Below are 144,179 nucleotides of genomic sequence, written 5' to 3'. Positions count from 1 at the left end.
TGATGAAAAAATATAATATCCAAGATACAGAATTAAATCCTGTCTCCATTGATGTAAGTGGCAAAGTTGCCATTGATTCAAACTTTATCATATTGCCCCACCACATACAGCTCTTATTTTTTTAGAATGGAAAGAAGCTAGTAATAAGCTACCCTTGCTCTTCTTTTAATGGAAAGAAAATGATTAATGTGGACTTTCTTAGTTGCAGTACCCATCATTGTCATCTTCACTGTAGCCTCATTAGGACCATTGCTGGGTGAATGCTAAGAATGTGGCCAAGCATTCTTTCATCTTACGGTCAGTTCAATTATATAAATCTTGCAAAAAGCCTACTAATTTTTCTCCCTATCTTTGTCACTGGTAGGTCTTGTTACAGCCATTGTATGCTGATATTCTAGCAGATGTATAATTCATTTCCATCTCTTCACTATTTACTTTGATTTTTGTATCAAATGTATGGTAACAAATTTTGCTATATTCATTTGAATCTTCATCCAGTCCTTACTCTGTGGGTTCATTTCTCTTGTTCCAGTGCTTGTAAAGAGCCAAATTCTATTCTCCTTTACACTAATGCAAACACTTTGGTTACTGTGGGTTGACATCAGTGTAACTGAGAGGTGAATCTAGTCCAAAAATGTCATACCTCTTCCTAGAAACCCTTATGAGAACAAAGTTTCAAGACCAGTCTTCAAACCTAGGAGTTCATTGCTGTTGAATTTTTGATATAATCCACTGAGTAGGAAACATTTTATATGAATTAAACACACTATATATATATTGTGACAGACCCAGACCAGCGGGGTACAGGAGTCTGGTAGAGGGCAAAGTGACCAGAGCAGGGGCTGCACTAGAGTAATCAGGAACCTGCTAGAACCAGTTAAGGCAGGCAGGCGAATTAGGACACCTGGAGACAATTAAGAAGAAGCTGCTAGAATCAATTAAGGCAGGCTAATCAGGGCACCTGGGTTTTAAAAGGAGCTCACTTCAGTTTGTGGTGGGAGTGTGAGGAGCCGAGAGTGAGAGGGTGGGCTGAGGAGCACAAGTGTTATCAGACACCAGGAAGAAGGTCCTGTGGTGAGAATAAGGAAGGTGTTTGGAGGAGGCCATGGGGAAGTAGCCCAGGGAGTTGTAGCTGTCATGCAGCTGTTACAGGAGGCACTATAGACAGCTGCAGTCCACAGGGCCCTGGGCTGGAACCCGGAGTAGAGGGTGGGCCCGGTTTCCCCCCAAACCTCCCAATTGACCTGGACTGTGGGTTCTTCCAGAGGGGAAGGTCTCTGGGCTGTTCCCCAACCCACATGGTGAATCTCTGAGCCAAGAAAATCTGCTAATAAGAGCAGGACCCACCAAGATAGTTGAGAAACTTTGTCACTATATATATATATATATATATATATATATATATATAAAACTGCTATTAAACACTGATTAGGTATTGGGCCAACCTTCCTCAAGCTAGGCTATTATTTATTATTTAGCTTTCACTGTTTGGGTGACATTAATTTCCTCTTTGTTTTATTAGGATCTATGTTTTCCTGCACTTGTTTAAGTAGAAGCCTGCACCAAATGGGGTACTCATACTATCAGTTATATTACTTTCAAATTGCAGTAATGACCACATTGGGAATTAGTTTCTTTTCACTCTAATTAATACCAATATATTTTGTTACCAAATTCCTGATTTCACCTAAATTCTCTTTTATTGAACATTGTATTGCAGGTCACTATTGAAACCCAGGTGTTGTAAAGGTTTATAACCCATTTAAAAAGTATATTGTTAGTTCCCTATGTAATCATAATATAGTAAGAGCCTTTGCTTGCTAAATTATGTGTGGTTTTCTTTCCTTCTTAGTAGTCACCTCTCAGGTACAGTGTACAGGGCCATATCTTTAAAAGAAGAGGAAGTCAACAAAGTAAGTTCGGTAACTTGCTCACTGTTACATCATTGTATACCAAACAAGAAATACTAAAGACTGAATAGCAAACTAAACAGCAAAGGTATCTCTTATGCTACTTCACTACATTGTGCTAATATGGTAGTTCACCACATTGCATCTTTATTATCCATGATCTAGTTCAGTGGTTCTCAAACTTCATTGCACTGCGATCCCCTTCTGACAACAAAAATTACTACATGATCCCAGGAGGGGGGACTGAAGCCTGAGCCCACCTGAGCCCCACCACCTTGAGGGGGTGGGGGGGCAAAGCCCAAGGCCTTCAACCCCAAGCAGGGGGCCTGTAACCTGAGCCCCGCCACCCAGGGCTGAAGCCCTTGGGCTTTGGCTTCAGGCCTTCTCAGGCTTCAGTTTTGTCCCAGGACTCCAGCAGGTCTCAGCCAGCCCTGGCGACCCCATTAAAACAGGGTCGAGACCCTCTTTGGGAACCCCTGATATAGTTTAATTTTCAAGAGAAGCCCGATAAAACCAAACCTACAAGTAAATTGGTAGTGGCAAATATTGATATTATGGTAGTGCCCAAAGGCCCCAATCATGATTGAAACCCCATTCTGGAGAATCCTGTACAAAAACAGATTAGAATCTAATCTAAACAAACAGGCAATGGGATACAATGTAAAAGCAAATGAACTCATTTACTTTTCATCTACAGGTTCACTCTTTACCCTCTCAAGCACATGAAAGTGTTATTACAAATTCCAGTTCACACTTCCTTCTCCGAAGCTGCCGGGTCCCACATCCTCTGAACACTGTCAGTGCCACCTTCCCAGTAGTCCAGACCTGTACAGTCCCTGATGGACTAGTCTCTGGTGTACTGAAAGTCCATTCCTGGCACATTCACCAAGATCCTGAAACAACTTTCCCTTCCAGTTGTAAGGGGACACTTGGCCCCTTACTAAATCTGTGTGGGTTTGTTTGGTTGGCCTCTCCCCATGCCAGGAGAGTGCGCAGAGGCCGAAGAGGGGTCAGGATCCTGGGACTGAATCAGAAAGTGAATCAGAGCGTTCCTAATGAGGGCCAATGGGAAATAGTTCGCACCCCAAGTTAGCCTGATTAACCAGGCAGCCAGCCCAATTAGAGAGCTCCAGCTGAGGTCCTAGCCAACATGTGTGCTGGGAAAAGAGAGACAGCAAGAGCCACCCCAGGGGGCTGAGGAGCTGTGTCCCAAACCCAGGAGAAGAGCAGCGTGAGGGGCCAGAGGGAGTTAGTTGCCTCAAGATACAGGGATCCGTGTGAAGCAGCCAGTGCAGGGGGCAACAGGCAGTGCGGCAAGTAGGAACCCACTGTAAAGAGTTGATAGACTGTCAGGCAGGACTCTGTGGAAGGGAGTGAATAACTGCACCAGATACAGGGGGACCTGTGGAGAGTGACCTGGGGGATCCGAGACACTGTAAGGGAATGAGAGACAGTCACAGAGACCCAAACTAAGCAGAGTGAGTGGAGCAGCAGGGAAGGGGCTGGGCTGAGCTGTGGGAGCCCAAGAACCCATGCCCCAGTACTGCCTTCAGACCAGCCATGCAAAGAGCTGTAACTAGCACTGGCCTGGGGAGCTCTCAGCAGTTCCTGAGCCAGGGAGAAGGTGGCAAGTCCTGCGGGGTAACTGCAGCTGGTTCTGTGGAGGTTTGTCCAGTCCAATCCTGAGGCAAAGATCAGCGTGAGTTGTGCACAGCCCCGGATGACAGCAGCCCCACCTGACAGCAGGCAGGGAGCCTGGAGCTTAGAAGAGGACAGTATTTTTTATTTTCTCTTTTTTTTCCCTCTCCTTTCAGTTGACCCTTGATTATGGGTCCAGGGAGAGAGGGCGGTGAGTGGAAAATGCTGTGATAATTTGTGTGGAACTCTGAGTGACAGCATAAACTAGGGAACTACAAGGTGGGTGAATAACTGGTTGCAAAACCGTTCCCAGAGAGTAGTTATCAGTGGTTCACAGTCAAGCTGGAAGGGCATTTCAAGTGAGATCCTGCAGGGATCAGTTCTGGGTCTGGTTCTGTTCAATATCTTCATCAGTGATTTAGCTAATGGCATAGAGAGTACATTTATAAAGTTTGTAGATGATACCAAGCTGGGAGGGGTTGCAAGTGCTTTTGAGGATAGGATTAAAATTAAGAATGATCTGGACTAACTGGAGAAATGGTCTGAAGTAAATAAGATGAAATTCAATCAGGACAAATGAAAAGTACTCCACTTAGGAAGGAACAATCAGTTGCACACATACAAAATGGGAAATTACTGCCTAGGAAGGAGTACTGCAAAAAGGGATCTGGGGGTCATAGTGAATCACAAGCTAAGTATGAGTCAGTAGTATAACACAACTGGAAAAACAAGCAAACATCATTCTGGGATATATTAGTAGGAGTGTTGTAAGCAAGACTCAAGATGTAATTCTTCTGCTCTAATCCGCATTGATTAGGCCTCAACTGGAGTATTGTTTCCAGTTCTGGGCACAACATTTCAGGAAAGATGTGGACAAATTGGAGAAAGTCCAGAGAAGAGCAACACAAAAGGTGAAAAAACATGACCTCTAAGGGAAGATTGAAAAAATTGGATTTGTTTAGTTTGGAGAAGAGAAGACTGAGAGGGGACATGATAACAATTTTCAAGTACATAAAAGGTACTCTGATGATAGGACAAGAAGCAATGGTCTTAAATTGCAGTAAGGGCCGTTTATATTGGACATTAGGAAAAACTTCCTAACTGTCAGTGTGGTTAAGCTCTGGAATAAATTGCCTAGGGGGGTTGTTGAATCTCCATCACTGGAGATTTTTTAGAGTAGGTGTCATAAAAATACAGCTAAGGGTAGCATAAAATCCCTCCTTACCCTGTAAAGGGTTAAGAAGCTCAGATAAACCTGGTTGGCACCTGAACAAAAGGACCAATAAGGGGAGAAGATACTTTCAAATCTGTGGGGGAAGGTTTTTGTGTTTTCGTGTTCCTTTGTTCTCTCCGGGTCAATGAGGAGCCAGGGCAGGGGAAATACATCTCCCTAAGCCATATCTGAACTAAGCATCTAATATTACAGAAATAGTAAATAATAGCAAGGAAATACATTAGATTATCTTTGTTTTAGCTTGTGAATTATCCCTGTTTTCGTAACTTTAAAGTTTTGCCTAGAGGGGAAATTCTCTGTGTTTGGAATCTTTTTGTTACCCTGTAAAGTTATCTTCCATCCTGATTTTACAGAGGTGATTCTTTTATGTTTTTTTTAAATAAACTTCTTTTAAGAACCTGATTGTTTTTCAGTGTCCGAAAGACCCAGGGGGGTTGATCTGTGCTCCCTTTGTACTAATTGGTTAGGATATTATTCTCAAGCCTCCCCAGGAAAGGGAGTGTAGAGGTTTGGGGGGATATTTTGGGGGTGGTAGGGCTCCAAGTGGCCCTCCCTGAATGTTTGTTTAAATCACTTGGTGGTGGCAATGAGACCAAGGGCAAGGAAGGAATTTGTGCCTTGGGAAGTTTTTAACCTAAGCTGGTAGAAATAAGCTTAGGGGGTCGTTCATGCGGGTCCCCACATCTGTACCCTTGAGGTTAGAGTGGGGAGGGAACCCTGACAGCAGGTTATAGAAACGCCTGTCAGGATGGTCTAGTTATTACGTAGTCCCACCTTGAGTGCAGGGGACCGGACTAGATGACCTCTTGAGGTCCCTTCCAGTCCGACAATTCTATAACCAGGTGGGCGGGGCATTATCCTCACCACATACCCTTTTTGGAACTATCAAATCAAAGGGCAAAGTTTTGCCACCCATAGAAAAGACTGTTACTGTTCAAAGTGGTTTTTTTTTTTGCATGTATGCTTGTAGAGTAAATAGTTTAGTGTGGCTTTCCATTCGAGTGTAGGAAGTGGTATAAGGATCATGTTAATATATATTAAAACCTTTCAACTGCTTAATATATTTTGAAACCTGCTAACAAATTTTCTCCCATTTTTAGGCTTATCCTGAGAAAGATAAATCTGTTTGATTTGGTGTGTTTTTTGTATGTGCCCTTTTTAACAGTCTCGTTAAAGATAAAGCTATTACCCCAGTTAGGGGTATGTTAATTATTGGGAATCTATCTAGTAACTGGGTGGGAGCACTCCACCTCACAGATAGATCTGAAATGGGTAAGAGGAGCAACTGGAGAAGAGGTACTGTGATGAGAGTGCAAGGCAATTTGGAAGCTCCTTTGCCAGAGCCTCCAATGTTCAGGCTCAGCCCTGAGGTCTCATAACCAGCTGTGATGTACCTCAAGAGGGAGGGTAATTGGTAATTGGGTTGCAGCCTTCCAGTTCTGAGGACTGAATTGGTTTCTTCTTCTTTTGTATGGCTGATGTAGAGCAGTAACTACAATTTCACCTGAAGTTGATCGAGCCAAATGTCTACATCAGGAGCAGCAGAATTTATTGCAGTAATGCCTCCTTTATATTTATAAATTGGGAAGTAGGTGGTGATATGTTCAATTATTTGTCGTGGGGAGCCAAACTCGCATGCTGGGGAGTCCTCAATTTTCCATTTGTGCATTAGATGTCCACATCTACCATGGCTGGTTTGGATTCGGTTCAGAGTTGACCAAGATGACCATGGAAGGTCAAACCCAGGAACCTTCTGCATGGGATCCGGCACAAGGTGCTTGTTTTTAAAGTCTTGGTTAGCCCAATCTGCACCGAATAGACATGGCCCTGCTGGTGTAGCTGTGCTAGGTAGATCAGGGGAAGGAAGTCCCCTGGAGTTACTAGTGTCTGACCTCTTCCCACAGGTGGGGAACCATGCCCAGCCTGTTCCTCTGAGTAATGCCAGGGCAGTGAGAGATGGATTGTTTTTCATCCCAGTGAGATGACTTAGGGTTGGGTAGGGTCCCATTTTACAATATCACTGCCTCTAACCCTGTTAAACAATCGTCCTTGCCCATCTGCTGGAATCTGAACAAACATTCCAGGTTAGTGCCTAGCAACCAAATGGGCCTTTACAGAGTCCTCAGATATTAAATCAGTCTCATGTCCAACAACAGGTTTTACTTCTCACAAAGCCATACATAAAACAACATTAATTCAACACTTTACTTAACATTCTCCACAGACTTCTTTGTCACATTGACTGGCAAGACAAAATATAACAGCAGGCTTTCTCCTCATGGTAGTGTCTTCTCATTCTCACCAGTCCAATTGAGGTTGAAAGGTTCTTAAGCCTTTTTATACACATATTCTTTATGGGATTTATTATGAATCAACCACAGTCATACCCACTAATTTTCCATAGACTTTCCCCCCTCTCCCATGCAAACAGAATAGTTCTTAGGGTAAAAGGAATCTCCTAGGTTTGGAAGAGCTCATGCTAAAAATGTAAGGAAAATTGTTGGAAATATAATTTGCTCTTGTTCTCTGGGGCATGTAGGAAAATCTAAAAGAGCAGAATTTTTTTTCTGCAAGGACTTCTAGCTTAACCAAAGAGGGGATGATGATGATGATTGATAGGTAGTGGTAACTCAATGATCTATAGTTTCCTCAGTAAACAGAGACTTAGCATCTGAGATTTTCAAAAGTTTTTTGTCCCAAACTCCACCTTGCAACAGATTCTTTCTGAATGGTATTTGGCGTTATACGATAGGGCTGTTTTTCCTGCTAGAAACAGAAACAAATGGAGAAAATGGTGCAATTGATGATGCACATTCTGTGCAATGGTCAGGGTAAAGTTTTTAACGTCTTCCCACCAGCTGGGTTTAAACCCTACTTTCTCAAACCAAACCCCACAACCAAAACAGTGCAGCGGAACATTAAAGTTTGGTATCTGCCATCAGCGATATACATAATAAAACTCTGTCTGATCTAAGGCAATTCAGTGATGTCCAGTACATTATAAAGATGGAATGCCTCCTTCCATCTGTATGAGTTTTACTAAGCTAGTAATCCACAGTTTAAAGAACTTTTTTAATTTAATAAAGAGGTTATTTTAAACTTAGATCTGCAAAACACTCATACCTCCAGCACATTGCCTCAGTGAAATATCCCTCTACATGAAAATATAGACAGTTAGTTTTTTCTTCCAAAGTGAAACACTGCAAGGTCTTTCATTACTGGTTTATTATGCTTTCTGTATCTTTGCTCATTTTTCACCAGTATTGCATTAAGTATTGATATTGATTTCTTGTAAATGGTACTGAAATGGATGGCTCACAGTTTTTGTTATTGTTCTGTAGCACTTGTATGTAATTTATTATAGCTGCAACGGAACCTGCCCCTTGCTGCCAGGGCTTAAATTAAATGTGCCATGTTTTGGCCCCTAGTAGTCACATACATTTCTCATTTTAGATCTAAAAGTATTATGTATAAAGTTACTTTTATAATTACTTCTTTGGTATTGTTTAAAAAGTTTATTTCAATGACTTCCCTAATTAATATCTAATGCATTGGTTGAATTAACTGTATTTAGTCCCCTTCATTAAAGAAGCAAATTGGTGTCCAGTAAAGTCAAACTGAATAGCTTGTGTTCATGACCCGCTTGTCTCTCTCCAAAGAACATTACAGAATGAATCACCATGTATCATTTTCAGTGTGTTGAAAATTTAGGGCCTGTCTTATGGATGTTGCCCTAATGAGGTCATTGAGATCTGAAAAGTATTTGGCTCCTAAAGTGCATTGTAGCTCTTTTACTGTTCATAAACTGGGCCAAAATTACACCCATGCAACCCCAGTGATTTCACTAATACTTAGGAAGAGAGAATATTTTGTACAGAAGACTGTTCTGGATCAGACAGTGATACCTCTACTCACATTGACTAGTACCTTACAAATGAGTCATCCCAGTGGAGTCAGTTAGAGTACTTTGACTACTCAATAAGCTGGACCTCTGGGAGTAAAATATCGTTTTGATGAAAATATAGAAAAGCTAAGAAATTCACAATTCCAAATGTTTCGTTGTTTCCATCATGTATGGTTTTTAAAGAAGAAAATATTGATTGATTGAACATTATCAAACATGTATGGTGCTGAGAGATCCTTCCTGTATAGGGATATTGTGACAGGGTTAACTCACCACTCCAGTGCCTCCTCATGGCCAATACAGGAATTAGCTCTGGTAGCCGGTGTGCCTTGCTCTGGTGGTGCTGTGCCCATCACCTCTTCTGCTCCTGGACCCACATCCCTCCAAGGACCGCAATGTCCTCTTCAGTGCCACAGCCCTCTGGCAGTGCCACACTTGGAGCTCCCCCCTTCCAGGGGGGTCTCTGTAGTTCCTGTCCAGCCACTTCTCTCAGTGGTGACCGCAGACTACTGTTTAGCCACTTCTCCAATGGCAAGGAGCTGGGGGGTTGGATGACCCAGGTCCGCCCACTACTCCGGGTCCCAGACCAGGAATCCTGTAGATAGCAGCCACTTGGTGCGTCCCCTCCAACCACTCAGTCTGTTTCCCTGGGCCAGTTCCCCATGGCCCTAGCACCTTCTTCACCCTTACCTCAGTGCCTCAGCATGCCAGTCTGAGCAGTCTCATTTTAGCATTTCTCATTTTTATTCATCACCACGTCCAATGGAAACAATGATTTCTGTTGATAGAAATGAATAAAGCATATTTTGACTGTGACCATTTCAGATCCCTCATTCCAGTATTTTGAAAGGAGGACATGAGGGATTATCTCCACTCCCAACTTTATTCCTCTATCTTGCTGTTGTCCCATTCAGTGCCACTGCAGGACTCATGCATTTGTTCCTATTACTTGTTTAACGTGGTTGATCTTCTGTTTAAACAATCAATGATGTTTCTAAGCAACTAGTACTGTGCCAATAAAATTGTCTTGGTGCAAAATGCATTAGTTATATATTATTTAATAAGTAATTTATGATGACCCTTAACATAAGGTTAACATAAACCCTTTATAAGAAGTCTTAGTTCCACTTAATTGAATAAATCCAATTGCCATCTGATGAGCTCTTCTTGGGATTTCTCTGCCCTTGAGATGAGGCAACACCCCTATTCTTTCTAGGATGATTTTAAAATAGCCCTATCCCTTTCAATGATTTTTTTCTTGCAGCATGGCTGGATGTAGCCTGCAGGCCTTTGTAAACGAGGTGCCTTTGCTCAAGTCAAGAACATTTTCAAAACAAGCAAGCTCACGATCACGTTTTAAAAATGCAGTATTTATACAGCACAACAGTTGAAATCACTATTTCTACGGCTGGCATGAACACAATATATCAAATGGCTATAATTTTCAAGCAATGCAAAGATGATGCAGGCACTTGCTATTCCATCACAGCATGTATGTATGGAAGTGTTTCATGTACTGTGTGCTGGTACTCTATGTACCTAAAACTAAACTGGCTTTTTATTAAAAGAACTATTTACAGAGATGCTGCAATTGCAGCTAGCATTCAAGACATATGCAAATAGACTGAGTTCCTGATTCCTCCAAATTCTTCTCTCCTGCAACCTGTGCTCCTCCCAATAAGCTCCAAGCAGGTTGTTACAGGAAGGACCTTCTGCTCATGAAATGGCCCTGTCAGTGATGCCATCCTTTATTGATCCAGAAAATGAAGGCAAGTTATACAGCTCTCTGTGACCTACTGAGTTAACAAACCAGCCTCAATAGATTATGGTCACTCTCCCCATCCATACAAAGGCAAATCTCTTATGGCAGTAAGTGGTCCAAATCTTCACCCTTATATAGTGTGGAGCCTTTGTGGCCTTTTCAGTCTGACTGGGGTCTGTAGTCATGGAGGGAAAATTTGATCCTGAGGGTGGAACCATGTATCTACAGCTGCTGACCCCTGTTCCTTCCCCGTCACCTGATACAGCAATGTGAGGGATAGGTTGGAGCCGGGAAAGCAATGCCTCTCCTGATGCTACAGTGGGAGGGCATGAATGATGTCACCAGCTGAGTGACAGTCAAGGAGCTGCTGAACCTTCTGAGTGGCTCAGAGCCTACCAGTCCAGGTGTTGGCTTTGAAATGGAGAGAGGAACAAGTCCATCAGAATTAGGGATTTTTTCCCCCAAGAAAAAATGGAGAGGGGTATATTGGTCAGGAAAGGGAAGGGCAGCAGAACTTTCTGGGACTCTTCCAAGCCTGACACCCACATAGGAGAATTTTCTCCCTCATCCCAGGTCCCACTCTACTTTTTGGCATCTCTGCAGGTGTTGTGCTGTCTCAGGGTTGCAGTAAACTCCATAATGGGAGGGAGAGAGAGAGAGGCAGGTTGGTGTAAGAGTGAGAATGTGAGGCTATCATGTGTTTGAGTTCCCTTGCCCCTGAAGCATTTCTGTGGGCCCATTTGTGATCATGGAGGGTCTGCACAAACAGGATTGGTCAGTGGAGATCATCTGCAGTAGAACAGATAAGTGGTTGATGAGGCCTTTACTCCCACAAACAAGGAAGTCAGGATTTGATTTGCTAGGAGTTTGCCCGAGTAAGGACTGCAGGATTGGTCCCTAAGCAGGCTACATGGAAAAGTTAAGCAGTAGGGATACAAGGAGAATTTAACTATCAGAAGGCAACAGTGCATAGTATAACTGCAAAACACAGCAGAGGGGATGGTGTGCATGCTGCTAGTTAAAAATAGAATCTGGCACTCTATACATTTGTGAGACCTATCAAAGATTTATAGGTGAATTGACTTGTTTTCATCCAGGAAATTCTTATATATATATATATGAAGAGTAAATAAGTCTTGGTTACATAATGCATTTCTGTCAGCTGTAAAATTGTGTGCTGTGCTTTTTGCCATGAACTACTGTCCTCTTGTGGTTAATCTGGAACGACCAAAAAAAATCTAGTTATAAAAGCTTGATTTATGTTTTCATTTTGACTTTCTAAACTTAAAAAAATATTTGTCGTTTCTGCTCATCCATAGCGTGTTATGTGAAAATCCAGGGACAGGGATGTCTCTGGTGATTCATTCTGGGTGCTGACTGACTCTTTCCCTGGCGACTTGCAGTTTTACAATTACCCCAGTACAGGGTATCAGTTAACAAAGATGGTCCATCTGCCCATCTTTTACTGGCCATTAAAGAGCTGAAGGAACAAGTTACCCAACTGCTATCTTGATAACACTTGATGGGAAAAAAAGCCTTCAGTTTTGTAACAAAACAGTGTGTCAGTCTGTGCTAGCTAGTAGCTATAGAAGTACAATAAGAATTGCACATCGAATCAGGGAGGCCTCATTCAGTTTTATTCACTCTTGACTCAAGCAAGCCTCCCATTGAATTAACTGAGAATCTGCCAGAGCATGGACTGAATGAAAACTAAGGACCTAACTCTTCTCTTTGCTTCTCCTGGATTCTTACTCCATAAGAGGGCAAGGGATGAGTGCTGCCTCCCTGGTGTGATTCACCCTTCCACTCTCCTGAGAGCTCTACAGTAGAAGTTCTATGGGGGTTCAGTGACACATGTGGGGAGGTAGCAGGCCCTGGGCCTTGCCCTACAGACCTGTGGGTCAAACTCCAGCACATTAACTGGGCCTAGAACTTACCAGAAATTGGCAGATTTCCCCACCACACACTGGGGGAGTTTCGTGGGCAGCTGCAGCTGGAGGAGCTCCTGATTGGGAGTTATGCAAATGCCTTTTTCCTCCACTGGATCTCAGGGGATCTGCAAGGTAGGGAGTGAACATCTCCCCCCAGTGCGCTCATGGTGCATGAATACAAAGGAAACTCCATGAGCCGAAACATGCCTACTTCCCAATCCAGGAATAACCCCGGGAAGGGGGAAACGGGGCTCCTCCAGTGCCTAGGGAACTAAAAGCCCCAGAAGAGTGGCTGCATGTACTTCAGAGGTACCAGATCCTGTTGCAATATTTAGGCACAGCAAGATAAATGATATAAGCCCTGGTGTGGAGTGCTTTTAACTGCCAGTGAAGTAAATGGGAGTCGAGCGTGGTTAGCTCCTCAGAGATTTGGATCCATATAAATTATTAGCCTTTGCCTTGTTTATTTTAATGAGGCTCCCAAGATTATTTTAAAATAGTTTCAAGTATTTAATTGTCATTGCTTTTATCATAGTAGGAAATTTATATATAAAAGAAAAAACAGATAATGAAAAAAATCATAAATAGGACAACCCCCCCCAACTCCTCTCCAGTCCCACCCCCAATTAACATTAACATTGTGATGACTCTTGCACTAGAAATTCCTCCACACAGTACCCCTCCCCCCATCCACTGCTCTTCCCCTTCCATTGATATTTTATTATCATTATTTGTGTTACAATCATGGCTTAATACCCAGCTAGGGAAGGACCCACTTAAGACCACAAACTAAGTTAACAATACAGCAGCCCCTCCACTAACCTCATCCCATTTCTGAAGAAGTAAAAGAGGCACTTTCAACAGAATCAGATGCCAAGGATTTGGGTGGGGTGATCTGACAACAGTCTGCAGTGTAAGTAGTTGAAAACCAAAGGGGAGAGGTTCTGTATAATGCAGTGAAATTGAGCAAAGGATGAGACAGAGTAATGGGCTGAAACTGAGCAAAAGAAAATGTAGGTTGAATATAATGAAAAATCTCACAATGAGAGGTATTGCACTGTGGAACTCTTTTATACTAATGACGGAAACCCCACTGCTTGACATTTGCGGTCCAGTCCTAGGAGATCTAAGTGCCCTCCTCTCCCATTGACGTCAGTAGGGATTGAGTATGCTCAGCCCTTAAAGCTAGTCTGCACATAACACTTAAGTATATATGGTAGGAAAGGATTTTGAACTGGCTGGGAGAAGGACTAAGTGAGCTAATAGAACTTTTCCATCTCTAATTTGAATAACCGTCTTGTGGAACTAGTACAGTGTTGTTCCATCCAAGGTACTGTACTTAGTGTACTAACCCTACCATAGATTGTAGGCAGCTGTAATAGCAAGGCATGAAGGCACTACAGTCTGACTCAGGCGCATGTACTGAGCCAGATTTTACTGTCAATTACACCAGTGTAAAACTGACATTACTCCACTGACTTCAGCCTAACTACCCCACTTACACTAATGTAACTCAGAGCAGACCCTAGCAGTTTAGGAACACAAGTCTCTCAATATCTGCTAGCAAATTGGTTTGAGATTAACTTTTTTAGGTAAAGATGACATTTTTCAAAGGCACAGACAACAGCAGTAGCCGCCTTCTAAAATCCAATAGCTCAAATGTTATTCCCCCCTCTCCCTCAAAGTACTAAAAATCAATGAAAGTCTATTATAGACTATATTGCAAGTTCTTTGGGGCAGGTACTATCACTTTCTTTTGGGTTTGTACAGCACCTCACACAATGGAGTCTTGGTCTATGACTGGGGATCCTAGGTGTTATCACAATACAAATAGTAAATAATATATCATATCTTGCTTGCTCATTTTTTTGATCAAATGAAACCAGGTTTTAAATGGCACCAGCACTGTGCGTAATGTGCAAGTTTCCATTCTTTTTACATTAGTGGTTTTTTAAAAATGCTCGAAATTCTTCATGTGATAATTAGTCAAGTAATTTTCCATTGGGCTTAGATCTTGTACGCCACATCTCAGACTAACAAATTTTTTAGAGCATAAGCTTTCGTGGACTACAGCCCACTTCTTCGGATGCATAGTGGGTTGTAGCCCACGAAAGCTTATGCTCTAATAAATTTGTTAGTCTCTAAGGTGCCACAAGTACTCCTGTTCTTTTTGCAGATACAGACTAACACGGCTGCTACTCTGAAACATCTCAGACTGGAGAATAATAGGATTTGCAGTTTCAGTTTGCAACAAAACGTCAATACATTTTCACTCAAAAATATATCTAGCAAAATTGTTGTGCCTGTGAAGTTCATATGAAGCCTTGCGTTGCAGGATGCAAATGGATTGGAAGAGTATTGGAAAAAACTCAAAGCTTCTTCTTTCTTTTGTTTTGTTTTTAAAACACAGACCCACACTTCCTGACAGGTTAGTTAACAATAATAAGAATGGAATCTCCTATTGTGATTTGCACTCCCAGTCACTGTCAGTTTGTTCAATTTAGCATTGGCAGATCCAGAATCTGGAGCTCATGCCATAAATGGTGATGATGTGTTTTGCATTAGCACAGTGCAGCGGAAAATCTGAGCATCGAGGTGTTAATCTGATCTATCAGTATTGGTGTCCTGCACCTCAGCCTCAATGCAGGAAATTAAATGATGAGATCTGCAAGGGAACTATTTCATAATGCTTTAAACAAATGAACTTCTTAACATTTTATGATCTCTGAAAGATTGTTTTGTTGGTGACAAATACTGCCTGCAGGGCTAAGCATTTGCTGCAAATAGTAATGGGAGGGTGGACATGTCAGCTACAAAACAGCAGGTTATGCTAAAGCCAGTTACTTGAGCTTTATTATTACCAGATAAATGACTCGATCATCCCCAACATGTATGTGGGTGGGGTATCCAGGAGACACTCGGCTCCAAAGCCAGGCCCTGTTGATTTTTATATATGAGCAACCCTCCCCCCCCCTCCTTTTAGCAGCATGGTCATCTTACAAAACCATGCAGGCTCCTTTACCATGCCTGCCCCCTCTGTGGGTGGGGGAGAGTTCACATTGGTATGTTCCACTGGAACCCATTAATGCTTTTTGGTGGTTTACGCTGTTTAGAACATCTTCTCTCCCTCTTTTCATAATTTCCAGGATTTTTCCATTCCTTTTGCTGCCCTTTGCTCTGCATTGCACAGTGGGGGAGGGAGCCTTTGCCCTAGAACAGCAATCTGGCCTTCTCTTCATGACAAAGAGCACGGAATCATATCAGAGGAGAAACAGAGGCTAGCTGTGCTCAATAGCAGGATCTAGAAAAGCTCCAGACTAATGCCTTTTGTTAATTTCAACGTCCCCTCAAGAGAAAAAAGGCCCATAAAAAAGGAAGCAGAAATTCCTCAAGGATAACGGTAATGTACCCTAGCTACAAATTACTAGCAGACCTTTAGAGTAGCTTATCACCTATAAAAAAGCTTCAGAGTAGTCATTACTGCCATTGAGCTGATGGTGGTTTTATTACTTTTACTGTCCATAAGGAAAGACAGTAGCCTGATGCAAAATCACTTGCGTGTGGACAAGCAGGCAACTGAGCTAGCACTTGCAGGAGCATCAGGCAACCTGGTGGCCTCTTATATCAAGTAGTGGCACCCTGCAGTTGCTGTAATAAAGGAAGATGGAGAAATACGTGCATAAAATATAATCAAGTATCAGAGGGGTAGCCATGTTAGTCTGGATCTGTAAAAGCAGCAAAGAGTCCTGTGGCACCTTATAGACTAACAGACGTATTGGAGCGTGAGCTTTCGTGGGTGAATACCCACTTTGTTGGATGCATGCATAAAATATAATATCACCTAAGTGTGGTGTCACCATGCAAATACACAGGGGTGGGGAGAGACTGCATAGGGACTCTCATCCCCTTTGAGCAGGAGGGAGCAAGAATACCGCTGCTAGCTTTCCCTTAGTAGAGGGGTGGCTAGTAGGTCCGGTTATGCTGTACACCCCAAAGGGGCAAGACTGGGTGGATTCTTCCTTCCTGTCTATCCCTTTGTCTATCCAGATTCTTCTTGCACCCATCACCCTGGCAACCATTATCAGGCCAAGGCACTGACCTTTGTTTCTGGCTTTCTCCCCAGAACCATTCTTTCTGTCTGTCTGCCAAAGAGAACAGTTCCAGGGAATGCCTCACACATCCACACTGCCAAGCTTCATATGCATCTACCTGGAAAACCCAAATTGGAGCCCTGGCATTTTTTAAACTAGCAGCATTTTAAGCTAATGTAAACAATATCATCAGAGCAGGGCAAAGCTGCTGTATTTTGCTTCACAGTTTTTTGTGTGGTTGAACTTTCCACCCAGGTTTGTGGAATTGAAACTGTGAGAAGTGCAAGGAGAGTGGATTATCAGAGGGTGACCAACTTTTGATGAAATAATTGCTATGACAACAACAGCACTTTATCTATTATAAATGCTTTTCAAGCATTTTGACCAGCTATTTGCCTGAGACACAGTCTTTGGCAAATGCAATGCTTTTTCAGGTGTCTTATCTATAGTGGTTTTCTCATGGGGCTGTTCCTTATTGCTTTGTAGAACTACCAGATTATTCAGCCCTGCAACAGGCTTTACAATTGATTAGGTGTCAGCAGGTGCCAAACATCTATGTGTGCTATGCTTCATCAAGGATCAGTGTGGAAGAACCACCCTCCCAGAGCTAATAATTAATCTATGGCTCGTCAGCATAACGATTTGGGGTGTTGTGTATCTGTAGGCCTGGCAGAATTCAATTTTTTAAATAATTTCGATGGATAATATCCAAGTTTATTTTTAAGCATTTTTATTTGTACTAATTTAAATAGTCAGAGCTGTGTGAAATTATGGATCTTGAACAGTGTTTTATATTTATCAATTTAAATGTTTACAGTTGTGGGCATTATGGGAGCAGGTCAGATAATGGGGGAGCCAGACAATCATTACTTCATGGCAGTCGACACAGATTCAAAAAGTTAAACCTTTATAACGATCAAAACACAAATTGTTATGATCGCTTGTGAAAATAGACAAAGTAAAATATCCTAAAGCCAAACTCTAATAAGTTCTCAGGCAGGATTTTTCTTACTTAAATTTCTATCACTATAGATGGAAATATTTTATCATCAGTTTCTATGTGTAAGATGAAATCGACATTTACCAATGTTTGCCGATAAAATTCTAATCCTTCCAAAGCCTACTTATTTGCAAGGCAATATTATCTGTTAAACTGTTTTTCCCCACCATTATGCAGCAAAACTATCCTTCAAGGATTTTGTTGGCTTCCCCTTTAATCTTTCCTATGCCACGGTATTACCTACATTATGTCATCTAGATAAATCCAGCCTTTAACAATGATACGGATATAGCGTATGTAGTCAACATGGCTCTCTTGAAGCTAATGGTGGCTAGAGGCCATATACCAGGGATGATATGAGGCTATTGGTAATACCGAAAACACTGGCTCTGCACAAAATAAACCTGTTCTCTCCAGAAGTTGTAAAACAGTGTAAATGATACTATATTTAATATCAATTAGCTTGTCTATGTATTCATTATTATATTCTTATTATTTGTATTATAATATCAGCCCCAGTCAAGGATCAGGGCCCCATTGTGCTAGATGCTATACAAACACAGGACAAAGTCAAATCTTACACTTAATTTGAAACCTCTTTAGAGTTAGAAAAGAGGTAACAGGTGGATTCAACAGAGAGCCAGGAGGAGCACCAGGTAATGAGACAATACTAATCAGCATGATAGGCAAAGATCTCAGCACACCGGCCACCTAAGCACCCTTCAGTTTTTAGTAGGCACCACAGCAGAGGGGAGATTTGAAGGACAATGAGGTGGCTTTGCTGGTGTTTATAGGGAGCTCCTCCCATGCAAAGGTATTTGTTCAAAAATGTAACAAATGATTGAAGGATGCTGGCATCGTTGGGAAAATGGAGGCAAAAAATAGTGGAGGCAACATCTAGATAGCATACAAGAAACAATAGGTAGGATGGAGTAAGCCTTGAAAGGTCTTCAAAGCAAAGACAGGTAGTTTCTTCTTGATGAGGTGGGGAAGAAGGAGCCCGTGGAGCATTAATGTGGATAGTTCAGGGAAATGCACACGATGCCAGTAGTGGTCAGACATAACATCTGTTGTCTAGGACAATGAATAGCAGCATAGATCTTGACAGGAACAAGATACAGGTATTTGTACAAACACAAAATATGGTCCACTGAGGCTCTGATTCAGGAAAGCACTTAAGCATGTACTGAATAGGGATGCTTTCCTTCAGGGGGGTCTGACAGCATTCCAAAAAGTTACAATGAGGGCAGATACAGTTTGAAAAAATAGTATGGCATGGGCTACAGATTTTAACATCTGTTACTATTGGCCAAAAGGCTGAGAAGCAATCACAGTTATTTATGGCTGTGAGCATTTTCCAGATCCTTCAACAGGGCATGCAGTGAGAAGTGCAAGGTTATTGCAGTAGAGTACAAGTTGTTTGAAAGCAAGAGACGTTAAGCACTAACCACTGTCCCCCTTAATCCCTAGTATGGGGCATAGCAGAGAATAAGCATGTCTGAGGAGCTGGGCTTAATCCTTAGCATTGTAACGAGGCTCTTTACTACATTTGCTCCTGCTAGTAGGCAGAAGTAACTTGTGGGCTACATAGCAGCATTTGCATTAATACAGGACCAGCCACTGATGCAGGTTCTCCTGCGCTCCCTGTCCTGCTCATCATGTTTTACGTCACAGGTATATTCATAACTTTCTGTGCAGGACCCAGCCTTTTATTTTACTTTTTTGTAACACATTATTTAAACAAACTTACATTTTTAACAGCGCTTTGTTACAAGCAGACGAAGGTTTTTTAAAATGAATGCAGTTAATAAAGGGTGTTGTATGCTTTAAGGAGGGGGTTTTCCAGCATGCTCTGCATTGGCCTCCTGGCTATTTCAATAGCAGTAGAGTTGGACCAACATCGAGCCCTTTTGAAAATCCTGCCTTTGCATTGTTCTTTGTGCATTGTGGTTCTTTGATGTCTGAACCATCTGCCCTTCCACCTTGTGCTGTTGGCACAATATATTAAAGGTGAAGAGGGTCTTGGTTATTTCTGCTGGGGTGTGTCTGTCTCCTCTCACTTGCTGCAGTGTTTCTGAGCAGATCTGACCTCCTGTTCTGCTGCTGCATTACTGATGTGCTGATCATTTACATGGACTTTGGACAGGTGACTTGGCAATGTTACCATTTGTGCTGTGGGCATGTAACTGCAATGTGTAAAATATTGTAATGAGCTTCCCTCCCTTGTTCCTTTAGTTACAAGTGGGGATGGTTGGAGAGAGAGACTGGGGAAGTGGGAATTGAAAGTGTTCTTTTAGTGGGTGGGGTTGCCTATTGCCAGCTCAGGGGGATGCAGGTGCTATGATCACTGGCAGCATGAGTTTGTTGGGTTTTTAGACAACATGGATTTGCCTCATTCCTTAGGCTAGTACTAATATTGCGCTACGGCTGTTTCATCATGACTGCAGTCTGTGGTTTGACTGGATTATTGAACCCAATGGACAGCGCTTGCACCCAGCCTACCTGCTTCCACTGCAGACTGTAGAAAGATATTTTCAAGGCAAAGCTGAATTTTTAGAACTAACTATGATCTCCTTATAAAATGTCACGTTCATGGGGCCATCTGCTCATTGTGAAAGTTTTGACAGCTTTGCGGTTAGAGATGATGGGATGTGAGACTATTTGTTCCTTAAGTATAACACCGTATTATGTTGAGCATATTTGGTTTTGTAGCAGTTTTTCTTTTTCTTGTACTTAGCAAAGGGCTGAGGGGTGACATGTCCTTTTCATCCTTTATATTTTGCAAATTTGCTAGTTCGGGCAGCTGCTGTGGGAGGGCAAACAGGCTGTGAATGCAAGTTGAGGCACAGTACAAACAACCACCACGAAGACCTGAATGAAGGTTTGATGTGGCTGTTTTAACCTTTTATTTGCACAAATGTAAATCAGGACTAAATCCATTGAAGATAAGGTGCAAGAGGAGAAACCGCAAACAGTGGTACTAAAGCCATTTTACTTACCAAACTATATAAAATAAAATGAACATGAATTGAGTCCCTCCTTTGAAACACATGATAATCTCTCAATTCCCAAGCCTTGGGGACTAGGGAGTCTCTTTTGTTATCAGTAGATCTCTGGGTGCACACTTGTTTGTTCAGTCTCAATCTCTGGATGGCATCTTGGTTCCCTTTATTTGTATCTTCTATTTTATATCCAAAGATTTGCAGAAGAGGCTGAAGGGAGAATGATGGTGGATCCAAAATACAATTTCTCCTTTTTCTTGTTACTTTAATTTTGGGGAGGAATGAGCTAGAGTGAAGAGCAGGGAGAATTATAAGACTATTATATTATACATGTTAGATAAAATTTTCTGTTTGAATGTGTTAGATAGGACTGTTGTATAATTAATAACAATTAATATACAAAAATACAAACCAGTAAGTACATATGAAATGCATATACCATAATCAATATCAAAATATATCATAATCAATGCCAAAATAACTATATATTTTAGAAAATCCTTACAAATACTACTACTAACACCAGTACATTATTGAAATGGAATGATTTTAAAAATTGAATTGATTTTCATTATTTACCATAAGCTGTTTTCTTTTCAATTTTGTATGTGGACAGTGAAAGTAGCTTCTACAATTTTACTTTCATTGTTGCTGGTTAGTTTCATTTTCTATATGCACTAGCAGGAGACTATTAATAAATAAAACACATTCCAAATGTTAACTGTATCAAGTTTGGTTCACACAAACACACACACACAAAATTTCACAACATACACCACCACACAGGTTGCCAATTTTTATTTGTTTTCTGGAGGGACAATGATTTTTTTTCATATACAGAAGTCATCTTTATTTTTAAAAGGTTTTATGGGGAAAAAAGTATTTGAAATAGAAAACAAATTTTCAAAGTATAGAGCATGCATAAAATTCTCAGTAAATGTTTACTGACTACAACACCTGGAACAATTAAGATGGAGTATGCAGTTGATTTAAGAGGACAAGATTTGCAGATGTATGCTAAGTACAATACTTATGTTACCCAAAGTACTGAGATTCTCTAGCATTTATTAATCTATTCCTCTTTCTGAATTAATCTTGTATTTAGAAATAATTGATGCTCTCCAATGAAGGGAATGGGGTGGAATGGAGGGTAGTGATTAGCAGCTGTGTTCACTCCACTTGTTTTTTACTTTAGTGTATATCAAATATGGATCAGATGTTCCCCTGACCAATAACATCGGCAGATGTGCATTTGAGTAAGGGATAGTTCTGCTCCATCCATCACACTGCCAGCTGTGTCAGGTGGTTATTTATGGTACAGCTAATCCAGCAAGTAGTAATTACTTTTTTAACAAAGTGACTGCTCTGAACCTGAGTTTGGGCTCCTGGATCACATATGAGGAAAGCACTTATGCCCACACTCTTCCCATGTGACCCCTTTTGCCCTATCACATACCATTGTCAAATTTCGGGCACAGAGGACACAGATGGGTTTGTGCAGGCAGTGAGGTAACTGAAGCTGGCTGCAGTCAGATTTCTGCACCTGTGCTATTTCCTTGTGCGTCTCCTCTCCTGTGAGAGCACAAACCCAGCACACTCCCGTATGTGCCACAGGATTGGCTTCTTAAGATGACTGCAGTGCAGCAGGAGACAGTAGTGAAAGTTTAAAAGCCACAAAAGGAAAATTAGGGTTGCATATTGAAATTCACAAAACTCGGAAAATGAAAAGGTAAGATTAACCCAAATAGACCATTGCATGTATTTAATATTTATGTTTTCTAGTTTGACTTTTAAATGTATGCCCAAATATTTACAGCATGCGCAATGTGGGTGAGAGAATGTTATACAGCACTACAATTAGACTATGAAATAAGAGCAGAACTCAGCTATTACCGTATAGGCCCTGTCGGCCAAGGCCGACTTTTTATGGCTACTGCACTAGAAGAGCTTCAGTTTAAGTAACTAGTCTCACCCAATATGAAATAGTTTATTTCGGTCTGTGCGGTACTTATCCAGTGCTCTGGATCCTTTACAAAAAATTAAATCGTTTCCATTCAATAGGCCAAAATGCCACAACTGGACATTCTACCTTTATTCCCAACAGACTATGCCCATAGCTTTGTAGATAACTTAAAAAAAAAAAGATTTTGCAACCCACCTCTCTACAATATTTGCAATCCCAATATAATCAGTGCCCCACTAGACATCCCCCAATTGTCCCTCCCCTCTCCCAAGAGAAGGCCTGGAAAAGCAAGTGGGCCTTACAGTGTATCTTAAAGGTCATCAAATTCTGGCTTCGGCAGATCATTAGGAAAAATCAAATCCAAAGCCAAGAATCTTCTGCTGGGAGGACTCTGCCTCCAGCTCCCTCCTGTCCTGTTCATATTGGAAGGGCGATGCTAACTCAAACACCTCAGATTACCTCAACTGGCGTGGCACCCTGTGGCAGACCTGGCACCGCACTGCCCCTTTGTGGCAGGAGTAGGATGGGGTGTCAGAACCTCACCACTCCCAAGTTCGCGTGCTTGCCTCTCTGTGGGCGGCCAGATGCGACCAAATGGCCTCTCGCCATGCAATCACCCCTTGTGCCCTAACAGGTGCCCTAGGGTAGTGTGCCCTAACAGCCCAAGTCCATATAAATCACTCCCAACTTTGGAGCAATGCGGCCCAATGGCCAGAGTCCATGTAACTCACCCCAAGTGTCAGGGCAGTGTGGCCCAATGGCCAGTATCCATATAAATCGCTCCCAGCGTTGGAGCTGTGCAGCCCAATGGCCGGCATCCATATAATCACCCCCTCAGACAGGGTAGCGTGGCCTAAAGTCCAGAGGCCATATGATTCCCGTGGCATGTGGGAGGGTGGTAGGGGGACCCAGGCCCGCCCTCTCCACCAGGTCCTGACCCAGGGCCCTGGTAGTGGCAAGTTCCCCTTGCCACCAGCTCGGGGGAGATCCACCTGCAACACGCCGAGCGTTTGTGTGGCTCTAACGTCATTTGCCTCTAAAGTTCCTCTGGGTCACTTCCTACCATAAATGCTGGGTTCTCTGTTTTGGAGTCCTCCGGTCTGTTCCCCACCTGTGATGTACTCCATCTGGGCCTCAGGGTGCGTCCCGGCTTGGCTGGCCTCCGGATCCTGGAGTGCAGGTTGTCCCTCCTCGGGAGCTGGTGGCATGCCTCCTTCCCCTCCAGCAGTCAGCCCAGACTGAGCAGCTCTGCAGGCTTTTATACCTGTTCTCCAGTTGGAGCATGCCCAACACTTCCGGGCTGTGGCTTCCTCTGCTAGGAAGGAAGGATTAACCCCTGCAGTACCAGTGCGGGGCCGCTCTGCCCCCATCACACACCCCCATAGCAAGGAAAGCTCTCTCCTAGGTGACCAAGGCGTCTTTTAAAGCTTTAAAAGCCAAAACACCTGCAACTTCACCCAGAAACTATTCTGCAGTCACTGCAGATCGTAAGGCCCCAGTATACATTTATTAAAATTGCTCCAATTTTATGAGTGTTCTGCAAACTCAAAAACAGGCAAATTGATTTACAACTGTAAATGTCACTGCCAACATTTCAGCTGAGCTTTAATAGCATTGTGATTAAGTTCAGGACATCTTTGGGTTAAAACATTATACAGAGGCAAAAAAAGAAAAAAAAAATTTTCACTTCCAAACACACATGGGCAAATCAACCTGAGCTCAATCTGCTCTCTTTGTGGGAAGCAGCTTCACTCAAGAATCCACCCAAAACAGTCATTTTGAAGTTAACTCATTTGGCATTCAGCCTTGTGTGTGTGTGGGGGGGGGAAGAGAGAGAGAGGCAACTCATACACTGCCTACTCAGCATCCCCTTCCACTGCCTCAGAAAGCCACATCATCAAAGACTCATCCACAGTGCAAACCCGTAAGAGGCTTGTACACCATTGAGAAGGGCAAACCAGTACCACAAGTTGTTACAGAATAGTCTTCCAAAAGGCAAAATAATAGAAATTATTTGCTTTCCTTAAAATGAAAAGTGACCCAGACCCAAGTAAATCAGAGTGAGTAAAGTCAATACCTGTGTTCCTTTTACTTCTTAAAGATCAATCTTCCAGGAAAGGAAGAGAGAAAGAAATGGAAAGACAGCTATGCCTGTATGCCTTATCTCACCTGGATGTAATATTTTAAGAGGCAGATTTCCATAAGAAGAAGCCACACTACCGATATTAAAAGGTTATGTCTCTAAGGAGACACAAAATAGCTCACCAATTGCCTTTCCTGAATAAAAAGGAAGGTGGTTTGTGAAATGAAAGATGTGCATAATAAATACTGAATTTATATATGTGTGTAAGTGTTTGAAAGTTTGGGTCCTTTGTTTACATATTGACAGAAACTAGTGACTTGTCTAGAACATCACTAAGTGTTTTTTGGTATATATTTTATAACCTGAAATAAATCACACAATGCTGAGGATGACAAGAATGAAGTGTGCTTAAATGAGACCCCCAAACTGATCTGTCACCAGAACTGGACTGAGAGAAAATGCCCATATTTTTTATTTATATTACAAGGCCAACAGCTCTTGCAACGCTCTGCAACACTCCCTCATATCCCAGAGAAGTCTATATGGAAACTGCCAAATATAATCTGGATAGTTCAATGTACTGGCCGTATGTCTGTGGATATGGGTGTGATCCCATTGCCCTTTAGCACCAGGTCCAGAGAGAGGAGATGGGGGCCCTCTTACAAGCTCTGCCTTTAAGCTCTGCCCCACTGTTTTCTGTAATTATCTATTACAGCATCACGAGAAAAGACTTTTCTCCATTTTGTGCAAATGAATTTTGCGTATGAAAATTCTATCAACTGTGTGTGCAGATGACCTTGCTTGAAAAATGCATGCACAAGCATTTTGTTCACACAAAGTTGCGCATGCACAAATGTTGGCCACCTTGATGCATTTTGGAAATCCAATCTTCAGTCTCTCTCTTTCAGTGTCCCCTTCTGTATAATGGAGATAGCAATACCTATTTTACAAGACATTAATTAATGTTTTTACAGAACTTTCAAGATGTAATGTACTATATCACTGCAAAGTTTTATGTTATTATTCAAGCATAAATCACCAATGTAAAAGGAAAACAACGTGTAAAAATTAGTTCAATCATCCTGCAGGTGAAAGATTAATGTATGGTAAATCAATTTGTCAGTGGATTTACTCTCTTTTCTATTCAGACATTTTCTGTGAGAAATATAAAATTTTCTCAGATTTATTCATTATCAGTCAAAGAGTCCCTGTGAATAGTTCTTGGCCTGTGGAATGTTTGTATATTGTTTGTAGTGAGTATTAAATAGTTGAATTTGAACTGTGTTCATTAGTTCCGATTGGACGTATTAGTATCGTTGGCACTTCTGGACTGGATAAGTGTAAGTTTTGGAATCAGGTTTCCCATGTGTATACCTACCTTTATGATATACAATTCTCATTGCATGAATAATGTCTAGTTTTTGCGTAATATTAAATGTTTCTGTGCGCACTCCTGCAGCAAACTAATTTGCTTGAATAGTTACAGAAAGTGAACACAAAGAATGAAAACATAGTTTAAGGAAATTCCATTTTTTACTGAGGTGAATATTCATGGACTTCTTTATTTGTAGGTTATTGCGCAGTTCTAGTCAATCATATTTCTGAGACTATATTAGATTTTTCAGCTGCTGACAGGCTTTTTTAGAAAACTAATGTGTTCAATGCATCCTCTCTAGAAGGCTTGATTGCTCTAAATATTGATTGGATTTACTACCAGTCAAGGTCAGAAACTGAGCAGGTTTTTGCTGCAGGAAGCTGTATATTAATCTCAATATCAACTAAAGTACCTAAACTGTTATTGGAATTTGATGATCAATTACATCTTTGAAAAGTACTTAGCATGGCATTTGTTAGGCTTCTGTATTTTGTGTTACACACCTGTTAGTTCAATAACTGGATAAATATCAGCAAATAACCTCTCCAGTGCTTAGTCCAGATGATACTTTTATAATTCACAGTTCTTTGCTGGTATCTGCATTGACAGAGTTTAAGTACAATTCAAATGCTTACTTGCTGGTTTCCCCACATTACTCCATCTGACAGTGTATTTTAAATATATTAATATTACACAAACAAAAAAACAACATGCAAAGAACATTATTTAGGTTATAAAGTCAAGCACTGAAAAGTTAGGAAATGCTAGCATTGAGGTTGTTTGTGAAACCTTAATTCAGCCCCCCCTTGTCTGTATGTATTTGTACATATTGTATTTGTATTGTAGGTCTTTGATTACATGATCACATATTATGTTGCTCTGTGGGGAGGCTGCGTGAGCAGACCTGTCGCACACATGAGCTGTGAGGAGATGGAGCATTCTCAGCCATTCTGTGAGGCTGCGACATACAGAGCCCTGTCACGCACAGGAGTTGTGAAAGGCTTAAGTATGCTCCATGAGCACAGAATCTTCTGAGATGTAGCTGCTAAAACTGAAGACGCCTCTGAGCATGTGCAAACTGAAATTTGTCAAAGGCTTGTAACTTGGCCAAATTTGGGCAAAATTTCCCGGGGATGGCAAAAGGTACATCTCTGACACAAAGGCCCTTCATGCCAAATTTCAAGTCCCTACTCCAAAGCATAGGTCAGCTCGAGCTATTCAAGGAAAAGTTTTTAACATGGGCAAAGCAATATATTTTCCATATTCTGATTCTTGGAAATTGCTTAAATGCTTTGGCTGCAATTTTCCAAAAAAGGCCTTGTCTCGTAGAGACTGAGCTTGAGCCAATGAGCCTTCCTTTAGATCCCCAGTCTGGCCAAGACACTGGAAAAACCAAGAGACTGAATCACCTGGGTCTGATGAAAAAAGAGACAATGTTAAGGGTAATCAGCATATTTGACTGATGAAGCCAGTTCTGTCTTTGTACCATATATCTAGGCATAAATCCCACTTGAAAAGGAATACAGGAAACCTGCAGATTCACAGTGCAAAATGTTCATCAAAACCCACCAACCAAAATAACAAAAACAAAACCTAGTGGGAGAGCTCATCTGACAGCTGCTATTTCAGCTGATATATTGGGGCTTGAACTAGGGACCACTAGATCTAAAAGCATACGGTGCTATAGCCTAAGCCAAAGAACTAGTGCCCTAGAGTTGACAATTTATATCCTCTGTAGATCAGCACAGAGGGGGATCAGTAACATGCTCACCAGTAGGTTACACCAGATGAATATAATTAATTGAATTCATTATTCATCAACTGGTATATTTCATCAAAAATTATTTAATGAACGAGTTTTCCAGTCAACCAGCTCTGCTTACATGGTATCATTACAAAATTAAAAATTTGCCAAACTTCTGTGCGAACCAGGGCTGATTTTCGGTATCCTGTTGAAATCATATACAATTTATGAAGTGAAGTTACATTCTATAGTTCTATTTGCAATTTTTAGGTCTATTCAAATCTGAAACTGAGAGCAAAACTCAAGGGGAGCTAATCTGTGTGTCCAAAGAAAAAACTCCCACAAAAAGAAATATTTGTATAGTGCTAATCTGAATCTGTTTGGTCTGGGAATTGGGCTGGTGAAACAAGGATTTCTTTGCAAGACTTTTTAGTGTCTCCTTCATCCAGTCAGGCTTGAAATACATAGCCAGAGCCCTCTCTGGCATACCTCCATTGTCCCTAGTAGAGACACACCAATGATGACTTTAACTCACAGTAGGCTTGATGCTGTGCTCATTGATATCAATGATATGACTCCCTTTGATTACAATGGTAGGATCAGTCACAGTAAGAATTTATATTCTGATATTTTCATTTTTGGAGAGGGAAGTAGAATGGGGAAAAACGGTATCGGATGTTTTCAAACTAAAAAAAAAAATCTTTGGGGTTGTCAGATTTACAGGGCTAGCTACACTTCTGTCCCCTTCCCGGTCTCTGTGAGTTCACCCCGTCACGGACTGGCCTTGTGCCTTTTCCTATCCTGGGGTGGAATTCTGCAATTCTCCCACTCTCAGACCAGGCCCTGGGCTGGAGTACTCTGTATACCAACCATTGCAAACTAGGGCTGACTGAGTTCACACACTTATAGTTCTTCCATTTGGGACTATGTGACCAGTGTTGTACAGTGAGCAGACAGCCTACTTAGAACAAAGTATTGTTTATTTTGACCTAAGCTTTTAGAGAGAATAATTTTAAAACAACAGTCTACGCATGTCTCTCTTACATAAAGTTTACTATCCCCTGATGGTAACCTAACTTCTTCAGATAACCCCAGTGGTGTGTGTCATGTTTCTCAGTCTGGTTCCCCCAAACAACTACCAACTCTCTCTTGACAGCAGGTCCCTTTTATTCCCGCCAGCATTTTTTTGTCCTTCTCTGTTCATCAGCCTTTTCCTCTTGTGGTCTAAACCAGTTTTGTAGGTTGCTGGAGAGGAGGCAAATTCATCAAAGCTAATAGTCCCTTAACAACTCTTAAATGTTTGCTGAGAGGTGGCTTATCTTGAGACATTATTTTCCTTCCTTCCCAGAGAGACTTCTGTATAGTTAAATTAATATGATCATACAGAAAACACCCCAATTACCCAGCCAACATTAAAATCCGCCACAAAGATTCAAATAAAATTTTGGTTGATGATTCAGGTCAGATTTAAAGATATCAGAAATAGGGATCAGTGCTGAGCAGACCCCAGGTTAACTATTCTGTCTTCATCTCTTTCTTATTCCTTTAAAGTTCTAGGCTAGGAATTTCAAAGGGACCTAAGGGTAAAAGTCAGTGGAAGTTAGGTGTTGTTGCATGACCCTTTATAAGGTTGATAATGTTTAGATTAATGACCAATTGATCTGACTGCAATAAGATTCTTCCCCCAGAATCAGGCTACACAGAATTCACACTATGGAGTTTCATATCTTGTGGGGAATCTCAGGGTGGATAACAAGGACACTCACAGTGAGGGAAAAGTAAAACCTTAGATACCTATATTAAAATAATGGAAAAAAATAGAAAAGATCCAAGCCATATGACAAGATAAAGATGATACAGGACCAAGGTAATCTATTGTATCATTCTATGCTTAAGCTTTTAGAAATGCATACTCACACCCTTCATTGAGGATCTGATGGTAAGAGAGGACCAGCCCTGTCTCTGGCATGCAGTGTCTGATGGTCCAAGTCCCCCAGTGAGTTGGAGGGTCAAGTAGAAAAGAAGCAGATGGCAATGGATGAGACCCAGGAAAGAACAGCCCCGGACCACATGGTGACTGGCCTGTTATAGGGCCTGAGCATCATCTGCTCATGCTCTGTCCTCCATGCCCATTATTATGCCTATATGTAGCCTTTTCACCAATATAATACGGAGGTGTACTTATTCTATAGGTTAACATATCGATATGTGTAACTACCATTTCAGCGCAAGATCATGCCATCACCCCTTGCTTAAGCGGATTTGCGGTTATTACTTCCATACTCCTTGCAGTGGCACTGATTGGAACATTCTATCTCCTACCATTGAGCAAGCTCTTAGTTCCCAAAATGTAAAGGTGACCATTGATTCGTGCCAAGGGTCATGGCCTACTTAATCACACTAATTTATGCTCCAGCTAATATCTTACAAGATACAGGCCTGTAGCTTTCTTGCATTACAGCCGAATATAATAAAAGGCAAGCCATGAATATAATGGGGTGAATATAATGGGACAAACTTGTCCTATGGGCTACAGTGTCTAACTCTCTGAGAGGACCCTTTAGCAACCTCACTCCTATGTTACTTGTAGATCTTTGTATCATTTTCTTGTTTATTTGCAACTGTCTGATATTTATTTCACTGTTTGTTTTACTTCCTGAGACATGCTGCCACTCAGTTCCTGTAGTCGAAAAAAGTGCAGAACCTCTGCTTGTTTTAAGCCACTGTCTATCATATCATTAAAAACCAGCCTCATTACCACTGCAAGGGCCTTTTCATTTTAAAGCACATAAAACATTATTAGTGAACTTCCTTTCTTCTGACATATGGGCTGCACCCTCCGAATGAGCTGGAAAGACGCAGAAGGGAACGATTTATCAGGCGTCAAGTTCATCCATCCAAACACCACGAGCCTCGTTTTTGTTGCTTGCTGTATGTAATTTTGAAATGGTTTGTAAATTTAATTGTCCATGTACAGCGTGTGCTGTATGCCATGCGCAATCAACAGCATTGCCGAGATTAGCAGCTCCATTTCTTATAAAAGTAGACCTAATGTGCTTTTATTGGAAACAAAATGCACCCTAAGGCATTTTAAGTGTTGTAGCCGCCAGATATGGCAAGACTCACTGCAGTCAACACATTATAGTAAGGGAAAAATGAAAATGTTTTTGGTTGTCAGTAAGGGCAATTAATCTTTGGAGAAAAGTTATCTGACAGCAATACCTTTTGCTGCTACTTCTGCTGAAAAGAAGCAATGACAGATGACCCCTTTCCAAAATTCTCCCTCATTGGTGATCAGAAATATTGGTTTGTGTGGAAAGTATAATTTAATCAAAGGTATTTTTGCATTTGCCTACTTTTTTCCCTTCTTCTTCAGGACTTTGAGGTATTGTATTGCCACAGAGGACAGGACCAAAGGCGATGGGTTCAGCAGATTTTAGATTAAATCTCAGGAAAAACTTCCTAATTGTAAGAACAGAAGGACAATGGAACAGACTGCATAGGGAGGTCATGGAATCTCCTTCATTGGAGGTTTTCAAAAACAGACTGGATAGCCATCTCTCTTGGATGGTTTAGATGCACAAATCCTGCATCTTGGCAGAGGGTTAGACTAGATGACTCTTGCAGTCCCTTCTAACCTTATGGTTCTATGATTTTATTCATACTGTGACTCCAATTACAGTTGTGCAGGTACTGATGTTAGGGTGAATTATAAAGCAAAGTCTGAAATATTTTGGTGTTCTCACTCTATCATCCTTGTCTATAAACTCAGCATAATTGTAATGTAACTGGCTGCAGGATAACTACACTGGTTATGTTATGTGATGTGACCACTGGAAATCAGGACAAGCCTAAATCTTACAGCTCTCAGGGTCACATTGCATCTATTTGTGCAGGCTAATCATGGAACAACAACATGATCCAGTAACTTCCTTCTACAAAACGACCACCTAAGTGATCCCCAAAACTACAGCAACTCTTGCAAGGGAGGACCAGAGAGTTTAAGTCATTTTATGCACAGAATTAGAATTTATCTTGAATTATGTGCATGGCTTTTATGTATTAGGATTAGGGGCACCTTAAAAAATTCACATAATTGATTTCAGATTGATTTCAGAAAGCAACTTGCTTTATATTTTAGGATGGGTTTTATTTTCCTTTGGATATTACATTTTGTCTTTGTCTGCCTTCTGTGTATTGTCTGAAGCCATTGGACATATATTGAGTCACATCTGGCCCAAATGAGTCAAAATTTTAAACAGATATATGCTAAAGTGCTTCTTGATCATCCCAGACTCACAAAGATTTGACTATGCAGAATGAGTATGGAGGAACTTCAGGGGGCACAGGGAAGAGGTTAGGGAGAAGGCTTGAGAGTTTAGAGCCTTCCTAACTCATTGTTGGCTCTTTTTTATCCCCTTCATAGGGTGGAGCAGAGGGTAGCATGTTGCCCTCTCAGTTGTAATGTAGCTTTTAGTATTTTACTCTCATCCTCTCAATTTTACTTACAAAAAGGTATTATTACAGCAAACATCACAACTGGTGTGAGAAATCTACAATTCTATCTAATTCCAGAACAACACCACCCCAATCAAAGAAAACTCCCAAGAGACACAGAATGGGGACGAGACAGGAGAAGCCTCACTATTGTCACTGGGATATGCAGTGGTAAATCATGTCAGTAAAGGACTAAGATATTCCTTAACCATAAATAGTTATCATACAAATAAACCTTAGTTAATAGTAATTAAAGGAAAATCCAAATAAAACTGCAAGTAGCAGCAGTGATCCCAAATCAATGTATTATTTTTACCTAATGACTAGAGGCCTCAACTCAGATTGGGGTCCCATTGTCAGAGGCACTCTATACACACACAGTGGGTAAATCTACACTTGGAGCTGGGGGTGTGATTATCAGCTCTTGGAGACATACCCACGCTAGTTCTGATTGAACTAGCATGCTAAAAATAGAATGCAGCCGCAGCAGTGCAAGTGGCTATCTGCCCCACGTATACACCTGTCCAAGATGCTAGTCACACAGGCATGGCTATACTCCATTTTTAGTGCTTTAGCTCAATCAGACCTAGCATGGGTACAGCTCCTCGAGCTCAGAATTACTTCCCCAGCTCTAAGTGAAGATAGAGCTAGTGAGAGGCAGTCCCTGCCCTGAATAGCTTAGTCAAAATAGACAAGGCAAGCAAAGAGAGAACTAACTTGTCCAAAATCACAGGTAGAGCTAGGGACAGAACTCAGGTCTCCTGAATTTTAGCCCAGCAGCCTAACTACTAGACTGCACTGCCGACAGCTAGTGGAGTGAGGATTCACTAGATGGCAACTAGTTCCTCAAAATGAAGCAGTATCTTCCTAAAATTAGAGCTTGATTAGTCTTATACATTTTTTTTCATATTTAGTTATTTTCAATAAACTCTGTTCCAGTGCTTTATATCAGAGAGACCATTTCCGCTGTCCTCAAGCATATTAGAATGATTCTTTTAGTTACAAAAGAAGGTCTTAGGAATCATGGCTTACTGACCCAGCAAGATAACTCAAGGGTTATCACCAAGTATGACCAATTATTTTTTTCCATTTTGCATTATTTTTTTGGTTCCAAATCCAGTTTCATATTTATGAGTAGAGACTCTCTGCTCTAGTCTCAGTCCTGCCTAATTTTTTAAAGACATTACAGAGCTAAAGTTTCGAAAAAAATCCTCTCAGAAAACATAACAGTCACTCAACTGACTGCCTTGGAAATGCACCTTGTAACCCTCATAAAACCAGAGCCATAGGAAAAATTGGGCTAAACTCACAGAAGTACTCAGCATCAGCCCTGGTTTGACTTTGATATGGATTTTTCAAACTTAATCCATGCTGCAAAAGCTCAGAATCCATGGGTTTAGGTTGTTTTCACAGTTTTGAAGTTAGCACACCTCCCTTTCCCAATCTGTTTTCCAAATCTTACAGTGGTGAAGTAGGATTAGGCTTTGTGGGAGCTTGAAGATTTGTGTTAACCTCAAACTCCAAGTGAACCTGCAAGGGTCGGTTCATTACTAACCATTTATGAACCAAACTTTGCAAAACCTTCCATAAACAGAAAACACATCTCAACATAAAATCACTACAAACACTCCAGTTTACATTGATGGTCATATCTTTTCTTCTTATTAAAGGGAACGATCAAGTAGTGTAGAGCCCCTCAAGTGAGGGGAACAACCTAATCACCATATTGTTAGAAATTACAAACAACAACAAACTGATAAATAGGCCAAAGACAAAATCCTCAATTTGAGGAGTTCCATACTTTTGGGGAATTTGGAATCCAAATTTGGATCCACATCTGAAATTCACAGGTGGGCTGAACCAAAGTCATGGTTTCCTGGATGTACATCCAGTCACCAGAGGGAGCACAAGTTAACTAACATAGCCTGCTCCCGAAACTTGATGACATTATCAAATATGTTAGTGACACATAAGGAACTATATAATCCACTCCAATGTTTGTCTGTCTTCCATGGGAAACATGAGGGGCCTAGGGGGGCAAACCAGATTGCCAAATGGAAAAAGTCAATATTAGTTGGGCAATAAATGTTATTTTCGTGCTTATAAGAAGATATTGCAAACAATGGAGAGGAAAGTATAAAAATATATTAGTCGCCATTCCCTTTATGCTTCCAAGTTATCTTGGAATTCTTTAATATTGCATTAATTATTGTTGAATAATGACAAAGCACTTCCACTTAAGGGACTTCATCCAAATACTCAGCTGATTCCCTGACAAATTATATTTATAGCTTGTGGTAGCATTCCTATTTTTTACATGTTATAGATTCGGTGAGATTTTGAAAGCTTTGCATAATCCCCCACCCCCATCCCAAATGAAGCTTAGCTATTTTCTTCCAACAGAGAAGAAAAAAGGTGTAAATATTTTAGTATTTCATTAAAAAGGAAAACATTAAAGATATTCATTCATTTGAATACAGGACTATTTTCTAACTAATAGCATAAAAACTAACTTAAAAATTAAATGTAATACTCATGAAAAATTCTGACTTTACAGCAATGGAGTCTGACACTTTCTTCATCCACATAACCAGTACAACACTGATAGACACAATATGACCTTCCCTATTCTACTCTGATAATGAACCCTAACCTGAAGGGACCACCTCTATTGTTGAGAGTATAATTCAGACATTCTGCATGCCCATTTAATCCTTGAGTTCTGTGCAAAGAGGATACCAGTAAAATGGAGCTTTCTTCATTAAGGATTTAGAAAAGCTGGACATGCACAAGTCCATGGGTCTGGATCTAATGCATCCGAGGGTGCTGAGGGAGTTGGCTGATGTGATTACAGAGCTACTGGCCATTATCTTTGAAAACTCGTGGCGATTGGGGTGGTCCCAGATTATTGGAAAAAAGCAAATATAGTGCCCATCTTTAAAAAGGGGAAGAAGGAGAATCTGGGGAACTACAGACCAATAAGCCTCACCTCAGTTCCTGGAAAAATCATGAAGCAGGTCCTCAAGGAATCCATTTTGAAGCACTTGGAGAAGAGGAAGGTGATCAGGAACAGTCAACATGGATTCACCAAGGGCAAGTCATGCCTGACCTGATTGCCTTCAATGATGATATAACTGGTTCTGTGGATATGGGGAAAAGCAGTGGACATGATATATCTTGACTTTAGCAAAGCTATTGATATGGTCTCCCACAGTGTTCTTGCCAGCAAGTTAAAAAAGTATGGATTGGATGACTGGACTATAAGGTGGATAGAAAGCTGGCTAGATCATTGAGCTCAATGGGTAGTGATCAACGGCTCAATGTTTAGTTGGCAGCCAGTATCAAGTGGAGTGCCTCGGGGTCAGTCCCTGGGGCCGGTTTTGTTCAACATCTTCATTTTAATGATCTGGATGATGGGATGGATTGCACCCTCAGCAAGTTCACAGATGACAGTAAGCTGCGGGGAGAGGTAGATACGCTGGAGGGTAGGGATAGGGTCCAGAGTGACCTAGAAAAATTGGAGGATTGGGCCAAAAGAAATCTGATGAGGTTCAACAAGGACAAGTCCAGAGTTCTGCACTTAGGACAGAAGAATCCCATGTACTGCTACAGGCTGAGGACTGACTAGCTAAGCGGCAGTTCTTCAGAAAAGGACCTGAGGATTACAGTGGACGAGAAGCTGTATATGAGTCAACAGTGTGCCCTTGTTGGCCTAGAAGGCTTACGGCATATTGGGCTGCATTAGTAGAAGCGTTGCCAGCAGATCAAGGGAAATGATTATTTCCCTCTATTCGGCACTGGTGAGGCCACATCTGGAGTATTGCACTCAGTTTTGGGGCCCCCCACCACAGAAAGGATGTGGACAAATTGGAGGGAGTCCAGGAGAGGGCAATGAAAATGATTAGGGGGTGGGGCACATGATTTATGAGAAGAGGCTGAGGGAACTGGGCCTATTTAGTCTGCAGAAGAGAAGAGTCAGGGGGGATTTGATAACAGCCTTCAACTACCTGAAGGAGGGTTGTATGGAGCTAGGCTGTTCTCAGTGGTGGCAGATGACAGAACAAGGAGCAATAGTCTTAAATGGAAGTGGGGGAGGTCTAGATTGGATATTAGGAAAAACTATTTCACTAGGAGTGTGGTGAAGCACTGGAATGGGTTACCTTGGGAGGTGGTGGAATCTCCATCCCTAAAGGTTTTTAAGGCCCGTCTTGACAAAGTCCTGGCTGGGATGATTTAGTTGGTGTTGGTTGTGCTTTGAGCAAGGAGTTGGACTAGATGACCTCCTGAGGCGTCTTCCAACCCTAATCTTCTATGATTCTATGATAAGGATCATGTATATGGGCAACAGAGCTTTCTCAGAGATCAGTCAAGACTGTGGAATGCACTCCTCCATGAATGAAGAACAATCCGAAACATCACCATCTTCCACTCCAAGTGCAAGGCACATTTCTTTGACCTGCCTTCTCTTATACAGCAACGTGTGTGTGTGTGTGTGTGTGTATCAATTCTTAAAAATCTAGAACAAAACACTCCCCTGCACACACATCTCCCCCTGAGGAGAGGAGGAGAGAATAAATATGACATATGTTAGTCACATTGCTTAATGATCTACTGGAAGGTGCTTAGATATTAGGGCATAAGAACCCATATTGAATAGAATAGAATACCAAAACAGGGAAATCAACAACTGTTAATGTCATTTGTGGGGGTAAATGCATAAGTGTTTCCAGTGTGGGGAAATGTTGGGAAGGCAATTGGACTCTGCTCATCACATTAAAGCCCTGATCCTGGAAATACTTAAGCATGTGTATAATTTTACTCATGAGAATTCACCATGAAGGAGAAGGCGGGGCTACCATCTTGTAGGCTCACTTGAATTATGAGTGGGGACAAGGGTTGGAATAAGCAAGATACTTGGGAAAGGTAAAGGTAAAAAAGAATTCGTACCTCCCCCCCCCCCCCAAAAAAAAAGATAAGTTAGGTAGGAATTAAAAAGTTTGGAAAATAGTGGGATTAAAATAAGACAAATAATAATAGAATAAGTAAAGCTGAATTAATTTTAAAAATACCAGGTTTAAATATGAATGAAAACATGTAGAAAAATAAGCAAAATTTAAAAATAGTTGGGAAAAGTAGAATAGGCATGGGGAAAATATGTACCAAAAGGAAGGGTTAAAAGGCCAAAAAAGGGACAATAGGATAGCATTGTTAACAACAATAAAAATCCAGATAGTAACAGATCGTAAGTAACAAACCATTCAGCACAGTCCAGATAATTTAATTAATTGAAGAAAATAATCTCATATACCTCTTCCTATTGTCCGCAAATTGTCTATTGTTTTAAGTAGATAATATGATCTTCAGGGTAAACACTCTGGGTGAAATCCTAAACACATTGAAGTCAATGGTAGAACTTCCATTGACTTCAGCAGAGAAAGGATTTCACTTCATGTCGTTTTTATATGTCTAGCACACCTTGGGGCATTCTAGGGGAAATTCACTCATGTTTAGGGAGCCAGCATGAGGCCTATGCACCATTAAAGTCCCATTGAAGCCCTATTTTGAGGACTTTAGAAAGACTTAAGTTATGCAAAGGCCTCAAAATGGGACTCTGCCCAAGTGTGAATTTCACCCTCAGTGAATTCTTCTTCTTATTCTTAGAACATACTTTTGAATACATAAAGCAAGTAGCCCATGCAAATAATAATAAAGCAATGGATAATGTAAGGCCCCATCAGCCTTCGCAGTAAATAGTGAGGTGAAAAAGTTTGCAGATGATACAAAATTACTCAAGTTAGTTAAATCCAAAGCAGACGCTAAAGAGTTATCTCACAAAACTGGGTGATTGGGCAAGAAAATGGCAAATGGAATTCAGTGTGGATAAATGCAAAATAATGCACATTGGAAAACAAGCTCAACTATACATGCAAAATGATGGGGCCTACATTAGCTGTTACCATTAGAGAAAGATCTTGGAGTCATTGTGGATAGTTCTCTGAAAACATCTACTCAGTGTGCAGCAGCAGTCAAAAAAGCTAATAGAATGTTAGGAACCATTAGGAAAGGGATAGATAATGAGACAGAAAATATCATAATGCCACTGTATAAATCCACAGTAGACTGTGTGTGTAGTTCTGATTCCTCCATCTCAAAAAAGGTATATTAGAATTGGAAAAAGTACAGAAAGGGGCAACAAAAATTACTAGGGGTATGGAAATGCTTCCATAGGAAGAGAGATTAAAAAGACTGGGACTTTGAAAAGAGACAACCGAGGGGGAATATGATAGAGGTCTATAAAATCATGAATGGCACAGAAAAAAGGAGTAGTCGATTTACCCCTTCACATGAACACACGAACCAGAGGTCACTCAATGAAATTAATAGGCTGCACGTTTAAAACAAACATAAGGAAGTACTTCTTCACACAGTGCACGTCAACCTTTGGAATCGTTGCCAGGGTATATTGTGAAAGCCAAAACTATAACTGAGTTCAAAAAAGAATTAGTTAAGGTCATGGAAGATAGGTCCATCAGTGGCTATTAGCCCAGATGGTCAGAGATGCAACCCCATGCTCTGGGGGTCTCTAAACCTTCAACTGCTAGAAGCTGGGACTAGATGACAGGGGTTGGCTCACTGGATAAATTTCCCTTCTCTGTTCACTCCCTCTGAAGCATCTGGCTCTAGCCACTGTCAGAAGACAGGATAGTGGGCTAGATGGACCATTGGTCTGACCCAATATGGCCATTCTTATGTTCTTATAAGTAATCCTAGTGAAGTCAATGGGACTACTCAAGAGTTTAAAGTTTTGCATGTGTCTTAAATACCTTCCAGAATTAGGGTATCTATGAACTAAATTCTGATGAAGACTATTCATGTTTTTATAATACCGTGCAAATTATTTACTTAGAACATCCACACTTGTTGAACAAAAAAGTGACTATATTTGTCTTTATTTGAAATAACATCTTGAATGAGCACCAGTATATGGAGAGTCCTGATGACTGCATAAACAGGTTTTGTGAAAAGACTTGTTGTTGAATACCATACAGATAACATAACATACTCATCCTGTTGCAGAAGGCAGGTTAATAATGTTTAGGCACTTGAGAACTGAACTCTCAGATTCTGAGTTTACTAAGTGCATCATTACATAAAAGCTATGGTTTATTTTTAGACTTGGGATCAAGCTGAAAAGTTCAGATCCAATCTGAGTTTCTCTGAAACCTGGCATGGTTTGGATCTGGGATTTTGGCTCGGTTCTTTGTAGAAATAAGGCGCAGTCACCAAAATTCACAATATGAATTTCCCAAAATTCAGTGTTCAGATATGGGGGTTTGGATTGGACCCATCTCTATTTTGCTAGGGCCAGATTTTGTATACACTGTAGAATCTGTATTGACTTCATATTCTAAAGCAAACGACAGAGATTTCACAATTGCTTATATTACATCATTCCTACAATATCTAGTAACAGTTAAGATCATAGTATTTTCCTGACAGACAGAAACATATGGCCAGATTCTGCCACCAGAGAAACATGTGCAGCTTCCATTTGTTTCAATGTGTGGAAAGCCCATGCATCAAAGGGCAGAATTTAGCCCATGATTAACTGTCTTTATTACCTCATAGCACAGTACTTCATTATATTTGTGACTTGAACAATAGTAGGCAATACCACTGATAGCAAACAGTGCTTTGCTTTTCCCCCTTCGCTTCTCCCTTCTTGTTTGTATTCTGAAATAATAATAATAATAATAATATTAAAAAAAATGCAATCTACTGTACATCAACAGAACTAAAATTTGTATACAGTTTAGCAAAGAAAAAATAAAACAACTTCTGATGATACTTACTAGAACTAAAAATGGAAGTATCAACCCATATGTTTTTGGGAAATTGAAAATAAAATTATAGAGAAAATACTTTATTTGATTCTCTGCTTGTGGGAAATTCATTTTATTTGACTTTTTTATTTGTAATATCAACTCTATTGCAGAGCACAGTTTCTAGGTGCTCCCTTATGGTACCATTCTTCTAAATTATTAATGCCGTAGTGTTGATATATTTTCAGCCTTGTACATACATTCTATGAAAATGAGTTTTACAGTAGGTTGGGATTTATAACAAAGCTTGACATATGCAGCTAATTCACCTAGACAGTCTTGTCAGTTTTAGGTTTATAAATAATTGATACTCAGGGCTCGGAGTTCAGCTACTGTTAGTGCTTCAGCCGTTAAATTTCAGCAGCATAATGGATGAATATTTGTTTATAATTTCTGTACATGGACCTGATGTCAGATCCCTCGTCTCATTTACATAGGTAGATTGAGATGTTGGAAGTGTAATGAGCATATGAAGATGATGAATTGTTTTCCTCAGTGCTGGTGCGGTTCTGTAAATGTTTGATTAGTTTTGAATGGATTACTGTTAGATTATCTGGTTCAGGGGTTAAAGTGAGCAGCTCTTTGCTCCCAAAGCTTTTGTGATCCCTTGCTGACAGATTTTAAAATTCATACAGTGATATTAGTGCTGCAAAAGCTAGGGGTGTTCTTTGCAACAGATGTTTAGTAATTAAACATACGGTTTGCCTGTTCGGAAGTTGCTCGGGAAATTTAAATCAGCATGATTTGTTTACGGTAGTTTGAGGGAATTACAATTTCTAAAAAATAATATACTTTTGCCCCTAAAGTGCTGATGTTTTTCTACCAAGGACACTAATTAAAAATGAACAAAACACAAAAGATATGCAAATGTTTAACATCTAGAGAGATCGAGAGATCTAATGTAGTTAAAACAGAGGTTCTTCTTATTTCTTGCACTTGTAAATTAATGAATAATACTCAGAAAATCATTGCAAATTAGATGCCTCAGGTAGAAAAACTAAAGTAAAAATGCCGGTTCTTGCCAAACCTTTTTTGCTTAAGCTGAGTAGAGAGAAGTCATCTAATGGGGATACGTCATCTAATGTGGATACGTCTATTGTAGCCAATTAGAGATAATATAAAAATGTGACTATAAAGAAAGAACTACAATAAGGAAATTATGTTGGAAAACACAAAAGAAACGAAAAGAAATTAAATTATTACTGAACTGAGAAGCTCTGTCCTATCAGAAATTAAGCATTGGCATGTTTCATGCAGCTAATGAAATGGTACATCAAATCAAGAAATAGTGGGGAGTATATTGATTCTGACTGATTGAGGGCTTATATAAAGATTTTAGAATCAGGAATTAGCTATCTCATTTATCCAGCTGTGATGAGGCACAAGTTTATTTGGAAATGTTGAGTCATTGGAAGCAAACACCTCTGTGCTGTTGTCTCATGTGAATCTTTTCACTGAATATGGACAAATAGACTTGGTACTTGGTGTAACTTAATGTTCTTATTACATGAATTTCCCCCCATCCCAGAATTTGAATAATTGGTTGTTCTCGTTCTCAGACAAGAGAATCAGAGAGCTGTTACTTAATGAAAAGATTTAGTGTTAGCAGCTAAACAGAACTGAGTTCCAGTGCTCTACTGAACTATATTTTGTCAGCCTTATGTATAGTTCCTTAGCTTGTCTGGCAATCATGTTAGTGATTATATGGGTAATGAAACACGTGCTCTTTTTGTCTGTAGCTCTGATTAATCTGCTTTCTATTTAGCCTTGATTTATGGTGCTCAACTGTTGAGGTGAACACTGGCCCATCAGTTCCATAGCCTATTACAGACGCAGTGACTGCTAAATGCCTGCGAGGCTTGAACTGTTTCTTGACAGCCAGGCTTCCCGCTACATTCCCTCCAATCTGTTTTGCTTCCTGGTGTGACCTTTCATACAGTAAAATACATTAGTTGAATAGCACAGTCTCATTAAAAGAGTGAATTAACCGAAGAGTCTTTTTAACTAAATGACAGCCAAAGGACTGAGTGCTAATAGCCATGGGCAGTTAGAAACTTAACTCATGAATCAGGCTGTTAATACTGCTTCATGCCTGAAGCATTGAGGGCACCACACTCTCTGCTTGCTCTCATAAGAAGAAAAGCTCATTACTTTCCTCCTGATGGGAGAGAAAGAGTGAGCGAGCAATAATAAAGCTTGAATTTTTCAATACTGTTAAAAATGGGGCTGACAGATTGCCGACAATAGGAGCAACGGCCTAGACACTGCGTAGAGAGCCACTGAATTAGCAATACCATATATCATACAATCTAATTAAATCAACCCGAAGAATGAAATTAGTTTTCTGTGAGTGAAATGGCCTTTGAAAGAACGCTATTAAATGAACTGTAGAGCATTAATTAAATAATTCACAGTGAGGGATTTTGCATTTATACAAAAATTGTGCACTTAATTGTCCATGCTGTATTACAGATTTGGCCTTATGTTAACAATGTGTCTAAAGCACACTTATTGGAGCATATCAGGAACAGCTTAACATAAACGCAGTTTATAAAGTTTTTAAGGCTTGGCAAAGAAACCAGAGAAAAGAAGGACCCTATAGTACAAAGGACATATAGAGTCAACAACTTTTCTGAGTTCCTTTTGTGTATGCTTGACAAATTGTTACATTTCTTTTTTTTTAATTACAAGGAATTTTACCAGCATTTCCTTTTCTAAATGTTCATTAAGCAAAGGATACCATTTCTAACATTATATTTCAAAGATGCCAGTGAAAACATAATCTTGGTTTTGAATGGGGTGGGAACTAATTTATTCCTGACGCTAATGCACAATGATATAATATATATATAAACATATAACAATTGCATGTCGATTAATAGGCAGATAAGGGAGGTTGTTCTTTATTAAAGGGCAACATCTGTTTAATCAGAATTTTTTTTAAAATGTTATTATATACAGAAATATCTCATCTCTCTCCTCCCTTTGCTGTTGTATGAATCTGTCATGTTAGGCCAAAATTTTCAAACCTGGATGCTTAGAGTCAGACTCCTAAATCCATATTTAGACATGAAAAAAAGTGACTTGATTTTCAGGAGTGTTGAGCACCCACAAATCCCAGGGAAGAAAATGGAAGCTTCTGGAACTCAGGATCTTTGAAAAATAGGCTGCTTTTATATAGGTGCCTAAATATGGATTTGGGAGTCTAATATATGGCACCCAGGTTTAAAAATATTGGCCTTAATCCAGACAAGCATATTCCCTTACAAATAACCCCAGAGAAAAAGCAATAGTTATGAATTAAAAGATCTGCATTTATATCAAAATATAGGTATATATTTTCTGAAGTAAATAGGATGAAATTCAATAAGGACAAATGCAAAGTACTCCACTTAGGAAGGAACAATCAATTGCACACACACAAAATGGGAATGACTGCATAGGAAGGAATACTGTTGAAAGGGATCTGGGGGGTCATAATGGATCAGGAGCTACATATGAGTCAACAGTGCAACACTGTTTCAAAAAAAGCAAACATCATTCTGGGATGTATTAGCAGGAACCTTGTAAGCAAGAAACGAGAAGTAATTCTTCTGCTCTACTCTGCACTGATTAGGCCTCAACTAAAGTATTTTGTCCACTTCTGTGCACAACATTTCAGGAAAGACATGGACAAATTGAAGAAAGTCCAGAGAAGAGCAACAAAAATGATTAAAGGTCTAGAAAACATGACCTATGAGGGAAGACTGAAAAAAATCGGATTTGTTTAGTCTGGAGAAGAGAATACCGAGGGGGAACATGATAACAGTTTTCAAGTACTTAAAAGATTTTTATAAGAAGGAGGGAGAAAAATTTTTCTCCTTAACCTCTGAGGATAGGACAAGAAGTAATGGACTTAAATTGCAGCAAGGGTGAGTTAGGTTGGACATTAGGAAAATCTTCCAAACTGTCAGGGTGGACAAGCACTGGAATAAATTCCCTAGGAAGGTTGTGGAATCTCCACCATTAGAGGTTTTTAAGAGCAGGTTAGACAAACACCTGTCAGGGATAATCTAGATAATATTTAGCCCTGCCATGAGTTCAGGGGACTGGACAAATGACCTCTCAAGGTCCCTTCCAGTCCCATGAATTTATAGGCTTTTAAAAATATTTACTGGATTTTCCCTTTCCAGTTGCTTTGTAATCCAAATTTATGTTGCAACCTGAATGGAGCCATAGACCAGTTCGGTCATTTCAGTTTATGTATTATTTTATTTATTAAGATTTTTACTGCTCTTCAATAACAGAGTAATTATCCAATGCTTTGGATGCCTTTCACATTCTTTTAAAAGTACATGTATAAGTAGACAGATCAGTCATTTACTCCAAAGTCTGATCAAATAACCCTGCAGCAAAATAAATATAACACTAATTAATTTATCACCCCCAACTAAAACATGACAAGTTTAGGGAGGTTATTTTTTCCCCCTTTCTGGTCAGCCTTGGATTGTATCAGTGGTTTCCTGGGAGGAAGAAGATTTTACATTTCAATTTTCAATGAAATGGCTAAATAATAATAATACCAGGCTCTTATATCAAGCATTTTTCTTCAGTAGAATTCAAATCACTTTAAAATGGAGGTTTTAATCCCCATTTTACAAATGTGGAAACTGAGCCAGACGGAGGTGAAGTGATTTGCCCAAGGTCACTCAGCAGGCCAGAGTTGGGAATTGAGCCCAGGTCTCCAGTGCTCTAAATTAGGCTCTATGAACTGGTACCAACTTAAATTCAAAGTAAAAAATGACAAGTTGATGGTCAGAGGTGAGTAGCCCACTCAGGCCACGGCTGGGGGAACTGTTGTGTTTGGCTGTTCTGAGCTGAATTGGGAAGAGGTTTAGCTACATGAGGAAGAAAGCAGGCTTTATGCAAAGCAAGCTATTGTTAGGACATTCTCCTTATTAGTTTCAGCTTTTGTTTTAGTGTTTATCAGGGCCAGTGCAACCCATTAGGCGACCTAGGTGGTTGCCTACGGCACTAGTATTTGGGGGGTGGCATTTCGGGTCCTTCGGTGGCGACCGCGGCAGCCGGATCTTCGGCCGCCCCGGTCGTCGTTGGCATTTAGGCGGAGGGAGCTGGGGCAGGGGGGCATGGGGAGGGCCGCCTGCAGCAAGTAAGGGGGGAGCGGCATGCAGGGGAACTCCCCGTCCCAGCTAACCTCTGCTCCGCCTCCTCCCCTGAGCACGCCGCCCCACTCTGCTTCTCTCCCTCCCAGGCTTGCGGCGCCAAACAGCTGATTGGCACCGGAAGCCTGGGAGGTGGAAGAAGTGGAGCAGCAACGGCGTGCTCGGGGAGGAGGTGGAGCAGTGGTGAGCTGGGGGGGGGAGCTGCCGCACGGCTCCCCGGGCCGGGGGGGAGCTGCCGCGGGGGAGGAGGGTGTGCCTCAGGGTGGAGCGGGGGAGCTGCTCGGCTAGGGCGCGAAACATCCTTGCACCCGCCCTGGTGTTTATGACTTCCCGCCTCATCTGCTGTCATTGAAAACATATAAGCCACAAACTCCTCAGCTCCACTGTGGTTTTGTTACACAGGTGTGATTTTGTTCTACTCCTTTCACCATTGCTTGCTTGCTTCTTCTAATGGGCCTCTTATATATCCATTGGCATCTATGCCCATGGCTTTTGTTCCCAAGCATGATCATCTCTGTGCTGACTCTGTTGTCCATGCCATGTCCCAGGCTGGGCCAACACGGTGCCAGATTCTGACTGCTCCTTGCTATGCTTGCCATAGTCCTATCTGTGTGTGGCCAGGTTGGTCATAGACTGCCCATTACTCACTGCCCTGATTACCATGGACACCCTGAATGTTTCTGGCAAGTTTGCCTTATTTCTTGTAGCTTTTGCAGACTTTATATCAACAGCCTCATTATAAGCAGGGTGCTCTGGGGGCCATCTCGTGCATGAAGGCCGACCCCATTTCAGAATGTCTCCTTGCGCAATTTTCCTCAGTAGTGATCCATTTTATACAATGAGTTGATTGGGTCAATATGTTTTTTTAAAATAAAATAACAATAATAAAAAACAAATAATACATAATAATGAAACCTTGCAGGGAGATAGGCAGACAGAATCCAATTAAGTTTAGTTGTGTATGGCACCTTTCATGCTCTGTATAGCCTTAAGTATTTTGCTATAATTATATTGGAGTTAGGAGGGTGGTATCTCTGTCTGTCTGGATGGATGGATGGACAAATGTAGATTTATGAGCTCAGCCTTTTCTGCAGACTGGGATATTAGGTGCCTCACTGAGAAAGGAAATGTCTATATTTTCTAAGTCTTTTCATAATATACCAGGGGTTCTTTAACTCTTTAATTTGCAACTTGAAGATCCCTAGAAATGGAAAGATGGAACCTTGGCTTGACATTTTCACCCCCAAAATGAGTTTAACCTTGCAGCCCCAATGCCCAATGAAAGCTGCTCTCTCGTTTCACCATTAGTTAAACTTAAGTCCTGTGGCTCAGTCATTGCCACCAGTAAAAGGGAAAGGATGCAGCTAAAATTCACTGAAACAAAGGAGCAGTTGTTATTCTCCTAACCCCACTCTTCAGGGCCTCCACTGCAGTGTGTGCAGCTAGCAGCATTGCTCCCCGCTCAAGGAGAGAGAAAAGCAGATGCCTGAAGATTTCCTTTTCGACAGCATCCCCAAAATCAAGCTACAGAGGTGATACCAGCAGTGCTAGCTAAAGTAATCCCCATATTGGGCACCAGCAAAGCAATTGGCTGAAGGACAGGGGAACAGACCATACAAGACTGATGGTTAGAGAATTTGAGGCAGTTGGTGTCAGTGAGCTTGACATTATTATGATATGAGTGTCAATACCACATGTGACCATTGGAACAGCTGAATGGACTGAATGTGTGTGGAATTCATCATCATCAGAGTCAGGCACCTGTCCGTCCAATCAATGCCTGGTGTTTCAAGGTTATGAAACCTGCCCTATGGAGTCTAAACAGGCACATCAGTGGGCGAACAGCAACAGACAATTGTTCATACAGCACCTTGCAATGCTTCCTCATCAGTTGATGTTCTGCAGTGCTCTATGCCCAGAACCCATCAGTGTCTAGATTTTACTTCCAAAATATGCCTACTGTAGAGTTGCTCTCCCTATGCTAGGTTTTTATATGGACATCAGAGAAGACTGTGGTGTAGCTCTGGTTTCCCCATATTTAGTAGCCACACTTACCTTCTCTAGAGCACGCTGTTTTGGAACAGCAGTCGCACATTGGTAAGCACTATCTGGTATACTTTGTGAGAGAAGTTTGGGCTCAAGGTGGGCAGGAAATAACTAGGCTTCTAGCATGGGATTGGAACCCACAATATTTGAGTCCAAAGCGAAAATGCCACTGCGTAAGACAATGCCACTTTGTGTTCTATATAACAACTTGCCCTGCAGGAAAATTGAGATGAGAAGATACAGAGAGGTAGTTATATGGCCCTGGAAGCAGAAAGTGAAAGCAGTGGATTTATATGTTGCATTTAAATTCGAGTGTAATTTTCTACTGTGCATATCATCTTAATCTGATCAGTGGATGATGCCCTGAGTAAATATTGATGAAGTAGATTAAGCCTGGTCTAGACTCAGGAATACCCCTGTTCAGCAATCGGTGGCTAGCAATACGTGTATATGCATTGATGCTGAACCCTAAGTAAAAGCAAAGACATGCAAGGTTTACACTGATCGAGCCCAATGGGTGCAAATCTGGTTTGCCGTCATCTACACATAAGGATCTGCATGGGGCAGCTACTCAGATTGCTGAACTGGGCCTATTCTAAAGTGTAGGCAAGACCATAGTTTTTTCAACTCACATTGACTAGCCTATCATTTAAAAAATATGTTTTAAATGACACTGCAAGGCTCCAATGCATAATCACCATGTCCACACATTTTCATTTGCTTTAGTCTATGATGTGATATTGATATAAAACCATCCTGACCCCATTAATGATATTTCATGTGCAGTAATGTCAAACCATTCAATCAGTCGCATCATTACCTTTAATATTAAGCATATTTAGTTTATTCAGTCATAACAAACCATGTATAGTACTAAAGAATCTCTCCCCCCCCCCCCATCTACTCATTTCTATTGCATTCTGTATAACCTCTAAAATGTATCTTTTGTCTTGATTTTTATGTATGAGTAAAGAAGAAAATGCTTTGTATTTGGGATGAGAAAAGCTGGGTTTCTTTCCCCCACCCCCACACCCCAAAGCTATTGAAAATATTCTATATATTTCACTGCAAAGCTCCTAAAACTCTCCGTTTTTAAGGATTTCTCTTAAAACAGAACTTCCATGAAGGCTCAAAGGATCACAGAAATTAGAGAGTGAAAAGGCCAGTTAGATCTTTGAGTTCAACCATCACGACATTCAGGTCTACCGAGTCTGTGCCTTTGACTGAAATAATAGTTGTGCTAGTTTCAGGAGACTGAAGTTATGCAAGTGATCAGAATCATTGAATCTTTCTGTTGATCAATCCTGTAAGGAGTATCTATCAATAGCCTTTTCTTTAGCTAGGGATTGGTGTGTCCTATTTTATGTACCCTTTAGACTAGCTGAAGAATGAGCCAGCATAGCAGCAGATTGTGGGGTATACCAGAGTACAAAACATCATATTTTGGAAAGACGGGACAATTAGCTGACTTACAATCTGTGGCTCATAACATGAGGAGATGATGACTGCCACTGCTCACTAACAGCCATTGATGAGCCTGTTGTCCCCGTTTATTTACCTGCTGTTGCAACTGAATTTCAACAACATCTGATGCAGCTATCTTTTTGAAGGGTTTTGTAGCTAGTGGTGAAAGAGCCAGAATTTTTCTTTGCTGCATCCCTTACACCGCATATTGCCCTTTTACTGTATCTTGCTGAAAATGAACAGCTAACCAGTGCTGCATAGTGCCAATTTGCAAGGATTCATTACGTACATAATCAATTTGCCAAACAGCATCCATATTTAGTGACCCAAGTGTTGTCAAACGATTTCAGTTAATATTTGTACTCTTTGGTGAAGAATCTTCAGTTGTCAGCAGCGTTACCGACAGTAAGAGACTAGAGTTAGAAACCCCAGGAACATCTCTAGCGCTGATCCTGAGCTCCTAGGCCAGGCTGGCCAACCAGACACTCCCCTTTATCACAACCATTTTGAGGAGGACTAAACCCTCCACTGGTATATTTATGTCTGGCTGAATGAGCGTGACACATAGAATCAGGTGTCTAGTGCAAAAACTTGCTGTTAAGAATTTATCATTTTCTTTCCTTGAACAGACTCCAGTATGTTCCTAAAATTTGTGGTTTCTGAAAACATTCTGGCCAGGAAATTTGTCTGCTTGAATTTTCATGGAAAGGAAGCAGACAGAAGAAAATTGATTAAAAATCAAATATATGTTTATGAAAAATTTAGTGCATTGTCTGTCATGCTTTAGTTACAATTTTAGTCTCTTCTGACCTAAACTAATTTGAACTAGAGATGAAAAGTTCCATAATCCCTTTCTAATCCCCAGAACCAACCAGTTCCTTCATCCTTTAGTTTGCTCTGCACTGCGTCTTTGCTTTTTACACAATATCAAGAACGTGAGGAAACCACACAGACTCAGCTGGGTCCCAAATAATCCTTTTTTACTAACTACAAACATACAAAGCCTAGCTATATATATACGCACACTGCTGCCCTGTTAGGTTCAGAAGATAGGGAGACCCACAGTGCCTCTGAACCTTTCCAGACTACTGTACCCCTTTCAGGAGTCTGATTTGCCTTGCGTACCTCCAAGTTTTACCTCACTTAAAAACTACTTGCTTACAAAATCAGACATAAAACTACAAAAGTGTCACAGCACACTATTACTGAAAAATTGCTTATCTTCTCATTTTTACCATGTAATTATAAAATAAATCAATTGGAATATAAATATTGTACTTACATTTCAGTGTATAGTATACTGAGCAGTATAAATAAGCCATTGTATGAAATTTTAGTTTGTACTGACTTCGCTAGTGCTTTATATGTAGCTTATTGTAAAACTAGGCAAATATCTAGATGAATTGATGTACGCTCTAGAAGACCTCTGCGTACCCCCAGGGATATGTTTACCCCTGATTGAGAACCACTACTCTAGGGGGCTCACAAACGTATACTACCCAATTCCTATATACTACACTAATATTCTTCCACATTGTGGATACCCGAGTCAGATCTGCCCAGTTAGCAAACAGCACACACTCAGAATAGGGCCCCTTGTTTATAGAATCCCCATATGCTTACGCATCCTGGTATGTTATATTTACTATGATTTTAGATGTTTAACACCTGTAAAACTCTGTCTGTTCCTTCTTTAGGCTACATTTGGCAACACTTTAAAACAAAGTAATATCTTGCCTGTATTTCATGTACACATCTATTGGCATCAATACCCATTTTGCATAGGATTCAAAGGCACATTATGGTCCTTAATTACACAAAAGTTTTATGTTTGAGGTAGAAGCACCTCTTTTGTGGAAGATTCTAACCACTTTTGACCTATAGAAACTTGTGGCCTTTGCTAAGTAGTCAAGCATCATCTTGAGTTCCCTGGGAGACATGAAAATAAAAATCAATAATGGTAAGATTAGAGTGTTTAGTGAACCCCAAAGAAAATGTGATTTTCAGATGCTTGTGTTCATCTGCTATGTGCATTCCACACACACTAAACTCCTAACATTAAAAAATATTTCATCATCAGAATGTCTACTTGACTATATTACTGCTCAGATGATAGCTTTCGTGTATAAATGACTTGACAGAGGCCCCTCTGAGCATTTAGTTTTTATCAACCAATATTTTGTTTCACTTTCCATCAGTGTTTTGATACTTTAAGGAATTTAGCCTATAATCATTGTGTTGTAGATGTTCTAACAAGAAAAGAACAGATGCAAGTTTAGTGAATATTGAGTTTTAAACTTGTCTTGCAGTGATTTGTGGCTGTGTCACTGCAAATATTTTTCAATGTCATTGCCTAAGCCCTGGCTGTCACTAACGCGGTCAGCTGGGGAATAGAAGGCCTAACACTATGATCTCAGTATTAATGGGAGCTGTTGAGAGTGGCAAAGGTGATAAAGTATTGTTTAGTTATTGGTGCCATACTTTTGCTGCAGGACATTATTATAAAACGTTGTGGTTTTTTTTGTCAGATTTCAATCACGTATCCAATAACATGTTTAGGAACTTGCAGAGAAGAGTGCTGCAATAACGGTTATTTTTAAAAATTGTTAATAGGACTATCCAAGCGTGAAATCTAAAGATATAAGAAATAGTTCTGAATTTTAGTTTTTTAATTTGTAGTTTAGCTAGCTATTTTTATGTATTTGTTTTCAGTTCAATGCACAACTTAAACCTAAGTAAATCTGATATAGAATTGATTAGTAAGCTACTAAAATGAGTACAGTTCTGTTCGTATTCTGCACCTTGGATAACTGGTAGCCTGTTCTCCCTTTTGACATGCATGTATATTTTCCACAAATGTTAATGGGAGTTATACGTGGGCATTCAAGAGAGAAAGCATACTCCAGTTGGTAGGTAAATTTATGTGTCACTCTTTTTCATTACTCCCCAGACCAGAATACAAGGAGAAATAGAGATATAAGATTTATAAAGCTTTTACAATATCCTGTGCTGCCAAATTGTATTCTAGCAAGGGCATAACAGGATTTCTTGCCTCAACCTCAACACAAGAACACAAATTAATGACTTGCTGTCATTGTCATTAATAGTAGTAGTGCATGTGTTTAAGTTATGATTAAAATAACCTTTAAAATTCAATCTTTTATTGATGGCAGAGATAAGTTGATTCGAAACCCTTCGATAAACACATTCACCACAGCTTTAAACAAAATCCAATGCCTCTTTAAAAAAAAAGGGAATATAAAATTAGATGATGAGAGTTTATATAGCTTTTAAATATCAAGCTGTCAGGGTTTGTGCAGGTAGAAATATTGTAATTGAAGAATGGTGAAGAAAGCAAGTTTATTTTAGAGTGAGGGTTTTCAAGTGAATTCATACCAAGTAGAATATAATGGAGACAGGCTTTTGCCAGTGCTTTGGATCTCCTGACCTCCATTTCCAGTAGAGATTAGCTTGATAAAACCGACACAACCTCAATAAAACACTAACAATGGAAAGAAGTAAATAGAAATCATATTAAGCAGCAGCAATATTGCATGAATTGAAACAAAAATTTAGGTATAATAGCCTTGGTGGGTTTTAATATTGTTCCCAATCACATCACAATATGAATCATATCATGGTGATTCTAAATAACGTTTATCATCTTCAAATCTCCTCTCCTAGTAGACGTCTCATATTATTTGAGGTTTTTTTAAGAGCTCATACATAATTAAATGTGCTGAAAGCAAAGGGGACAAAATACCTTCAGAAACAGCAACTCTGTGTTACATGTTCAATTAAATGTAACACTCCCGTATTTATCGTTATTTTGCTACCTTCCAGAACTTAAATAGAATAATGATATATTACTACAGAACAAAAGGCAAATAAGGCCAGCTCTGAAATTTTATTCAGATTGCAATTGTCTTGGAATTGCTGAATTTTGGGTACAATCTCCAAAGCATGACAAATGAAAGGAACATTGGTCAAAATGTCTGGTTAAGAGGGATGAGAGGGTAAGATAGAAGGGTGCAGTTCATTTTGGTTTTGAATGGGACTCCAGAAAATTGTCTGTCAGAGAGAAAATATAATCATTCAAAAAGTAAGGGTAGAGGGATGCTGAGTCAATATTATGTATAACATTACACACCTCTTCTTCTTTCACCTCAAGTTAATTCTTGGCTGAAGCACAGGCTTCAATTCTGTATTTTCAGCCCCTTTCAGAAAGCATTAGATACAGAGTTAAATTTCAGAGCTATGGTATATAAAACCCTGATAAGTAGGTGTTAATAGTTTCCACTCAACTTCAAAGAGATACCATACAGTTTCTTAGTAAGCAAACATTTAATACACAGAGAAAACACTGTAATTAGTATAAAACATTGTAAATCATATTTGGAATACTATGAATAATGCTTAAACAAAAGCTGCTAGGCAGTATATCTACCGCTGTTCCTTATGCAGATTCTCTCACCTTGTTGCTGTTACATATATTCAAATATAAGATTTCAACATAATATTCCACACTTCTATACTTTGGCACATACATATAAACATATTCCCCTTTCATTTCTTCTCAGAGATGATTTCTCAGTCTCTGTAGTGTGGCCATAATATGTACTGTGTCCCCCCTGGACTCTTCTGAGCTTGAGAAGAATGGCAGAATCTCAATTCTTTTCCTAACATTTCAGAACCCCATCAGCAAACAATCAATCTGGGGATCTCCACAACTAGCAGCATTCCAGCCCTTGGGTTTTCAGAGATTCATAGATTCCCAGGCCAGAAGGGACCACTGTGGTCATCTAGTCTGACCTCCTGTGTAACACAGGCCAAAGACTTCCCCTAAAAAATTCCTAGAACATATCTTTTAGAAAAAACATCCCATTTTGATTTAAAAATTGTCAGTGATGGAGGATCCACCTCAACGCTTGGTAAATTGTTCCATTGGTTAATTACCCTCACTGTCAAAAATTTATGCCTGATTCCCAGTGTGAATTTGTCTAGACTCATAGACTCATAGACTTTAAGGTCAGAAGGGACCATTATGATCATCTGGTCTGACCCCCTGCACGCTGCAGGCCATAAAACCATCCCCGCCCCTTCCCTGGACTCTGCTGCTGAAGTCCCCAATCCTGTTATTAGTTACTTCAATCGGCAGAGACCCTCCTGCTAGAGATCCCTGCCCCATGCTGCGGAGGAAGGCGAAAAACCTCCAGAGGCTCAGCCAATCTGCCCTGGAGGAAAATTCCTTCCCGACCCCAAATATGGCGATCAGTAAGACCCCGAGCATATAGGCAAGAGTCTCCATCCTGACCCCTTTTAGCCATTATGCTATTTACCTACCATTGCTTGGTTTTTCTTGACAACTATGTTTTACCATTAAACCATTCCCTCCATAAACTTATCTAACTTAATCTTAAAGCCAGACAAGTCCATCGCCCCCACCGTTTCCCTCGGAAGGCCGTTCCAATATTTCACCCCTCTAACGGTCAGAAACCTTCGTCTAATTTCAAGCCTGAACTTCCCCACGGCCAGTTTATATCCATTCGTTCTCGTATCCACGTTAGTACTAAGCTGGAATAATTCATCTCCCTCCCTTGTATTAATCCCTCTAATATATTTAAAGATAGCAATCATATCACCCCTCAGCCTTCGCTTGGTCAGACTAAACAACCCAAGCTCCTCTAGTCTCCTTTCATACGACAGGTTTTCCATTCCTCTGATCATCCTAGTGGCCCTTCTCTGCACCCGTTCCAGTTTGAGTTCATCTTTTTTAAACATGGGAGACCAGAACTGCACACAGTACTCCAAATGAGGTCTCACCAGCGCCTTGTACAACGGAAGCAGGACCTCCTTATCCCTACTAGATATACCTCGCCTAATGCATCCCAAGACAGCATTGGCTTTTTTCACCGCCACGTCACACTGTCGACTCATAGTCATCCTGCGGTCTACAAGGACCCCTAGGTCCTTCTCCTCTTCCGTTACTTCTAACCAATGCGTCCCCATCTTGTAACTAAAATTGTTATTGGTCATCCCCAAATGCATCACCTTACACTTTTCACTATTAAATTTCATCCTATTTCTGACACTCCAATTCACAAGCTCATTCAAGTCTCCCTGCAGGATATCCCTATCCTCTTCCGAATTTACAACGCCTCCCACCTTCGTATCATCCGCAAACTTTACCAGCCTACTCCTGCAATCGGTTCCGAGGTCAGTTATAAATAGATTAAATAAAATGGGTCCCAAAACCGAACCTTGGGGAACTCCACTGGTAACCTCCCTCCAACCCGACAGTTCACCCTTCAATACGACCCGCTGCATTCTCCCCATTAACCAATTCCTTATCCATCTCTGGATTTTCAAATCGATCCCCATGTTTTTTAGTTTAACCAATAATTCCTCATGGGGTACAGTATCAAACGCTTTACTGAAATCCAGGTATATTAGGTCCACCGCATTTCCCTTATCTAATAAATCCGTTACCTTCTCAAAGAAGGAGATCAGATTCGTTTGGCACGATCTGCCCTTCGTAAAACCATGTTGTAAATTATCGCAATTGCCACTACCCTCCAGGTCCTCAACTAATTTCTCCTTCAAAATTTTCTCTAACACCTTGCACACTACAGATGTTAAACTAACAGGCCTGTAGTTACCCGGATCACTTTTTTTCCCTTTTTTGAAAATAGGAACCACATTAGCTATTCTCCAGTCTAACGGGACCACCCCCGAGTTTACAGATCTAGCTTCACCTTCCAGCCATTGGATCATGTTATACCTTTCTCTGATATACGGAAGAGCCCATTGTTAAATATTTGTTCCCGATGTAGACCCTTATAGACTGTATTCAAGTCATCCCTTAACCTTCTTTGTTAAAATGTCAAAAGGGTGTCATAAGGAGGAGGGAGAAAACTTGTTCACCTTAGCCTCTAAGGATAGAACAAGAAGCAATGGGCTTATACTGCAGCAAGGGAGGTCTAGGTTGGACATTAGGAAAAAGTTCCTAACTGTCAGGGTGGTTAAACACTGGAATAAATTGCCTAGGGAGGTTGTGGAATCTCCATCTCTGGAGATATTTAAGAGTAGGTTAGATAAATGTCTATCAGGGGTGGTCTAGACAGTATTTGGTCCTGCCATGCGGGCAGGGGACTGGACTCGATGACCTCTCAAGGTCCCTTCCAGTCCTAGAATCTATGAATCTATGAATAAGATAACTAGATTGAGCTCTTTGAGTCTTATCACTATAAAGCATGTTTTTTAATTCTTGTGACTCCTCTCTGAATCATCTCCATTTTATCAATATCCTTCTTGAATTGTGGGCACCAGAACTCACAGTACAGTAGAACCTCAGAGTTACAAACACCTCGGGAATAGAGGTTGTTTGTAACTCTGAAATGTTCGTAACTCTGAAGAAAACATTATGGTTGTTCTTTCAAAAGTTTACAACTGAGCATTGACTTAATACAGCTTTGAAACTTTGCTCTGCAGAAGAAAAATGCTGCTTTCCCTTTTTTTGTGTAGTAGTTTATGTTTACCACAGTACTATACTGTATTTGCTTTTTTTTTTTTTGGTCTCTGCTGCTGCCTGATTGCATACTTATGGTCCAAATGAGGTGTGTGGTTGACTGGTCAGTTCCTAATTCTGGTGTTCGAAAATCTGAGGTTCTACTGTATTCCAGTGGCAGTCACACCAGAGCCAAATACAAAGGTATAATAACCTCTCTACTCCTACCCAAGATTCCCCTGTTTCTGAATCCCAGGCCCACATTAGCTTGTTTAGCCACAGCGTCACATCGGGAGCTCATGTTCAACTGATTAACCATCGCAACCCCCCCTCTTTAGAGTCACTGCTTCACACGATAGGAACCCCATTCTAGAAGTATGGCCTATATTCTTTGTTTCTGGTTGTATACATTTACATTTAGCAGTATTAAATAGTCATATTTAACAGCTGACTGGTCCTCAGTTGCTGGTGAAACAGAAATCTGTAGCCTGTATCCAAAATGGTACAGATTTTGTGATCAGCATATAGAATATCCATTCGCTGGATCTCTGTAAGGCTCTAATTCTATAGGACACTATTTCTCCCCATAAGCCCAGCTCAGTCAAGAACGAATTTACAAACCTTCACCTTCACTGAGCGGTGTCCCATTTTCTCTTTAACCTAGACAAAATCCCAGTTTAAAGCAGTTAGCTAATATCTAAATATAATTTTTTTTAGGCTTCATAGTCTCAGGGGTAATAAATGCTTCCCTCCCAACTAGGGTTGCCAACTTTCTAATCGCACAAAACCAAGCACACTTGCCCCCCCGCCCCCTCCTTCCCCAAGGCCCCACCCCTTCTCCGAGGCCCCGCCCCTGCTCATTCCATCCCCACTTCCTCCATCACTCGCTCTCCCCACCCTAACTCACTTTCATTGGGCTGAGGCGGGGGTTGGGGTATGCGAGGTGGTGAGGGCTTTGGCTGAGGGTGTGGGCTCTGGGGTGGGGCTGGGGATGAGGGTTTGAGGTGCAGGAGGGAGCTCTGGGCTGGACCCAAGGGGTTTGGAGTGCGGGAGGAGGCTTGGGCCTGGGGCAGGGGATTGGGGAGTGGGAGGGGGTGCGGGAGCTGGGCTAGGGGGTGGGCCCAAGGGGTTGGGAGTGTGGGAGGGATCTCCGGGCTTTGACAGGGAGTTGGGGTGCAGGGGGTGAGGGCTCCAGCTGGGGATGCAGGCTCTGGGGTGGGGCTGGGGCTGAGAGATTTGGGGTGGAGGAGGGGGCTTAGGGTTAGGGAAGGGGATTGGGGTATGCGAGCGGGTTCAGGGTCTGAGCTTTGGGAGGGAGTTTGGGTACAGGCAGGGGCAGGAGGTTAGGGTGCGGGATGGGGTGAGGGGTGCGGGCTCCAGGAGGGGGCTCAGGCTGTAGCAGGAGGTTAGGGTGCGGGATGGGGTGAGGGGTGCAGGCTCCAGGAGGGGGCTCAGGCTGGGGCAGGAATTTGGGATGTGGGAGGAGGTGAGGGCTCCAACTGGGCAATGCTTACCTCAGATGACTGCTGGGAATCCGCGACATGTCCCTGCAGCTCGTAGGCTCAGGGGCGGCCAGGTGGCTCCGCGTGCTGCCCATATCTTCAGGCACTGCCCCGGCAGCTCCCATCGGCTGTGGTTCCTGGCCAATGGGAGCTGCAAAGTCGGCACTAGGGGCGGGGGTAGTGCACGGAGACCCCCTGGCTACCCCTGCACCTAGGAGCCAGACATGCCGCCATTTCCAGGGGCCACACGGAGCATGTCTTAGCCCTGCTGAGCCACCGACTGGACTTTTAGCAGCCTATTAAAATCTCCTGGATTGCTTTCAATAGTTACCGGGAGATTGATGCCGATTCTGGTAGACTCCTGGCCCATCCAGGAGTGTTGGCTACCCTACTCTCAGCTCTCCCTCTAGATCTATAAAACACACCACAGTGGACCAAGCATTATCCTAATGGAGGGATTCCGTAGTAAATAAAGCTGCAGTAGCACTCACCCGTATCCAAAATGGTATAAGCATTGGGATCCAGCCCTCATAACAGACATATCTACCTGGATCAGTCATTGAGTCAGATGGGCTGACTTTAATTCTGATTGGCTCAGTTCTCTGAGGGTGTGATCTACCAGGTGGCTTACCCATAATGAAAACTGCCTGTACAGCTGAGAAACAGTTATTGCGTCTGTCTAGTAACTGCCGCACCCTAGTTCTGGATGTTTCTGTGCCCTTCTAGTTGAGTTGCCCTGTCCTGCATGTGTGCAGAGACACAGAGTATTCCAACTAAAATCCATATCGCCTCCCCATTGCCTCTCTTCCTTTCTTAGAGCCAAAGTCAAATGCTGCAGTATAAAGCACTGGTGTAACACACACAGCTTTGTAAATTGGTTCCCAAATGTCTATTTATTCCAGAATGTGGCAACTAAGCGTGATGCTGTATGGAATCTGGGGGACACTTTAGGATATTATGAATACCAATATCGTAAAATTGCAGTGAGTTATGCCAGATATGCCATGTAAGATATCTGCAAAAATTTTATAATTTGCCAGATACGATGATCTTGTTTACATGTTTGTATCACCTTTGTTTTATGAGCTATAAATATGTATGTATGTCTGTATTTCAAACTTGTGCTATGCTTCTGAGTGACACCCCAAGACAGATTGGCATCAGCACTGCCTAGCCTGCTTGATGGCCCATTAAGGACCATCAGCTATACAACTGACCCATTGAAAGAAGGCAAGGCGTACACCTTGTGACTCAGAAAGGCATGCAGGGACATGCCTATGAACAGAAAAGTCTTCCATGCCGTGTGCTGGGCAGCTTGTGTTTGAAGCAAAGGAAGTACAGGCCGCATGGCAAAAGACTATAAAAGGCAGCCACATCTTCTCCATTTTGTCTTCAATCCTGCTTCTTATCTCTGGAGGAACTTTGCTACAAACTGAAGCTCTGAACAATGGACTGAATGACTCATCCAAGCTGTGGATGTACTTCAGAGGGACTTTCAAGCCAGCAAACTTACTAATACTGCTAGGAACATGATATATGGACTTTGAAGTCTTTGTATGTATGTGACTGTTTTACATTTAACATCTCTCTTGTCCTTTCTTTTTTCTTTATAATAAACCTTTAGTTTTAGACACTAAAGGATTGGCTGGCAGTGTGGTATTTTGAGTAAGATCCAAACTATGCTGACCTGGTAACGTGGCTGATCCTTTGGGGTCAGAAGAACATTTTGTATATGTGAACAGAGGTTTTTAAAAAACTTCTCACTGTACTGGACCTAGGTGCTGATTGGGAGCCAGAGAACTGAAATGCAATAGAGGGGGCTCTGTGATTTCTTTTTTTGCTTCTTGATAACCAGTGTGGGGGATCAGACACACAGTTTGTGACTGGTTGGGGAGTTTAACTTCAGTGTTACCCACCAGTCTCGGGAGTATCTGCTCTCCCTTTTGCAGCCTGCCCTGACCTTGACATTTCCAGTGAGGGCTGCCCCGGGCACACTGGGTCACACTAAGTACAACATGTACATTTGCAAATATATAGTAATATTTTTGTGCAACTTAACAGTGATTTGCAATCCAAAATGTAGCCAACCCATGTAAATGTATCTGAAGTTGTGAATATCCATTGGACATTCAATAATTGGCATATTGTTTTATTAGATCAAACATTTTACATTAGTATCAGGAAGCCCTGAATCTGGATTGTGGTCCCATTGTTGTAGGTGCTGCACAAAACAGTCAAAGATAGTGTGGTATTTAAGATATTTAAGATAAAATGTAACAAATAGATGTAAGAAACACGCAGAAGGAGTGAGGGAAGAAATATAAGAGAAACTGTAATGAGAATATGTATTTTCATAGGCTAGATATGTGCACCACTAGGTAATACTGGATATGTTATTACAACTCCCCCCCCTACATTTAGTAGTATATTATATAAACAAAGAAGAGAAATATAGAAATATAATAAGTCCCTACTGACTTTCTACCTAGCCATAATCAGTTAGTCAGCTCCCACAGGCACCATAGTGAAAGTGGAAGCTGAGTACCATGCATAAAAGAGGTAGAATGGAAAGAGGTGTGAAGTAGAGCTGGGTGAAATTTTTGGACTGAAACTTGTTTTTAGCAACAAATGCAAATACTGCGACACCAAAACATTCCACAAATTCACTGAATTGTTTTGGTTGAATAAAACAAACAAAATTCCAAAAATAATGAAAACATTTTATTTTGACATTTTTAAATAAAAGATTTCAATTCAAAATCATTATTTTTTAGAAATTTCTTTTAATTTTTTTTTAAATTAAAAAGCATTCAAAATGCTCAAGTTCAAAATGAAACATTTCAATTCAGGTCAAACAAAACATGTCATTTGACCTGAAATAGCCTTTTTTTTTTTACTTCTAGATTTGCCAAACATTTTTAAAAATGTCATTTTTGGTTTGACCAAAAATTATTAAAAAAATTTTTTGGAGGGGGAATTGCCAGTGAATCAAAAAATCTATTATTTTCACAGCACTAGTGTGAAGTGTTTAAAGGAGAAATAGACAAAAGGGTGATGAAGGCTGGCATAACTGGTGGAGTAGAAGTGATGGAGTGGTGATATGGTAAGATACAAGAGCAAAAAAGTGGATAGAGGATAAATTGTGAAGGGCCTTAAAAGTACGGGTCAGACGTGTACATGTATGGTGATGGAAATGGGAAGCTAGTGGAGAGACTTGACATGGTCAGACTGACAGGCCAAGAGAATGCTCTAACTAGTAGCATTATGAAAGGATGTGAGGAAGACTGAGATGGGTGTCAGGGAGGCAAGAGATAGGGAGGTTGGGGTAGTCAAAATGGGGAGATGATGTGAGGCTGCCAGTGGTGTAGACACAGAGGACAGACCAATTATTATGGGGAAAGAAACACCAACATTTGGACACGGTTTGGATATCTGGGTCTAAAGAGAAGACAGAGTCAAACAGGTCACCTAGATTATGGGGATGAGTGACAGGGAGGTTAGTGTTTTCAGCATTGATGGAGAAGGTAGCGAGTGGTAAGTGTTTGGAAGGGATGGCAAGTTAATCACATTTGGGCATGTTAAAAGCCTTAGAGACATCCAGGAGGAGATATCAGAGAGACAGGCTGAGATGTGCTATTGGATGGAGGGAGCCAGGTCAGAATGGAGAGGCAGATTTGTGACTCATCAGCACAGAGATAATACCTGAAGCATGAGAATGGCTGAAGTCACCTAGAGAAAGGTTTTGTAGGGTGAAGAGTCGGGCAATGACCAAGACCTGTCTGAGAGATGAAGAGGTCATTGGAAGAGATACTGAATAAATCACTAGAGAGTTAGGAGGAGAACTGGGAGAGAATAGAATTCTGAAAACTGATGGTGGACAAGATTTTAAGGAGGAGATTGTGATTGATGGTGTAACAAGCAGCCAGGAGTTCAAGGAGGATAATAATGCAGCAGTACCCTGATGTCTGGCCATGGAGAACCAGGCAGGGACCTCGGTGCCAGCACATGTGACATCAGATGTGGACAATTTCAGTGAGCTGTGGTTATAATTTATTTATTAATTGGCATATATAAGACTTAGCACAGAAGTAGGTAGATGTTTTCCATATAACATAGAAGATGTTTTTCCCTAAATTCATTAAGTGTCATCTCAATAAGCCAGGAGCAACCCACTCCTCAGGAAGACCTCACCTTCCATAAATATCCTACTACACAAAAAAAATTAATGTTTCACTCAGAAGCCTGACGGAACAAAAGCACCTTGAAGCATGATCTAGAGCTTGTCAAACTGGCTCTGACAGATCGTCACAAGGAGTGAGTTTCAAAGGCACAGGGTCTTCAACTGAGAATGCCTTGTTGTCAGCCATAGATAAACAGAATTCTAGGATGTGACAGAAAGAGAGCCCCAGCTGATCACAACTTTTGTGCCATGATGCCAGTAACAAGCCTGTACAGAACTAAACTTTTAATATTATTTAACTTTAGGCTGCTGTACTTTCAGACATTTCTCTTTTTTTATAGCAACTTCTACTTTGGAATCTCAAAGTGCTTCACAGCAGCCCTGGAGACAGCTAGCTATTTGTACTCCCTTTTTACAGATAGGGAAACTGAGGAACAGAACAGTAAAGTGCCTTGTCCAAGGCCACACAAGAAGTCTGTGACAGAGTCAGGAATAGAAACTTCACTCCCACTCAACCACAGTCCTTCGTTTTGTGTTGCTAATGCACAGACAACAGAAAACTACTAGTTTAATAGTAACTTTAAAAAAAAGACCTGTGCTAATGTTTTCCACCATCCTGTGGCTGCTGAATTTGCCACAGAATTGTGCTTCAGGCTGATCTAATTTATCCCTCAGGACCAAACTGGCACAGAGTGAGCTCGGAATTGGTTGAGTACAAAGGTCACCTTTGAGCAGTACATTCCTGTGTACTGTTTGTCCTGGAAGTACAAGTCTACGTAAAAAAAAAATCACTTCTTCACCCCTCCCCATGAGGAAGAGGAAAGGGGAAATGACTTCTTTGTGTTAGGGATAGTCAGGATAATATTTAGTCCTGCCTCAGTGCAGGGGACTGGACTAGGTGAGCTATCAAGGTCCTTCCAGTCCTACATGTCTTTGCTTCAAAGAACCTCTCAGGCTCCTGGATGCAAAACACACAAATCTCCATCCTCAACATCCCAAGTGTCAAACACCACAATTCGCCACTACTTCTCAAAACCTCCAGCTGCTTCATCCCTGAAACATCTGTACTGATTGTGTTATGTAATTTACTAAAAATCCTCTGCTTTGGGGTATATTTGAAGCTGCCACAAATTTTCCACTTTGCAGCAGAACCGTGCACAGGTGTTCCAGAAAACCTGAAGGGCCCTGCTGCAGAATATAGATCCAGCTTGCTGCAGAGTGCACAGAGCATCAGCCACGGGCACTTCGTATCACATGCCAAGTGGCCTATGACAAAGGCTTTATTCTGCCATAGTGTTTACAGGAGAGGAAGAAAGAAAGATGACAAAGTCGCTGTCAGTGATATGACTTGGATTCTTGTCACTTTCTTGTCACTGCCAGAGGAGCACCAATGTTCCTTATGGGCTTTTTCTCTGGTAGAAGTTGTGCACATAGGATTAGGTGCTGTTGTTGGGGCTGGTTTGTTGGAAAAGAAAAATGCAGCTTAGGCCCTGGGCAGTATGTTTATAAGCAAACGGACCACGAGACAAACTGTTAGTGTGTGAAAGAAAAAGGAGCTCACTGCTGTGAGTCAAATACATCCCTTTGCTTCTTTGTGTGGAGGGAAGTACAGATCCAGGTAGGCAGAACACAGAGAGATAAAGTGCTGGGTCTGTGGCTTGCTCTTCCCTTTTGTTTGAGCCCACAGATCCACCCACAATCTCCTGTAAAGCACCCACTGAGATCAGGATCTTTATGTGGTTAGCGAACAGGCATGTGGTGGGAGGAAGTGGGGCTAATGGGACAGCTGCTGCTCATGCCATTATTGTCTGACTTCCATTCAGCAGCAATTGTTGGCATAAATTAATGCTTTGCTCATCAGCTGTAACTTATGCCAGTTCCTCCATTGCACAGGAGCAGCCTCAAACACATTGATTAGGGCTGACTTTAGGAGTAGCAACTAGTAAGAAGGTAAGGGCAGCATGAGTCCTGCAGCAGCTATTTTGGCAGGGATAGAAGGGCCAGGAAACACTGGACCATGAGAGACAAGAGGAAGACCGAACCTACTCTGTAAGGAGTCTCTTGACATGCTTGGAGAAGAGACCTGAAACAACTTGAACTTTGGAAATGAATTTTTGAGTTTGGTAGGGCCAGGGTCTGAGCAGCTGGAGAGAAAGTTCACAGGAGGTCCAGGTTCAGCAAAACAAACAAAAGCCTCTCTCTGAGGTTTACGGTTCTTACTCATCTAAAGTTCTCCCTGCCAGCAAAGTGTCTGGAGGGATGAACCAATAATCTGGGGGACCAGATCCATCATCCATCTGTAAGTACTATGGTTCTGTATTATGCTTGCTTCTGTTCAAATTACATATCAGCAGATTTGTGAATGGAACACAATCTTTCTTTATAAACAAAGGCTAGAGAACACATGCACACCCATGTAGGAGAATAATGCTTCCACCTAGCAATATTTCCATTTAAAGATCTTTATTCCAAAACACTCAGATCTTTTTTTACTTTCCTACAGGTCCTGCAGTTTTGATAACTCATGCTTTTAGGAGAATTCTAAAGGCTTTCTTTGGCCAGGGATTTTAAATCTCTGCATCATTTACATCTTTCCTCTCATTGTAGGCACTCCATAGTGATGCGATATACTGGAGGCAAAAATTAAACAAGTCACTCATGTCAGGCTAACTTTTCTAAATCTTATACCTGAATTGGACACTTTGGCTTGACCATTTCTGTTCTATACATCAGTTCATTAATACACGAAAATATGCTATCAAACAGACAATCAAATTTCATGTAAAATAAGCTTCAGCATTAAAACTGTTCTTAGCATTTTATGTGCAACTCTGTGGGTAGATATATTTCTTGCTACTAGAGCAAAACTGATTTGTGTGATGGTTCCCCATCATGAAATCACTTGGAAGGTTGTGAGATAAAATGTCGCTTAGGATAATGTAATTGGCCTTAAGGTACAGGAGTTGAATTATTTTCAGTGATTTATAATCTGGAAATTAAAGACTCACTCATTTTCTAATTTAATTCCATCTTCAATGGAAAAATGTTCACTCTGAACTAAATTGGCGAGTAATGTTGCTAATTCAAATGCAGATGCAATTTCGATTCTGGTAGCAGTTTGCTGTGATTGACGAGTCCCCAATGGATCATTATGATTCTTATCTCCCAATCTCACAAATTCTCTAGCAGTTGTGATAATAACTTCAGCTAAGGAGAAAAGGGAAAAAATAAATTCTCTGCTGCATTGTCAATTCAGGCTTTGCTTTTTTCTGACATGAAATGGGGTTTATTTCAAATCTATTGCATGTTAGAGACAAATATGAAGCCTCATTACTAAATTTTGTGTCATCATAAAACTGCAGTTTAATTGTTTACAGAGAGTTTTCTAACCTGCATTTAAAATTTACCTAAAATGTGTTTTACATTCTTTGTTGTTAATTAGCTGAGGAATTAAATTGAATTTTGGGTAATTTACTAAGTGTAAAATATATATATGAACATGCCCAATGATTAGCTATAATAATCTATATTTTGACTTTTGAAATTTTTTTTGCCACATTGCTAAAAATATATTAAAAGACTTTAATTTGCATTGAGAAGTTACACTGAGAAGTTAATTTGATTGAGAAGTTACAATGCATTTCCAGATTAAGACCTAGGGTTCACACACTCCTGAATCAATCACTATCAATCCTATAAATAAAAATGGAGTTGTCTAGCATTATAGTTTAGCACAGCAGTTTTTTGTGTTTCCATGATAAACTTAAATTTTTAGGGAAGTTTGAGTCAGTTGTGCAGAGAAAAGTATCTTCAGATTGGAATTTTTTATTGTGATTTCATGTAGAAGCGATTTTATTTAACATGAAGTTAACTTGTGCTAGTTTGCTGAAAAGTAAAAATACCTCATTAACCAACTTAGCCTCTTTTTAAAAATATTTCAGATTGTTAAAGAAATGTTTCGTTTTACAGTTTTAGGAAATCCTTATCTATAGCTAATTTTTTGGGTGGGTGGGAAGACACTCCAGAAATAGGAGAGGAACTGCACCCTCTCTCTTTCCTCCAAGCCATATGAGATTGCAGTATGAACAGTAACCAATGGATTATCGGAATGGGGATAATCTATATATGGAACAGGCAATGTTTACCCAATAATGCTATAAATTATTCAGCTTGAAACTCAGACCTGGCCCGAGCACTGGGTAAATGTGGTGTGAGGAGTGGAAGAGAATCCCTCATCTCTAGGCTGCGGAGCATTTCTCTGGAGGCTACTTTAAATATGCTAAAGTGATTTCATCACCAATTGTTTATTTATACCTTACAACTGAAAACAACAGCAACAAAAGAACAAACATTATTTCCGTGGGACAGCTCACATGGTAAGGTGCTGCAGAAGGTAAGAAAGGGGACCAGAAGCTGGCTGAATACTGAATAAAAATACTGAATTAAGGCGAACAGAACCATTAATTTTTCTCTGAGACTCATGAAACACTTTTACAAAAAAGGGATCACATTCCCCTTTGTTGTCTGTATATATTGGACCAGATCCACAGTTGGTGTAATTAGGCATGGCTTCACCTGAAGATCTGGCCCCTGAGGTATATACACCTCTACCCCGATATAACGCTGTCCTCAGGAGCCAAAAAATCTTACCGCGTTATAGGTGAAAACGCGTTATATTGAACTTGCTTTGATCCACCAGAATGCGCAGCCCCGCCCCCCCTGGAGCACTGCGTTATCACGTTATATCCGAATTCGTGTTATATTGGATGGCGTTATGTCACGGTAGAGGTGTACCAGGAAAATATTGATCATGTTCAAGGTCATGGAAGTAGAATATTGCTTAAAGATAAAAAACATTCCTTTGAATGTACTTTATTCCCTTTTAATCTTATCAGTATTAATCATTATTAACCTCAGGTTTTTTGTTTGATTACGTATGTTGGGCTGTATGCATGAGAATTAATATCAGAAAACACCAGAAAGCACTGTCAGAAGGAGCAGAGGTATGGCTTGTCAGAGGTGTGTGATAGATGGACTATTCCCTTTTTCACATAGATGTTACAAGTGCTCAGATACCAGGGTGATGAGGGCCATATAAGTACATTCTGATTCATATAAGTACCGACATAGATCTGTTCTTTGAGGGCAATAGCAAACTCTCCAGTCAGGTATAGACACCTGAACCAATCACAATGCTTGTAACTCTATATACAAATATAAAACAAACTGCTACACTGAAGCACAAAGAGGGCCTGACTCTCCATTGCTTGGCACCTTGTGTGGTCCTTTACACAGGTGCAAAGTGAGTGTTAAGTGGGTATACAAATACTCCCATCTTGGTGTGATAGCCTTTTACACCCACTTAACACTCACTTTGCAGTGGTATAAAGGATTACACAAGTTAATGGAGAATCAGACTCAGTACGTCAGTAGGAATTATTAGTATGCAATAGGAAAGCATTGCCTCTTGAGTTGAAAAAGTGTCCATCGGTGGGTTACGATGCCTCGTGTAGCTGGTTTTGACATAATGGTACTCTGCTCAAACAGATGTACATTTTCTACAGTAGGGTGTACATACATACATAATCTATATTTTGTTGAATTCTTCATGCTTTATTTTGTTCAGTAAAATATGTCTTTACTTGGACATTAAGTTATCCTCCCTGGAACCACACATTTTGCAAGAGAGTGAAACTTGTCTTAAATGTTCAGCTAAGGACCCCCCCAAAATTTTTTTTTAAAGCTGTAGCTTCATGGAGGTGCCCTTCTATTAAAGATGGAGCAGAGCTTTACTCAGTAAACATTATTCTAGGCCTGATTAGACCACTGTAAAATCAGAAGTAATTTCATAGAAGCAAATACAGTTAAATCAGTGTGAAATGTGTGAGATCAGAATCAGGCCTTTTATGAGTTTGGGGAGAATTTGTAGCAGTCTCTGATGGAAGAAGGTTGTCCAGTAAGGATTGTTATTTGTACAGCATTGTGTTATACTAGCAGGAACATTTCTTCCTGACCAGAGATGGTGATCAGCTTTTGCCCTGAAGAATGGGGGTTGATAATCCTTATAATGTCTATCCTTCCCCTTGTTCTCCTCTGCTCATAAAGCTCAATGTAGCTCATACCATGCGTATAGATCTCTTCTGATATCTCAAATGTACCATCTCAGATGGTATGTTCTGTTGTGTGACTGGTTCATCCTCCCTGCCCCACAAAGCTATGGAGATTTCTATGGAATGAGGGCGGCTGGACTGAAGTGCAGTAAAGCGGATACCATTTTTACAGGAAGGGATGGGTGAGGAATGAACAGATCCAGTCCTGTTCTTCTGGGGCCTTTCTGCTCCCTTCTACAAAAATGGTATTTGCTCTGCTTCACTTTCTTCATCCTTACCCCTCACTATCTGAAAGCTACTGTTGGTTCCTGGGCAGGTCCCCTCTTTCCCATACAGGCTTCTCCCTGTTGCTGGAGGGGAGAGGAGCGGAGTGTGCCAGAGAGACGTGGGGCCCATACTGCAGAGTCAAGAGGAACTGGGGGTCTCAAGAAGGCAGGTGGGTTGCCACAGCAGCAGTCACAGTCCTAAGGCAGGGATGGCCCAGTCAGCAATAACTGAAGGGGGGTAGGGGCAGAAGGGAAGGACAAGGAGAGGGGAGTGGCATTAATTGTACTGTGGGGAGAGAGGATGATAACACTTTGTCTGGAGGACAGGGGGAACTGGGAGCTGCATTAATTGCATTTTGCAGGCTGCATGCACTGTGGGGCGTAAAATGAATAGGGGAGATATAGGAATCTTATCAGGTATGGGCATATGGTATTGGAGAGTTGAGTGTTCATGGGCGCCCCCCCCCCCCCCCCCCCCATGAACACTCAACTCTCCAATACCATATGCCCATTAATTGGATTTGGAAGAGTCTGGGTATGGACCTCCTTCTGCTACCCCTAGTATCCCACAGAAAGCCCAGACAGGGACCTCTTCCCCTAAGCACCCAGCAGCCTGGGGAGAGACATTCCCAGTTGGCGCCCCAAATGACTGAAGTACAGAACATCTGTGTTTCATGCCATGAGCAACAGATTCTAATGTTTTTTAATTATAACAGACGCTTTTAAGAATGTTTTCTCACCATGAATGAAATAAACTAGCTATGGAACTCTGGGAGGGGGAGATGTGACATTGTAAAACCAGTTTATTGGATTCATCATGACGAAACATCCTTAAAAAACTATTTTATACTTTTGGAGCATTATAATCTGTCAATTATGGCACCACACGCAATGAAATACAGGTGATACACATGGCATTGGCTTGTGTCACACGCTGGCAGGTTAGAAGGTTTAGAGATCTGCTTCTTTGCTGCTAGCTATGCATCAGGCCTGCATCCAAGTAGGCTGATGCAGAATCAGTTTACCCTGACATTTACTGTGTCATAACACAGCCCCAGGATTTAGCTCTAATTCAGAACTTTGGGATGGGTCCATATGTCAGTGTCAAACCAAACATCAGAAACTGATTTAAACTGGGATCATAAGAAACAAAGAGTTAAAGATATTAATGTATTAGGTTGATCAGCATTGTGTCTTCCAGCCGTAATTCCACACACAGAACCTCATTTGCATGCAGCTGTAAGCTTACTGGATGTGGTAGAACTAAGTGGGGCAGTACTGTGAATGTACACTCTCAGTAATTCCAGCGACAGAGTGCCTTTAAAATATACTGCTAGTCCTCATAATGTCTTGCCAGTGTTTCACATTAACCTTTAGACTATCTGAATTTAACACTGTATGTAAGTTAGATGGCTTTTTAAAATGGTAGATAGTATAACAAAAAAGATACAGAACATGAAGGAAGACATGTGAGCAAAACAGTTTTTAGAAATGGAATGATTTATGTTATAATATTTTGAGGTAGCCTACCCTTTGGTGGCTGCTCCCTTTAATTTGCACAAGTAATTGACAACTCGTTAGAAGCTCATTAGGCAAACAAACCTTTGTGACAAAAACAAACCTAGTACAACAGGAAACAGACATGACTTTTGAAATATTGTGTGGCATGCTGAAAACTCAGTCAGGTTCAAAGGTACAAGTCACAAAACACCATCATAAAGTTATTATGTTTTAGATTTGCATGTGTTCAACAATTTAACTCCTTAAGTGCCAGCACACTTATGCAGTTGGGCATCACAAAATTTCCCATCATGCATAATACATTGCACAAAACATATATGTCAATAGGCCTATAGAGGTATCATGATTTGGGATATATTGCATCCTATATGCATACATCTGTAGAGCTTCTGAGAAGTAAAAGACTTACTGTTTAAGAACTGGTTAATCAGGAATATTATTACATCATATACTAGGCACTCCACATTCCATCGTATCCACAAATTTTAAACCAAACTTGGCCATTACAATAGAAGTAGAGCTTAAACTTACAGGGCATATTCTTCTCTTGATTCATGAACATAACTCCCACTAATGCTAATAGAGTTTATGCACTTGCACTGGGAGGGAGAGTAGATCACAAACAGTTGATGATCATCATAGACTAACACAGCAGCATACTGAAATTTCTCTTACAAATTATGTACTCTTTCCTCCTACCTCCCTATAGCATAGCAGTGTAACTCTACACACACATCACAACATGTGTGGCAACAACTAGCCGAAGTTATATGAATGACTAGCAGAAGTCACAAGGATATTTTGATATGAACAATACCAATAAAAAAGATACGAGGCCAGATTCTGAGTTCATTTACACAGGTGAAAACGAGAACAGAATTTGGCTTATAGTAGTAAGACAAAATATAGAAATTAAAGCATAAAAGTTTTCCAGTTTACTTATTAGTACAAAATGTAATTGGATGGAAGTAGCAAGTTTCAAAAATTTGTCTTACCATAATGACTGTAATTTTTTAAAAGATCGAAAATGAATCTGACTAGAAAATACCATTAAACTCCAACTTGCTTAAAATTTAAAGGGTAATTCACATATAATGCTTTTATTTAATAGCCCAATTTACAAAACGTCTAAAATTAATGCAGATCTTTTCAGGACAAAATCAGCTGTAACTGCACCAACTAATTTTTGCTCATTTGAACTGAATTATTAATAAGAGAGAAATATACCATATGTTCCCAAAAGAGCTGGATACATTTATTTCAAATAAAATTGCTGTGTTTGGTGGAATATAAGAGGTTTAAATGCTTTCAGAGAAATGGGTTACTTATATACTGATTTAATAGAGTATAAATCAGGCTGCATAATTAGGGACACAGCTGTTTCCTAACCTAAAGCTGGCAGCTTTCGTTGGTTAAGTTCCTTTATCACCTGCATGGCTTTAATCAGCAATAATTTGTTCTTCTTGTGAAGTAATACAAGTTAATCAATAATTTTGTTGTTTATACTATACCGGAGAAGGGCTTTTATGGCAGGTTTGGGTTAAACTGGGAATACATTTGCCTGGGTTGTTTGTTTGATTTACTTCATAATACTGTAATCCTAATTCTAACTGGGAATTAAAGAAGAGGGTATTTTGGTAGTGTAACCTTTATCTAAAACTATTAGAGAGAAATGTTGTTTTAATTTCTTAACATACATATTAAAGTGTCTACTGTAAAATTTGACTTCCACCCACAAATTCAGATCTATAGTTAAAGCCCTGAGTAAACCTCTCCCATCAAAATACATGTGCAACTCTCTAAGGTGTGTATGGGACATCCACAGTGCATTAGAGGGAGGAGAGCTCCTTTTTTCAGCTTCCCTGCTTTACTTGAATATTGCTGGAATCGGTTATGGAAGAACACCCGCTGTTTAAGACCCAGGCCCTAAACCAGAAAGGTACTTAAGCACATGATTAGGTTTAGGCATATAAGTAGTGCCATTGACTTCAGTGGGACTATTCATGTGTGTAAAGGGCCCCAAGCAGCACTAAGAGATAATGGAGCAAGTTAAGGATGGGTTTTCAGATGCCATTGAAATGAATGGACTACTCCTGTGTGTAACTGCTCATCACTGGGAGTAAGGGGTTTACAATCTGGCCCTTATTTTGCAATAGTTATTAAACAAGTCTCATGAAAAATGTGTGAGCCACTGAGTGTGTAAAGAACTATGTAGAGAATTAAAACAATGCATATTATTTACCAGAACGTATTACTTATATACTGGCTTCATTGAGCACAGAGCCCCGAGTGTGAGTAATGCCAATCAAGTGCTTTTAAAAAGCAAGCCTATTTCGTCCCAGTAGATCTTTTGGAATTGTTACTAAGATCCCAGAGATTGTGTTGTCTCCTACCATTCTAAAGCACAGTGCTGTTGCAATAGGTGTATGTAAGTAGAATTGGCTTGGAGCCACAAAGTTCAGATCCAGATCCAAACTTCAGACCCAGGGTTTTGATTTGGCTCATTGTAAGAGGGCATAATGTAGGGTTACATTATACTGCTGTAGTGTCCTGCTGTGAGGTTCAGATCCAGACTTAATAGTGAACATAATGTACAGACACTCCCTGACTTACGCAAGCGTTCTGTAACGCCTTGTGTAAGTCGAATTTTGCATAAGTCGGGAATGTATACCCGACAATTAAGCAAAAAAAAAAAAAAAAGTTACAGAACTTTTTCCGTAAGTCCGGATTTGCGTAAATCCGGATTTGCGTAACCCAGGGAGCATCTGTAATTAAATTTAACATCCTTTTGAGGGGGAAAACACCAAAGAAGCCCACCACCACAGTATTTAACTTCAGAAAGGGGAACTACACAAAAATGAGGAAGCTAGTTAAATGGAAATTAAAAGATACTGTCACAAAAGTGAAATGCCTGCAAGCTGAATGGAAACTTCTTAAAACTACCGTAATAGAGGCTCAAATTAAATGTATACCCCAAATTAGAAAAAACCCAACACAGTAAGGGGACCAAAAAAGTGCCACCATGACTAAACAAACTAAGAGAAGTGGTTAGAGGCAAAAAGGCATCCTTTAAAGATAGGAAGTTAAATCCTACTGAGGAAAATAGAAAGGAGCATAAACTCTGGCAACTCAAGTGTAACAGTATATTTACACAGGGCAAAAAAGAATTTGAAGAGTAACTAGCCAAAGATTCAAAAACTAACAGCAATTTTTTTTTAAATGTACATTTGAAGCAGGAAGCCTGCCAAACAATCTGTGTGGCCATTGGTGCTAAATCAAGGTGATAAAGGAGCACTGGAGGAAGATAAGGCTGTTGTGGAGAAACTAAATGAATTCTTTGCATCAGTCTTCACTGAAGAGGATGACAAGGAGGTTCCCACATCTGAGCCATTCTTTTTATTTGACAAATCTGAGGAACTGTCCCAATAAAGGAGGTTTTGGAACAAATTGATAAATTAAACAGTAATAAGTCACCAGGACCAGATGGTATTCACCCAAGAGTTCTGAAGGAACTCAAATATGAGGTTGCAGAACCGCTAACTGTGGTATGTAACCTATCATTTAAATCTGCTTCCGCATCAGATAACTGGAGGATAGCTAATGTGACACCAATTTTTAAAAAAGGCTCCAGAGGTGATACTGGTAAGGATACCAGCCATAAGCCTAACTTCAGTACCAAGCAAATAGATTGAAACTACAGTAAAGAACAGAATGATCAGACACATAGATGAACACGATTTGTTGGGAAAGAGTCAGCATGGCTTTTGTAAAGGGAAATCATGCCTCACCAATCTATTAGAATTCTTTGAGGAGGTCAAACACGCACATGGACAAGGGTGATCCAGTGGATGTAGTGCACTTGGACTTTCAGAAAGCCTTTGACAAGGTCTGTCACCAAAGGCTCTTAAGCGAAGTAAGCAGTCATGGGGTAAGAGAGAAGGTTCTCTCATGAATCAGTAACTGGTTAAAAGACAGGAAACAAAGGATAGGAATAAATGAGTTTTTATTTTGGAGAGATGCAAATAGTGGTGTCCCCCAAGGACCTGTAATGGGACTAGTACTGTTCAACATACTCATATATGATCTGGGAAAAGGGGTAAATAGTGAGGTGGCAAAATTTGCGGACGATACAAAATTACTCAAGATAGTCAAGTCACAAGCAGACTGGGAAGAGTTACAAAGGGATCTCACAGAACTGGGTGACTGTCAGATGAAATTCAATGTTGATAAATGCAAAGTAATGCATGTTGGAAAACATAATCCTAACTACAGATACAAATGATGGGATCTAAATTAACTATTACCACTCAAGAAAGATCTTGGAGTCATTGTGGATAGTTCTCTGAAAACATCTGCTCAATGTGCAATAGCAGTCAAAAAAGCCAACAGAATGTTGGGAATCATTAGGAAAGGGATAGATAATAAGACATGAAATATCATAATGACACTATATAAATTCATGGTACGCTCACATAGTGAATACTGTGTGCAGTTCAGTCACCCAATCTCAAAAAAGATATATTATAATTGGAAAAGATTTAGAGAAGGGCAACAAAAATGTGAAGAGAGATTAAAAAGATTGGGACTTTTCAGCCTGGAAAAGAGACAACTGTGGGTGATATGATAGATGTCTATAAAATCATGACTGGTGTGGAGAAAGTGAACAAGGACATGTTATTTACCCTTTTACATAACAAAGACCAGGAGTCACCCAATGAAATCAATAGGCAGCAAGTTTAAAACAAACAAAAGGAAGTACTATTTCACACAACACACAGTCAACCTGTGGAACTGATTGCCAGGGGATGTTGTGAAGGCCAAAACTAAAGTGGGATTGAAAAAAAGAATTAGGTAAATTCATGGAAGATCGGTCCATCAATGGTTGTTAGCCAGGATGTACAGGGATGCAACCCCAAACTCTGGGTGTCCCTAGCTTGTGACTGCCAGAAGCTGGGAATGGGCGACAGGGGATAGATCACTCGATTATTGCTTGTTCTGTTCACTCGATTATTGCTTGTTCTGCCCTATGAAGCACCTGGCATTGCCTACTGTCAGAGGACAGGATACTGAGCTAGATGGATCATTGGTCTGACCCAGCATGGCTGTTCTTATGTAAACCTTTCCAAGGTTTATGCTGTTTGCATCTCCAGCTTTAACTAGGGCTATTTTCTAATATAAATCTAATGCTTTAATAATTGTGCTTGTTCAGTAGCTGATTTTCTAATGTAATTAACGGAACATATACATTTTTAAAGGGCCTACTTCATGGTATGGGCATACTTCCATAGTCTGGGGGCATACAGAATTCCTTTTGGTTTCAAGAGGAGTTATGTCCCTCAAAAGGACACAAAATGTGACTCTGGTCTACATTGTGGGGGGCGGGGAGGGGGAAATCGATCTAAGTTATGCAACTTCAGCTACATGAATAACGTAGCTGAAGTTGACGTGCTTAGATCTAATTACTGCGGTGTCTTCACTGTGGTAAGTCGACGGGTGACACTCCCCCGTCGACTCCGCCTACACCTCTCGCTCTGGTGGAGTTCCGAACTTGATGGGAGAGCGCTCAGCAGTCGATTTATTGCATCCCATTGATCCAGCGGGTAATGTAGACAGGCCCTCAGACTCAAGGAAATAATGTAGCCATTTGGAATTATGGTTACACAGAAAAGTTCATTCCTTTAATTTTTTTCCACTCATGAGATTTAAAGGTCTGATCTAAAGCCCAATGGTGACAAGAAGAGTGTTTCTATTAGCTTTAGGGGGCTTTGAATCAGGTCTCAAAAGACTAAACAGGTTTCTTTTTATTTGTTGCTAATTTTTAAAAAAATAATCTTCTTCTTCTAATGAACTTTTAGCCAGAGAAAATTTTTATGGACAGGTTGTAGACTGATGTTTCTAAATGAAATACTGACAAACCTTTAATTATAGTAAGGTATGTAGGTACCACTATAATTCATCACATAGCTTTGATTTTAACTATAGGAACCATTGTTTCAGTCTACTTGTCGAATATTGGAAACAGTACACTTATAATACAAATATATTAAAACCATTGTTTTAATGTTGTTGCTATTTACAATTGATTTGATCTGGTGTTATGTGAGAGTGAAAGTTGACGCTGGCAAAAGGAGTTTAATTTTTTTTTAGTTAGAACTCTGTTTCATATACAGTGAAAATATACTTGAGAATTTCCTGAAGGAACAGGACAGCTGAACTATGGGGTATTGATAAATATACGGATTCTGCACAAACCTGAGTGCATGTGAGAGATATTTGGTTTTGAATATTGAACTAAAATGCACAGACTTAATTTACCATCTCTGTATGACTTTGCAAGCTTTGTTTATTTTTACATTTTTCTCTTTCAGCTTCAAACATCACCTACTCCATAAAAGTGAATGTTAGATAGCTTAGCCATTACCATAGTTTAGCTAGAAAAAGACTGGAGCACCCCCTAAAGTGCAGAGCTAGCATCAGCACAAAATACATATCAATGGAACTAAGCAATGTACATTTATATAGATAGAAAACAAATGTTAACTTGCAACAAATGTTCCAAAATTCTGTTCTAGGTAGCACAGAATACTGGCAAACTATAATAGAAATATTCCGTGTGACCAACCTTATGAAATGATGATGTCAAACCACTGAATACCAATTAGTAAAGTATCATGGTCATTCTAGTAGCATTATTTGAGCAAGAGAAGATTTATATTTTATTTGCTGATATAAATATGTATTTATTCATATCAGAGGGAAAACAATGGACCATGAGCCATTGCAGCCCCTGGGTTTTTATTTTAAAGAATTATATTTTTAATCGTACCGGATGTCCCTTGTCTCCTTGCGTGTTTTAGACAGACAGATAGCTAATCCTAGTCCACATTTCCTGCGTTTAGTGCCAGAACTTTATTTCAGCTCCAAAAAGGGGGAATATCCAGCCTAAAACTAGCAAATTACATTAACTTGCAATTTGAAAACTTTGAATAGTTAAAATATAGTGGGAGAAAAGAATAAATCTCACCCTGCATGGCTTTACTTCATGTGCCTCTTTTATACACTGCAGACTGCAGTTTCACAAATTTTAGGAGTATTATGGGGGTAAATTTTACAGCCTGGTAAACAGTTTTTCAACGGTTTCTCAGTTGTATGCGGTACAAATGAGCTTCCACAAAACAGCAGATTCCCCTGCCTTCCTATTCTAGCTCTGCCCTTGATCACAAACATATTGTGAGTGTCCAGGAACCAATGTAGACAGTTATTGAAGTTAAAGGTTTAATAAACTTTTGCTCACTTGGCCAAAAGTTACAGATTTCTAACAGGATAACTCTTAAAGACACCTGTCCCAACAGCAATGTAATGGGAGAATCCTTCCTCCTTTTGATGCTGAAATCCACAGCTTCTACATCTGTCTCAAGATCAGCCCACTCAAACCCCAGGCCCTACCAGATCTATATAATGCCAAGGTGTAATCATGGCTTAGCCATTCCAAGGCCTAAGCAAGGCCACACTCCTATTTAGATTACTGCATGAGGCAACCTCCCACAAGAGTTCATACCTTACTGCAAATGCCAGCTCTTCTTTGGACTGAAGGTGGACTGACACCAAAGTAGACTATGGCATAATTATCTGTCCAAACATTTATCTGCCTTGTCCCATAGCCCTATACGCAATAACTTAGGTGTACACCCTAGAAAGGTGCTGCTCTACCTGTACACACCAGGTCCCATCATAATAATGCCCAGAGGCATCTGGACACCACTGGATTTCTGGGGACAAAAGCCTACCTAGATCCCACTGAATTATTCCTCATCCTACTCTGCCCATTCCCCGCAACTCAGAGCTGCCATGATCAAACTGCTGCTCTGCACACGGATTCCTCTCTCTAAACCCCTGCTGCCACTTCCAACATAACTCACCCTACAGCAGGTGGTTTTCAAGGTCCTCCACCTTTAGGAAGCATTCTCCTTCCTCCAGTCTCCATAGTGTCAAGGGGCAGGGTAGAGCAGGAAAAGCCCTGCCTCTTTCCAATGTCACCTTATATATGCAGCTCCCCATACCATCTGCTGGCCTGTCCCAGTGTTTGTCAGAAATGCTTTTATTTACCAATAGCTGTTCCCCTATTAAGAGCAAGCACCATGATGCCAATCAGGGTGTGGTTCCTGCACCTGATCCCTGCCTTTGCAACTGACAAATGTGATTTTGTGGTGATCCACACACAGAATGTCTCACTCTGCCTTTATAAATCTGAGGCATAGGAGAGATTACAGCTCGGATTAGATAGCCCCAAGAGTGGTTTGAGAAACAATGGTCTTTAGCCAATAAACTACATACAAGGGGGGAAAACAACCATCAGCCAGAAATGAAAGAGAAAAAAAAATAGAGATCTATTGCAGAAGCTAGGTGTTAGCTCCAGAAAACTAACCAAAAACATACAGGAATCCTGTTCCTCTCTGCATTTCCTGGAATTTCCCTCTAAAGCTATCCTTTCCACTGCAACATTGTCCTGTCTTTGTGATATTTTTCATTTGAATTATTCAGGATTTTCAATGGGGTAGCTGAGGTCAGAATCTGGCCCAATGGCCCAGTGTGACGTTAATATTTTCCACCATTAGAGAAGCAAATCCTGTAGATCCTTCATAGGCTGCTAAGAGATATGTGTCTTCTGTTGGTCTAGGGCTCTGGGGGCAGGAAAACATTGGCGTTAGCTGATTTTGTTTTGAATGTGTTTTCATTATTCCCCGCCCTCTTCCCCAAAGAAAGTAGCTGTTGGTAGTTGTGAAGTTATTTAGGAACATTTTACTAATTATGTTTAACTACTTTCTATTCAATATGCACCGAAAGCATATATCAAATTGTTTTTCAATATATGCAACTTAGTAAAACATGAGTAATTAAGACGCTGGTATTTTCTATATACATGAATTCTGACTTTTCACCGGCATATTTATCATCACCTGCAAATCTATATATTGAACCCTCCCCCCCAAAAATTATAAATTTGAATAGCCTGAAACAACAGTTTAGGGCTATAAACAAAATAGACTGTGCCTTTCTCCCAGTGAACTTTGATCTCTGTACTACAGGTCAGGCTCAGTACTTCATTCCATAATCTCCCAAATACCTAATTGCCTAATTAATGTATCATTTCATACCCAATCAGTTTAAAGAGATTGTATGAAAGTATGGTAGAAAAACAGGGCTGTGAGGCTTTGGTTATGGTCCTATAGCTCTAATTCAAGAATTAAATATCTGTCTTTTCTAAAAGTCATTACATGATTTATTGGAAAATTGGTAGAAACAGCCCTTCGGGGCTTGTGCTCAAAATCTGGTTTAAAAGAGTGGCTGCAAGCTATGACTCTTGATTTCCTTGTATCAAAATGAATAGCACTGCCTGTTCCTATGCAAATTAAATGTTTGAATGTATTTTCGTGTAGATTATATTTGTTAATTCTATTCCGTATACAATGAGATGACTTCTGTTTTGATCTTTCTACCTTGAATAGGCTAAATTAAATTCTCCCCCTAAACTACTCAAGCTCCTGATTCACCAAAGGTGCAGGACTGCTTTTTCTGTTGTTTGATAGCTCTAAAATGTCTGCAGAAATTGTAGGTCAAGAATTACAACTGTGGTAAATCATGTCTCGTGAATGAGAAGTAATCTGTGATTTCTCTAGGGGTTTTTTGGCCTGTCATTAAAATGAGCATAATATTCAGAAGAAAATAAAGGACTCTTTAATATATATTGGCATAAATATAAGCTGTGTCAATCTATGCATGCTGATTGATACCTATAAACATCCTCTGATGTCCAGAATCTATGTTACCTTAAAAACAGAATAACTTTGTTTTGGAATATCAACAAGTAATGGCTAGTTTAACAAGAGTTATTTATAGCTATTGTTTATGAAAATGTGATGAAAATTATTTTATACATCTAAAGTGGGTTTGAGGTTATTATTACGCAGTGAAATACAAACCCACCACACTGCTTGCTGGAGCATTATCAGTGAAGATCATCTAGCTACGTTTTTATACTTTGCTCCTCATCATTATACCTGAGGATGAAATTCATTCCTGTGCAGCAGGCCAGAAAACACCTATTCATCATTTAAATCCCCTTTTCCCCCATTTTGAGGACTTAAGTAGACCTTAAGTGTCTCAAAGATCTTGTTCTGGCGCTCTTCTGGAGGACAACTTTCAATCCTAGCATCTGAGGTGCTGTCACATGCTGCTTTATTACCTACCTGGACATATCTACAGCTGACATGCTCCACTGATTTCACTGAACAATGTGCATGACACTCTTTGCCATGCTTAGTATATGTGCAAAAAGATGTACTAGTACTTGCTTTTTCTTGCTTCTTTCAACCACTTCCTTGCTTCATGCTTCTCACACTGATGAGTTCTTTAAGTCATGAACTGCACTTGCATTTTTTCTCTTTTCTAAAAACTTGTGTGACAAAATGGTAGTTTTGGGGTGGAAAAAGGAGGTGTCACACAAATATATGAATGAATGAGAATGAAAGATTAGTGTCGATGTATATACGGTATAGCCTATAAGAATCTCTAGCATGCATGCACAGCAGCTGGACTGACATGATAGACCATAATGCTGCAAAGGGCACATAGCAGGCACATCAGATGCAGCTGGGTGGACACAACAGCTCCAAAGAGCGCCTATAATAGTCCATTGGGTCAATGATCCACAAACCAAGAAGGATTTCCATGATAGACCATAACAGCTGGTTCGAAGCTATTATATTTTATCAAGTCAAAATCCAACTTTTAAAAGGTGGCAATATACATATTTACACTAAAAGAAGAACAGGAGTACTTGTGGCACCTTAGAGACTAACAAATTTATTAGAGCATAAGCTTTCGTGGACTACAGCCCACTTCTTCGGATGCATATAGAATGGAACATATATTGAGGAGATATATATACACACATACAGAGAGCATAAACAGGTGGGAGTTGTCTTACCAACTCTGAGAGGCCAATTAATTAAGAGAAAAAAAACTTTTGAAGTGATAATCAAGCTAGCCGAGTACAGACAGTTTGATAATAAGTGTGAGAGTACTTACAAGGGAAGATAGTCAATGTTTGTAATGGCTCAGCCATTCCCAGTCCTTATTCAAACCGGAGTTGATTGTGTCTAGTTTGCATATCAATTCTAGCTCACCAGTCTCTCTTTGGAGTCTGTTTTTGAAGTTTTTCTGTTGTAATATAGCCACCCGCAGGTCTGTCACTGAATGACCAGACAGGTTAAAGTGTTCTCCCACTGGTTTTTGAGTATTTTGATTCCTGATGTCAGATTTGTGTCCATTAATTCTTTTGCGTAGAGACTGTCCGGTTTGGCCAATGTACATGGCAGAGGGGCATTGCTGGCACATGATGGCATATATCACATTGGTAGATGTGCAGGTGAATGAGCCCCTGATGGTATGGCTGATGTGATTAGGTCCTATGATGATGTCACTTGAATAGATATGTGGACAGAGTTGGCATCGGGGTTTGTTACAAGGATAGGTTCCTGGGTTAGTGGTTTTGTTCAGTGATGTGTGGTTGCTGGTGAGTATTTGCTTTAGGTTGGGGGGTTGTCTGTAAGCGAGGACAGGTCTGTCTCCCAAGATCTGTGAGAGTAAAGGATCAAAGATGCCATTTCACTCCATTGGATAAACAATATATGTTCTCAAAATTAGTATGAGAATCACAGTGCATATTTACTTGATAGACCAATAATAGCGTTTAGAAAGCCACTATATTCCTTTGGATAGAACCAAAATAATCCAGGACAATTTTATGCATCAGAATATGTATTTATAAATAACAATGTACATGGCCTATAAAAAGACAAAATATGCTTCTACACTCATTCATTATGTTGTTACCCAATAAACTGGGAAATCCTCTTGCATTAATATTGGGATGGATTTTCAAGTGTGCCTGAGCGTGATCAAGACTAGGATCAGCAGGGTATTTACACCTTTCCACCAACCCTGGGGAAAGCCAAGGACTAGTTTCACTCCAGGTGTAAGTTAGAGCAACCTTGAGACTGCTTTATCTTGCACCAGCTGGAATGGCCTCCTATGCCCAGGCTCTACCACTTCCCTCACCAGAATACTTACCACACTGTCAGGGGGGCTGGTAGTGGATCCCACAGAGCTGGCTATATCAACACAGAGGGAATTCCCAACTATCCTAGTAGAACAGCTATCTGTCCCCTTTGTGTCACTAGAGCAGCACAAAATGGATCTGGCCCATTGTCTTTATACCTTTTCACAAAAGGTTGATTTGTTTTGTTTTGATTTTATGGTGAAGATGATACAAAACTAATGTTAATGTTGCTCCATAAATTTGTAACAGGTATGCAAATTAAAAATTAAGCCTGATGCTTCATTCCTAACTCATTCCTTTGTGACTTAGCATTACAAAGGTCTCTGTATAGTGTGGGTCTTTGAGCTCTCATATGCCATGAATTAAGGATGGAGTGTGAGCCTTGCTTTTGAATTTCCTGGCTTTTGTTGGTTTGTGTCATAAACTCAACATTATTTAAATCTCATGTTTTGTACTTAATATTACTAAATGCCTCCTCATCAATGCTGAGCTTGCAATTGGTCCCTGTGAATAGGTGATTAGACAGATAAAGCACAGTTGTGATTGCAAAACTATTACTGGGTTTGCAGAGGACAATAATTATGTAGCTTATAATGTTTGAAAATATTGTCCAAATCTCTTTCCCACATGTTGTTTGTGATGGAAAACAATTAGACAAAGGATGCTTTCTCTAAACTGCCGCTGATTCAGATTTGCCTGATGAATGGCCTTTATGCTGAACCCAAAGCATTTGTTCCAAGTAAATTATATGTCATTGCAAATCCAAAAGGTCTGCTTCACAATGTTTATTGGGCTAAATTAAATCTTCTAAGGATGGTAAATAGAAGGCCTCAATAATTATTCACTTCTGTATAATTTAAACTGAAAAGGATGTTGCAGTTAGGAGAATGGAGATGAAGCAAACAACACTCCCTGTATTGTGTTAGCATTATAAGAGGTACAATAGGGAAATTTATTTGATACTGATCTACATGAGGCACAACACAGCAACACAGTTTCAAATGCTACTTTTTCAAATAGCAGCTTTTGAATTGCAAATTTTAACCAAAATCACCTGATTCATTACTTGAATACATTCCCAGTGAAGTCAGCAAGCTCTGCCATTGGCTTCAGTGAGAGGAATATGAGAACTGAATGACATTTTCCTTATTAAGGGCTAAATCCTGCAAGGTAATTAGCACTCTGGCCTGATCCAATGCTAACCAGTGAGGATGGGCCAACTGGCTTTGCTGAATCAAGATAAAGTGCTCTGAACCATGAAGGCTCAAGACTTAGAACACTTTGCAGCCTTCATACAAATGTTTGCTCCCTGCACAGATTAGATACAGTTTAAAAGTTGTTACTGGTTTGAAAATTTATACCACTTCTTGCACCCACATGATGAGCTTGATCCAAAGCCAATTAAAATGAATGGGAGTCTTTCCACTGAGTTGGATCAGGCCCTAAATCTACAGGGAATCTCTCTCATAGCAGTAAAATCCTTCAAAGCAACAGAAACTTAAGTGTGTGTCTGTCTCTTTAAGTGCATGTGCGGTGAGTGTATATTTGTAAATTTTAGAGGGGCCAGTTGAGGCTCCATAGATTTTGTTGAATTTTTCATGTAAAGTCACCCAGTTTCTATATGAATGTACCCTCTTCAAAATTACAGCCTTTATTCTTTGAGTATAGAATGAATTTTCTGAGAATTTAAAAGTAAATCCCTTAATTAGTTTGTGAATTAAAGTTTAATTTTAAAATGGCCCCTTTAAGTAATTTAGCACCCGTTGTCAAACTTGTTTTTGTTCCTAATGATCTCAGTAATGAAATAACTCACACTCTTCAAACTTCCATGTAATTAAAACTCACTGAAATTTTGTACATCAGCTCTGTATGAAGGACTTTTTTTAAGGATGTACAGTAATTTTCCTGCATTATTCTTCATAATTGTAAGTTAGAAGCTGAAGAAAAATGTTTTTCTTCAGATAATTCCATGAAAAACTTTCCTCTTTCAAAATGGCAACCCTTTAGTGATATGAGGAGGAAAAAATAAAAAATCTAATATGTCTTTAAAAATCAGTTTAATCTAATCTGATATTAAAATACATGAAACAAACATACGGTCATTACCTGATGTCACTACAGGGCAGAGGTAAGGTTGATTGTGCATTTCCTTGCCTTAATATATTTGGATTTCTTTTAAGATTAATACTAACTCTCAATTTTCTGGGGTCATAATTCTTCTGTTTTGTATAATTATATTATCCCTGTAATTTATTTTACCCTGTATTACTGAGTAATACAGGGTAAAATAAACCATAACTCAACCCGTACCCCGTCTTAGCTTTATATTAGGACTGCCAAGCAATTAAAAAAATTAATCGCGATTCATCGCAATATTAAACAATAATAGAGTACCATTTATTTAAATATTTTTGGATGTTTTTTACATTTTCAAATATATTGATTTCAATTACAATGCAGAATATAAAATGTACAGTGCTCACTTTATATTTATTTTTATTACAAATATTTGCACTGTAAAAAACAAAAGTAATAGTATATTTCAATTCACCTAATACAAATACTGTAGTGTAATCTCTTTATAATGAAATTTGAACTTACAAATGTAGAATTATATACAAAAAATAACTGCATTCAAAAATAAAACAATGTAAAACTTTAGAACCTACAAGTCCACTTAGTCCTACCTCAGCTCAGACAAATAAGTTTGGTCACATTTGAAGGAGATAATGTTGCCCACGTCTTGTTTACAATGTCAGCTGAAAGTGAGAACAGGGATTCATATGGCACTGTTGTAGCCGGCATCGCAAGATATTTATGTGCCAGATGCGCTAAAGATTCATATGTCCCTCCATGCTTCAACCACCATTCCAGAAGACATGCTTCCATTCTGATGTTGGGTTCTGCTTGATAACAATCCAAAGCAGAGCAGACCGACATGTTCATTTTCATCATCTGAGTCAGATGCCACCAGCGGAAGGTTGATTTTCTTTTTTGGTGGTTCGGGTTCTGTAATTTCTGTATCAGAGTGTTGCTCTTTTAAGACATCTGAAAGCATTCTCCACACATCTCATCCCTCTCAGCTTTTGGAAGGCACTTCAGATTCTTAAACCTTGGGTCAAGTGCTGTATCTATCCTTAGAAATCTCACATTGGTACCTTCTTTGCATTTTGTCAAATCTGCTGTAAAAGTGTTCTTAAAACAAACATGTGCTGGGTTATCAACCAAGACTGCTATAACATGAAATATATGGCAAAATGCAAGTAAAACAGAACAGGAGACATACAATTTTCCCCCAAGGAGTTCAGTCACAAATTTAATTAACACATTATTTTTTAATGAGCGTCATCGGCATGGAAGCATGTCCTCTGGAATGATGGCCGAAGCATGAAGGGGTATATGAACGATTATCATATCTGGCACGTAAATACCTTGCAACACCGGCTACAAAAGTGCAATGTGAATGCCTGTTCTCACTTTCAGGTGACGTAAGTAAGAAGCAGTCAACAGTATCTCCCATAAATGTAAACAAACTTGTTTGTCTTAGCAATGGGCTGAACAAAAAGTAGGACTGAGTGGACTTGTAGGCTCTAAAGTTTTAAATTTGTTTTGTTTTTGAGTGCAGTTATGTAACAAAAAAAAATCTACATTTGTAAATTACACTTTCATGATAAAGAGATTGCACTACAGTACTTGTATGAGGTGAATTAAAAAATCCCATTTTTGTTTATTAGTTTACAGTGCAAATATTTGTAATAAAAATAATATAAAATGAACACTGTACACTTTGTATTCTGTGTTGTAATAGAAATCAATATATTTGAAAATGTAGAAAAACATCCAAAATATTTAATAAATTTCAATTGGTATTCTATTGTTTAACAGTGTGATTAATCACGATTGATTTTTTTAATTGCAGTTATTTTTTTTGAGTTAATCGTGGGAGTTAACTGCGATCAGGGCTGGCTCTAGGCACCAGCCAAACAAGCTGGTGCTTGGGGCGGCACATTTTTAGGGGCGGCATTCTGGTGCGGGCCATGCCGCCCCTAAAAATGTGCCCCGGCCGCCCTAGCTCACCTCCGCTGCTGCCGCTCACGCGCCACTGCTCGCCCTCCCTCCCATGCTCTCAAACCTGGGAGGGAGGGGGAGACCCCGAGCGGCTGCGGCGCGGGAAACAGCTGATTCACGCGCTGCAGCCACTCGGGATCTCCCCCTCCCTCCCGGGTTTGAGAGCCTGGGAGGGAGGGGGAGCAGCGGCGCACGAATCAGCTGTTTCGTGCTCCGCGACCACTTGGGATCTCCCCCTCCCTCACGGGTTTGAGAGCCTGGGAGGGAGGGGGAGACCCTGAGTGGCTGCGGCGCACGCGCTGCTTCTCCCTCTCCCTCCCTCCCTCCCTCCTTGAGAGCCTGGGGGGAGGAGGCAGGGCTGGGGATTTGGGGAAGGGGCGGAGTTGAGGCGGGGCCGGGGGTGGGGTAAGAAAAAAACGTGGGGGGGGGCGGCCGAAATTGTTTTCGCTTGGGGCAGCAAAAATCCTAGAGCCGGCCCTGACTGCAATTAATCAACAGCCCTACTTAATATATACAAAAACTACATTAAGATGGGTGCTTGTTCGTCCTGATCCTGCAAACACTTATGCAGATGCCTAATTTTAAGCACGCGAGCAGGCCTATTGATTTCAATGGGATTACTCACATACTTAAAGCAAAGCATATGTGTACGTGTTTGCATGATTGTTGCTTCTTAAATGTTATGGTGAGCATCAGCCCATTTCCCCCCTGCCCAGACCTGCCCCATCCCTGACATGCATTGATATGCCCCATTCACCTGAAATAGGAGATGGGGCACATGAAGTTAGCTAAGAAAGTTTTAGTCTCCTTTGTTCCACTGTAGTGCAAAGTGGATTTACAGCAGGGTAGGCTCAAGCCATGTTTGTATATATACATATTATCTAGATCTATATCAATAAAGATAGAAACACACACACGCACACACACACACTTTACCACTCATGGGTAATGCTTCCATTTGAAACGCTGCCAATGGGACTCTTTATGCACACACATTTTACATACACATAATGCATTTAATGGAACAGTTAAAATAATATATTATATGCTTCGTGTAGTACGTTTCTTTTAGCATTTGCGGGTACTGCTTTCTAGTGAAAAAGTATTCACTGGATCAAGGTTTTCTGTTCATAACAGATGGTCAAAGGAAGCAATTGTACTGTATGCTAAACAAGCAGATCTCTCTTTAGCCATATAAACCATTAAAATCCTTTATACTTGAACAAGCCTTTATTAATAACCTTTTTAAATTTTACTAGTGAGGATAGCAATAATGCCCGTGTATTGTTAGAAATGGAAATGTAAAAAGATGTAAGGAAATTTTCAGGCAAATTAATGTTTATTTTTAAAGAAGGCTATTCTTTTCTAATAATATTGTTTGCATGTGTATCCGATTGTAAGATAAGGGGAGGGTCATAGTAGATAAAACATAACAGGATCATTGAATGAAAAATAATTTCCCTTTGTCTATTTGGAACTCATTTGCATTAAAACTGCTGCATTTTCAAACACTGTTAGTGAGAAAATGCTCATTTACGCATTCAATATTGGTAAAGCTCTCTCAGATTGATAAGAGTACATAGGAAGTGAAACTTATATGATACACTCTGTCTACAAAGAATATAAAACCAAATGAGATGAATAGTACAGACCATAAATGGTCTTTTGTATTGAATTTATATTTTGTTTTACCTGTTTATTTTTTATAACCATTTTTTAGACTCAGTGGTTAGAATTCTAGCCCCAATTCAACAAAGCATTTGTTCATGTGCTTAACTCTAAGCACACGGATAGTATCTTTTGAAATAAATGGACTGTTGACAGGCTTAAAGTTAAAAGTGTTTAGCTGGATCAGGACCTCTGTGCCTACCTATATTCCCCTGGGTCCTAACTGAGATGGGAATCCTCACTTTCTGTGCTCAACGAACTCGTGTAGTGTCGCTGCAAGCTATTAAATGAATGATTAACAAGCTTTTCTGTATTCCTTTCCAAGGGCCTGCGCCAACTACCACTGACAATCATTGACTTCACTGTGAGTTAGTTTAGGGCCCAAATCCTGATCCTATATTTTCCTTGAAATAACTATACCAGTGGCTCTCAAACTTTTTTATTGGTGACCCCTTTCACACAGCAAGCCTCTGAGTGTGACTTCCCCTTATCCAGAGGGATAGCTCAGTGGTTTGAGTATTGGTCTGCTAAATCCAGGGTTGTGAGTTCAATCCTTGATGGGGCCACTTAGGGATCTGGGACAAAATCAGTACTTGGTCCTGCTAGTGAAGGCAGGGGGCTGGACTCAATGACCTTTCAAGGTCCCTTCCCCTTCTAGGAGATAGGATATCTCCATTAAAAACACTTTTTTATATATTTAACACCATTATAACTGCTAGAGGCAAAGCATGGTTTGGGGTGGAGGTTGACAGCTCGCGACGCCCCATGTAATAACCTTGCGACCCCCCTGAGGGGTCCCGACCCCCAGTTTGTGAAACCCTGAACTATACTACTTGGTTACATTAAAAAAAGACATTAGGCCAGTTAAAATTGGAGTATGAAGATATATTTGCTATAAAACAATGAGTACACCTGTTTAATATTTAATTAGGTTAGTTCCTCTTCTCAGTCTGTCCATAGATTCTTTGGCTCAGTCTCTAAAATTTACCCTGCTCATTGTTTTTGTCATTTAATTTTGTTGTCATCCACCAATGTACTTATTTTGGGGATCCCTCTTTTTGAAGAATGCTAGAGGCATGTTACATTGTATTATTATGGATTACGATCTAAATCTAGGTGATCTACAGCAATGTTTTGCGTTTAGAAATGGCAGGATACTGGGGAAAATAATCCTCAAAAGTAGTTTATTGTCTCCTAAAAGGAACAAGATATGGGTCCACCTGTATAAAACATGTACGGCTGGTATTTAACCTAACTTCAGGCTTGTTCTCTTATATCTTTGCCGTCAGAGGGTGGTGCATCTGCTATTTTCATTTCTATAATGGCCCCCCTCAAATATATTAAAAAAGATAGTGGAGGGAACAATACCAAATTAATAACCTAAAACCCAGTCAAATTATACCAAAATATTTTATTTGTGTGCAATTTTATTTCTAGCATTAATCATTGCATTCAACACACCTCACAGCTATAAAATGTGAAGATATCCACACTAAAGTTGATTTGTCATTTATTATTATTGTTGTTATTGTTGTTTCTATTTAGTACAAATAAAAATGGTGTTTGTCCTGAAACGCTCAGAATCTAATATACATACACCTCTATCTCGATATAACGCTGTCCTCGGGAGCCAAAAAAATCTTACCGCGTTATAGGTGAAACCGCGTTATATCGAACTTGCTTTGATCCGCTGGATTGCGCAGCCCCACCCCCCGGAGCACTGCTTTACCGCGTTATATCCGAATTCGTGTTATATCGGGTTGCGTTATATTGGGGTAGAGGTGTATATAAAAGCTATACAAGTTATTTTGTTTAAAAAGTGAGCCAAGTTATAAAGAAAATGATTCTAGTTATGCAGAAGCCAGTTGCCAATGGGATTTTGTATTGATGAGCACCTAAACATCAAAATAATTCTAAGTTCTTGTGTTAGTTAATGATTAACCTGACTCTTTATTACTCCTTTCATGAGCTAATTTCTGCCCTCACCTATAAAAAGGCAGGGGTTCCTTTTGAAGTCAATTGGAGCCACATCTGTATGTCAAAATGCAGAATCTGCCTCTTTATCATTGACCACAAGGAACATCATTGATTATTGGCAGTGTGTAGGGCCTAATGGTTTTAGAGAAACAACTGCTTCCAAAACAGTTTTCAAGGGGTATTTGACAATAAATTATGTGAAGTTGCAATAATGTGGGATTGAAATTAATTCTGGATTTGGTACAGATGGCACAGAAGAGGTCCATATTCTACATTTAAGCTAACTTAATATACATGATAAGGAAAGTAGTAAAAATACCTATACTGCATTGTTTTGCAATAGAACTTAGGCTCCTAAGTCACTTAAGAACTTTGGAAATTTTCCCCCGTAGTGCTTATAAGGTCTTCAGGAGAAGATGCTTACATATTTCTTGTCTGACTGGGATGTATCTGAAATCTTGTGTGCATGCATTTTTATTTCAAACCAGAAAAGCCTGGAAGGTTTTATAAGCCTTGGAATGTGGGTGCTTATTTTAAGAGAAATTCTTAAACTTTTGATGTTCACTCTTCACTAGATAAAACCTCAACAACTTGGATCTTTTCACCTAAGAGCTTTGAAAATACAAATTTGTCAGCTGCAAAGATTCTGCATTCTGAGTCTTTGGGTCATTAAGGCCTTACATGTTTAATCTTTAACTGGTAGAAATCTCCTTTCTTTCAATCTCCTCAGAATATATTATACACGATAATACATTTTTAACAAAGGGAACTGTGTGATCACTCAGTTCAAGATTTCCTCGTGTTTAAATAAATCTCTGTCCTATTTCATATCACCACAGACAAATATCAGAATCACAGAAGTCAGAGATGAGTGAACATCTAGCCCGTCTTTCTACCAGTGCGGGATTATTCATATAATACATTTTTGCAGTGTATTGTCCAGTATACTTTTAAAATTCTTAAACACTGAGGTTCTCACAACTTGTTTTGTGAGACTATTCCACAATCAAGTACATTTCCCACAGTTTGTCCTGATACTCAGCTTCTATTTTTCCTGTGTTAATTTCACCCTATTACCCATACCCTTATGTGCCATACAAAATAGTCCCTCTGCCTCCCTCATATTTACATCCGTCTGTTATTTGCAGGCTGTTCTCATGTCTCACTGATTGTCATATTTGGGGTCGGGAAGGAAGTTCCTCCCAGGTTAGAGTGGCAGAGACTCTGGGGGTTTGCCTTCCTCCGCAGCATGGGACATGGTTCACTTGCAGGTTTAAACTAGTGTAAATGGTGGATTCTCTGTAACTTGAAGTTTTTAAACCATGACTTGAGGTCTTCAGTAACTCAGCCAGAGGCTAGGGGTCTATTACAGAAGTGGATGGGTGAGGTTCTCTGGCCTGCAATATGCAGGAGGTCAGACTAGATGATCATTATGGTCCCTTCTGACCTTAATGTCTGTGAGTCTATGTCCCCTTCTTTTGTTTTAGCTGAGCTATACCTATTTAGATCTTTTTAGATGTCAATCAACAAAGTTCTTCTTTGGGGCCAATCCCTGACCATCTCAATTCCCATTTGAGTTGAGTGGGAGAGCACTCAGCACCTCCCAAGAAATGCTCGACACTCCTCATAGGATGAGGTCAACAGTCTAACCCCAGCACTAAGGAACGGAATCCAGAAACAATTGAGAAACAAGATTCAACTTCAGGGTCAGACCTAGAAACTTTAGAGTTAGAGCGCATATTTTTCCAACACCTCTGACCCCCAATTCGAAACTGATCCCTAACTGAAGATTTCTCTCCTCATATGTGGCTCTGCTTCCTTGTTTCCTTCTATAATTGCACAGTGTGAATGGAACAGCAGCTGCCTTACAGTAGCAAGCCAATTCATGACTTAGGGGACATGTGTGACCAGCGTTTGTTTGCTTTGCCCTCTGTAAAGCAGCAGCTGCTGCATGCATTGCTGTGTGCAGTGCACTGTTTAAAAAGCCTCCTTTTTGCAGATAAAGAAAAGCTCAAGGACAAACTTCATCCTCAGGACTCCTTTATAGAAAATGTGCCAGCTTTATGGATTTGGTCATCAGCGTCAGACTTCAGGAGTAACGTGCAATCAAGTCCGCAGCCCAGCTGAGCACTGACTATTTGAGGATCCAATTCTGCAAGCTTTAATTACATGAAAATGGGTGTTAAACACAAGAAGGAGTTAGTAAAATACAGGAAATAATGTTCCTAGTCTAGGACTATGAATGAAACAGGCCGAATACAATCGGAATGAAGAAAGTGTGAAACAGAATAAATAAAAAAGGCTAAAAATAAAAGAACAACAGAGAAAAATAACACAAAAGAACCAGATTCTCCACTGTGTCCAGAGGGGAAGGGAAGATCTAGCTTTTAGATTCCTGGCTCAACACTGGTTTTGGACACTGCATCAGCTGGCTGTCATCCCCAAGGACTGTATGCCAGCCCTGACCATTGCTGGAGCACTTTGTCCTGAAGCAAATCTGCTTCCAATATGCTGCCTCATCAGTCCCTGTGTCATGGGTTCCTCTGACTCCACACTTACTAGGGACGCCCCTCTGGCAGTGGTTTCACCAGAAGAGAGGTTATAGACTCTGATCCCTTTGTGCTACATCTGTGGTACAACAGGACCAGAGGGGGGCTGAGAATATGTCCCCAAATCCACCTGTTTGGATATTTCCATCAGCTAGTGTCTGAGCACAAACAACCCCGGATACCCTAAAATTCAGTAATGAAAATAAAATGGTAGTCATATATACGTATGTCCCATTGAAATAATGGGTAAGCTACAATTTTCACTTCTGCTTTAATGCATTGCTATAGTCTGTGCTGTGTAACTTGCAGTCCCTACTAACACACAGCTCCCAATGAACGAGACCTTTGCCTTAGTAAAGGCTGTAGAATCAGCTTTTTAGTTTGCAATCAACCCCTTTAACTTGAATGAGACACATTTTAGTCATATATATCTAGCTCTGCCTTTGCCTATTTTATTAAGATGTGAACATTCTACTTCTGAATAGTGGTGTCTGCTGCAAGCTCATCCCTTTTAACAGGATTTATAGCAATTAATTGGTCTCCTCTAAGCTCACTAGCAAATCCATATACTACTGTAATTACCTGAATGTAAAATATTTAGGAAATATTTATCATGGTCTTAGGAGTCTCAGAAATCACTGAAAGCAAGCCAGTGAAAATGCAAACAGCACTGAAGGGACTGGATATCAGCTTCTTCTTTTTTCTCCCCTCTTGGCTCTTAGCATTTGTCTCTAGGGCAAGGCCAAATAGTGGGCATGTGTCATAGAGACATTTATCATGTAATTACAGCTTTAAGATCAGTTTCTGTTGATGTGAGATGATTACTGTGTATTTCACGCCTTTCAGGTTCCCAGCTGGGATTCAGAGATTTAGGGACATGGGATATATATTTTTTAAATTTACGAGCTAGCCATTAATTTAATTAATTGTACCATAAGAGTCCACTCAGTCACCAAATAAGAATTCTGAAAGGCAGAAGGAACCAGATGTCATATGAAATTTCAATATTTTTAACATGTATAATTGGAATAACAGAGGGCTTTTCTTCTCTCCATGGTACAGTATTACAGAGTAAGATAAAACATATCAACATACTTCCTTATGAATCTCTATGTTAGAATAAGAATACTATAAAAGTGAGACTATTTTAAGATTATCTTAAAATGTATTGTGTTCTTAGGTTAATAATAGCTACAATGCATTGCCACATTGCATATACCACTTTGAAATTTAGGATTGGTTACTGTAAATAAATGATTTCTTGAATCTACAATAAGCTCTTGTAAATATGTTTGGACTAATTACAGTAGGAATCATGTAGTCATTGTTATTATCCACTTAGCTTTTCAATGTTTTTCCAATGGTCCCTCCACTTACCTGGGATTTAATGGAAAGTATAAATCACTGTTAAGTACCTAGCTTCCTTTGACATGAGACCACAGTTTCCCTCTCTCCTCATAGCAGGTAATTCCATGAAAAAGTAAAATAAAATTAAAAGAAATCTTTTTAAACACTCACAATCACTTTCATTAACTCAAAATCCAGTTGAAGGCTTTTTGCTACAGACAGGGCCGGCTCCAAGCACCAGCTTAAAAAGCAGGTGCTTGGGGCGGCCAAGGGAGGGGGCGGCACCAGCGGCAATTCGGGAGTGGCAGGTCCCTCACTCCCTCTAGGAGCGAAGGACCTGCCGCTGAACTGCCGCCGCCGGCGATCGCGGCTTTTTTTCCCCCCAATTGCCGCCGGCGATCGCGGCTTTTTTGTTTTTGTTTTTTGTTTTGCTTGGGGCGGCAGAAATGCTGGAGCCGGCCCTGGCTACAGAAACAGTTTAGTTTAAATGATTTCTTTGCATGACTTTGCATCTTGAAATATACCTGTCTGTAAGACACCATTTTCTAGCTCTAAGCTACAATAGCTGTGCCCAAGTTACAGTTAGTCAAAAAATTATAACTTTTCATTTTTTTCGCCAAAAATGAGACACATTTGCAATCCCCCCCCCCCCCCCCAAAAGAATGCATCCTGTTTTTTGACCAGCTCTGGCCCAAATATCAATATTTGGCATAGTCAGCTGGACCTACTTAAAAACTGGCCACGTAAATTGTATATGAAGGGTACAGTATAAAGGAATTGCATATCTTCACACATAAGTACAGCTTCATTTAGTTTTACTTGGGAAAGATCATGATCATTAACCTAAACACAAGAGGGTCTGATTCATCATGCTGTTAGGCCAGCCAGTTTCTTTATGCTGAATCAGTGGAGTAATAACAGCATGAAACTGGTATAATGAAGTCATGAATCAGGCCCAGCGGGCTAAATTCTCAGCTGGCATAAACTGGCGTAGCTCCAGTTAGGTCAATAGAGTCATACCGATCTATAGCAGCTAATGATCAGGTCCAATGTCTCCTTTTTATTTTGACAACTACACAGTTTAAAATAATGAAACATTTGCATCTCTGGCATATTTATCCTGCAAACTGTTTTATTCTGTTCTCTTTGCGGAAGAGTCTCACCTTGAGTAAATGGTCCCAACTCCACTGAAGCCAATTCACACCAGTTGAGGCTCTGCCTCATTTATTTGCTAAGATCTTTGCTTCAGTTGAAGTAAAGCTAAAATGCAAATGAATGCGTGGTTTCGAATTTGAAAAAGGAAGAGCAAGGAAACATTTACATGTGATTTAAATAGTAAAAATCATAAAAAAAAAAAGGAAAAGTGTCCTGACAGAAAAAAAAAATGACAACTGGTTTTATTCCAGGGCACAGCCTTGAACATGACTGCCCCTGAGATCAGTGCCTACTGCCAGCAAAGCTGCTCTCATGCTTAATTTACAACTGGCAAGGTTCATGTACTATCTAATGAAAAATCTTGATGGGAACTTTGCAGTAGACAGTAGGAATGTTTAACAAATTATTCACATTTGTGCAGAGCGAAGAGGGAGAAAAATCCTTTTCCCCCAGCGAATAGAAATAAAATGTTTCCAACACCACTGAGGGGGGTGACCTTATTTTTAGCAGCAGCTGCTTTATTTTTCTTCTTTTCTTTTTCTGATAGACAAGTTGCTATATCCTGGTATACCATACTGTGAGGCTGCTTAAACAAATATCATAAACCTTGGACTGTTAACAGTCCACTGCAAACAATCCTGATTTAAACATTCCTTCTGCCTATCCCTAGTGGATCTCCAGGTGGAAGTTAAGGATCCCATGGCAGCCTTTGAAAAGAGCAATTCATCTGTCAGCAATTCCATGAGCGCAGATTCTAATGTCCAAGACTATGGGTGAGCTATTTGTTGAGTTCACTATGGATACTGTGAATGCTGACACTGTACCACACCGGTACTGTACATAACATTATTTTGATTATGAAATAATGCATTCTGTATAGGTATATTCTATTCTATTGCTTCATGGTTTAAATAATTGAATTTCACCTTTGCAATACATGTATTACAGAAGCAAAGGGCCAGATTCAGCTATCCCGCTTCATGGCAACTTGAGGAGCAAGTAGTCCAACTAATGGTAGCCGTGAAACTTTTCTGCAACCTCTCTTAGCTGAGAACTGGTGAGCCTACTGTATTCTTACTCAGTGGGAAAGGTATAGGAAAGTAGCCTTGTGGTAAAAACATAATTCTTGTTAGATGTGCAATGAGGACTAGAAGAGAAGCAGAAAGATAATGGAGGAGCTAGGTGTGAAATACATACATGTCGTGTACTGTTTATATCTTCTGAAGGAATAATCAACTCCATTCATTTGAATGTAGTTACTCCTGATTTACAGGAGTGCAAGTGAGAGGAGAATCAGGCCCACAGTTTACGCAAAACCAAATGGCATAGGTATGGCATGGATAAACACAAAATGAAAAATGAGTGCCATTTTCAGCATAGAGTGCAATCTCTGTTTCGTAACAAGTCAACACTTAAATCAGTAATAGCATATAATTTAAGAGATTTCTCAGAGTCAGTTCTCCAAAACTGAACCCCAAACTGCAATTACTGCAGCCTACTGAAGGAAAATAAATAGAACGAAGGAAGGAGTGACAAAGAGGTCCTCCACTCAAATGAAAGTAATGAAATGTAGGCCTCAAGTTCCAAGCAGAAGTGCAACAACAGCATGAGGAAGTCTGCTTTTTGTTTTGTTTTGTTTAATGGTATGGAAGTACTAGAAATCCTGTTCTTATGACATACCCTGTCCCACTTTGAAGTCCCACGTGTTTAGGATTGTTTAGATAAGCACCCACTCTTCTGTGTGTTTGTCAGAAGTAGAACTCTGATTTTTTTCAGGTAAAGCATATGCTATAGTGACATACATATAGATTGCACTGAAAATCTTAGAGAGAAATTTCTGTTTGACTTTTTTAGGTTTATATCACTAGATAATTTGTTTCTTAAACAACTACAATCTGAGTTTCCTTAAAATGAACTGCTGTATTGTACTTAACAGCCGAGTGGTTTCCTGGATTAGACTGATAGAGCCAGTGATGAATAGTGTAAGTAAAGTTAACAGCCATTCTTAAACAACTTTGAGTGTCATTAATTTTGTTATACGACAGATTAATCTGAAATGTCAAGACTTGCTGTACTAGACCTAAAATTGTATTTTCAAACCAATTTTAGCAGATTGTATTTCACTCTTGACACAAAATTCATTTACTTGCCTTAGATTGCAGTTTTTATTGTAATTGTATCAAATTAAATCAGGACATTAGATCCATTCAAAAGTAAGTCAGAGCTACAGTAAGATGGTTATGTTACATTTTTTCATATTTTGCTATTTATGTCTCAAGATGGATGAATGGAGTTTTTATTTTGGATTCAGAAGAGTGTCTGATTTATCTGGGTGACCAGAGACTTTCTTCATATAAATCAAATATGGGCATAAACAAACACCTATTCTATCTACATTGATATTGCATAAGATCACCAGAAGAAAGGTACAGGAAGGAAAGAAGGAAATAGACTCCAGGAAAACATAAGAAGTCATTACCTTTTGTGCTTCTTCCAGAACACAACATTTGAGCTGAGTGAATGAAAATCATGAATCTATATCAATGAGATACACAATGTTCTTTTATGTGCTTTCCAAAACATTCACGAGTGAAGTTTTCATATCTATGTTTTGACATGAATGTTGGTGCCACAAGTGATATTCCAAAGCCATCCTGCTTAGAAAAGTTTCCAACATCCAATCAGTAAGCAGAAACAATATTACATGACTAAAGTGACATGTCAGACAGATTTCAGAGTAACAGCCGTGTTAGTCTCTAAGGTGCCACAAGTACTCCTGTTAGTCTCTAAGGTGCCACAAGTACTCCTGTTCTTCTTTATGTCAGACAGAGTTAAATTCACCCCCATGCAGAGGACAGGCACAAGGTGTAAACTCTATTTAAGTTCTATTAAAGCCTTCAAAATAAGGCTTAAGTGAGACTGAAATGGTGTGTAGGCCTACGTACAAAGGTGAATTTCACTCACAGTGCAAATAGCAAATTACTAATAGTAAATAGTTAAAGCAGTAGTCCGTTTGTCAGCAATCCATAGGTTGAATGTGTTAGCATAGAACATTCCTTGAAGAATCTGGAATAATGAACAAATCCATAAAAGTACAATTCAGTTCTCAGATAATTCATGAACTGAAATACAGGCAAAATTTGTTGAATTCATTATTCACCATGAATAGTTCTCTAAGTTCCCCATGGCATTATCACACTTCATTTATCTCCTGCCTTAAGGACAGATGAACAAGTTTAGATAAAATTAGAACTAACCTGAATTTTTACCTAAAATTCAGGCCTGAACAACCCCCTCCCAAATCTTTTCTAAGGTGAGATGTGTAACTATAGGGTTTGTTGTTTTTTTTCCTACATGCTCCTGGGCTTCCAGGATTTTTGTCAAGATTGAAAATGGTATTGGAGGTAGGAGGGCCATTCTTGCTTCATCTCCTGCTCAGATAAACAGTATATACCAGAAACCATATGAGAAACAGCTGTTATTGCAAGATACCCAGACCAACAGGAATGGGATAAATTTGCCTAATCATACAAACTTTTAGTTGCTTATCTGAAGTGAACCAAAATTCTGAGCTTTTTGAGGGTACATCCCTGTCCTGCACCCATATATAATATAAATATATTTATAGAAAAACACTTGTGCCATAAAACCATATTACCAGACTGTGCATGTAGCACATTCTCTCATCTTTGCTTCTAACATTGTGCAAAATTGCAAAGAGCATATGAAAGGTACTGGATAGCAGACGGCCAAGGCAAAGTATTGTATCCCTGTGTGTATGGCCACTATCTCCTTTGCCTGCCAGCAGATATGCTGCATACCTATTCTGAAGGCGCTGAAACTGAGGTTCTATAGGTGGGGCTATTGGTGTTTATGTAGGGCCAGTACATCGAGTGTGTGGAGGGACAGTAGTCTCTCCATCTGCCCCTGGGATGGAGTAGCACGTACAGATGAGCTTGCCTTTAGCTTGGGTCCAATGGAAATGCTCAGGTGCTTAAAGTTAAGCATGTGCATAAGTGTTTGCAGGATTGAGACCTTAGGTTGCAGGCTTTTGGGGGCAGTAAACATATATTTCCATGTCTACTTTGAAGCAACTAGTACATTTGTATGTGTTATAAAAATAGTAAAAAGGAAAAATATGTAAATATATGGAGCAGCATAAAGAAGGCATTGCTGTCCATGGAAAAGAATAATCCACTCCTCCCTCTTTTCTCACAAATCATGTGTACTATTTCCATGAATATCTCATGTTGTATATTTTGTGTGCAAAATATTCATGTTGCGTCTACAAAATTTTGACTGACCCTACTATGGAATTTGGCCTTCCTGTATTGTAGTTTTAGCCAGAGTAGCCACTTATATGCCAAGAAAAGATATGTAGATGAAATGAAACAAGGAAAGAATCCAAATAGCTTTGAATACTCCATCCCAACCTTTTCCCACAAAGATAAAACCTAGCTATGGAATTGGAGCATGAATCATTTTTATTAAACATAAATCAAGCCCCTAATCATTAGGATTTGCCAGAAAGAAGTAGCTAGTCCTAATGAATATATAGTAATAGACATGAGTTTGAAATTAGACTTCTGCTAAAGAACTGTAACAGGATACAAGTTATATGACCTGGAATTAGTTCCATGTTCAAAATGTGTATGATACAAAACCTCCACTTTGACAGAGACAGGCATTTTTTGACCTTATTATGACTGGCAAATGTCACTGAAGATTGTTTTCTTAACTAAAAAAAAATTAATGAAAATATTTTCCAGTTTGAATTCACTGTGGGACAGTGTACTTTAAATTTACTAGCACCTTTCTGCTACTCTGAGCAGCTCACAGTTAAACGTACTTAAATTTTGAGCTGAATTCCGTATGTATCCAAAATTCCTATTGAATCTATGTGGTTCAAATGATATGTTTAGCCAAATCTATTTAAGAATATTTTTTGAAAGTATTTTTTAAAAAACATTTTAAATACATAAAACTAAAGAGTAAAAATCCAAAGATGAGAAGGATCTTTTCCACTCCCTCCCCCCGATTCCAGAACAATGCTTTGTAGCAGTCCCTGGAGTTCAGCAGTTGGGTGCTGTTCAATCACACAAATAATTAGTTCCAAAGCTGAAGATCCCCCAGCTACTACCCACCATTAGTATGAGTGCCTCTGCTGATTGCAACTGCAGAGGTATCATATGGGCAGATAGGATCTGGCTACCTGTGAAACATCTTCAGCTAGTTAGGGCTTTATAGGGCAAAATGATCAGCATAAACACAACATGGAAAATAATCAGGTCCCATATGAAGTTCTGATGCAGTGAACTCTCTATAAAAAGCCTAAGCTTCTGAATGGTCATGTGGAAGACGTTACATTAGTGTTATCTGAAGGGAATAAAAACATGGAAAATAAGATTTGAAAACATGGATTTAAAAGACAAGGTTGACATCCAAAAGAAAAGTGCCAGAGCCCAGCAGACTGTCGCTAGATTTGAGACTCCCCCATGATAAACACATTACATAAACAATCATAAAGACAATCCTAGTATATTATGTGCATACTATTAGCTGAAGGCCATAAAGTCGTGTGTGTAAACAAGCCGAAAAATGGGGCTCTTGTTTCCATGTGCTGTGTTGTAGTGAGCAATGTTGCTGTTTGTACATGTTCCCCAAAGTTGGTGCACAGAGCTGGAGGCATAACTACCTCTTTGCTACCCCAGGTAGCTGTTATTCCCACCTTCTCTGGTCACCCTGGAACCTTTGGACTCCAGCATTCAATCTGGTTCTCACAGGGCCCAGTGGGGACTGAACAAAAAGAGCTTTCATCCATGCTGTTTCCATCACGTCACACTGAGTAAGCCATTCTAGGCTTCAGAGTGACACGCTGTCAGCTGACTGGGACAAGGGCAGTCTAGCCTAGTGGTCGGATCGGGTGATGGGAACCGAGGACTAGGGTCAGCGCTGAAGTTAGTAGTCAGAAGCCGGAACCAAGGGTCAAACCAGTGGTCAGGAACTGGAGCAAGCAGGATATCAGGCAAGGAGGGGTTCAAGACGGAGTCAGGACAGGTGCAAGGCAGGAGCTGCAAGAACAAGGTTCACAGAAGCAGGCACAGTGATGGGCATGAGCACTGAGCAGCCAGCAAGCTGCTGCTGCTGCTAGCTTAAGAGCTGACCTGCTGGCCCCTGCAGCCAGTCAGGTGGCATGGCCAATCAGGCAGCCTGCTGAAGGCCAACTGTTCTTATGAGGCTGCCGGGAGACTAGCTCTGCTGAAGGCCCTGATTTCTGACACACAGACACAGTGACAGTCCTTGAGGATTTGTGTTTATTTCTGTGGGTGGCAAATGAGGGGTGTGCGCTGCAATGAGGGGCTGTGTGTGTCTGGGGTTATTGTGTATGCTGGTCATATTGCCATGTGGGTGGTTGGCTTGATTTATGTCGGGGACCGAGGGGTTGTGCTGGGAGATTTGTGTTGATTTGTGCAGGTGGCAGTTAGGTGTATAGTGTGGCACTTAGGCCAAGTACTCCACCATCTGTTCAATTTCCTCATGCAACCAATAAAGTTTCCACATGCAAATTAGCTGTAGAGTAAGGGTAGTGATTGGTTGAATTACCTCTGATATCACAATGGTCTAGGAATCTTTACAGGCATAGACACATGCTGTACTGCAGCTGTGCATCGCTGCATAGTATAATTTGTAAAGTCAAAATGGCTGAGAACTTAAAAATTGGATGATAACAGATTGTGAAACCCATTGATATTCTAACAAAAAGAGCCCTCAGTCATGCTTGTAGCTGCTTCCATCACTTCACACTGAATCAACAGAGACAATGTGGGTGAGGTATTTGACAAACTTTTGTAGATGGAAGAGACAAGCTTTCAAGCTTCCAGGAGGAAGACCTGAAGAAGAGCTCTGTGTATAAGCTTGAAAGTTTCTCTCTTTCACCAACAGAAGTTGGTCCAATAAAAGATATTACCTCACCCACCTTGTCGCTTTAATATTCTGGGACCAACACAGCTAAAGCTACATTGATTCAATGGACATTTTAGGCTTAAGAGTGACTCAGTGACATTCCTGCAATCTTATTGTACAGATAATAGATTGTAAATAACAAGGGCCAAAGTCTGCAATTGTAATACAAGCCAGCCCCCAATGGTGTCAATGAGAGTAGTGTATGGAGTGCAGAATTTGGCCCCTAAAGAGAATACTCAGTGGTAAGTATGACACTTAATCCTAGGGTATGATGTGCACAGCATAGACATCTAGATTGAATGTAGTGCTGTATAATTTTTGAATTTGGAATGATCCCTTATCAAACAAATACAGTAGCAAAGAAAAACTAATGAGTAGGTGTAACTGGCCATCCCCAGAAATGTTGTGTATCTTTGCATGATTATACAGATTTTTTTTTTAAGGTTTCAAAAAATTACAGAAAAATATGAAAAGTAGACTTGACCATTGGTTACTCAGAGTGAATGTACATAGCATTCAGCAACGTTGCATTCCTCTACAGTACATTCCTTGTATTTCATATGACTATATTGATAAATTAAAAATTAATATGATCATTTTGATTTAGATTATGAAAAAGTTAACTTTCACTAGCAAAGCAGTAAAATACAGGTAGTGAAATGCAGATTAGGAACAAGCAAATTAGTAATGAGTATGTGAGGATCAAAGGAAACATCATGGCAAGTCTCAAAGCAAACTGAATCTAAGTTAAAACCATGTCATTTAAGTCTCCCTTTTTCCCTCACAAAAATATATTATCTTCCCTGATATGTCAGTAAATATTCTTAGTCTCTGCTAAGCCAACTGCTGTCTCCTGAACAGTTTCCTAAAGTTGTTGGAGAACTAATGCATTCTGGGGTATCCCAGGCCATGGGAGTTAATGGAGCATGTATATTAGAGCATGCACATGGAGCCTACTGGGAAGAGTGCTATATTTGAGATTTCCCTTTACAAGCCCACAGGGCTTGAGGTTCAGAATACTGAAATATGGGACGATGAGCAGGACATTCAAGTCCCGTATAGGATTTGGAAGAGAAATTTTAAGACAAGGCATGTACATGATGTGGCAAGGAAGCAGAACTGCAGGAATTAAGAACTGTCAAACATGCTGAGAGGCCGGTGCTACATGCAGAAGCTCTAGTGTTTGTGAAATAGCATCCTGCACCTGGTTTATTTTGCTGCCCCTCTGGTGCCTCACCAAACGAAATCCCTCCTGGAACCTGAGCCCCTTCCTCCATTTTCACTCCTCATACTAAAAGGCAGAGTCTAGGAGAAATAACCCAGGGCAAGCGAAAAAGAAGTATGGGGTTAGTGTGGTGAGGGAGGTGGAAGGACAGAACATGGAGAAGGAGGGAAAAGGGAAGTCATATGAAGTTTTGATTCATTTAGATAAAGTTCTGATTAGCATCCAAACTTTTCAGGACCTGTGTGAATGAAATGGAACTTCCATACCTTTTCAGATCCCTGTCACTAGTGCCCATAAGGATACTGAAAAGTCCACTATATAACTAAATGACTGGATTTATTTTGTGTTTGGAGGTAAAATGAAATTATACATACACCAATCTACATCCTGTCACAATATTCCCATGTCAGTGGTCTGGAAAGAATTCAGCAACATTCTCCTTAAAGAACGAATAGGTAGACACTTAACTATTTGTCTGGGCTTTTCTTGCTTCATCAGACACAAAGTAAATTAGACAGGTCAAACATTATAGATCTAATCTCACTGAACTGAAAACATAGTAGCTCTCCCTGCCACCAGAGTATAGTCAAGCATACGTTGACCCCACCATGAACCGAAGGGGAAGAGGGATCACCCACAGGTGCAGTCTGGCAGAACTCAATGTTGCATTCAAGTTTATTCTTTGTACAGTTCTGAGAACGGCAGGGTTGTGTTTTGAATCCAATACCCCAGGGCTTTCACTTGCCTTCTCACAATTACCTGTGCAAAAAAAAATAAAAAATAAAAATAAAAAACCCTAAGAAGAAGAAGAATTCTTCTGTGGCATGGCGGACACGGTCAAGGGCAGTTCAGATTAAAGGCTATGATTGGCACAGGTTACTGAGTAGAAAAGCCAACAAAATAAAAAATAGAACCATCCTGTTTAATAGAAACAAATTGCTCTCCACTTCCCAGTGACACAGATAGCAGACCATTTGTACCTGCTGCCCTTTGTTGAGAACAACAGAAAGGAAATGTACTCGTCCTGAGCAGGATAAAATTCTTTTTGTAAGACTTGGCTATCTCAGTCCACAGAACAAGCACAGCGGTTAAGTAGTTGAGCTTCCTTGTACATTTGTTTGATTAAAGGTCTGTAACACTGGCTCAGGTAGAAACAGCTCAGCTGCACGAAATAGCAATGAATGAAGGGCTTGTTAGAGATCAGTCAGTGAGACACTGCAGAGCTGTTTTTTGAATTAGTTCTGAATAGGAGATTGTTGTTTTCCTTGTTCACTTTAGTATGGAAGCTCAAAACTGTACATTTTAAATTACATGTGATGGGATCTGGACTAGTTTGCATGTGTATATTGGGAGAATCGGTAAAATGAAGACAAGCTCTATTGCAAGTCGACCCCTGAAAACAAATATCCCTCAGATGTCCCTGAGTGCACCGGTTAACATTGGCATTTCTGAAGGTCAGAGTGGAGTATGTTAGAGCATATTTATGAACTGACCAAAAAGAGGGTTTTAACTTTGATCATAAAGGGGCAAGTGAAAATCCAACCTAATGACTGGTTGACAAAAGAGAAAAGGCAGTGTTTATTATTATTTATATACTGCCTCAGGTGTGCATAATGGATTTCTCACAGTATAAACATGGTTCAGAATTATATAAAAAGGTCTCCATTAGGCTCTGATTAAGTAAAGCACTTAAACTTGTGCTTAACTTTAAGCATGTGAGTAGTCCCATTGTGGTCAAACATGCTCAAGTGCTCTGATGGATTGGTTCTTCAGTGCATTGCAACTTTGTATGTATGAACCACTTACACACAGTTTCTACATGCAAATAAAGGAATGCAAGTGCAAAAAGCCTATTTGCATTCAATTCATGTGTGCAAACTGACGTGTACAGGAATGCTAACATTTGGTTGTACAAATGTGGTTGTGCAAGAATTGGATGCACAGTTGATTGCCAGTACAAATAAAGGGCATATCTTGAAAAAGTTGCTGATAGTATATGCACACTCACAAATTAGTTTATGGTAATTACCAATGATATAATTAAAATTATGGATGTGATGTTTTGCCATTAAAAAAACATTTTTGTATGAAAAACATTTTACAAATTGGCCTTTGAAATTCTTTTTTGCTGAAAATTGGAGTTCTTTGCTAAAGTTTATGTATACTACACATCAAAGCTAAGGCCCTAATCCTGAAAAAGCTGACATGCATGCTTAGACTTTAGCGTGTGAATAGTTCCCATGCCTTGAATGAGATTATTTAGGTGCTTTATGTTAAAGATGTGCTTAAGTGTTTGCAGACTGAGGGCCAAAATAACTAATGAATTAAAAGAAAAATCACATTCATGATATTATCATCAACATTTATGTATTTCCTAGGAACTGACACTGCCTGTGGGGAAGATCTTCAGATGGTGTAACTTGTTATAGCTCATTACTTCAGCTGCACGGTCCTTTATTCTGTAGAGATACAGAAGCTTTTCACACATGTTGCTGATTTCAGTGGGATGAACACTGAATGTTTCAGCTCATTTTTTCTAGGAATAAACAAAATATGATAATTTTATGCTGACAATTCTCCCTTTTACATGGCTCTAGATTATTCATGGTGTTAAGGTTAAGCATGTTCATAACTGTTCTGAGTCTAAGAAGGAAGTAAACCCCTTAGCTGAATTTAAAAAATCCTCAGAGTTAAAATCTTTTCCAGTATAAAAGGAAAATTTTATTTCGGTGACTAGCCTACAGGAATGGAGTTAGTATTTCTGATTTTCGGAGCACGTCTATTAAATAAAATAATAATAATAATAATAGTTCATACTTCAGGGAAACATTTTCAAAAGCACCTAAGTTACTTTGCATCCCAAGTCCTATTGACTTTCAGTGAAACTTAGGTTATGTGGCCCAGATCCTCATAAAAACATTTAGGCACCTAAGTCAATGGATCTCTTTCTATTGATACCATTGGACTTAGGATCAGTCCCTCAGGGCTCCCTCCTGCCATCATTACTCATGAGATTAGTTCTTACTCACACAAGTGGTGTCACTGATTGTGCGGTGACAAACTTGTTTTTTTAAACAAAGGAATTTTAATACTGCAACTTTGGTACAATTTGTAAATTCTGATCCTCTCTACTTTTGTTTTGGTGTCTTGTGGTTTTAAACTGGAACCTGGAAACCCTATACCCTAGTAACTTGGGAATGCTACAACAATCCTGCCCAAATGCAAGAGGGAAAAGACTGTAAAGGAAGCAAATGTCTGCTGCTAGAAAGATATGGAGCTACATTGAAATGCATGAGGAATGAATGAACTACAGTGAATGGATGAAAGATCAGAATAAGCACCTGAGGAAGACAGGCAAGTCAGCGTGAACATAAAATGCCCAGACTGTACAAAATCTCTTTTCTATTACTGTATCTCAGATCTAGGTGGAGGAATTTTGTTTCTGTCAGCTGTCTTTGATGTTGACTTCCTGGCCTGTGTTTAAACGAAGATGGTTTTGCTGCTGCTGCATCTTGCTGAATTTATTACAATTCTAAAGCAAAGATTTATCAAAATCAATTTACCATTTTTTGCTTTTTTGAAAAAATTAAAAACTGTATTTTATATTCACCTGAATATCTAGTGACTCCACCACAACATATGTTGTTACAAAAATGATCTAAGGGTTTCATAATGTTTAAGAACGTATTGTAACCTGTGGATAATCAGATATGTTGTCAGTCAAATTTACAATGCAACAGCAAATGGGCAAAATAATTATTAAAGCTATATGGACAATAGAGGATGTTTTAACAAATTAATCTTATTCCTTTAATGATATTTACTATTCTAAATGCATTTAGGTAGAAACATTAGATGTGTAGCATTGTAACTGAAAATCTTGTAAAACCTCAGTAACGTAACGTAGACAAATCTTAATTATCAAGGAAATCACCTCCACATGAAACAGTACAAGTACACTAAAAAGTGAACCAAACCGTCGCTCACAACTTAAACTTAACCCAAATTAAACTTTTTTTTCTGAAGTTTGATAGAACTTAGTTAATTATTAGAGCTAGTTGGAAAATGGAGAAAAAAATTCATGAAACTTCTATGATAGTTTTGTCTTGTTTTCGCCTTGAAATTTCAATGAAAAATTTTGGTGACATTTTGAAAAATTTCTACCAGCTCTATTTGTTATTGTTTTTTCATATCTACATTTCTCTGCACCTGCTGATTTAAACAGAAATACTGAATTATCATGAGCATTATTGTTTTGTAGTTATTTCTAGTCCAACTAGAAACAGACAGTATTAGAAATCTCATCAGAAAAGGTATCTCTGCAAGATTCCCAGTCCTGTTTCAGGAGTGGGTGGAGAGCATGAATAATAAATTCAGATAAATTCCTGAGCTTCTGGGTACTTCTCTGAACCCCTCAGAAACTTCTGAGTTTAGTGTATCACTGGCATATATCATTCAAAATATCATTGATAAGAAGTTGACGTCAGTATCCAGAAGAAGATATCTGTGGCCATCCCGATAATGGAAGGTCTAGAGTCATGTAGCACAGTGAGCCCACATTTAGCCTTCTAGACAAAGTGAACAAAACAACCAAAAATATTTGACAGCAGAAAATGGTTGAACTGTCCAGACCATGGGGACCAGGGAGGGGAGAAACTTCACAGAATAAAGTCATTTGGTCAGAGGTAGGGCTAAGCTCAAAACTTCCTTAGCTTCGCAGGCTGCTAGCCACAGATGTTGTCAACACCTCAATTGTAGTATAGCAGTTAATAGTGTGAAATATTTACCATTTCTGGTAAAGTTCTACTTAGCTACAACTCTCAATAAGCAATGCCATTATGTTTCTGGCATCAATTTGTTCAGAGATTATAGCTAAAGGGGTAGGCAGACAGAAAAAAAAGTGTAGGACATATAGGTACCTGGGCCACAATTTTCAAATAGGGTGCCTAAAGTTAGGCCTCTAAATCTATCTTAATAAATAAAATGGCCCAAATAAAAGGTTTGATTTCAAGAGATGGTGAGCACATACATCTCCCATGGAAGTTGATGGGAGCGGTGCCTGACTATGGGTTTAAATGCTTATCCTTAGGCATCCTGTTTGAAAATGTTACATTTACGACTTACTCTTTGTTATTGAATAGTTTTTTGTTTGGGTATTTTTGTATAAAGTCTGAACAATGTTTTTCCTGGAATTTATACTACAAATACAAATAATAAAATATTCACACACCAAAAAAAGGAATATGAGCAATTTCTAGTGTTTTGTAGCTCATTTCAGCTTCTGCATAACCACATCAGAGATATTTATGAAACCAATAAAGCTTGTACCCCTGAAAAAATTCATCAGTATGTGCTAAAGGAAGTCCCCCCCCCCTCGTAATCAATGTACATTTTGGTCTACATCACATTTGCAGAAATCGATTTGAGCTACCATTTCTCCACTGCAGCTATTTTTAATTGGAATACAATGTTTCCTTAATTAGTCAGTGCACATAAATGATGTCATTTGGTTTGAGTCAACAATGGATAATTTGTTACTAAATCCTTTAATAGTTAATGTTGAGGTTTCTGTCATTACTTGTTGCTCTTCTCAATCTTTATTATGATAGACCCTTTAAAAATGTTTAGGAAAAAAAAAATCCTTATTAATCCTTTTAAGAAAAGGCCTCTGGTACCAGATTAAGTAAAGCTTGTGTCTGAAACTATTCTTTCTGTATGACACATAGTAAGTGGTCAGTAATCCACATCTTAATCTCCTTGTTGCACAGCTTGGTTTATAGTAATTGATACTCCTGTGACTGTAGCAAACTCCTATTGTGTTACCTTTAGAGTCCAGCTCTTCTTCCTGTTTCTTCCATTGGAATGTCTGATAAAGGCAGCCTTGAAGTTGACCATAGTCTCTTGAGGAGCTGCTTTTAAGAGAAAATTTGATTTTTTTTTTAATTTGCATTTATATTACTTCTGGATTTCCCCCTGGGCATTGTGTCAAACAACATTTCAGCTATTTGCCAACACATGAATACAACTGCTACTTCTTAAGGAATACCTTTTAAAGGTATTTATGGCCATGCATACCTTTCTCAGAGCTGTAGCTAAGCCATACACTGTTTTTTAACTCTAATGTACACAAGAGAAAAAATAGCTCTAATAGAATTCTTCTTTACTAATATGTATTCATCAGTATAAAATATAAACACCATGCGTTTGCAACTAGAAGAGAAAGACATGCTTAATACAACTATCTCTATAAAAGATGAGAATACTTTGTACAGCAGCTTCCATATGAGCGACTCAGAATTTATAAACATTTAGTGAATTTAGCTTCACAGTTAAGGTAACTAGGTAGGTAACATTACTACTGCATTTTACAGATGAGGAAACTGAGGCACAGTGATATAATTCTGATCCTGCTCCAACTGAAATCAATAGAAAAGCTCAACTGTAGCAGGATCAGGCCACAGATCATTTGTATAAGGAGCCTGAGAGAAAGCTAGGAAGAGAAGTCAGGCCCCCCGACTCCTAATGTTCTATCTTAAACAAAAGACAATCCTTCCTCCTATTGAAAGAATGGTTCAGGTCATAGCCATTGTTGCCAGTTCTGGGAAATGCAAAGTTCTATAAATTGTTGGACCCATGCATGCCAAATGCAGAAACCCATGCTTACTAGGAAGATTTCTGACAGCTTCCAAGACCAGCATAAAACCTCATTAAAAGACAATTATGAAAAATAAAAGGATATAATAGTTGGTATATAATATAACCCTATGTATTAACAACTGTTAAGATTTTGAGTGCATTATCCACAGACCTTATCTAAAGAGGAAAAATAGTTATCTTTAATCTTTGTGTGTGGGATGTAGACAATGTGAAGTTATTGCATAACTTAACCTGGCAAAATAACATTAGTAATTGGATACCATCTGGGTCTCAATCTAACGGAACCTGACAGGCTGCACCTGGCCAAGTGATGTATTTTTGGACTCACTGATATGGAAGTGTGTATTGGTGGAACCAAGTGAATGAAAGTAGAAGCATTCTAGAATTGGTAGCAACCAACGTAACTGGTTACTAGTACATGTTCAAATGTAATACTAGTTTATATTGGCGTTGTAAATGTCTGCAAAACTTGAATCCCAAATGTTGCCCCGTAGTAATGCCAAGACCAGAGAGTCAGAAACAAAAACAATGTATTATATAACATGCACTTAATTCCATATCCCCATGATTCTTCATATCTTCCAGTGGGATGTTGAACATATTGCATGTAAGAAAAGCTACATAGAGAAATTTTTTAAAGGTTCTCTGAAATAGTCCTAAATTTAGGACTACACTGGGAAAAAGGATAGAAACCCTGTTTGGATTAGAAATGTGCTTAATATAGAAGGGTACTATTCAAAAAGCTTTAAAAATAAATTAAAAGAAGGTCTAAAGAATAATGTATTCCACCTTCTTATTGAAATTCATAATGTATTATTGGAAGAGTTATTACAATAATAAAAATGCATGACACTGCCATTGCGCTAAATGAAACCAAAATAAGGGTTAATAAGTTGATAAATAACAGTAATTGTAAGGCCAAAAACCACACTGTGGAACTGATGTGTGGTTTAATGGCTACGTATAAATTTATAAAGATTAAACAACTCTTGAAAGATTTCAAGACAGGGAAAATATTAAAACTAGACCTCATCATTGCTAAACAAATAATTGGAATGGTACAGAGACGAAACACAAATGATAAAGGAATCATGTAACCTCCACAAATTAGCGGTAGTGGCAATGTTACCTTTTGATTGTTCTCCTTAGGAAGACCTGCAGATTTATTTCAGACTCTTCCTACCATTAACTGGAGAAGACCCTGTATATAGCATGTGGTGTGTGTATACTCAGTGGGAGTTTTAGATACTGGTGCAGCACCTACACCAATGGTGGAAGGAACCTATCTTGGATTGCTGCAAAGTGGGTGTGCAAATAGAATACCCTTGGACCCATGTAACCCTTCTGTGGCATAGATCAGAGTAATGAGAAGGAATACTAAGAAAGGGCTCATCTTGTTGGCCCAGTCAGGCTGAGTGCCTGGAACTGACACCAAACCTGAACCACTTAGATAGGGAAATGGAGAGTCTGGTATGATTACACAGCAAACAAAATACAAGTATGGAAGGAAAGCGTGCCCAGTTGGTCAGCTTAATTGGTGTTTTATTCCTGAATTTGAAACTATAAGTGGACGGGTTAAAATTATACCAATACTTACATTTGTGATCCCAGTGGCAATTAAAAGCCAACCAAAGTTTGGTAATTTTACGGTACCCACTGCAGAATTGGATCTGCATTTGTAGTCTCCTTTTGAAATAAACCCCAATTTATCTTGTTTGTGTGAGCAATTTCATGATGTTATTAAGCAAATCCACCAAATTACAAAACCATTTAATTGGTGGGAACAATTAAATACTATCAGAAATCATCCTATTATAGTATTTAGCTTTAAAACATTAATGGTGAATGCTATATTGATTATTTATAGTAATGCTTATAATATGTTGCAGAATGAATGTTTGTCAGGAGATTGGCAACTGAAACACAAAAGAACACAGATGCTAAACCACATGACCTTACTTTGTAAAGCTAGGGATGAAGCCCTCAATAAGTCACGGGTTCCAAGGCGAGGAGTGTTGGAAATGCCATAATTATGGATCACGTATAGTGAATAAATTTGGAGAAGCCAAGATGAAACTTATGCTAAGATGGCTGGCTTCAGCCTAGTCTTTGCTTCACATGGGTGTTTCCTTGCTGACTTGTCCTTACATCAACTTGCTTAATGATGTTTATAGCTGCTGTGTAGGACAAAGGGTGGTCTTAAACTCACAAAATATACTGCCAAGAGACAATTAGAGAAAATTAAGAAAAAGTCCCTATGCAGAGTAAAGGATCAAGGTGACCTGGCCAAGCTTGTACAAATATATGTGATCAATCAGAAAAGAGAAAAACATTAAAAGAGCTTGGACAACTAGTGAATAAAGTTCATTTATGCATTATATAAGATACTTGCTATTCATGACACTTAAGAGTGATTGGAAGAGAACTAATGAATATGTAAATTTGGATGTGTGATATTATTTGTGTGGGGGTTAAAAGGGGTAGTTGGAGCATCTTAGGAGAAACTACCATGACCCATCTATGTTCCAGGAGCAGGTAACTGACCATTACGTTTATGTATAACTGTCATTTTTTTTATTGACAGGTTTCAGAGTAGCAGCCGTGTTAGTCTGTATCCGCAAAAAGAACAGGAGTACTTGTGGCACCTTAGAGACTAACAAATTTATTAGAGCATAAGCTTTTGTGGACTACAGCCCACTTCTTCGGATGCATATAGAAGAATATGCATTCTATATGCATCCGAAGAAGTGGGCTGTAGTCCATGAAAGCTTATGCTCTAATAAATTTGTTAGTCTCTAAGGTGCCACAAGTACTCCTATTTTTTTATTGTAATTGTAATGGCAAGAAACTCTTTTGGTTTAAATAAAGGTTTGAATTAATAAACGTGAGTGTCTTGGACCTGAGTGTGCATCTTTCTCATCCAACAAAACTTTCTGTAGAAAGCCAGAAAACCATTAAATCTGGGTGATCTGTTACTTAGAAAAATTTCCCACAAAGGCTTTCATGTCTCCCTACATGGATGGATAAATGGGACCCAATTCTGATCTCATACCAATTAAATTCCATTGCCCTCAATGGAATTACTTCTGATTTAAACCGTTATACTGTAATTAAAATTTTAATCAAGCCCTTAGTGTACAATCCCATCACAAAAACAGCAACCTTATGATCCAGGGACATATGCTGTACATCCTGTAATATCAAGCTAACATCTAAAACAAGGTCTGGATTTTATTCAAGCAATGGTCACTTCCACCATACTCTGACATTCACAGTCTCATGTTTGTGATGTACAGTATATTCCAAAAATGTTAAGCTGTGAAGAGCAGAGAGAGCTACAGATTCTGTTCTAGTCACGTTTTACCTCAGGGCTGGGCATGAATTCCAATTTCCTGGCTAAGTTAACTAGGTTAAGATTCTAAATACCAGTAGCACTTTTGTATCCTCATCTGTAGCCGTTACTTTACTTTCCCCTCCCCTTATAAATATTAAGGAAGTATCCTACATCATGGGATACTACAGTTTGCAGCAATATTACTCTAATATTTGGAACCATAACTGTATAACATCATAGTCATCTTTATAAGCTTCTCTTTACATCACTATGTTAGATTTAGGAGTATGGGTCTTCATAAAAATGGAAAAACATGAATTTGCCTAAAAATGACCAAATCCACAAATTCTCCCAACTCCCATTTTCAAGCAGCCCTGCTGCTGATCTAGGCCCCTTATCAGCAAATCATTCACGTAGAGGCTTAAATTTAAGTGCATGCTTACAGCCCATTGAAAACCCTGCAACTGGAGCATATGCTTAAGTGCTTAGCTGAAGAGGGATGGGATTACTCACATATGGAAAGTTGAGCACATATTCAAGTGCTTTGTTGAATCAGAACCTATAGCAAGCTGGCCATTTAATGAGTGCCCCCTCCTGGCCGAGGGTTGCTTTGCAGGTACTCTGCCCATTTTAGCTCCCTCTTGCAGGGCCATTAAGAACTGCACACAGGCTTTCTCAAACATCTACACCTCCTGCCTGGGGCTGGTTAATAACAAAAACAGTTCTTAATAATCCTCAGGCTCCCAAAATAAAGTCCGTCTCAACACAACAATATTTTGTCTACTTAGCTCTGGTGTCCTCTCTCACATGGTACAGCCACGCTGCACACTCCTCACAGTGGTGTGTAGAGTACATACCCCCCTAACCCCATCCTCCATATAGGTATAAATACCAGTGTAGATGATGAGACACTGCTTAGGCAAGACATGCCTGAACCCTCTGGCTATGTACCCTGAATGGCTCTCAAGCCCAAGCAGTGCTTTCCACATCTACACTGCTCTGGTATAGACTTCCACTGCTTCCCCACTGCTGGGGTCTTTAGCTGCCAGAGCCTTTCCTCACCGCCACCCCCCTGCCAGAGCATTTCACTGACACATTCAGCAACACACTGCAGTGAGTACACAACCAGCTTTCCCTTGCAGCATATAGCTACACACCTTGCAGCATATAGCATGTACCCTATACACCACCACCAGTGGTGTGTGGTGTAGCTACAACCAGAGCACTTCCCCTCTCCAAGTCTGTTCTCAATTCAGGCCATCCTCCCAGCTCTTCTGAGCTGGAGCTCAGCCTTTTGGCACTGGCCTCTAGGCTCCCAAACATCGAGAACCAAACTCCAACCAGGTTTCCACACAGGAGCCTGCTGCTCCCTCAGCTTCTTTGTCACAGCTCCCTTAGGCTACATCTACACGAAGGGGAGGGGGGGGGGAATCGATTTCAGATACGCAAATTCAGCTACGGGAATAGCGTAGCTGAATTCGACGTATCTGATCCGACTTACCCCGCTGTGAGGACGGCAGCAAATCGACTGCCGCAGCTCCCCAGTCGACGGCGCTTACTCCTCCCTGGGCTGGTGGAGTACGTGCGTTGATTCGGGGATCGATTATCGCGTCCCGACGAGACACGATAAATCGATCCCAGAGAGATCGATTTTCTACCGCCGATCTGGGCGGGTAGTGAAGACCAGCCCTTAGTCTCAAGGTCTTCCCTGCAGGCATCCTACTCACTCACTTCACTTTCTTCAGCTTCCCACCCTTCACTGCAGCCTCCTGCTGCTCTTTATAGGGCAATTACCCTAATCACTCCCAGGTGTGGCTCATTCTGTAGCTAGCATTGGCTTGTCCCAGCCCTTAAGGGGTGAGCCACCCCATTCTAGGACCTTAGAGATATACCATTCTGTACACCACAAGCTACTAACTCATGGAAAAAGGTCACACTGAGCCTCAGCTTTTGAGCTTGTAGAGGTTTTTATAAAAACTCACCATCTTGATTTGTGTTCAAGTACTTTAAAGTTCACATATTTCTTATCTGAACTTTGCTAGGTGCAGTAATTTTATTCACACTCAGGCTGGATTGGTTCTGCTTATTCAGATCACATTAATTACAGGAAATTGGACTCAAGTTCACATATCCCATTCACCATCTTTCCCTTAGGCTAGTCAATTTATCTGACATTTAATGAGAAGTTGTAGATTTTGCAAGTTATCAGAAGTGGGCCATGAGTGTGTTAGCTTGCGACTCAACAAATTGGCTGTTCTGAAACTTGTTTTAAAACAGAAGGCATAGCATCTCCTCAAATGACTATGCTTTTATGTGTTAATTCTTCCTAAGAATGCTATGCAATGTAACAACATGTAAATTTTTTTGTTGTTTTCTGGAGATTGTGCATATCAGCTTTGTCAACTTTTAAACCATCATTTGTCTGAAAACTTGATGTCAGGTGAAGTATTTTGTATACCCAACCTACTCCCTGGTTGAGCTTAAATTTTGTATACCCAACCTATTTGCCATCTAGCAGGGGTGCCATCTTGAATGACCTTGTTCTCAAAAGCATGTATCCAAAGGACTTCTGGTCATAACAAAGTATCGTTGTCCATGCTGATTTCTTGGTATGTCAGTATTACCATAGGACAATTACGAACACCCTTTGAAAGGTGGTACTTGTAGACATTGGCTCATCACGTGTGGGCACTTCTTTGCACAGAGCATTTGAGAACTACTTGTAGACTAGTTTGGGCATTGCAGAGACAGACGACCATTTGATTTATACAGGACTCTGATGTTTTATAATGAAACTCAAGCAAGTCAGTTACCCATGTTGTCCATTGCCAACATTTAGACTTTTCTAATGAAGTTATGAATGTTGTTGGCCTTCTTGGATTTGATTCTGGAAACATTTGCTTAGCCAGCTGGAAGGGGAGAAGGGAAAAGGAAGGGAGAGAATTCACCCAGCGCAAGCATTACGTAGGATGCCATAGGTAAAGGAATAATTCCCATGCCAGAGAGGGCCTGCTGAGTTAGAGGCATGAAGGTGTGTGTCAGGGATTCTCAGCTGCTGTAAGCTGTGGAGGGATCTGTAGTTAATCAAGGCTTGCTCTGCTTTATCCCACATGCTGCAATGACTTCTAGAGCATCTCAGAATAGACAGGTTGAAATGTGACTAACCTTTGCCTCCCCAGCCCGGGCGGCTTCACCTTTCTGTGCTGTGTCTCCAACACCACATACATTTCATCTACTGTCATGTATTCAAACTAAATAATACCTATTTAATCTAGATTAAACACAATATCAGGGAACATATAATGGGAAGTCTAAAATATGTAAAAGATAATGTGTCAAATTCTGCTCTAATTTATATGGTTGCAACTCCTAATGAAGTCAGTGGGAGTTTCTCCCACGTAACGAATAACAAAACTTTGTCCAGTTTACTTAATATTTCTGAATGGGGTTTCTGAATAGTAGAACAGACATTTGTAAACTCCTTCCAGAGCTATAATTATCTATGATTTGTATGGTAGCACCGAAGCGTCAAAATGAGAACTAGGGCCCTACTGTGCTAGGTCCTGTACAATCACAGAGTAAATGACAGGTCCTCTGAGACCATTAGAAGTTACAGGGCGTCATACCATTTGTGACTGGAAAGGTAGTTGGACAGATTTGCAGTGAGGTTACTGATTATGACCTTAATGTCACCATAATTTGGGCAATCTTCTATTTTAAGGATTTGTATTGCTTAGGGTTACCATATTTTGTGCCTCCAAATGGAGGACACTCCACGGCCCACGGCCCCGCCCCCAGCCCCGCCCACACCCCCCCCGCCCAACCCCGCCCCCTCCCCAAAGTCTCCGTCCCCTCCCCTGCTTCCCGCAAATATTTGATTCGCGGGAAGCCTGAAGCAGGTAAGGGGGCTGTGGGGGGAGGAGGCGCGGCCCAGGCTGGCCCCCCGGCGTTTCCAGCCTGGGTCGGCTCAGTCCCTGGGGTGCCGGCCCCCGCCGACCGCCCCCGCCGACCACCCCCGGCCCGCCCAGCACTGCCGGCCCCCCGCTCCCCGCCGCACCCCCGGCTCCCGGCCCCGCGGGCCCGGCCGACCCGGCTCCCCGCCGGCCCGGCTCCCCGCCGGCCCGGCCGACCCGGCTCCCCGCCAGCCCGGCTCCCCGCGGGCCCGGCTCCCCGCCAGCCCGGCTCCCCGCGGGCCCGGCTGACCGGCTCCCCGCGGGCCCGGCTGACCTCCTGATTTTCCCGGACATGCCCGGCTTTTGGGGATTTCCCCCCGGACGGGGATTTGAGCCCCCAAAAGCCGGACATGTCCGGGAAAATCCGGACGTATGGTAACCCTAGTATTGCTGCCCATCACCACAGGACCAAGTGTCTTTCATTTAAATAGAGATTGGCCATAGTGAAGTCCTTACTGGACTTACTAGAGATGCCTTTTGGGGGTTATGTTATCTTTTCCCTAAGAACTTCTAAAAGAACTGTAGTTTTGAAGAAAAACTGCGATCAGAATTTGGAAACCTAAAGAATTACAAATAATCTGTTGGCAACTGTTGATTTGACTGTAACTTATTGTAACATTTACTTCATTTTATGCTGCTCTTTAATAATTATTTCACTGGATAAATTCCTATTTTCTTTTAATTGGCAACATAAAAGAATTTTAGATGTCATTATGTGCATATTGATCTTATTTTAATGCTTTAAAATATTCCACTATAGGATCATGTTATCCTTAGTTTCATGGAGTCATTTAGCTTCTCAAGTCCTTCCTTTTTCCTTTTTAAATATTTGTACTCATGGAAAAACAGTTCAGCAAATTTGCTTTGCCCTCAGATATCTACTTAGAAAGAGGCTGCCATCTATCGATAACTAACCCAATGGCCCATTCTTCGACTGCTAGACAAAAGTCAGTGGGATTTTTAAAAAAGTGTGTTGTGGTTTTTAGACTTAATTTCCAATTGAAAGTAAAGCTATGACAGATGGTATGAAAAACACGGAATATTTTACCTGAAAACCTCATTTCTCTGCATTTTTGATTACTACTATGAATAACTCTGGCAAATTAATACTATTATGGTAAAGTTCACACAGTGCAGGATTTTTCAAGGAAATTTGACTTGCAGACGGGCTGATGGGTTAAGAAAAAGATGTTTTTTAGCTAGATGGAGACAAAAGTACATTTCCAATCAGAGTAATTTTAATGACTTGTAACTCAAAATTAGCTTGACATTTTTTCCCTTCAAACTTCTCAGAAATATTCTGTTTTGCCTTCAGAATACATCTGGCAATTTTCAGGCCAAGCTAATTTTCCAAACTAAAGTTAATAGGGGCCTAAACAGGCCTTTATAAGAATGAACAACCTTAAATATGGAAAGAAGCTAGAGTAAAAAATAGAAATAACCATTTACTATTACATTCCTTTTAAAGGAGCATTAAAATACTTCATTTCTATCTTTAAATAGCCGTTCTTCTAAGAATCAAATATTCTTTGCCTATCTTTGATATGCAGACCTATTGCAGCAATATGTAAGATTTGTGAACTGATCCATCCTGAATACAAGTCAAATTACTTTGGTCTTGTCAGTCCACCAAATCTTTCGTCTTTTCCCTGGTCTCCTTTTCTTGCTACATTTCCTTTATCTGTGGTTTCAGTTTTAAGAGGTGAATGGCAAAGAGTCATCTCCAGTTCATCTGAAGATAAAACACATTAAGCTGTTGTATTCACATTTAATTAATGTTTTCCAACTCTCATTTCCTATTTTCCTACCGAAAATCTTGCCTAAAGTGCTATTTGGCAAATAAAATAACGCAGGCAGAGGGATATCTGATCCAAGTGTTTTGCAGGTGATGACTGGATAAGATAACCTTAAGGAGTTGATGATTTTTATTATTTGTGGATGGCCCTCTCTAGCAGATTTCATGCACTGCAAATGTGTTCCTATCCCTTACAGAAACATTGTGCAAACTGTGTCTTTCCTTTTAATTTTTAAAGCATCCCTTCACATTTATAAAATTGTACTTCTATCTTTATCCATCCATGTTGTGGCCAGTTACTCAAATAATGTTATCTGAGATTTGGTCCCCTAGTGCTTCTATAATAAAATAAATAATATTTTGTGCTTCTATAGCTCATTTGAGCATCACAAAGTGTTTTACTAACAATAATGAAATTAACACTAACAATCCCTTTGATGTAGGGAAGCATTGTAATTTCCATTTTACAATTAGGGAAACAGAGGCACACATGTCATTAGTTTTACCAAAGATCACACAAGGTCAAGCTGGGATTGGAACCCAGATCTCATGACTCACTGCCCTGTGCTTTAATGAGGTGATCATTCTTCAACTCCCTAACAGACCTACCTTTCCCTGCAGTGAGTGCCAGCACAGAGCTCAGCATTTGCATGTTTACATGTGCACCTTTTTTATGTCATCTAGGCCACAGAGTAGCAATACAACACTCAGTTCTATTTGCTCCAGTAGCTGTCACAAGCTGACATGGGCTAGCGGGAAATGGAAGGATGAGATGATGTCTCAGAAAACATGTCTTGTATAAGAAGAAATAAATGTCTGAGTGCGGATAAAGAACTATAAATGACTAGACTTCGGCAGCAGCAGCATGCTGGCAGGATGAGATGCAGCCAAGGAATAGTTGGGGACCACAGCCTAAATCTGTGAACTAGGTGTGCCCCATGTGGAGGAAAAGTTTTGTCTTAACTGAGTGTCAAACTGTACTCTAATGTGTTAGTTTTATCTATTAAACTCTCTATGTAGGTATTTATAACACATTCCTCATTGTAACATCTAAGTGCAATGAAGTATATAGCAATAAACAAGAAAAAAAGTACCTAGGGGCAGAGTGATTGGGTTATATTTAAAATTAATAGTGCAAAAATATTAGTGTCATAAACTCTAAGTGTGTGTGTGTGTGTGTGTGTGTGTGTGTGTGAACATGAACCTCCTTTATCTTAATACCATTTAATGTTGATCACCATTTACATCACTTCTGAATTTGATGGCTTAGTATGAAAACAAAGTTGAAGACTTATGTTTGTAATGCTCATTGGGATGGTTATTTATGTGGGTTGTTTGGTGATTATTTTCCTTTCTTTTTTTTTTTTGCTTGCTCAAATTACTTTAATAGGTGTGATTAGTGCTCTACATCCGAAATGAGAAAATAATCCACTAAGAAATAGTCCCAGCCTCCTTTTCTTCCATTTAGCATTTTTATTTCTTCTGATGGAACAACTGATGAAAATTCTGTTACATTTAAGAATGGTTTGTAATCTGCAAATGTGTCTTCCTCCTTCAAACTTTTCTCAGTGACCATAGCTGCTTATATTGTTTATATCACAAATTAGATTTTAATGTGAATGCTTGCTACACACATTTTTCACAGCATTAACTTTATGGCTTAGTGTCTCTAAAATAAAATCAAGGAGTACAGCTGCTTGTCCACTTTTATTAAAACCCATTCACTAAACAAGAAAAACTGGCTTTTCAAAACCTAGTTAAACAATGTATACAAATTATCTGGGTTTTAGTTTGATATTATTTATACACTGTAATTCATTAAAGCTTGCATCAAGCCTTACCAAAGGCAATGGATTGCCTTTCACCCCTCTTCTTTCAAGGCTGATGCCTAAGGAGATCATTTTGGCTGATGTAATTCATCTATACTTTATACACTTTATTGTGGTTTCTTTCTTACCATCTGACTTCAAGGGCTCTAACCTGGATGAAACAAGCTTTCAAAGATTTCTGTGTTCTTAGGGTTCACATGCTCTTACAGAGCTGATTCCTTCATTCTTAGTGACTGTGTTCACCTGCCAGTATATGAATTCAAATCTTTACCTAATTATTGGAATTAAATATTAATTTGGTGCAGATCTGCTCCCATTGATTCAGTCTCCCACAGACTTCACGAGGAGCTAGAATGCACAAATTTTAGCCCTAATGCAAATGAGCAAAACTCCATTAAAACCAACAGGCCACATCATGATCTTACACCAGTGTAAATCTCGTGTGCCATCACTGAGGTCAATGGAGCTACTTTGGATTGAGCCTGAAGTAACTAAAAACAGAGTCTGGCTCAACAGAGCTGTTCCCACTTCCACCAAGATGTCCCGTAGTATCAGAGGATGGACTCTATTGTCCAAGATTGAGATTCCTCTGTTTGGAAGGTCCCTACATGATGTTCAAGAGCAATTAACTATTTAACCTCTCCTAGAGATTTAAAATATGACGTGCTTATATTCTCTGCCTGTGCAAAACCCAAAAGCCCAGAGACTGAACTTGGTTGGACCAGCCCATGTTCTTGAGAGGCTGACACTGCATTTGCTTTCACAATACAGTACCATAAAATCCTCACAGGTAATGAATTGAACACAAAAAGCCAGATGCTCAGCTGCTGTTAATAGGGGTACCTATCCCGAGATCAATGCACCTATGCCTGCTTACACGATGTGAAGCTCTGGCTCATATCCCTTTTCAGCAGACAAAGTGATAGCATTGTGCATTCACAGTGCTACAAGTAATTTTAAGTTCATCTTCACATTTATCAGGTTTCTCTCTTTATACCAGTAGTGAAATGTATAGTATCAAAGCTTAGTTCAGTTCGTTTTGTACACTTAAATAGTTGCACAGTTAACCTTTTTTCTCTTTTGTTCAAAAACAAATTCCTGCCAGGTATTTGGAATAAACAGGAATTATTGAAAGCTATACATGGCGGTGCGAGGTCATTTCAGATGAAGGGTTCAGTCAGAATTTCATAAAGTATTTATTTAACTGCCAAAAGAATTCCCAACCTCCCTTTCATGTATGTTAGAATTGATGCTAAGTTTACGAGACAAGGCTGCGATTGTGGCTGTCACCAAACAATGACATATTTCTTTTCTTCTCTTAAATTCTCTGTATCATTCTATATAAGAGGGCAATTTGTCTGTCATGCAGTTAAAACAGGGCCCACTCACTGCCCTCATTAAACTGACAGCACAGTTATTAGCAGTAAACGAAGCCAACAGGCAATGAATTTAGCCACTGTTTTATGGCGAGCGTCAGTGAGATTTTTTCAGTAATTAATTTGATAAATATATTAATTATGAATTGAGTTGACAGTACAATCAGATTGTCAGCCTTCCAGACAGGCTCTTGTGATAAGTAGCTTTGTGATGAAGTGGTCGGATTTCAGTACCTGTCATCCTCCAGTGTCAGTTTCTTATCACTGTCCTGGCCATTCACTCTGTAATTTCCTGTGTGTTGTAATTAAATGGTGGCTTTCTGATTGGAAGTGACTCCTCAAACTTAATCTCTCTTTCTCTCGGAATATGCTGTAAAAAAGCCCTTTGTTTCAGCGGCTTTTAATGTTTAAAAAAGGAGCATATTATGCTCATATTTGGTTATTATAGCAGTGTGTGTTTGGAAATGGCTAGCCTACCTTCAGCCTTTTCATGGAATTGGCTAAAGCAACTGTGCTCTGCTGTTGCTACAGTAAAATGGTCAAATCTGCAGTGAAACAGAATGAAACAAACCCACCAGCTAATAGAAAGTCTGACCTGTCTTTTGTGTTTGTAGAAGTGGGAGGCAGCCCTGATAGAATATGCATTACTTAGAGAAGGGTCATTGTGGGTACCTCTTGCCAGTTTCTTTTATTATTTATTATTTTATTTTATGTTATTCATTAGCAACAGTACCTGGTGTCATTTGGCTCTGGAGAAACATGTCAAGATAAAATATTTCAGAAACACTTCTAATGTAATTTAATAAGGTGGTTAGGGTTATTTATACATGCAAATTTAAACAAGACCAAAAGAAACCTAGCACAGTGGAAACCCAAGGCTCTTTATACTTTGGTGTGATAATGTTACTTTTTAAATTCTTTATACTTGTCATAAAAATCACTGTGGACACTTTTACAGACTAATGCAGATCAGTGCCTGTTTCAGATATCGTTGTGGACTGGAAGGAATGTCTTTTGGTTAAGAAAGAGGAGGAGGTGTCAGGAGATTGGAGGACCATCATCGATTTGCTTTCTGACCTTGGGTAAATCACTTAGACCTGATCCAGCAAAGCACTTAAATAATCCTATTGACTTTCATAGGACTCCTAAGCGCTAAAGTTCTGTGCTGTACTGGAACCTTAATCTGTCTGTTCCTTAGCTTCTTCGTCTGTAAAATGGGTTTAACATTACCTACTTCACAGGGAAGTTGTCAGGCTAAATTAATCAATGTTTATACAGCATGCTGAGGATGTTGGCTGGATAGTGCTAAGAAGAGTACAAACTATTGTTTTAGTTTTCAATATATCTCATGATTTTAAAGATGCTGTACAACTGTGGCCACTTTATTGCAGTAAGGTGACTGACAGACATGCTACGAACTTGACAGCGCTCTGTAGTATTGAGACAATTTGTGAGTAGAATGTGCTGCTATGCTAGAATTATGGTTCTGCACAGGAATATCTGGGAATACATTCTACCAGCACGGAACTAGAGGAACTTATGCTCGTACCCAAAAGAGAAACATAGTGTCCCAATCACTTCCCAGCTTGCCGTCGTCCCTTTTCGTCTTCCCCCAGGCACTGTGAGGTCCAATACTTCCATCTTGTTTCCCAGCTCATTACCCTTCCCTGTATCACTGCTCACATTCCTGATCCCAACTGAGCACCAAGAAGCTTCCCACATCACTAACCTGTGACCCACTGACATCATTTGACCCAACCCAGGGTCCCTTTCCCACTGGGAATGTGGGTAGAGATTTACACTCTGTTAGGCTCCATTCCTAGGCTTCTGTCATTTAACTAACACTTCCATGCAGATAGAGGGAAAAGAATATAATGAGAACCCCTGACCTCCTGTCCTATGTGGGTTTCCAACTCCACACATCTACTGGCCCTGTGTGTATGCTGGCACTAACCGGAAGTGCATTTTGGCCTGAGCCCTGCTCTTTTAATAAGTTTAGCAAGTCTGTTACTAATGCTTGATGATGGGATTCAGGCTGTATTGATAAAAAGTAAATCACGCTTACATTCTGGCAGTCAAAGTGAAGACCAAAAAGGCCATCTCCAGCTGATAAAGCGGTCTTTTGTATGACTACTAAGGTTTGCATTATATAACACAGCACAGCGCCCTCTAGTGAAGCATTAAGAACAGTCATTTGAACTTCTCATCAAGGACAGTCTTTATGGCTTACTTACACATAACCAATATGCTGCTTTCTAAAAAAGAACAATTTTATCCTAGGGACATATACTATTGTATGAGGAAGACCTATTGTATTACTGTAGGAGGAAGACCTTGCACTGAGCATACTAATACTAGTATGCCATAGTTTAAGATGAAATTTAGCAGGCCACTAGTCTACAATGCCGATTATGCATTAAAATAATCAAAATTAGCCAGTTTAAAGACCATGCAGTATCATTCCATTGATCTGCAGGTGTATATCCTAAGCAAACAGCTACTTCATACTAACAGTATGAAAGCAGCAACCACTATTTTCTAGATGTGCTTGAAAGTTTTTGAACAAAAAGGGGAAGGAGGAGAGCTGGAAAAAAGGCCTTTTTTCAAACATGAAAAATTGCGTGAAAACTTGACTTTTAAAAATGTGCATTATTCCAGGAAATATTTGTTCTGCTTTTATCAAAAATATTATCTAAAATGCTATCAAAACGGTTATCATTTTTTTTCATTTATTGAAAACCCAGGAGGTTTTGATAAAAAACATTTATTTAAACCATTTAAAATAAAATAAAATAAAATAAAAAACAAGAACAAACAAGTTAGCTTAGAACTCTGCAAAATAAAGATAATGTCAACACTTTAAAGTGTTACAGTTTTTAAATTTCAAGAAGCTCTACTTATGGTCACATCATTTGAGTGTGTGATCCAAAGCTTGTTGAGGTCAGTGGAAACACTCCCATTGATTTTGGATCAGACGTATAGTACCTGTTATAATATTAAGGGATTCTATAACTGCTACATTTACTTTGCAATGAATTATAATAAATGGAGATATACCTATATCATAGAACTGGAAGGTCATCAAGTCCAGTCCCCTGTCTTCACTAGCAGGACCAAGTACTGATTTTTCCCCAGGTCCCTAAGTGACCCCATCAAGGATTGAACTCATCATCCTGGATTTAGGAGGTCAATGCTTAAACCACTGAGCTATCCCTTCCCCGATGCTATTGTTTGTGGTGAATGCACTGAATCATAACTTTTCCGCGAATCATACAAATGATCTGATGACTAATGAGTGGGTAGGCAGCCCTAGTCTATTTTTGTCATATACTATCTGTGATTCAGGGCTTTTCTACAGAGGAAACTTTTACCAGTTATACTAGTATAGTAAAAACAATATAGTATAAGCCTCCTGATTAAAAGTGGCTCTTGTCAGTTTAGCTTTAACCCCTTCCAAAGTGACATAAGCTAAACCAAAATAAGGCACTCATAGCAGAAAAATATTGTCCACATGGGGAGTGATACCAGTGCAACCACAGTGTTTTAGATTCACACCTTAACTTATACCAGTATAACCTTCCTGTGTAGACAAACCCTCAGGTAAATTGTTTACATTAGTTGAACAATGCAGTACATTTCTATAGCTTATGTTTAGCAATGTTAGCTCCATTTCCATCCCTACCATGTCAAGGATGCATTAAGTTGTGAGATTGGTTGCTTTACCCATTAACTGTTATGGTTATTTTCAGGCGGATATGAGAATTCATGCTCCCATCTTTATAAAACTGATGACAAGCATTTTAGCTTTGGCCTATGGGAATCTGGCAGCATTTCTAGGACAGACAGCCAGTCTGGAAAATTGAGACAGTCTCTTAATGTATTATATCTGAAGACTCTGAGGACCAGATATTATAACTTAATAAACTGTACCTCACAGAATATATCTACTGTCTAAATATATCTACACGTGAGCTTGGGTTTCAGGAAGGGTTAAAAGGTTGTCATAGTTCTGTGAATGACTGAGAATTTGAAAAGAATATCAGATGAGAATTGGTGCTTAGATGTTAAGGAGACAGATACTATTATTTATTCATATGGCAATGAAAATTATGCTAGGGACTTTAAACAAAGATGTTAAAAATGATATGGTCTCTGCCTTAAAGACCCTACAATCTAACATTTTAGATAAAATACAGCTGATGGATACTAACAAGGAGTGGGAATAGGAGGAAGAGACAACAAGTGTTAAAAAAGTGATCATACACTAGCTTATTGGAGCAATTGATGAAGAACCACAGGGATAATTAATAAATAAATAATATATTAATTGGGTGAAATACATCCCCACTAAAAGCAATGACCAATTGATTTCAGTAGGGCCATAATTTCACCCACTGTCTGTATGTATTTGATTCAGGAGACAAGGTAGGTGAGGTAATATCTTGTAGTGGATCAACTTTGGTTCGTGAGAGAGACACAAGCTTTTGAGTCACAGAGCTATTCTTCAGGTCTCTCTATGTGACTCAAAAGCTTGTGTCTCTCTCACCAATAGAAGTTGGTCCAATGAAAGATATTACCTCACCCACCTTGTCTCTCTAATATCCTGCGACCGACACAGCTACAACTGCACTGCATACAACAATGTATTTGGGTTGGAACAGTTTAGATTGAAATGGAGATTTGAGGATATCTAATTAAATGCAGAGTAAACACACTGTAAGGCCAGAGTCCCAGTTTCATGGACTTAAAAGGAGCTGTGTCGATTTATATTAGCTTAAGATATGGCCCGTAGATATTTAAAGTTCTGGGACCAAATCCTGAAGTCCTATGTGAGGGCACGATTCTGACACTTGTCCTCATGTTAAATAATGCTCATTGACTAAAATAATCCCTGTATCGTGGGGAAGAGGGAAGCATAAGTCCATTTTACTTTTCATAGTGACAAAAGAAAGAGAAGAGGGAAGAAGAAATAAATGAAAATAGGTTGCAAGTAAACTAGAAGTAGATGCAAGAAGAAGAGCATACTGTACTCCTTAGTATAAAGCAGGAATGGTCCCCATTTACATTTTAATTCTTCCTATAGTAGAGGGAAATTGAAACACTGAAAATTCTGAACTAGCTCTGAATTTCCCCAAGTTAGTAAATGAGATTGGAGTTTGAGCACAGGATTTTGATTTGGACCCAATTCTCTAGTACAGTGGTTCTCAACCATTCTGGGCTCAGGGCCCATTTGTAAATGTTTATGGCCTGTCATACCCAGTAAATAGTCTGAGGGTGGAGGCCCTGGGGTAGTTTTGATCAGATCCTGCCTCCCTGGGGGATTGGATCCCTTCCAGCACTCACCACACAGTGACAGCTCATGTCCTGAGGAGCTGGCTGGGTTTGACTCTCCGCTCTGGGCTTTGCAACCTCTGCGGTTGCAGTGCTGCACTGGTCTGGCCCCACTCCTCTGACTGGACCAAATCTGTGCGAGTGGAATTGTGACCTGGCTCATGGAGTTGCAGTGCCACTCACTGAAGTTTGGCCTACCCGGATTCCCATCATCAGGATGGCTAGACCAAACCTGTGTGGTGCCTGGAGCAGGGAGGCAAGCTCAGGCAGCCCCATGGGACAGAAACCAAAGAAGCTGCCACACGACCCTTTGAAACATTCTGGCAACCCAATTTTGGAACCCAACCCATGGGTTAAGAAACTCTGCTTTAGTATATAACATGGTGCAATAATGGGAATTATATGATAGGGTTGTTGGCGTAATATTTGTTATATCTGCATAGGTCATTGAAGCATATTATACATTTTTTTCCTCCTATAAATTTAATTAGCAGCTAAGGTCCCCAGAGTCCATCATACCGAGCATGCTGCAGCTTGAGGCTGGACAGGACTTTCCTTGTAATTCTAGCTCTGTGCTGCAGTGGGCTACACTGAGTGCGATCACCTATACTGAAAGCAGGGTCAGTGTCACTCCTGTGATCTCAATAACCACTGCTTGGTCCTGGCAGTGTGGAAGAGGAAGCTGCCTGATTTGAATGCAAAAGGGACAAGAGCCAGATTTTGTGGGGAGGGGGGAGTAGATTGCAACAAGAACATTGGAGGGGGAACTGGGACTGGAAGCTGGCAGGAGAGAGAACAGGATTTGCTTGGCAGAGAGACCTCGACTGGAAGCCTGGGTGACTGGCACTGTCTGGGGAAGGAGACTGGGAATGGGAGCTTGGAAGGCAAATGAGATGACTGGGATCAGATACAGAGTAATGCTAAGTACTGCAGAGAATTAGGTCCTAGGCATCTAAATTGGGCACCTCTTCTCAAATTGGGCACCCAAAATTAATGGACACTTTTTGACTCGAAAATATTTCCCATGAAATATTTTACATTTAAAAAAAAATCATCCAAAATCCAGACAATCTTTCAAAAATTGAAAAAAAAAAAATAAGTCACAAATTGAAATATTTCCACAGAAAATTTAGATTTTCCAAAAAGAACATTCTCCTGCCCAACTGTTCTTTTGATCTTAAAATTGCTCTTCTTCCATTCCCAAGATGTTATATGGGATAGTACCCCTTCATCTCATAATGTTGTTTGAAAATAAATTCATTAATATTTGTGAAGCACTCACATACCACAGTGATAAGTGCAATAGAAAAGCCCAAGAGGAAATTAATAAGTTTGTCTTCACAGCAGAGTTTGGATCGGATAAAGTAAATAAGGCATGGGCCATACATTGAATAATGAGGAGAAACAAAATATTGTTTTCTCATTAAGTCAGCATTGTCCATCCTGTGCCCTGAATAAGGCAAGAGTCCTGTGGAAAAAATAGCATGTGGTCATGTAACTGAAGACTGTACCATAATGCATATGCACAATAGGGCTGAATTAAGGTAACCTTAATGCTGGCATTTCCAAATTTTTGAGTACTTGACTTTGTACCCTTAATAATGTCCTTTTAAGATAGCTTTTGTGTGTCACATACAGGCATGTTATTACAATTTATATGATTATGCAGTGTTGTTGTAACCATGTTGGTCCCAGGATATTAGAGAGACAAGGTTGATGAGAGAGACCAACAGAAGTTGGTTTAATAAAAGAAATTACCTCACTCACCTTATCTCTATGATAGTTTGTTCTCGTTACTTCATGCCACCAGTGTTACCGGTATAAATCCAAAGTTACACCACTGACATCAACAAAGATACTCCAGAATTATAGCTGATAGCAGATTTTATCCCTTTGTAATTATATTGCTTGCTGTCGAATATAGACTTTAAACTCACTGCATGATTTGTTTTCTGTTTGTAAATGAAAAGGGACTTATTCCTTGAAACAAAACTACTGCTGACTGCATGCAAATACATTCTTCCCCTATGATGCCTGAAAAGTTCTAATCAAAGCTGATTATATGTCACTTATTGAATCCCCAGAAAAGTATTATTATTTCTCATTAAAATCAATGTTGAGCTCTCAGGAACTTCAATGGGAGTAGGATCAGGCCCCAACGTACCAGAACTGCCTGATACGGCATAGCACAGATTGCAATAAAAGTTTTGAGAGGACCATAATGATTCAAGTAAGGAAAATGTTCTGATATTTTTTGAGTGAATCTTCAATCCCAATTTGAAAATGTTGATGCCATTGTAAGATCCAAGTGGAAACTATGGAGCTTTTGTGCATCTGTCAGACATCGCTGCTTATTACAGAATAAGGAATGATAAATATGCAGGAGTCTTTGATGTTAATATTGACTGGAACTCCCACAGTACTCAAGCAGAAAATAGTTGACACTATTATTTTCATCTTGTATTAAGGATTTAACAGATGCATGAAAATAATAAAAGTCTTTGGATTAAAAATAGCCTCAATTTGTTTAACTTATTAAGCATCTATCCCAAATGTCAGACACTTTACCAAGGTAAAATATACAGTTAAAATAGGCAAAAGACATGCACAACTTATTTAATGCACTGCCCATGCAATAACACTAATATTTATCCACAACAGTAGTAAACCCCATATGAACTGTCCATATTAACCATCATAACCATTAACCTCCCTCCCCAAATACCTTAGAACAAACAGATTTTATAACATGTTTGGGATGTCAGCAAATTCAAGTCTATTATGCTGCATATATTAACTTACATGACTGAATTCTGAGAGGAAGGATGGTCTTGTGATGAAGATACTGAACTAGGACTCCGAGATCTGGGTTCATCTCCCAGACCTGACACAGACTTCCTGTGCTAATTTGGGCAAGTAAGTAGTGTCTCCATGCCTTAGTTTCCCATCTGTAAAATGGATAATGATACTTCCTCTCATCCACCCTCTGAATGTCTATTGACTATAAGCTCATCAGGGCAAGGGCTGTCTTTCACTATGCCTAGCACAATGGACTCCTGATCTTGGTTAGAGCTGCTAGATATTACTGCAATGTCACTATTAATAAAAATAATAAAATACATTATTTCATGCTGGTTACTTCATCATTTTACCCAAATCTGGCAGTATTTTATCAGATCTGATGAGCATACAAAAATTTTTTTTACTTCTTTCCTTAAATTTTGGATTCTGTTAGCATACAATACATACAGTAGTTCTCTCGGAATATTGAGCAAACACATTAGACATTAGATATGGTTGAACAGTATTTGTCACATCAAAATGTCAATGCATTTAGGCCTCTTTGTTTTGTGAATTGCCCATGATCCATTCCCGACTCCTGCCAATGTTTGAATAAGCCACTAATATCCACTGAATAGTTTGGGGGAAATACTATTCTGATTAAAGGCAGTTAAGTCACCCATTCAGTATGGAGGTTAAGCATGTGCCTCATTTAAAGCATGTAAGTAGCTCCATTGAGTTCCATATGGGACAACAGTAGTGTTTGTTATTAACAATTCCTGCTCCCTGGTTGGTCCAAAAACCGCCAAGGGCCTTTGGCAGTAGTTTATCTGACCTTGTAATGGTCAGCTCTCATATGCTAGAATAAAAGTAAAGGGATAACATCCTTGCCCATTTTTTCCCCTAACTGCTGAATAGGTTATTTACTACTATCTGTTTTTTTTTTAAATTTAAATTAAGGCAGTTAAACAGTAACACGCTAAAATCTTGTAAGTCGGGCAAAGCAGAGCATACAACTTAAATGTCTTTAATGTTACCCATGAATTCCTTGTTCAAAGTAACAGCATGAGACACTGATGCCAGTGTGGAGGTAGAATAATATTGTAGAAATATCATGTCCTACCTTCACTAACATGCCCAAAAAATTAAAACCAGAGTGTTAGTTTCCTTAAATGAATCTCTACTTCATATGTGTTCAGGGCCGGTGCAACCCATTAGGCAACCTAGGCGGTCGCCTAGGGCACTACAATTTGGAGGGTGGCGACCGCGGCTGTATTTCGGCAGCGGGACCTTCCGCTGCCTCTGTGGGGGGCGACATTTTGGGGCGGGACCTTCCACCGCCTAGGGCAGCAGAAAAGCTGGCAGCGCTCCTGTATGTGTTTAGTTATGAACCCTCTTAATGGATTCCTTCCAACTTTCGAATAATAGGTCAACGGTTTCTTTTGGAAGCCTCAGTCCCAACAACAAGCAAGTGATCAGGACAATCTCTTTCTCTCATTCATTATTTCCTCTGATTTTTATCCTACAGCTCCGTAACTGCTGTTCATTTCCCTAATATTATGAGTGATTGATTCTACTAAGAATGGAATCAATGACTGAAGCCAAGGTTTGGATGGCCACCAAGGCAGGATCATTATCACTTGTTATAGCAACCCTTAGAATGTACTGAAAATTTGAATTATTGGAGTGATGGGAATATGCTAACTAAGTCCTGTTCTCTCCAATCTCTTGTCAATGCATCCCTGCCCATAGTTTCTGCCAAGATACTAGAGACAGATTTCATTAGTTTAGGCTTCTGAAGTGATGCTATTGTCTCCATCACACTGTTTATTCTATTCTGTCACCAGAGTGTAGAAAGTCTCCTGATGCCAATTCACTTCCTATTGCAAGTTCTTCCTTCTGTAAAAGGCCTAAGATCAGATATTCTTCTCTAGAACTGAACTAACAAACAGGTTCCTGTTATGCTCATACAAAGCACACAGGATCTTTATAGAGGAAGGTAAATACACAGCATTTATTGAGAATACCACAGTTAGCACCACGCTTTTTAGACAGACAGACACACACACACACACAGAGTCCTGCCAGTGATGTTCATAGTTACCAGTCTATTGTAGCTCAAGTCAATCTAATGGCCAGTTAGATTGAGCACGAGTGTGGTGCTGGGTTCTGTCGGTCACGATCCGATGCTCCGAGGCTTTGCAGGACTGTAAAATTCCCATTTGAGTCCATGCATTTTGCAATGTCATCCTGTAATCATTAGTCCTTAAGTGGTGTTATCATTTGATGGTTATTGTCGGGCTTCCCATCGTTATCTCTTATTTGTTGTCTCACCTTCGGGGGTGCCTGCCTCACCTCTGAGGTCATCAATGCTGCTAACAGGTTTAACATCGGATACAATGGATGTTTTCTGATTGTCTCCTGGTCTTTCCAAGTCTTTCACTTCTTCTTGACCATCTGGACATTTGTGATGGCTTTCACACCTTATCTTTTCCTGATTCATACAAACAATCTCTTACAGAAACCTTTAAAGGTATACAGACAGCAGTATTGTATATTCAGCAGAATACATTGTAAATCAAGCCTTGCTAAATCTTATAACTAAAACAATTCACATTGGGGCTTCAGGCCCTCAACATTCCTCTAATCTTCTTAACATAGATACAATAGAGAATCCTGTCTCTTAACATAGATACAATAGAGAATCATGTCTCTTACTTCCTAATTTGTAATACATATAGGAAACCATAGTAGCTTTATAATTTATTTCAAAACAAAAGAGTGACCATAATCACTCATAAGGATTGTTCTGGTCTGTCATTCCTTTCTGCTAGTCAAAAGGGGTGGCTGACAGGATGAAATCAAATCATACATTAATTCTCAGAGTACATTATAAAATCCAGCTCCTACATTCCAATCCCATCTCTGTTTAAATTTCAAGGCTTTATCTAGCTAACCTGGTCATTCATCAATATTTCATCCTGGTCTGGGTGGCTTTTTTCTGTATGTCCTTTTTATTCCTTTTCCAGACTTATTTTTACCTTTCTCTTTTAATTAGTATAATGCTCAATAAAGTTGTGCACAATGCCCTTTCTACTGGAAACTCCCCCTTGAAGGAATTGCCAAATAGGGGGAACCACTGTAACTGCACTGTCAGAGAACTGGGAGATCCAGGGGGCTCACAGACCAAGTGCAGAGGCATAATGTGGTTCCTGTGGATCCTTTCACATCTGTGAGAATCTTGGAGATATGCTGATTATAGAGGTGTCCCTGCTGTCCATTCCATAGGGATTAAAATGAGGCATGCAAATCCTGTTCCCCTCCAAAATGATTCCGCTCTCTCCCACAGGTGTTCCATGGAATGGGATGCTAAATCCACTACACTCCGTTGCTTGACGCTTCTATGCACCTTGATTTGAGAATAATGCATTTATACAGGTCCATTACACATTTTGACAAGTGATATGATCTACTTGTAAAAAGAACTGCACCACAACTAACAACCAGCTTTTCTCCTTAGATCTAAGACGCCCCATTAGACTATTTGTAATAGCCCTGTCTGGTGAAAGGGAATAATATCTCACATCCATTGGTATGAAGCCAGCAACAGCAGGACTGGAAAGAGGAAAGCAGAAGTACTCTTTGCACAACAGAGGAGGTTTTAAAATCTTCTAATGTGGCGTGAAATCAAACAAATGTAATTGCATCCTTAAGATTAATATATTTTCATAATGAAAATAGTCTTGCTTAGTATTTTGTATTTTCCAGAGAGAAGGTAACTTATTGGCTGAATAGTACATGCCAGTGTGGAAACAACAGGAAAACAAGAAGCAAAGGGTATGATGCTCAGGGAGAAAAAGGCAAGTCAGAACATCAGTAAAGAAAAACATATATATATATATATATCACCCTGAGGTCCACAAAAATGCTTTACAATGTATGAACACAAAATCAATTCAGAAATACAGTATATCATAGCTTGTAAATAATACGTCCAATCAGAAAAGTGTGAGGGGAAAAATTACACAAGGGAAAAAAACATTTCTACAAGGAGCATGCAGGCATGTGCATGCACATGCACGCAGGAGGGTGATATGGGGGAATAACACACTCACCTACATTGAGAAAGATCAAGCCACAACTGAGAAGGAAAATGACCACAGAGGACTCTGATTTGAACCAAATCTAGTAAAGCCAGTGTGTAACAAAGGCAATGAAGGGTTAAGAAAAAGTTAAAATGAAAGGAAACTCAGATGGTGACAACACAGTAGATGGTCCCAGATACATAGGTTGCCCCAAGACTTCAACCACATCTTGCTAGTTTTTGCTTTAGGTACAGTTCTCATTTAGTATGGGAAACAGGAGTTCCCTCAGACACTGTTTCTGGTCTCACACCAGTTTTATACTGGGGTAACTCCATCAATTTTAATTAAGTCATTCCTAATTGATGTTGGGGTGAGAGGAGAATCAAACCATTAGTCTCCTGGAATTTTAGTTTCTCTTGGTGGTGATGGGTGGTCCCTTTATTTTCAGTTCTATCCAAGAGGAATAAGATCAAAGAAGATCAAATGCTCACTGTCCTGAGAAGTCAAGGATAGCCTCACAGCAGCCAAGCCAAGAACTTAGCTCTCAGTGGAGACCAGCCCATTCTGGTAGGTTACGTTTATCCATACAGACAGATGTTTGCATTAGTAATTCTTGAAATGAAGGGGAAATTTTTCTATATTACTGGTCCTCAGAAGAGGTTTTGGGTAGGCGCTCAGATCCCAATAATAATGAAGGGTAGATGATGGAACTGTGGTTCAAAAGGTTCCCTCCATTGACTTGTGAAATGTGTTTTATCAAGCTCCAGTGAGGCCATTAGATAACATTAACAGGAATTAGGCCTCAAAATCCCTCAGGAAGTTTGAAATCTCTCATCTTAAATGACATTGGGCCAAACCCTGAAGTCTTTAGTCAGTCAAAAATTTCACTGGTTTTCAATGTCAGGATGCTAATGTTCTTTTGCTAAATTCAAGTATTATGAGTATCAAAAAAACAAATGACACCCTTACAATAATCCAGTTTTTACAGCACATCGGTATTTTACCATACTAATAGGGAACAAGGAAATTATCACCAACAGAAAAAACAGTAGAGCTAAATAAAGAGTGAGTGAGGGAGGGAATGTTGTGTTGTGTTGTCTAGTTAAGGAGGAAAGTGACAGTGAGTGTCTTCTGCCGTTGATTTCCTATGTGATCACTTAACTTCTCTATGACATGAGATTACCATTTGTAAAATGAACATCATAATAAACATGAATTTACAGCTGTCCCATAGGGGTTGTGAGGCTCAATTAATTCTTCTTTGTCAAGCAACTGCAAAGTATTTTTATTATGAAGCTCCTTGTTTGAAGGCCTTTTATATGTTCTATTTCAAATTATGAGGCAGAATAGCAGCAATTAATGGGACAATATCAAAGCACAATGTAATAAAAAAGGTAGTCCCGCTATGTACTGCATGTGAAATGGCTCAAGGTTGTTCATTGTTGATATGTGGTATATGGTGCACACAGTTCATTACATTTACCGTCTCCTCTCTATTATTCAGACAATACCCCCATCTGTGCTACTGAGTCTTAACTGTGTAAAGTTTGAATGATGAAAGGAAATGAATACTGGATAACTGGAAAACCAAGATAGATCTCTCTGTGTCTTTTTCAGTGTTTCTGCTCAGTTTTACATCTTTAAAAAGGATTTAATTTTTTATCTCTTTGAAGGTCTTAAATTTGAAACAGCTATCTATAAATTAGTTACTGTCTGACTCCCAGCACCCTTTTCATGGAGTAGTCAAGCTCAGGGTCTTCTGCTAAGTTCAAATATATCAATCAGCAGGCAAAACATGTTGATTCGTGGCAGTGGGTAGAGCAGAAGGGGGCTCTTGCTGGTTAATCTCAACTGCCCTTTGCCCCAGCTAGCCAACCCAAGAGCCTGTTACAGGGGTCAGGACTACCCTAGGAGAGACCTCCTCTGAGAGCCATTGGTTGACTACTACAATAGGGCAACCCAGGGCATGTGCACTGACCTCCAGGCCCCGCCCCTCAGCCCGATGCTGGCTGCAATCACTTTGTGTGGCTAATATTAATTCCACTCTGGAAAGTTCAACTAAAACTTACAGATACTTGACTACATCGATAATAGTGCATGCTCCTTTGTGGTAATTTTGCGCCATACAGAAAGGACCAGGCTGGTTACAAGTCAGGAAAATTCCTATCATTGCAAACTTTATATTAAAAAACCCTGAAAAATACCCTTTCTGCATGGTTCTGTAGTGTTTTCAAAGAGAAGCATTCAGTATAGTGGAGTATAGTATTACAATTCAGTGTTGTACAATTCAGCTAGGGAGATCACAGCATATCCTAATCTCCAATTTGTCTCTGAGTTACATCAGTGTAAATCTAGAGTAGCGCTTTGGCACTGGCGTAATTGAGATCAGAATTCAGTGCAGATGTTCTACTAATTGGGTGCCTGGCATGAAAAGGTGCGGTTTTCTACTTAAGACTTTAACTTTGGGCTTGTCTACACTTAATATGCTATGGAGGTGCATCTGTGCCACTGTTGTGCTTCAGGGTAGACACTATCTATGCCAATGGAAGGGATTCTCCTGTTGGTGTAGGTAATCCACCTCCCCGAGAGGTGGTGTTTAGGTCAACGGAAGAATTCTTCAATCGACCTAGTACTAGCTACATGGGGACTTGGGTTGGCATACCCCACCACTCAGGGATGTGGATTTTCATACCCCTGAACTTTTCTTTTCTAGTGTAGATGAGGCCTTGGACTACACATCCATGCAGAGGAGTAAGGGAAAGTAAGAACCTTCCTTGCATCCTCGAGTGAGTTACTTGGACTTTGGGTTCCATGTATGCATCCAGGTTGATGAGCCTGCTATAGCCTTGGCTAACAGAGCTGGCAGCACTGCAAGATCCAGAAATTTGAACCTCATTGCAGATGACCCAACCAGCGGTGCCACGTAACACATGCAGAAACAAACTGACATTGTATCTGCTTACTCATCCCTGGAAACAGGCGGGTGAAAAGGGGAATGGGCCACCTCTCAGTGACCTGATCTACACACAGCTGAGCTAATATGTGTGTGAAGATGTCATAATACTCCCACCCCATGCCTGCAGCAGGGAGGGAACAGTGCCAGGAGGAATGTAACTAGGGTTATCATGATGTTACACCACAGGATTATTATCACACAAGCGCACCACCCTTTGTTCAGGATTTTAAATCCATCCCTGTATATTCCATTGGTGAGTTGTGTGGGTAGCAATGTTTTGTTTTAATCCATGATTCTCCTCTCTCACTTCTACTGGTATAATTCAACTGAATTCAATGCAGTTACTTCCAATTTCCTCTGGTGTGAAGTGAGAAGGGACTCAGACCCTGAATGGACAAATTGACACACTCTTTTTTTTATGTGGCTTTTCCTGTTGCTGCTACTAGGGCAACCCTGAGTTGTCTGTCTTCTTTTTATCCTAGTTAAATAAGTGTATATTAAATATTTACAGATATACTTTATTTTATTGCGTATTTAACTATAAATTAATCAAATTAAACAAACTTAAATACAGTTGACAACAATCATAGAGAGTCATGTTTTAAACCTGGAATAAAATGTTTGTTTCAGTTATGGTTTACTTACTTACCGTTTGCATATAGAAAATAACAAAGGTGTTATTTTGCATACATAGCCAGCTGAGCAGAACATAAAATATTTGTTTAAAGAAAAAACCTGACATTTCATGAGTGTTCCCAAGCAATAACAGTTAACAGTAATAGTACTATGTAAACAGTGCTGTGGTTTCAGATCCTTCACTACGAATTTTGAGATCTGTTACTTATTTATAGTGAAAAATGTAAAATTCCTTGGTCAAATCCTGACGTTTAAAACTTGTGTGTGTAAAATTAGCCATCCAAATCCATATTTAGGCAACTGTCAGTGGCATGGTTTTGTTTTTTTTAAAGAGGTGAGGGCAGCTCCAGTTGTGTTCACCTTTGGAAATTTGGCCACTTAATTAGGTGCCTAAACCTGGATTTTTGTGACTGATTTTAGGCACCCACATTTGAAAATGTTGGCCTTAAGGTCATTACACAGGTCAGAATTCAGTACAATATTAAAGCATATTTATTTATTTTATATTATTTGTCTAACTTTTAGCACAGAGGTGGGAAAACTACGGCCCGTGGGCTGCATCCAGCCCACGGCACCCTCCTGCCCGGCCCCGGAGCTCCTGGCCCGGGAGGCTAGCCCCCAGCCTCTCCACTGCTGTTCCCCCTCCCTGGCAGCGTCAGCTCACTGTGCCGCCGGCACAATGCTCTGGGCGGCGGGACTGCGAGCTCCTGCCGGGCAGCGCAGCTGCACAGCCGCGTCCTGACCTGGTGCTTTGTGCTGCACGATGGCATGGCTGGCTCCAGCCGGGTGGCACGGCTGCCTGAGCTGGTGCTCTGGGTGGTGTGACTGTAGCGCCACCAGCGCTCCAGGCAGCGCAGTAAGGGAGCAGGGTGCGGGGGGGGGGGGGGGGGTTTGGATAGAGGGCAGGGGAGTTCAGGGTGGTGGTCAGGGACGGGAGTGTGGATAGGGGTCAGGGTGGTCAGAGGGCAGTGAACAGGGGGGTTGAATGGGACGGGGTCCCTGGGGGGGGCTGTCAGGAAGGAGATGGGGGGTTGGATGGGGCGGTGGGGGGCAGTCAGGGGTGGGGGGTCCAGGAGTGGACAGGGGACAGGGAGTGGGCGTGGTGGTGGATGGGGTAGGAATCCCGGGGGGCCGTCAGGGGACGAGAAGCAGGGAGCGGGGGTTGATGGGGAGGGGGCCAGGCTATGCCTGGCTGTTTGGGGAGGCACAGCCTCCCTTAACCGGCCCTCCATACAATTTTGGAAACCCAATGTGGCCCTGAGGCCAAAAAGTTTTAGCACATTAATAGTTCCATTTACTTAAGTGTGCTTAAAGTTAAGCAAATGCTTAGGTATCTCACTTCTACAAGGCAAAACTCCCAGAGAAGTCAATAGCACACATGAGTAAGGAATGAATATAAACAAAGGACTTCAGAATTTGGCCACATATAAAAATATTCTATCCTGTACAGTAAAGTAGTTTGGGTCTCCATTGTATTGAAAATAAATATATCATAGTCCACTGGACTGGGAGTCATGTAGCCAATGTTAAATAGAAATGTGCTGACATGTAAGTATAGAACAGGTTTTTAGATCTAAATTTAGGATTGACAATAGTGAAGCCTGGTAAATTGTGCGTGAAGTGAAGCGAAACAGTGCTGAGGCAAATTGGAGATAAATTAGGACATAATCCCAGGTCATACTGTGAAAATATTTGGTTTTATATGGATTTAATAATAGTTTTTGATGAAATGTGAATGTTTTTGAAGGATGCTATCTACATTGATAGTTATTGGAATGGCATTTACGCAGATGTTAATTAGGTAATGTTTAACAGTAAATAGCCAATGAAAGAGTCTGGGGTGGCTCTATGTTTTTTTCTGCCCCACGCCCGGTCACGCGGATTCAGCAGCATTTCTGCGGGTGATCTGCTGGTCCCGCAGCTTCGGCGTATCCGCTGCCGAAACCGCGGGACTGGCAGACCTCCTGCAGGCATGCCCCCGAAGGCTGCCTGACTGCCGCCCCCACAGCGACCGGCAGGCCGCCCCCCGTGGCTTGCCGCCCCAGGCATGCACTTGCTCCGCTGGTGCCTGGAGCCGCTCCTGGAAGGAGTAGCGGAGATACAGATATGGTAAAAGGCAGGCATAATGCTAATTAAGGGCTGTTATTGTGATTATAAAAAGGGTAGCATGCTAATTTTAGATTAGCGCGCTCATCCACCATCACGGTCCCGTAAAAGAAAGGATTTAAAAGGATTCCACACTCATTCTTCTCATCTGGGGACTGATCACTCCTGGATGAATTATTTCATCTTGGAATGTGAATATAACTGCAGTATATGCTTTTACTTTAATGCCTGCTTGCTGTTGCTAACTATTTTATTTAAATAAAGTCTTTTATTCTACCACCCCCTGTGTCATTCACAGTTCTCCAGTAAATTAAATGTATCTGTAACTGCCGCCGAGGCTTGAGCCTAAACAATTTAATTTGGTTATTGGTATTATTATTTGCATTGAAATTACAAATTGAAAATATTTAAATCAGAGTGTACACTCAGGTTACCTGGCTTCTATTTCCAGAACCACTGGGTTGCTGGGTCACCTCACTGCTCTGTACCTCCGTTTCCCCATCTGTAAAATGGGGATAGTGATACTGACCTCTTTTTGTAAAGCACTTTGAGATCTATTGATGAAAAGAGCTATTTAAGAGCTAGGTATTATTAATTCTATTAATTGGAAATCAAACATATGACTTGTAACCTTCAGCTAAAAATATAAACTTCTGTGAAGTTCAGTGTTCATTCTCTTAGCATTGTTGAGCCATCAAAAAGGGCTTTTTATCTTACATGCTGTCTGGCATTATTCATGAATAAAGTGATATTCAAGCAATCTCCGAAACGATGCAAGTTCCTTTGTACAGCATGCTGCCATTTTTACTAGTGAAAGTACAAGCCTTCTGCTATGTATATCCTAGAAATATGAGAACTAGATTAGATCAAATAAGCATTGATTTGAGCCACCATCAGAAACTTGAGCTGAATTCAAGTCTTGGAATGATTAGATTTTTATCAGTAAATGTTAATTTCACTGAACATACACAAACCAAGACAAAATATTTCCATTGATAATAATCAAAATTTACAGATAGGCAAAGTAAGAAAAGTACTGCTTGAGAATTTATTCAAGTTTGATTTAAGGATATTTATTTTGTGTATTTTGACATGTGACAATGACAATTTGTGTTTTAATAATTTAAAAAGCTTTAACTTTTTGAATTTTAACATCTACTGTCATTAAATAATTATTGCTTAACCTTCTCTACTCTCTGATGCCTCATATTTTCCCATAACTGTGAAAATCTTTAAAACGCTTACAAATGAACATCAATATTATCTGTCAAAATTATAAAATAATTAAAAAAACAAATTCTGCCAAGCCTAATTATAAATGGTTTTAATTTTTTTGTGTTTTCCCATTACCAGTGTTGAGGTGCACAGAAAATGAAACGTCTGGAAATCCTGGTAGTTGACCTGGTCTCTAGAGTTTCACAAACTTGGTAACTTGATACACTTCCACACTAATCTAAAAATCCAAACTTTCTGAGGTTCATCCATTGCTTTTACTAAATTACCAAGTCAGTCTCTTTTCTGATAAGAATTTAATTTTTATAGCACTGTACTTTATCTTAGTCACAGTATTCTTTGTTATTATTTTCATCTCAATGACTTTTCGCATTATGCTAAATATGGCTATGCTAGCTTGAACATAACATTACCAAGAAGTACATATTTCCAAATCCTAATAGCTTATATTACTAACCTTTTACTTCTGAATGATAAGTTCACATCCTATTCAGGCCACACAATACAAGAAAAAATTGTCGATAGCTAGCCCTGGCTCTTCATACTAACCAGCCAGATTATGTTCTGAGTTACACTGGTGTAAATGTAGAGCAACATCTAAAAGTTGGTCAGAATCTTGCCAAATTTTCTATAAAACAAAGAAACAGTTGACATGGGCTGGTAAGGCCATAGAAACTACAGGGACATTTTTTCTGATCCCTTATTGTGTGCAAGTCAAAAGAAGCAAAACATCTGCAAGTTATTATTTGTATTGCAGGAGTAACTGAGGCTAGGACCCCCTTGTGCTGGGCACCGTACAAACATACAGTAAGAGAGAGCTCCTGCCCCAACAAGCTTGCAATCCAAATAGACAGGAGACAAAGGATGGGGAAAGAAAAAGTGACTTGCCCAAGGTCATACAGCAGATTTGGGAATAGAACCCATACCTTACAACTCCACTAAAAGGCTTTACTAGCTGGACCACCTTGCCTCTTTTATCTTCCATGGTGGAGGTGGGAACTATTTATTTCCTCCTAAATGTTTGATTTCGCTTGGAAGGTCAGGAATTTCTTCACATTTGTTGGGAGATGATGCCTAGGCAATCAGATATCCCCACTCTCTGTTCACTTGTGGAGCCCAATTTACATGAAGGTTGTCTGTTTGGCTCAAAGAGAGAAGGCAGCAGATAGTAAATCTGGTACTCTACCTTAAGGCATTCCTCTCCACTCTCCTTTCTACTCCCAGAACTTGACGAGTTGCCCAGCAAAAGATGATTTTATGAACTAGGACCAAATACGTATGTGTGGAGGTCAGGGGTTGCAAATGTAGCTAAAGATTTTAATTTTGCTAACTGTTCCCACAACAAACCCCATCTACTGCATCCTATTGCATATCAGAAAGCCAAGCAGGGAAAAAATCAGTTGTTCTTTCATAACCTGGAATTCCCATTATGTCTCCTTGATGTTACTCCCATAGCACAAAGGGAATGTAAAGCTGTCCTAATGGTAAAATGAAGGAGCTTCTCCAGGACTGAGAGGGAATGCAACGAGAGCACACTGTGCTTCACCAATCCCTGCTTCTGGCCCTTGGGGCCATTGGAGCTGGGTGTAACTATGACAGATCTCTGGCACAGCTGAAGATTTGAGCCATATTTTTATCACACATAAACATGGAAATAAAGGAAGAACATGCATCATCCACATATCCCTGGCAAGGTCAACAGTGGAGATCCTGTGATCATACAAAAATATTATTAATATTTACTAAGACTGTTGATTAATCACAGTTAACTCACACGATTAACTCAAAAGAATTAATCATGATTAAAAGATTAATTGCAATTAATTGCACCATTAAACAATAGAATGCCAATTGAAATTTATTAAATATTTGTGGATGTTCTTCTACATTTTCAAATATATCAATTTCAATTACAACACAGAATGGTGGTTGAAGCATGAAGGGACATATGAATCTTTAGCGCATCTGGCATGTAAATATTTTGTGATGCCAACTACAACAGTGCTATGCAAATGCCTGTTCTCACTTTCAGGTGACATTGTAAACAAGAAGCAGGCAGCATTATCTTCTGCAAAGGTAAACAAACTTGTCTGAACAATAGGCTGAACAAGAAGTAGGACTGATTGGACTTGTAGGCTCTAAAGTTTTATATTGTTTTGTTTTTGAATGCAGGGATTTTTGTATATAATTCTACATTTGTAAGTTCAACTTTCATAAAGAGATTGCACTACAGTACTTGTATTAGGTGAATTGAAAAATACTATTTCTTTTATCAGAGGGGTAGCCGTGTTAGTCTGAATCTGTAAAAAGCAACAGAGGGTCCTGTGGCACCTTTGAGACTAACAGAAGTACTGGGAGCATAAGCTTTCGTGGGTAAGAACCTCACTTCTTCAGATGCAAGTAATGGAAATCTCCAGAGGCAGGTATATATCAGTGTGGAGATAAGGAGGTTAGTTCAATCAGGGAGGGTGAGGTGCTCTGCTAGCAGTTGAGGTGTGAACACCAAGGGAGGAGAAACTGTTTCTGTAGTTGGATAGCCATTCACAGTCTTTGTTTAATCCTGATCTGATGGTGTCAAATTTGCAAATGAACTGGAGCTCAGCAGTTTCTCTTTGGAGTCTGGTCCTGAAGTTTTTTTGCTGTAAGATGGCTACCTTTACATCTGCTATTGTGTGGCCAGGGAGGTTGAAGTGTTCTCCTACAGGTTTTTGTATATTGCCATTCCTGATATCTGACTTGTATCCATTTATCCTCTTGCGTAGTGACTGTCCAGTTTGGCCAATGTACATAGCAGAGGGGCATTGCTGGCATATGATGGCATATATAACATTGGTGGACGTGCAGGTGAATGAGCCGGTGATGTTGTAGCTGATCTGGTTAGGTCCAGTGATGGTGTTGCTGGTGTAGATATGTGGGCAGAGTTGGCATCGAGGTTTGTTGCATGGGTTGGTTCCTGAGTTAGAGTTGTTATGGTGCGGTGCGTGATTGCTGGTGAGAATATGCTTAAGGTTGGCAGGTTGTCTGTGGGCGAGGACTGGCCTGCCTCCCAAGGTCTGTGAAAGTGAGGGATCATTGTCCAGGATGGGTTGTAGATCACTGATGATGCGTTGGAGAGGTTTAAGCTGAGGACTGTAGGTGATGGCCAGTGGAGTTCTGTTGGTTTCTCTTCTGGGCCTGTCTTGTAGCAGGAGGCTTCTGGGTACACGTCTGGCTCTGTTGATTTGTTTCTTTATTTCCTTGTGTGGGTATCGTAGTTTTG

At 40.0% G+C, this 144,179-nt stretch overlaps 1 long non-coding RNA gene across 3 annotated transcripts; it reads left to right on the top strand.

Moving 5' to 3' along the window:
- Positions 1-63,764: 63,764 nt before the first annotated feature.
- On the top strand, positions 63,765-108,032 carry LOC135972949 (uncharacterized). Of its 3 annotated transcripts, none has more exons than XR_010589565.1 (5): positions 63,765-64,177; positions 95,331-95,433; positions 95,609-95,717; positions 96,597-96,642; positions 106,036-108,032. It is a non-coding gene; the product is annotated as an uncharacterized LOC135972949 (long non-coding RNA). The 3 variants fall into 3 exon arrangements; XR_010589564.1 differs by having other exon boundaries at positions 96,515-96,642; XR_010589563.1 differs by lacking the exon at positions 96,597-96,642.
- Positions 108,033-144,179: the final 36,147 nt, after the last annotated feature.

Source organism: Chrysemys picta, chromosome 7, assembly GCF_011386835.1.
Source record: "Chrysemys picta bellii isolate R12L10 chromosome 7, ASM1138683v2, whole genome shotgun sequence".
NCBI lineage: Eukaryota > Metazoa > Chordata > Testudines > Emydidae > Chrysemys > Chrysemys picta.
The sequence above is the reverse complement of the archived record's forward strand: the minus strand, read 5'-3'. Positions and strand labels throughout refer to the sequence as shown.